Here is a 144,179-nt window from a genome sequence, read left to right as displayed (position 1 = left end):
TACCATCATTATTTATTGGTTCTGCGGTATCCTCTTCGCCGCCGACGTCGGACACTAGCAGTTGGGTAAAATGTTCTTTCCATATCCTCAGCATGTTATCTGTGTCAGTTACCAGATTTCCTTCTTTGTCTCTGCAGGTGGATGTGCCTGCACCAAAGCCATCGGTTTGATGTTTAATTCTTTGGTAGATTTTCCGGACTTCATTCTGACACCTGTAAATCTCAATTCGCTTACACTCCCGTCTTTCCATTTCCTTTTTCTTCCTGTGGAATATACGTTTCTCCTCTCTCTCTCTCTCTCGATACTTCTCTTTTATCTGGCGCGTTGCTTCTGATTGCAGGGTTGCTCCATATGCCGCATTCTTGGCTTCAGCTTTCTTTCATTTGATACCCATACTATCCCGATCGGTCCACTTTTATTTTTAGGTAGTACTTTTGGTTTTGGGTGGAGTTTTTGGGATAACGGTGGGGGGTCCGCCCCCTTCCGTTATCAATAAATTATAAATCCAATTCCTACTTCCTGACCATATTCGTAATCTACTCCCGAATACCTTTCATTTGAGTGCTATATTGTCATGATCGTTAAATAACCCTATTTTCGGGGGTTTTGGGGCTGGGGCGGCCCCCCATGTACTTGGACCCAACTTTTATTATGAAATTCGTACTCTACTCTCTTTTATTATGAAATTCGTACTCTACTCTTGAATACCTTTCATTTGAATCCCATAATGTCCTTATCGGTCCACTTTTATTTTTGGTTAGTACTTTTGGGGTAAGGGGGAGGGTCCGCCCCCTTCCGATATCAAAAAATTTTATAGCCTATGTTTCCTTCTAGACCATCGTACACAATCTGTGAAAATTTGAAGAAGATCGGTTTAGCCATTTTCTTGTCAACGAAACAAACCAAAATGCTCATAATTGGTTAATATGCCCATTTGGGACATTGGGACCATATTGGCATTCACACTTCAATACCTTTCATTTGATGCCCATTTCTTCATTATCGGTCCACTTTTGATTTTGTATGGTGTTTTTGGGCTAACGGGGGAGAGTCCGCCCCCTTCCGATATCAACAAATTATAAAACCTGTTCCTCCTGCCCATATCCGCAATCTACACCTGATTACCTTTCATTTGAGTCTCATATTGTCATGATGCCATTTTAGGGGGTTTTTGAGGCTGGTACGGCCTCCAGTTAATTGGACCCAATTTTTTCATATGAAATTACGTACTCTACTCCTGAATATCTTTCATTTGAGTCCCATATTGTCCCAATCGGTACATATTTATTTTTGGGTGGAACTTTTGGAGTAGGGGGAGGGTGCGGCCCCTTCCGATATTAAAAATTATATAGCCTATGTTTCCTTCCAGACCAACCTAAACAATCTGTGAAAATTTCAAGGTAATCGGTTCAGCCATTTTTGAGTGTATACGGAACAAACAAACCAACCGACAAGCAAACATACAAACACACCACCACTGTGGTACAGGGTATTATAGCTAGACCCATTGATAAGCATACCGATCGACTTAGAATCACTTTCTGATTCGATTTAGCCATGTCCGTCTGTGAGTCCATGTATTCTTGTTATCAAAATGCAGGTCGTATTTGTTGTCCGATTGTCACGAAATTTTGCACATGTCACTTTTTTGGCCCAAGGACAAACGCTATTGATTTTGAAAAAAATATCGGTAGAGATTTAGATATAGCAACCATATATATCTTTCATCCGATTTGGGGTTTTAAGGCTGTAGAAGCCACAATTTTGGTCCGATGTTTACAAAATTTTGCTTGAGGTGCTTTATTTGACGTCTCCATATGTGTGCAAAATTTCATAAAAATCGGTTCAGATTTAGATGTAGCTCCCATATATATCTTTCATCCGATTTAGCCTTTCATCCGATTTGAGCTATTAAAGCTGTAGAACCCACAATTTTGGTCCGATCTTCACCAAATTTGGCGTGGAGTCGTAAATTCTCAATATATGTGCAAAATTTCATAAAAATCGGTTCAGATTTAGATATAGCTCCCCTATATATATCTTTCATCCGATATGGCCTTATATATCTTATATATATATCTTTCATCCGATAAGCATACCGATCGACTTAGAATCACTTTCTGATTCGATTTAGCCATGTCCGTCTGTGAGTCCATGTATTCTTGTTATCAAAATGCAGGTCGTATTTGTTGTCCGATTGTCACGAAATTTTGCACATGTCACTTTTTTGGCCCAAGGACAAACGCTATTGATTTTGAAAAAAATATCGGTAGAGATTTAGATATAGCAACCATATATATCTTTCATCCGATTTGGGGTTTTAAGGCTGTAGAAGCCAAAATTTTTGTCCGATCTTTACAAAATTTGGCATGGGGTGTTTTATTTGACGTCTCCATATGTGTGCAAAATTTAATAAAAATCGGTTCAGATTTAGATATAGCTTCCAAATATATCTTTCATCCGATTAAGCCTTTTAAGGCTGTAGAAGCCACAATTTTGGTCCGATCTTTACAAAATTTGGCATGAGGTGCTTTATTTGACGTCTTTATATGTGTGCAAAAGTTTATAAAAATCGGTTTAGATTTAGATATAGCTCCCATATATATGTATCGCCCGATTTGCACTTAAATGACCGTAGTAGCTACAATTTTCAACCGATCTGCTCAAAATTTGGCTAGGACTATTTTATTACTGATTCTACCATATCTGGAAAATTTTATCAAGATCGGTTCATATTTAGATGTAGCTCTCATATATATCTTTCATCCGATTTGAGCTATTAAGGCTGTAGTAGCCACAATTTTGGTCCGATCTTTACCGAATTTGTCATTGGGTATTTTATTTGAGGTCTACATATGTGTCCAAAAGTTCATCAAAATCGGTGCAGATTTAGATGTAGCTCCCATATATATCTTTCATCCGATTTGAGCTATTAAGGCTGTAGTAGCCACAATTTTGGTCCGATCTTTACCAAATTGGGCGTGGAGTCGTTTTTATGAAGTCTCAATGTATATGCAAAGTCTCAAAGTATGTGCCAAATTTTTTAAGGATCGGTTCATATTTAGATGTAGCTCCCATATATATCTTTTATCCGATATGGCCTTTTAAGGCTATAGAAGCCACAATTTTTTACCGATCGTTACAAAATTTGGCATGGGGAATTTTATTTGACGTCTCCATATGTGCGCAAAGTTTCATAAAAATCAGTTCAGATTTAGATATAGCTCCCATATATATCTTTCATCCGATATGGTCTTTTAAGGCTGTAGATGCCAAAATTATTGTCCGATCTTTATAAAATTTTGCAAGAGGTGTTTTATTGGACATCCTAATATGTGTGCAAAATTTCATAAAAATCGGTTCAGATTTAGATATAGCTCCCCAACAGCAAGAGTAGTGACGCAGGATACGGGGCATGTTTTAAGCATAAAAGAACATATAAATGTAATTTTTTTGTTTACGAATTTCATGCTAGGACCTTAAATTCTTAACTGGATTTAAAAAGTATCTTATCTAGCTTTGGACGTCGCATTGGTACGGTTTATCGTTAATCGATCACATTAATATTTCGTATTTTACTCATTCTGATGAAAGGGACAAAATTTTAGGGTATGCGATTCAACAAAATTGTTTTGGGTTTTTGCTAAACTCTTGTCATAGCTGTAATATAACTTCAAATCATTTTTCTTACAGTTTCTAATGTAAAGTATTGGGTTGCCCAAAAAGTAATTGCGGATTTTTTAAAAGAAAGTAAATGCATTTTTAATAAAACTTAGAATGAACTTTAATCAAATATACTTTTTTTACACTTTTTTTCTAAAGCAAGCTAAAAGTAACAGCTGATAACTGTCAGAAGAAAGAATGCAATTACAGAGTAACAAGCTGTGAAAAAATTTGTCAACGCCGACCATATGAAAAATTCGCAATTACTTTTTGGGCAACGCAATACATTTCGATTTTGTTGGTGCCATGAATTCCTCTTCCAAATTCAATACTCAAAGTTTCAATCCATCATAATGCACACAGACTACACAAAACAACATTACACTCAATTTGCGGTTGAATTACAATAAATGCCGACAACAATTAAGTAACAACAAGCCATAGAAAGCAAAACAATCTCTCAGATTTACCCATACTCTAAACTGCCTTTTTTTTCTTCTAACAAAAAAACACAAACTCCATGATTTCCATATTCACCAAAACAAAAAGAGCAACTCATTCACATGCTCATAGTTCAAAAAGAACATAACCACATATAAGCAATGTCATCGGCGACGTACGACATCACCCTAACCATCACCATCAGCAACATCATTGCCTTCATCATCCTGGCTATTGCAAGGATGATGAAGTTCCTCTGCACCACATACCTCACTCAGCCGCATTGAAGGACAATGAACAGTCATTGTCAACATTTTCACCCAATATTCATTTTTTATGCCTCAGTGCAGATGCCAATACGACAATGATTCGAATGAGTTTCCATCTCACGATGTTATGAGGCACTAAGGTGTTGAGTTGGCAGTCAATTTTTTTCATTTCATATCCTTTGTGTGTGTTCAACACACACGCACACACACACATATCCACTGTCAGCAACTCAAAACTCACTGCATTGCACATATATTACAATGTGGAAAAATTTAACGTAAAAAATTCATAAAAAAAAACACATTCTCAATGGGAGGAGCAGCAATCAGACAACTGAACAAAAGAAATGGAGCATATCCTGGATATGAGTGTTAAACAAGGACTTTTTCACACCTCCAAACACACAGAAACAAGGAAACCAATAGAGGGGAAAAAAACATCGAACCAACACCTACCTACAAAATCATGTGTCCTTCCCATGAGCATAGACACACACACATAACATACACCATTCATATTCATGGCTATGTCTGTTCTACTGGAGTTCATACTGTTTGTGCATGCAAACTGCAGTATGGGCATGTGTTTGTGTGCTTCCTACTAATAAACACTTGTTCAACCGTCAATTATTCACCAATTGAAAAATTACTCAACTAAGCGTGGATTGTAATTGTAACTTTTTTTTTCAGCTGCATTTTCTCTTTTTCACACACAGAGCCGCACAAATGCAGACATATCGTGCACGATATAAGCTGGCTAGGATGTGTTGTTATTGTTGGAGCTATGTTATGGTTAAAGGATTTTTTATGTGGAAAACATAAAACAGACAAGTATCGGTGAATGGACATTTTGTTTGAATGGATTACGATTTAATTTCATTTATTTTGTTCTAAAAAGAACATTCTTGAATAATATGCTTACCACCACCAAGAAAGGGAAGTAAAGGCTGTTTTTAAAGAGTTGAGTTTACGGAGTGTTAGCCTTGGTTAATAATTTTGTCCAAAAGTGATCTGTGAAAGTGAAAAGTGTTCAGTATACTCTGCCATTTCATCGTGGAAGAACTCACACATTGTGGAAATTTATTAATAAAATTTTTTAAGGAGTTAAGTTTACGGAGTGTTATCACTGGTTGATAATTTTGTCCAAAAGTCATCTGTGAACGTGAAAAGTGTTCAGTATACTCTGCCATTTCATCGTGGAGGAACTCACACATTGTGGAAATTTATTAATAATTTTTTTTATAAAAAGAGTTAAGTTTACGGAGTGTTATGTTGATAATTTTGTCCAAACGTCATCTGTGAAAGTGACAAGTGTTCAGTATACTCTGCCATTTCATCGTGAAAAAACTCACACATTGTGGAAATTTATCGAGATTCGTACACTGTGACAACAGCTCGTTGAAAATCCACTATATTATCGAAAATTTGTGTTAAGCGATAAGGCTTATTTTGTGGTAAATTATGGCCCGATCTTTATTTATTTTCCAACTTCCCTGCAATGCCGGGATGTCTCATTTAATTTATGGTTTTGCGATTAGGCAGCAATCTTTTCATTCATTTCTCTTGTATCTGCTTTTAAGCAAATCCATCTATAATGGCCATCTGCCTCTTTGATTTGTATCTACCGCCTCCCAAGCCACGGCCCATTAGTAAACTCGCTATTTAGCAAAGCCACCCACACAAGCTGTGATAGCCTAGTTGTAGTGTCTCGGCTTACCAGATACGAGAACCCGAGTTCAATCCCCGGTCAAGGCGAATCTTATTTTTTTTAGATTTTCTAATTTCTTTTTTTTGTTTCTCTATAAATAAATATAAAGATTTCCTATAAAGACAGTGGTCAGGAAATCAATTGGAATATCCATAACCCAAGATTTTGAATTCTAATTTAACCGCATACGCAAATTCAGGAGGAAACTTTCGTAAGATCGAGGTAGTGTGATAGGAAGTGTGATTGAATTTTTTTTAAGAAAGTGTCTTTCTATCCCTTAGATTTTTAACAAATTCCTCATTTGCGGCAGGAAATTTTACTGACTGTAAATGAGGAATCACATTTTTTTTGTGGCTAAGAAGTTTTTCGTTGCGACTTGAACAATTTTGTACTGTCCCGTCACATGAAGTAAATAGGCAGACAGAGCTAATATATTTTGTTCCCGGCCCTCTAGCGGCTGGGCTCAATCTTATATATCCTCCGCCATGAATCGAATTCGTCAAGTTCTTTGAACGATATCTCTTTATAGACAAACAAAGATAAGTCCGATAATAATTGCGATCTATAGTGGCTCAGGAAAAAAAATTGGAAGATCTGTATAAATGGGAGCTATATCAGGTTATACACCGATTCACCGATTCCATATTTAACACGTTAAAGGTCACACTAAAAGTCGTTGTGCAACATTTCAAGCAAGTCCGATAATAATTGCGCCCTCTAGCGCTTTACGAAATCAAGATTCGAGATCGGTTTACATGGGAGTTGTATCGGATTATGAACCGATTTGGACCATACTTAACACAGTTGTTGGAGTTGAAAACAAAACACTTTGTGCAAAATTTCCGTCACATTGGATACTACTGGCCCCCTCTAGCGGTTAAAGAAGTAAAGATCCGAAATCGGTTTGTTTAAACCATACTTGGCGCAATTGTTGGATGTTGGAACAAAACACTTCATGCAAAATTTTAGCCAAATCAGATAATAATTGCGCCCTCTTGCGGCTCAAGAAGTCAAGGTCCAAAATCGATTTATATGGGAGCTATATCAGGTAATAAACCGATTTCAGCCATACTTGGCAGAGTTGCTGTAAGTCAAAATAAAACTCTTGGTGCAAAATTTCAGTCAAATCGGATAATAATTGCGCCCTCCAGCGGCTCAAGAATTCAAGATCTGAGATCGGTTTATATGGAAGCTATAACAGGTAATGAACCGATTCAAACCATAGTTAGAAGAGTTTTTGTAAGTCAAAATGAAACTCTTGGTAAAAAATTTCAGATAAATCGGATTAAAATTGCGCCCTCTAGAGGCTCACGAGTTCAAGATCCGAGATCGGGTTATATGGGAGCTATATCAGGTTGTGAACCGATTTGGCCATGATGGTCGAACCAGACCACTTGACGCTAATTTTTAGCCAAATCGGATAAGAATTGCGCCCTCTATCGGCGTAAGAGGTCAAGATCCGAAATCGGTTTATATGGGAGCTATAGCAGGTTATGAACCGGTTTGGACCATACTTTACAAAGTTGGTAGAAGTCAAAATAAAATTCTTTGTGCAAAATTTCAGCCAAATCGGATAATAATTGCGCCCTCTAGAGGCTCACGAATTCAAGATCCGAGATCGGGTTGTATGGGAGCTATATCAGGTTGTGAACCGATTTGGCCATGATGGTCGAACCAGACCACTTGACGCTATTTTTTTTTACTTTTCAAAGTTGCTGGAAGTCAAAATAAAATTCTTTGTGCAAAATTTCAGCCTAAACGGATAATAACTGCGCCCTCCAGAGTCTTACGAAGTCAAGATTTGAGATCGGATTATATGGGAGCTATATCAAGTTATGAACCTCTGTAAACCATACCCAACGCAGCTGTTAATGGTCAAAACAAACTACTGCGTGCATATTTTCAGCCAAATTGCGTGCAAATTTTCAGAATTCAAAATCCGAGAATGGTTTACATGGTAGCTTTATCAGATTATGAACCGATTTGGACCATACTTGGCAGTGTCATTGGTACTTCAAACAAATCTCTTGATGCTAAGTTTCAGCCAAAATAATTGCGCCTTTTGAAGACTCAAGATGACAAGATCCGACATCCGATATCGTTTTAAACGGCAGCTATATCAAAAAAGTGACCGATTAGGCCCATTAATAATCCACACCGTCCTGCACTAATGAGAAATATCTGTTCAAAATTTCAACACCAAGCTTTACTCCTTCGAAAGTTACCGTGCTTTCGACAGACAGACGAAAGGACGGACGCACATGGCTAAATCGACTAAGAATGTCAAGACGATCAAGAATATGTAGGGTGATTTTTAAGCTATTACCGTTTTGGCAACACTGATTTAAACAGCTCACTCACGTTTCGTGTTTTGTTTCACTGTCAAACATCTTCAGTTTGGTCTAGTATTTAACCATGAATCGTCTTATAAACGAACAACGCTTGCAAATTATTGAATTTTATTATCAAAGTGAGTGCTCTGTTAAGAAAGTTCATTGCGTGTTTCTTTCATTGAGCGAAGAAGCTCATTTTTGGCTCAATGGGTAAGCAGAGTTGTCGATTTTGGAGTGAATATCAGCCAGAAGCATTGCAAGAGCTACCAATGCATTCAGAGAAAGTCACAGTTTGATGTGGTTTATGGGCTGGTGGCATCATTGGACCGTACTTCTTCAAAGATGATGCGACTCGTAACGCAACTGTGAATGGTGAGCGCTACCATGAGATGGTATCCAACTTTTTTTGGCCAAAATACAAGAGCTTGACTTGCATGACATTTGGTTTCAACAAGACGGTGCCACATGCCTCACGAAAGCGCAACAATGGACTTATTGAGAGGCGAGTTCGATGAACATTTGATTTCACGTTAGGGACCGGTCAATTGGCCGCCTAGATAGTGCGATTTTACGCCTTTAGGCTATTTTAAAGCTCCTGCATATGAAGACAATCCCGCTTCAATTGACGCATAGAAAGACAACAAAAATTTTGGAAATTTTGTCCATGAACATTTCACAGAGGCAAACTTCTCACATATCAATGAGTGCAGTCCGATTCAAGTTTAAGCTCAATGATAAGGGGCCCCCTTTCTATAGTCGAGTCCGAACGGCATGCCGCAGTGCGACAACTCTTTGGAGAGAAGTTTTACATGGCATATGTTGCCAGCATTAGGAGGGGAAAACCACCGCTGAAAAATTTTTCTGATGGTTTCGCCAGGACTCGAACCCAGGCATTTAGCGTCATAAGCGGACATGCTAACCTCTGCGGTGGCCTCCATTGAAAGACAACATTGAAGCAATTATTCGTGAGATATTGGCCGAAATGTTGGAAAAAGTATGCCAAGATTGGTCTAAGCGGATGGACCATTTGAGGCGCAGTCACGGCCAACATTTGCATGAAATAATCTTCAAACATTAAATTATATGGACCGTACTATCGATTCAAATAAAGATTTCATGCATTTTTCTGAATTTTATGTGTTTTTTTAACTTTCCTATAGTTCTTAAAAAGTGACCCTTTATGTGCTTTGTTGGGTCTTAGATCAATATTTCGATGTTTTACAAACGGAATGACGAAATTGGTGTACCCCCATCCTATGGTGGAGGGTATAACAAGCGAAGCTGTCGCATCTAAGGTGAAGGACATCTACTTGCCGTACAAGAGTTATCGATGCATTCGGGAAAAACGAAACTTTAATGTATTTGATGGGTTGGTGGCATCATCAGTCCATTTTGCTTCAAAGACAAAGGTGGAATAAATGAAACTTATTTGAAATCATCCTTTAGTTGTGAGTCCCTTACATCGAAGGTTATAAAATTTTAGTTTGCAATTTCGCAGAGTGCTACCTGTTCAATTTTACCGTCTCACACATTTATTGCCCAGAAAAACAAAAAACAATCACTGGAGTTTTGTGACGTTAATAAAATTTTCCATCCTGGTTTGATTTCATTTACTTTTTACTTTTTTCCACTTTCCACATTTCATTACTTTCCGTGTTGCGGTGTGGCATAGCAGCATTGTTCTCAAAGGATATTCAATATTTTTTCGACCTCCCCATTCAATGCTATGACTTTTGTCCGCCGTTACATAGAAAATTTGGACTTTGGTCCTTTGTTACTGCAATAAGGCAACTTTGACTTGAATCTTTGGTAGAGCTAGTCTTGTGTAGGTGTGATGTCTAGCATGTTGAGGTTGTCGTTATTGGTTTGCTAAGTCTGTCTATGCTACTTTTTTCCGTGGTTATCAGTTAGTGTTCATTTATGTTTGGTTTATCTTTTGTGTTGCAACTTTGGTCATTTCTATGTTGCATGAATGATTTCCAACCATGCGAACAGCAACAGCGGTGGCTGTATTGGATAATCCGTTTATTGAAATTATTGATACGAAATGAACATTTGCGGTTTACAGAATCATGGTCAAAGAGATATGAGCATGAGCAAATCATCCAATGAATGGCAATAAAACATTTACGGATAAATGAAATAATGGAGGATTGTGTCTCAAAAAGGTGGGAAAATCAAATTTCGATAGAATGTTCCAAATAAAACAAATTTAAAGCAAATCTAGTTGGGAATATCAGAATCATACTCTTCTTAAAAAGATCTTTAATTTAAGTCCCATATTTCCCTAATAGTGCCACATATCCCTTTGGGGTTCTTTTGGGGAGTGGGGTGGCTTCCCAGATACCTAACTGACAGACTCCTATTCCACTCACAAATACCTCTCGTTTGACACCCATAGTCTTAGGATCGCGTCAGGCGTCAATTTGGGAGGTCTTGGGGAAGGGAAACTTTTGCCCATTGACTGCCCTAAATTCATGGTCCTACATTTGGATATCAAATTCGTATTCTACTCCCAAATACCTTTATTTCAGGCCCATATTACGATGGTCAGTAAAAAATTGCTGTTTGTGAGGTATTTTGGGAAAGGGGTACCCCACAAAAATTGGTCCCGAAAGTGGGTATCAATTCTTGTTTGCCCCCAATATCTTTCATTTAAGCCCCACATTGACATGGTCGGTAAATATGGCCGCTTTAGGGGTTTTTTGGGGGTTGGGGTGGTCCCCCAATCACTAAGCCCTGAAAATATATCAGCAATGTGCTCTATTCTCATATATTTGAATCCCATATTGCCATTTGCCTCAAAATTGGATATCAAATTCGTTTTCTTATCTCAATTACCATTCACTCAAACCCCTTATTGAAAAAGCCAGCGAATATGTCCAGTTTGGGGTATGGGCCCTAAAAACTATGAATATCGACCTCCACTGTCTTGAAGACCCAAATTGTCTTGGTGAGGAAATTCGTCCTACTTGGGGTTTGTTATGGTGGTGGGACGTCCGCTAGACAGTTGGTACCGAATGTTGATGTCAGATTCATGGTCTATTCCCAAATAGCCTTCATTTGAGCTCCATTTTTGCATAGTCGGCAAACATGACCGGGTGTCTTGGGGGATGGGCGGCCACTCAGTGAGTTGGCCTTGAAAATATATATTGGATTGGTATCCTACTCTAAAATACCTCTTATTTGAGCTTCATATTGAAATAGGCAGCAAATACTTCCTATTTGGGTGATGTTATGGGGGGTGGGGTGGCCCCATAGACACTTTATCCGAATATTGATATCAGATTCGTACTTTACTCCCAAAGACCTTTAATTTGAGCCCCATATTGCTATGGTCGTAAATGTGTCGCCTTTGGGGGATGTTTTTGGGGAGAGGCGGCCCCTCAAACACTTTTTCCCATATTTGGATATCCGATTCGTATTCTACACTCAAATACCTTTTGTTTAAGTCCCATATTGCCATGGTCAGTAAATAAGTCCTGTTTGGGCGTGTTTTGTGAACTCCCAGAAAATTTTTCCCAAATGTGGATATCAGATTCGTATTCTAGTCGCAAATATCTTTCATTTGAGTCCCATATTGCCATGGTCGGTAAATATGTCCGATTTAGGAGTGTTTTGGGGGTTGGGGTGGTCCCCCTAACACTTGGTCCGACAATTGGATATCTGATACGTTTTCTGATCTTAAATACCTTTCATTTGAGTCCCATATTGTCGTGATTGGTGTATATATATATATTTGGTAGGTTTTAGGGTGGGGCGTCCCCCCTAGGTACCCCATCCGCAATTTGGATACCAAATTTTTGTTTGTAGGTTACTATAAGAGAGCACACAAAATTTGACTTAAATCCCACCATCGTTCTCCGAGATCTGGCGTTTCTGAAAATTAGGATAAGGGGGAGGATCCGCTCCCCCTTCAGATATCAAAAAATTTAGTACCCTATTATCACCACGGGATCATTATGCACCATTAGTGAAAATTTCAATAAAATTGGTTCAGCCGTTTCTGAGTCTATAAGGAACACACAAACAAACACAAATAGGTATACTAATTTCGTCATTCTGTTTGTAACTACTCGAAATATTCGTCTGAGACCCCATAATGTATATATATTCTTGATCGTCGCGACATTTTATGTCGATATAGCCATATCCGTCCGTCTGTCTGTCGAAAGCACGTTAACTTCCGAAGGAGTAAAGCTAGCCGCTTGCAATTTTGCACAAATATTTCATATTAGTGTAGGTAGGGTGGTATTGTAAATGGACCATATCGGTCCATGTTTTGATATAGCTGCCATATAAACCGATCTTGGGTCTTGACTTCTTGAGTCCCTAGAGTGCGCAATTCTTATCCGATTGGAATTACATTTTGTACGACGTGTTTCGTTATAATATCCAATAACTGTACTAAGTATGGTTCAAATCGGTCCATAACCTGATATAGCTGTCATATAAACCGATCTGGGGACTTGACTTCTTTAGCTTCTAGAGGGCGCAATTCCTATCCGATTTGGCTGAAATTTTGCATGACGTATTTTATTATGACTTTCAACAACTGTGCCAAATAAGGTTTAAATCGGTTCATAACCTGATATAGCTGCCATATACACCGATCGTGGATCTTGACTTCTTGAGCCTCTAGAGGTCGCAATTATTATCCGATTTGCCTGAAATTTTGCATGACATGTTTTATTATGACTTTCAACCACTGTGCAAAGTATGGTTCAAATCGGTTCATAACCTGATATAGCTGCCATATAAACCTATCTGGGATCTTGACTTCTTGAGCCTCTAGAGAGCGCAATTCCTATCCGATTTGGCTGAAATTTTGCATGACGTTTTTTATTATGACTTTCAACAACTATGCCAAATAAGATTTAAATCGGTTCATAACCTGATATAGCTGCCATATAAACCGATCTGGGATCTTGACTTCTTGAGCCTCTAGAGATCGCAATTATTATTCGATTTTCCTGAAATTTTATACGACGGATCCTCTTATGGCCATTAACATACGTGTTTGTTATGGTCTGAGTCGGTCTATAGCCTGATACAGCTCCCATATAAATCTATCTCTCTAGTTTACTTCTTGAGCCCCCAAAGGGGGCAATTCCCTTTCGAATTGGCTCACATTTTACACAGATCTCCAACATATAATTTAATTGTGTTCCGAACGGGACCTTCATATCGCTCTAATAGCAGAGCAAATCTTTTCTTTTATTCTATTTTGCCTAAGAAGTGATGCCGGTAAAAGAACTCCACAAATGCGATCCATGGTGGAGGGTATATAAGATTCGGCCCGGCTGAACTTAGTACGCTTTTACTTGTTATATATTAGATAGCTGCCATTTAGAGCGATATGCTGGTTTATGGTCTTAAGCCCGTTTCAGGCGCATTTATTATCCGATTTCGCTGAAACTGAAAACAGTGAGTTGTTTTAAGCTTCCCGATATCCGAATCGAATATGGTTCAGATCGGACTATATTAAGATATAGCGAATTTATTAAACGTAAATTCGATTCCCCACGCAGACAAACTGGTTATTTGAATTTATAATCACTAAAGAACTAAACGAAACGAAAACTAAATTTATTAAAAATGCATTTACTTTCTTTTAAAAAATCCGCAATTACTTTTTGGGCAACCCAATAGATATACCTGCCGTATAGACCGATCTTGCGATTTTGGGTCTTAAGCCCGTAAAAGTCCGCAGTCCTCGTCCGATTTCGCTGAAACTTGAAACACGAAGTTGTGCTAGGGGCTCCGATATTCAAACCGAATATGGCCCATATCGGACTATATTAAGATATAGCTGCCATATAGACCCAGCTTCCGATTTCACTGAAATTTGAAACTTTGAGTTGCTTTACGTCTCCCGGCATCCGACCTAAATATGGTTCAAATCAGACTATATTTAGATATAGGTGCCATATAGACCGATCTGTCGATTTAGGGCCGTAAGCCAAAAAAAAAACGCAATTTGTACACTATTTCGCTGAAATTTGAAACTTTGAGTTGTTTTACGTTTCCCTGCATCCGACCCAAATATGGTTCAGATCGGACTGTATTTAGATAAAGCTGCTATATAGGCCAATCTGCCGATTAAGGGTCTTATGCCCTTAAAAGCCGCAATTATTACCGGATTTCGCAACATTTTAAAATGTTGAGTTGTTCTAAGCCTCCCAACATCCGACTCAAATATGGTTCAGATCAGACCATACTTCAATTTAGCTGCCATATATTGGGTTGCCCAAAAAGTAATTGCGGATTTTTCATATAGTCGGCGTTGACAAATTTTTTCGCTGCTTGTGACTCTGTAATTTCATTCTTTCTTCTGTCAGTTATCAGCTGTTACTTTTAGCTTGCTTTAGAAAAAAAGTGTAAAAAAAGTATATTTGATTAAAGTTCATTCTAAGTTTTATTAAAAATGCATTTAATTTCTTTTAAAAAATCCGCAATTACTTTCTGGGCAACCCAATAGATGGATCTTCCGATTAAGGGTCTTGAGCCCATAAAAGCAGCATTTGTTACCCGATTTCGCTGGAATTTGACACAATGACTTGTATTAAGCCTCCCGTCATCCAACCAGCTGGTGTTTCAGATGGGACCATATTTCGATATAGCTGCAATATAGACCGATCTTCCAAAGCGGATGTGTTGTCCGAGTTCGCCACTTTTTTGCCACCGAGACTGTGTTTTCTCAGAAAAATAGCTTGCCTTCCCCTAGTTTATCAATTTTTTATTTCAATGAAAACTATCATAATTGTCTCATGTTCCTTGTTATCTTTCATAAATCAATTTTTTTCATATTAACCCTGCAAGAGTCCACCACCAGTTGCCTGCAACACACACTCATGTAATTTTAAACTCTATCTGCAATTAATTATTAAAGTTTCCCAATTAAAACCTAAAATAAAATATCCCCACAACTCACACATAGCAGATAAGCACCATTGACCTGTGGACTTGTGGATGTTCATCTTCTCTTCCCCTCTCTTCAAAGTTAAACACTTAGAGTACAGGTTCAGACTGACAGTGACTGCAACAAATACAAATCATGTCAATTAAAAGGTATTTAAACGTAATACACATTTAAGCCAAACATATTAAAACTTTAATGCCATTCGACAAACAGGGCAGCGGTAGCAGCACCATCAACGACAACATTGCCGAGGACCCATGAACACCGATGCTACCTACAACAAACACACTCAACCAATCATTCGATGATAAACATGGCAAACAGATGGCGTAGTGCGTTATGGTATGAGAGTGCCTGTGCGTGAGAGTGTTGTGTGCCCCAATAAGTGGTGGGGTTTGGGTGGTGGATACAACATGTCAAGGATATGAAGAGTGGTATGGGTAGGGAGGGTCACCCATCACTACCACAAGCAAATCAAGTTTATTGTTTTAGCTTACCTTAATGCCATTTTAACAAAATACATGTTACTTTCACACACTCATGCAGACATCTGTGTAGCGAGTCATGTTGCTTGACTACAGCTATCATGACTATAGGATTTTTAGGCCATACACATATTCTCATACTTTGCTTTATAGTATATTTACCGAGATTAGGATGGTGTTGTTGTTGTGTTCTGTACTGAAGAACACAACACCAGAGTAACACCAAAGCAATTTAGGGTTAAGTCGATGTCAAAGTGTCAGTTTAGTATCGGTATAATCATGACACAATGATACAGCCACTTCTGTGAAACATCGGTAGCATAACGACTTTTGGCCTCCAAGTGAAACAGTGGTACAAAGGAATTTCTTATAGTGGAATGATTACAGAAAACAAGAAAAAAGGGGTAAAGTTCGGCCGGGTCGAACTTTGGATACCCACCACCTCGGGTATAAACATAAAGCCAACTTTCGTCGAAATCCAGTGAAGAATGCATACTTTATGCCCCATAGCGGAATGGTATACATGGCAACTATATCCAAATCTGGGCCGATTTGGGCCAAGTAAGTTGCAGAAAAATGTCGAAGAACCTAACACAATTCACTGTCTAAAATTTCAGCAAAATCGGATAATAAATGCGCCTTTTATGGGCGCAAAACCTTAAATCGAGAGATCGGTCTATATGGCAGCTACATTCAAATCTGGACCGATCTATGCCATATTGCAGAAGTATGTCGATGAGCTTAACTTAATTAACCGTCCCGAATTTCGGCGACATCGGACAAAAAATACGGCTTTTATGGTCGCAAAACCTTAAATCGAGAGATCGGTCTATATGGCAGCTATATCCAAATCTAAACCGATCTGGGCCACATTGAGGAAGGATATCGAAGGGCCTTACACAACTCATTGTTCCCAATTTCGGAAAAATTGGACAATAAATGCGCCTTTTATCGGCGCAAGACCTTAAATCGCGAGAGATCAGTCTATATGGCATCTATGTCCAAACTGGACCGATCTAGGTAAAATTAAAGAAGGATGTCCAGAGGACTAACACAACTCACTGTCCCAAATTTGAGCAAAATCGGATAATAAATGTGGCTTTTTTGAGCCTAAGACCCTAAATCGGCGGATCGGTCTATAGGATAACTATATCCAAATCTGGACCAATCTGAGCGAAATTGAAGTAGAATTTCGAAGGGCCTAACACAACTAACTGTCCCAAATTTCGGCGATATCGGACAATAAATGGGCTTTTTAGGGGCCCAAAACTTTAAATCGAAAGATCGGTCTATATGGCAGCTATATCCAAATCTAAACCGATCTGAGCCAAATTGAAGAAGGATGTCGAAGGTCCTAACACAACTCACTATCCCAAATTTCGGCGACATCGGACAATAAATGCGCCTTTTATGAGTCCAAGGCCATAAATCGAGAGATCGATCTATATGGCAGCTATATCCAAATCTGGACCGATCTGAGCCAAATTGAAGAAGAATGTCGAAGGTCCTAACACAACTCACTATCCCAAATTTCGGCGACATCGGACTATAAATGCGCCTTTTATGAGTCCAAGGCCATAAATCGAGAGATCGGTCTATATGACAGCTATATCCAAATCTGAACCGATCTGAGCCAAATTTAAGAAGAATGTCGAAGGTCCTAACACAACTCACTATCCCAAATTTCGGCGACATCGGACAATAAATGCGCATTTTAATGAGCACAAAGCCTTAAATCGAGAGATCGGTTTATATGGCAGCTATATCCCAATCTGAGCCGATTTGAGCCAAATTTAAGAAGGATGTCGAAGGACCTAGCACAAGCCACTGTCCCAAATTTTGGCTAAATCGGAAAATAAATGGGCCTTTTATGGACCTATGACACATACACTGATCTCCCGATGTGACTTCGTGAGCCCCTACAAGCGTCAAGTTTTGTCAAATTGCCTGAAATGTTGTGCTATGGCATTTTCTATGACATTCAACAGATGAGACAAGTATGGTCCGATTCAGTTTAAAGCCTGATATACTTTCCGAGCTGAGAAAGGCTCAGAACATATCATGGGTGGAATTCTGCACATCCGTGGAGGATACATTTGAGGCCTATAGACTAAGGAGGATTCTGTCCTCGAGACCTATTACGATGGGTTATATCCAGAAGTGAGAGAATGTATGGACAATGTCTAGTGAGGAAACACTAGAACTAGTCGCTGTCACATTTTCCGGGAAATTCACAAACGAAGAACGCGGCGCCAGAAGAGGTTGTCACTGGTATGCATTCGTCGGAGGTTATTAGGCAAATTGTGTCTAAGCCGAAAATCCTTTGGGCGATAACCAGGCCAGGCCCTGATCATATTTCACCGGTTGAATTACAAGCTGTGTCTAATAGACACGCTCCTTGGCTTAGGGAGATGTACTCTGCTTGTATCAGAATGTCGTATATATCTGTGGGATGGAGGGACACTAAAGTCAATACCACACGAAGGCGAAAGATGTTCGTCCTATTAGTCAGTCACCCTTTATGGTGAAGACCCTTGACAGGTTGATAGAGACATATCTTTGGGCAAAGATCCCTGGATACCGCCTGTCGCGACAGCAGCATGCAAAGAGTAAAGGAAGACCAAAAGGTCCTCGAGACCTATTACGGGGGGGTATATTCAAAAGTCAAAGAATGTATGGACAATGTCTATTGCGGAAACACTAAAACTACTGGTATATACATATTTCCCGGGAAATTCTCCCACTGATTGTTTCGAGGACCACTGAAATAGCCCTTCACGACCTAGTCGGCTAAATAGAGTATTCTCTCGCTGTCAAGGAATATACAATGGTAGCATTTCTTGAAATTGAAGATGCTTTCAATAATGTAAAACCGACGTCTATCATGAAGGATTTGGAGTTTGTGGGCATCAACTCTACCCTAAGTCGGATCTGTGGATCCGAGAGATAGGTCAGCAGAGGAACACCTCAAGGAGATGTACTGTCTCCTCTACTTTGGAATATAGCCAATAACAATATATTATAGTCTCTGGAAGAAAAAGTTGTAAAATTGGTTGGATATGCTGATGACGTACCAATTGCGATTAGGAGAAAGTTTCCCAGCATTCTAAGAGACATACTTCGGGAACCTCTACGTGCAAAAGCAAAGTGGTCTAGGTATAAATCCGTGCAAGACGAAAGTAGTTCTTTTCAACAGGAGTTAAGAGTTGCCTATAGTGGAACCTGTCTCCTTGGGAGGAGAGAATGTACAGAAAGCGCAAAATATCTGGGTGGACAGTTTTGAACTTCAAATCAAACATTTTGGAATGGGCAAGAAAGGCAACTCTTGCCCTATACTCCTGCAAGAGAGCAATTGGCAAAAGTTGAGGGGTTTAGACCGCATTTCATACATTGGCTATATACTGCAGTTGTCAGACCTATAATGCTATATGGTGTTGTGGTCTGGTGGACGGCGCTTCAACCGGATCCAAATGACGGATTGTTTGTGAATCACAGTCGCACTTAGGACGAAACCATCTGATGCACTCAATTTAATGCTGCATCTTATGCCGCAGTCCGAGTTAAGGGATTTGGCGACGAATGCGCATGCAACATTGTGGAACAGCGAAACGGTCGGTAGGACGGCGAAAATCTTATGGGGGGATCCAGATCGTGAGAAGACGAGGCTATTACTGAAAGTACCGCCCCCTTACCCGAATAATACCACTCAAAAATAAAGGGGGACCGATCGGGACAATATGATATTCAAATGAGAGGTATTCAAGAGTAGAGTACGAATTTCATAATAAAAGTTGGGTCTAAGTATCTGGGGGCCGCCCCAGCCCTAAAACCCCTTAAAATAGGTTTATTTGACGATCATGACAATATGGGACTCAAATGAAAGGTATTCGTGAGTAGATTACGAATATGGTCAGAAAGTAAGAATAGGCTTTATAATTTATTGATAACTTATTGAAGTACCCAGCTCCCCTGAAGTACCCCAAAACTCCTCTAAACAACTATATTGGAAGTTCATGTCAATATGGGACTCAAATTAAAAGTATTAGGCAGTAGATTACAAATAATCCCTAAATACCCCCAAATGGGGATATAAGGCGACTATGGCTATATGGGACTCAAGTGAAAGGTATTAGGGAGTAGATTACGAATATCACATTAAAATTTGCGCTCAAGTCTAGGTGGCGCTTTACCACCTAAAGATACGTCAAATGGGTTATTTGATCCATTATGACCATATTTGAGTCAAAATGTCTGAGGTGCTATCCCTCCCCTAATGAGAACATTACCCTAGGCAGAACATTACCACCAGGAACCGAGAAGGAGCAAATTCTCACACATCATAAATGCTTTCCGATTAAAGTTTAAACTCAATGATAAGCTACCTTTTTTTTATAGGCGAGTCCGAACGGCTTGCCGCAGTGCTATACCTCTTTGGGGAATATGTTTTAAATGACCACGCATGGCATTGCACCTCGCAATTGTCGCCAACATTGAGAGGGGATAAACACCGCTTTGTCCAATGTTCCCGCCAGGATTCGAACACGTTCAGCGTCATAGGCTACAATGGCACGAATTCAATATCCACATTCAGGGCGAAGTGTCCCCACCCTTAAAAGATATTCGGGAGTTAAAGAAGGCGCAGCGGAGCGGGCACGGTTCGGCTAGTAGTTCCCATATAAACCCATCTTCCGAACTATAAGCCTCTTTTGGCTTAAAGTTTGAACATAGTGTAATGTTTTTCAACCGATGTAGCTCCCACATAAACGTTTAGTCTCCATTTCACCACTGTACTCAAAGTGCATAATGCAAAAACAAAGTTCTTGCTCTCATACAACGAACGCCAATGACACGTGGTAATGCATGAGGTGCTGCTGTACGACATGCACCAAACAAAATCTCCCATATTTCTCCATAACCAAATGGACATTTTAGAGGATTATGGTTGAAGAGGTTAAAAGTGACCAAAAGCTATCTGGGCAGGCAAAAAGAAACAATTTGTGCCATCAACCAGACAACAACAAATAGGCTTACAATGGTCACTAAAAGGCAAAACCTTAGACATTTTTGACAACATTCTTACAAATTCTTTGTTCGAATCTCGTTGGCTTTGCAAAAACAAGTTAACAACACCAAAACTAGGCATAGCAACCAAAGGCGAGCATACGTTATTGAACAGGAGGATGACATTATACTTAAGGTTAGCCTTGGACGAGCTACACCCGCATCACAATACAACATGAGATGCGAGAGGATAGCAGTCAAGCATATGTAACACTAACAGTTGTTGCATGAGCTCATTGCTATCTCGAAGGCCATAATTTTGGGCAAACGCGTAAATAATCCGACCCCCTTTAGCCCTTTGCTTATTTCCATGCCCACGCCAGGCATTCCCTCATGTGTGAATGTGTCCATACCACAAAATGAGTTAGCCAACATTTAAAACAATAGCGCGTAAATTTGTCCATAGCAAAAGAGCAATCCCATAAAACCCTTACCTTGCAGAGGACATATTACTCCTCGGCAAGAAGGGTGAGAGAGTGAGGTTTGGTTACAACAATTTGCATATTGTCCTTTTTCCTGGAACAGCAATCATGCCATCCATATACAACGGTGAATTACGGTATTTCACCGTGAGCCACATGTAAATTTTATGAAACGGCTTTCATTTGCACCACATATCGCTGCTGCTTCTTCATCACTTTCCTCCAGCCAGTGGCCATGGTGTTTACGAATGCATCCTTGGAGTTCGTTGGAAAACAAAATATCATACGTGCCTCCCCATGGCGACGTGGTGTGCACATTTTTAAGTCCTCTCTGTTAGCACCCACAATGTCAAACATACCTCTAGATGATGGGTTGGTTACCTACTCAGCGTAGAAGGCATCCAGTGGTAGTAGAGGTTCAAACGTGGCTGAAAAAGGGTTGCCGATGAAGGATTTCCAAAAAATTGATCACAAAAGTTTATCGAAAAATCAAGTTCAATCTCCCCTCCCAAGGGGGGGCGGACCCTCCCCCTTACCCTAATTTTCAAAAACGCCAGATCTCGGAGATGGGTGGTGCGATTTAAGCGAAATTTTTTGTGCTCTCATATAGTTCCCTAAAAATAAAAAATTGGTATCCAAATTTCGGATGGGGTACCTAGGGGGACTGCCCCACCCTAAATCCTACAAAACGTATATTTAGACCAATCACGACAATATGGGACTCAAATGAAAGGTATTTACGATAAGAAAACATTTCTGATATCCATTTGTCGGACCAAGTGCTAGGGGGACCACCCCAAGCCCCAAAACACCCCTAAATCGGACATATTTGCCGACCATGGCAATATGGAACTCAAATGAAAGGTATTTGCGAGTAGATTACGAATCTGACATCCAAATGTGGGACCACGTTTGTGAGGGTTCACCCCTTTCCCAAACCACACCCCAAACAGGACTTATTTACTGACCATGGGAATATGGGGCTTAAATAAAAGGTATTTGAATGTAGAATGTGAATGTGATATCCAAATATGGGACCAAGTGTTTGGGGAGACCGCCTCTCTCCAAAAACATCCCCCAAAGGGACAAAGGGACGAATTCGATATGTTGCGCGAAGTATGGTCCAAATCAGTCCATAACCATAGGTGCCATACAAAACCGATCTAGGATCTTAACTTATTGAGCCGTTAAAGGGCGCAATTCTCATCCGATTTGGCTAAAATTTTGCATGAGGTGTTTTGATATGACTTTCACAAAAATGTGATGAGTATGGCGTAAATAGGTACATAACCTGATATAGCTGCCATATACTGATCTGGGATCTTGACTTCTTGAGTCTCTAGAGAGCGCAATTCTCATCCGATTTGGCACAAATTTAGTGCAACGGCTTCTCCCATGGCCTTCAATATACGTGTGTAATATGATCTGAATCGATCTGTAACTTGATACAGCTCCCATATAAATCGATTTCCCAATTTTGCTTCTTGAGCCCCGAATCGGACTATAACATGATATAGCTCCTCCTCTTCCGTCCTTATTCATTATTCTTTGTTTGCCTATAATGAGATACTCCGCAAAGAACTCGACAGATGCGATCCATGGTGGAGGGTACTTAAGATTCGGCCCGGGCGAACTTAGCACGCTTTTACTTGGGAGGGGGGCGGACCCTCCACCTTGCCCCAAAAGTACTTCCCAAAAATAAAAGTGAACCGATCGGGACAATATGGGACTCAAATGAAAGGTATTCAAGAGTAGAGTACGAATTTTATAAAAAAAAGTTGGGTCCAAGTACTTGGGGGGCCGCCCCAGCCCCAAAACCCCCGAAAATAGGTTTATTTGACGATCATGACAATATGGGACTCAAATGAAAGTTATTCGGGAGTAGATTACGAATATGGTCAGGAAGTAGGAATAGGCTTTACAATTTATTGATAACGGAAGGGAGCGGACCCTCCACCGCTACCCCAAAAACACCACCCAAAATCAAAGGTGAACCGGTATGGACAATATGGGACTCAAATGAAAAGTATGCCGGAGTAGATAGGGAATCTGGCATACAAATTCATGTCGAAGTATAGAGGGTCACCCCAAATTCACAAATTTTTCCCATGAACATTCCACTTTAGAACAGGGGCAAACTTCTCACCTATCAATGGGTGCAGTCCAATTCAAGTTTAAGCTCAATGATAAGGGGCCTTCTTTTTATAGCCGAGTCCGAGCGGCGTGCTTCAGTGCGACACCTCTTTGGAGAGAAGTTTTACATGGCATAGTACCTCCCAAATGTTGCCAGCATTAGGAGGGGACAGCCACCGCTGAAAATTTTTTTCTGATGGTCTCGCCAGGATTCGAACCCAGGCGTTTAGCGTCATAGGCGGACATGCTAAACTCTACGCTACAGGTAGGGGGGGTCCCCCACCCCACAAAAATGCCCTAAATAGGTCCATTAGCCAATCACGAATATATGGGACCCGGTTTATTTGTTCTCTATAGACAGAACCGATTTACTAGAAATTTTCGCATATTGTGTAGGAAACATATAGGCTATATAATTTTTGGTATCGGAAGGGGGACGGACCCTCCCCCTTATGACAAAAACACAATTCAAAGTCAAAAGTGAACCGATCGGGACAATATAGGTATCGAATGAAAGGTATTAAGAGTAGAATACGAATATGGCATTAAAATTTGAGTCTAAGTACCCATCGGGCCGCCCCAACCCCAAAACTCCCCAAACTGACATATTGGATGTTCATTTCAATATGGGGCTCAAATGAAAGGTATTCGGGAGTAAATTTCGAATCTGGCATACAAAATCAAATCGAAGTATAGGGGGTCACGCCAGCCCTCAAAAGCGCCATTAGGCCCATTATGACTATGTGATACTTGACTGAACCGATTTTCTAAAAATGTTCATAGATTATGTACATTTGTCTGAAAGAAAACATAGGCTATATAATTTGTAGATATCGGCTGGAGGCGGACCCTTCCCCTTACCCCAAAAACGCTACCCATATCCGAAAATGGTCCGATGGGCATAATAAGGGTATCAAATGAATGGTTTTGGAGACCAGAAAACTAAAATGGTATTAAAATTTGGGTCCAAGGACCCAGCGCCCCCCACCCCCCCCCCCCCCCTTCCCCAACCTTAAAACTCCTCTAAACATATATATTCCAAGTTCATGTCAATATGGGACTCCAATGAAAAGTATTAGGCAGTATATTACAAATATGGCATAAAACATTTGGTCCAAGTAATGGGAGTTCGCCCACCCCCAAAATTCCCCCAAATGGTCATATTAGCCGACCATGGTTTTATGGAACTCAAATGAAAGGTATTTGGGAGTAGATTACGAATATGACATTCAAATTTGCGCTCAAGTCTATGTGGCGCTTTTCCTCCTAAAGATACGTCAAATGGGTTATTTGACCCATTATGACAATATGGGACTCAAACGAAAGGTATTTGAGAGTAGAAAACGAATTTGGAGCCAAGTGTTTGGGGGTACATCCTAAAGGACCCCCTAAACTGAACTTCATTTTCGTTGGAAATAAATAAATAATTTGATATCTTTTTTCAGGTAATAGTGCCAGTGGCCGCTCCGGCCCCAAAATACCCTCCAAATGGTTCATATTTACCGGCCTTGGCAATATGGGGCTCAAATTCAAGGGTACGCTCTAAAGCACCCCCTAAAATGTTTGGGGGTACACCCTAAAGGACCCCCTAAACTGAACTTCATTTTCGTTGGGAATAAAGAACGAATTTGATATCTTTTTTCAGGTAATAGTGCCGGTGGCCGCTCCAGCCCCAAAATACCCTCCAAACTGTTCATATTTACCGGCCTTGGCAATATGGGGCTCAAATTCAAGGGTACGCCCTAAAGCACCCCTAAACTAAACTTCATTTCCGTTGGGAATAAAGAACGAATTTGATAAATATTTTCAGGATAAAGTGCCGGTGGCCGCCCCAGCTCCAAAATACCCTCCAAACGGTTCATATTTTCCGGCCATGGCAATATGGGGCTCAAGTTAAAGGGATTTGGAAGGGCAGCACGAATTTGATATCCATATTTGAGTCGAAATGTCTGAGGTGCCATCCCTCTCCTAATGAGAACATTACCCTAAGGAAGAACATAACCACCAGGAACCGAGAAGGGGCATATCAATGAGTGCTCTCCGATTCAAGTTTTAATTCAAGGATAAGCTCCCTTATCCGAGTCCAAACGGCACCCCCCAGTGCGACACCTCTTTGGGGAAAATTTTTTAAATAACCATGTACGGCATTGTACCTCGCAAATGTCGCCAACATTGAGAGGGGATAAACACCGCTTTGTCCGATGTTCTCGCCAGGATTCGAACGCGTTCAGCGTCATAGACTATAATGGCACGAATTCGATATCCGCATTCAGGGCGAAGTTTCCCCACCCTAAAAAGATATTAGAGAGTTAAAGAAGGCGCAGCGGAGCGGGCCCGGTTCGGCTAGTATTTTTACAAAAATAGAATCTGGACGAAAGTTGTAGCAAAAATTAAAACGTTCATTAAATTTCTGGACTAAATTTTCAGTGGCAATGAATTTTTCTTAGTTCTTCTTGAAATTGTTTTTCTATCGTAGGCAATCCTCTAGTTTGTGCTTTAGGCTCATCTGCCATCCTCTGAAAATGCCTTTGCCTTTGGTGGTGTCATTATCCACATAACAGACATATCACCAAGCTGCGGAGGTGTATGAAAAATCTGGCATTCAGTGAGTGCATTGTTGCCTGTGCAACAAAAATGTCCCTTCGTGTCCATGGCTATCTCTGGCCACAAATGGTGAGATGGATGCACGACAACAACAACAACAACAAAAAAGGGATTGTGTATCATTGGTCTATAATCCAATAAAAACTGTTTGTAATTTAATTTGCGCTTCATTTGCATTTGAATTTGTCACTTCTGTTTTATAATTTTCTGTTTGTCAATGCGGTGGGAGAGTGGGTCATTGGTGTCTGTCTGTCGGTATGTCCCTGCTGCTGTTTGGCCACTGTCCAGGGGTTTTTTTGCTTACCAATAAAATGTGTAAATTCGATGTGTTTTTTTGTCCATTGGCATCATTGTGGTGGGAGCCAAGAAAAAAAGACCTGTTGTTGTCTGGCCTATTGTTTTTATTCCATTTCGATATATTCAGGTTTATTCGAAATTGAATGAAATGAAAAGATTAGTAAAATTAAAGAAATGTTTCCCTTATTGAAGGATTATGAAAATGATTACTGGCCAAAGAGGAATTGCAATCGCTATGTTGGATGGACAAAACTCTTCATTTCCAATTTCAATCTCTGACATCCTCACTGCATCTTTCGAAATAGCGACTTAGAACCTTTAGTCCATCAGCATGTGTTCGATCCGAGAGGAACCTGTCACGACGGACAGTATGAGCTAGACTTTTGTGAGGGTTTTGTTCAAGTCTGCCTTTTGGCATATTCTACAAGTACAGGGTGATTTTTTAACTATTATCTTTTTTAACAATAATGGTTTAAACAGCCAAAAACTTCAAATTGGTCTACGAACAACGATTGCAAATTATTGAATTTTGTTATCAAAATGCGTGGTCTGTTAAGAAAGTTCATTGTAGCCGTTGAGTGGAGCGGACGTGTTTTTATTTCGCTCCTCAAAGAAAAAAATATAGCCGTATCTCGGAATAGGTACTACCTATTACGAAAAAATTTTAAAGCCTTTTGGAGTAGGCTAGAAATGGACTCCAAAGACTCAACATCTGCGGTGGTGGCGTGTTGTCCTCCCTTCCTATAGGTGTGGGTGCCTTGGCACCTGTAGTAGAGAGTAATGCTTCAAGCGCACAACTAGTGGTCAGATTAATTAATGAGGAAGAGACGGATAAACCAGTGGGATGCACGGTTCGTCCCTAGCCTTTAAGTAAAGGTGGTGTTTCCAACTCGGATTCAGACAGCGACGGTGTCAATGAAACACTCATTGCAGCCGAATCGAGAGATGAGGGCATCGGAATGACGGCAGAAGTGAGCGATGACTGCTAAGCTCACAAGCAGACCAAGAAAGCGACCCGGCGCACGACGAAGGGGACAAAGGAGTATGTACCGGCGAAAGAGCAGGATGCTGGAAGGGATAGAACTGACATTGCAGTTCTAGGGAAGTTGGAAAGAAAATCAGATCTCCCACAGAGCATAACACTGCTAAAATTCTGAAGAAAAAAAGCTCCCCGCTTTCAAGTACTCTGGGAAAACCAAGCCAGCCATCCCGCAATGGAGACTCCAAACAGTGTGCTGCGAAGGTAGACAAAGTCGGAACAGGAACGAAGGAAGCGCGCACGGCCCCTGAGTCTTCATTGAGAACTGTGACTTCCGATAGGAGGCCACAGCCATCACGGAAGGGGAAGATGGTCGCTGAAAATGGTAAGGAGCCGCCCTTTTACGCCAGAGTGGTTAGGAAGCACAACAGAGATGAGCTGACTTATGAAGTCATCAATATCGGCTGTGTATCCGGTAGGATTTCACCAGATCATCAGTCCCAAGTGGAGAATCTGGTAAACGATCGGATTTTCGAACATGTGTGGAACTCTGTAGAGGGTGCACCCATACATATGATGAGCTGCGAGATTAGAGGGGACATCTTTACGCTGCGTTTTGCGTCGGCGGAATGTTTTGATACCGTCAAACAGCTCCTCAAAGGTATTCACGCTCCTTGGGAGGGCGCAAACCTCGACCTGGTGAGAAAGATGGATATCCCCCAGTACCACAAAAGGCGACGGTCTTTATCAAGGGATGACTATTCTAGTGTCCGACCCATTGACATACACATTAAGAGTGAGGCAGCCACTGCGGCTATGAGACTTAAGGCGATGACAGAATGGTTTAAGGAAGGGAGCAGCTTCTATCATCGCGGTATAATCGGATCTCAGCCTTCAGGATAGTATTATGGTAAGGTAGTCTAAAACAGATTTCAATCACTGGATTTTCAATGTATTCCCCCAAGCCCACTCTGTCCTCTAGCTTTGATCTATCCGTGTAACATGATCTTCCAGATGGCAATACTAGGGTTCCTTCAATCCAAGACTGTGCCGCTGGCAGCAGTGCCTCGCACTCGACCTCAAGATTCATCTCAGGTATCCGATCGGAAACCTCTTCCCTTATTTACAGGTTTCCCATCGGATACCTGAGATGAATCTTGAGGTCGAGTGCGAGGCACTGCTGCCAGCGGCACAGTCTTGGATTAAAGGAACCCTAGTATTGCCATCTGGAAGATCATGTTACACGGATGGATCAAAGCTAGAGGACAGAGTGGGCTTGGGGGTATACATTGAAAATCCAGGGATTGAAATCTGTTTTAGACTACCTTACCATAATACTATCCTGCAGGCTGAGATCCGGGCGATCACGAAATACGTGAGTTGGTGTGGTGCTAACGCGAGGACGTCGAGTGTGAACATCTTTACCGACAGTAAAATTGCTATAAGGGCAATAACAACCAGGACGGTAAGTTCACGAACAGTCTTGCAGTGTAAGAAGGAGATTAACGCCTTCTCTGAGGATGGCAAAATCCACATCGTTTGGGTGCCAGGCCATAACGGAGTAAGGGGGAATGAAAGCGGCAGACGATTTGGCGGTGAAGGCCAGTGAACTGCTGTCGATAAACTTAGTTAACTCGAAGCCCTTCGGGTCGACACAGTCCGAGTTAAGGGAGTGGGCGACAAGTCTGCATGCAACATTGTGGAACAGCGAAACGGTCGGTAGGACGGCGAAAATCCTATGAGGAGATCCAGATCATGAGAAGACTCGGATATTACTGAAAGGAAGTAAAAAGGAGGTCAGTATAGCTATTGGTATAATAACGGGACACATATCGGTCCATGTTTTGATATAGCTGCCATATACACCGATCTTGGATCTTGACTTCTTGAGCCTCTAGAGGGCACAATTATTATACGATTTGGCTGAAATTTTGCATGACGTTTTTTTGTTAGCTGCCATATAAACCGAGCTTAAATCGTGACTTGTTGAGACGCTAGATGGCTTATCATATTTGGCTGAAATTTTATGTGTTTTGTTATGACTTCCTTCAACTGTGCCAAATATGGTACAAACCTATCTACAAACTGATATATCTGTACTACGGCTTCTCCCATAACCTTCAACATATGTATGAAATTTGGTCTGAATCGGTCCATAAGCTGATAAAGCTCCCATATAGCCCGGTCTCCCAATTTTACTTCTTAAGCCCCTAAAGGACGCAATTCTTATTTGAATTGGTTGAAATTTTACGCAATGAGCCGATAGAGGGCGCAATTCTTATCGGATTTGACTGCTATTTGAAATGACATGTTTTGTTGTGACTTTCAACAACCGTGCCGAATATGGTTCAATTTGGTCTATAACCTGATATATTGGGTTGCCCAAAAAGTAATTGCGGATTTTTCATATAGTCGGCGTTGACAAAATTTTTCACAGTTTGTGACTCTGTAATTGCATTCTTTCTTCTATCAGTTATCAGCTGTTACTTTTAGCTTGCTTTAAAAAAAAAAGTGTAAAAAAAGTATATTTGATTAAAGTTCATTCTAAGTTTTATTAAAAATGCATTTACTTTCTTTTAAAAAATCCGCAATTACTTTTTGGGCAACCCAATAGCTGCCATATGAACCAGTCTGGGATCTTCACTTCTTGAGTCTCTGAAGAGCGCAGAAACTTTGTGTGGAATATGGTATGAATCGGTCTATAGCCTGTTACAGCTCCCATAGACCGGTCTCCCTATTTTACTCCTTCAGCCCCTAAAGGACGCAATTCTTATTCGAATTGGTTTAATTTTTCACAATGACTTCCACTATGGTGTCCAACATTCAATTCGATTATGGTCCGAATCGAACCTGATATAGCTCCAATAGTATAGCTATTCTTTTTACCCTCCACCATAGGATGGGGGGTATACTAATTTCGTCATTCTGTTTGTAACTACTCGAAATATTCGTCTGAGACCCCAAAAAGTATTCTTGTTCGCCGTGACATTTTATGTCGATCTAGCCATGTCCGTCTGTCTGTATGTCCGTCTGTCTGTCGAAAGCACGCTATCTTTCGAAGGAGTAAATCTAGCCCCTTGAAATTTTGCACAAATACTTAATATTAGCTTAGGTCGGTTGGGATTGTAAATGGACCATATGGGTCCATGTTTTGATATAGCTGCCATATAAACCGATCTTGGGTCTTGACTTCTTGAGCCTTTAGAGCGCGCAATTCTTATCCGATTGGAATGAAATTTTGCACGACGTGTTTTATTATGATATCCAACAACTGTGCCGAGCATGGTTCAAATCGGTCCATAACCTGATATAGCTGTCATATAGACCGATCTTGGATCTTGACTTCTTGAGCCTCTAGAGTGCGCAATTCCTATCCGATTGGAATGAAATTTTGCACGACGTGTTTTAATATGATATCCAACAACTGTGCCAAGTATGGTTCAAATCCGTCAATAACTTGATATAGCTGTCATATAAACCGATCTTGGGTCTTGACTTCTTGAGCCTCTAGAGGGCGTAATTCTTATCCGACTTGAATGACATTTTGCACGAAGTATTTTGTAATGATATTCAACAACTGTGCTAAGTATGGCTCAAATCGGTCCATGTTTTAATATAGCTGCCATATAAACCGATCGTGGGTCTTGACTTCTTGAGCCTCTAGGGGGCGCAATTCTCGTCCGATTTGGCTGAAATTTTACATGAGGTGTTTTGTTATGACTTCCAATAACTGTGCTAAGTATGGCGCAAATTGGTACATAACCTGATATAGTTACCATATAAGCCGATCTGGGATTTTGACTTCTTGAGCCTCTAGAGGCCGCAATTCTAATCCGATTTGGCATTTTGTACAACGGCTTCTCTCATGACCTTCAACATACATTTCTAATATGGTCCGAATCGATCAATAGCTTGATACAGCTCCCATATAAGCCGATCTCCCGATATTGTTTCTTGAGCCCCTACAAGGCGCAATTCTTATCCGAATGAACTGAACTATTACACAATGACTTTTATAATGTTCAGCATTCATTTATGGTCCGAATCGGATTATAACTTGATATGGAGTTATATCAAGTTATAATCCGCATAGCATAACAGTTCTTATTCAATATTCTCTGTTTGCCTAAAAAGAGATACCGGGCATAGAATTCGACAAATGCGATCCATGGTGGAGGGTATATAAGATTCGGCCCGGCCGAACATAGCACGCTCTGACTTGTTTTTGCTTTGTTTGCTTAAAAAAAGTTACCGGGAAATAACCTTGACAAATGCCATCCATGGTATATTCGGCCCGGCCAACTTAGCATGATTTTACGTGTTATACCCACCACCATAGGATGGGGATTTACTAATCTAGTCACTCCGTTTGTAAAACCTCGAAATATTCGTCTAAGGCCCCATAAAGTATATATACTCTTGATCCTCTCGACGTACTGAGTCTATCTAGCCATGTCCGTCCGTCTGACGAAATCACGATAGAGGACGAACGCGTAAAGCTAGCCACTTGAAAGAAAGTTGGGGATTGCATATTGGCCATATCGGTTGAGATTTAGATAAAAAAATGCAAATTTTGCCCATGAATGTTCCACTAAGAAACAGGGGCAAACTTCTCACATATCAATAAGTGCAGTTCGATTCAAGTTTAAGCTCAATGATAAGGGGCCTCCTCTTTGGAGAGTAGTTTTACATGGCATAGTACCTCACAAATGTTGCCAGCATTAGGAGGGGAAAACCACCGCTGAAATTTTTTCTGATGGTCTGGCCAGGATTCGAACCCAGGCATTCCGCCTCATAGTCGGACATGCTAACCTCTGCGCTACGGTGGGAGATTTAGATATAGCTCCCATATAATCCGATCTCCCGATATGATTTCTTGAGCCCATAAAAGCCGCAAGTTTTACCCGATTTTTCTGAAATTGCATGCGGTGTTTTGTCATGACTTCCAACAACTGTGCCAAGTACGGTCCAAATCGGTCTATAACCTGATATAGCTCCCATATAAACCAATCTCCCGATTTAACATCTTGAGTCCTTACAGGTCGCAATTTTTGTCCGATTTGGCTGAAATTTTGCACATGGTGTTCTGCTATGACTTCCAACAACTGTGCCTAGTAAGGTTCAAATCGGTCTATAACCTGATATAACTCCCATATAAACTGATCTCCCGATTTTACTTCTTGAACCCATGGAAGCCCCGGTTTTTTCCGATTTGGCTAAAATTTTTCACATAGTGTTCTAGTGCCAACAACTGTGCCAAGTACGGATCAAATCGGTCTGTTACCTTCTTGGGCTCGTGGAAGCCTCAGTTTTCATCCGATTGGGCTGAAATTTTGCAGATAGCGTTCTGTTATGACTCTCAACAAATGTGCCGAGTAACGTCCAAATCGGTTCATAACCAGATATAGCTCCCATATTTTAGCTGAATCCATGGTGGTGGGTTCCCAAAATGGGGCCCAGACGAACTTAGGACGCGCCCAGTAGCAGAGCGTTGTGTAGACCTGTACGTTGTTTTTTCCCCTATAGTTTCGTTGCTTATCCACGGATCTTCTAGCAATGCCTATGATAGAGGTGGTAGTCTGCGTACAGAGATGGCAGTCTGCGGGAAGGTAACAAACAGTCTTGGAGTCTAAGAAGGAGATTAACACCTGCTCTGGGGATAGCACGAACCGAATGGTGTGGTTGTTTACCTCTAAACTTGGTTACCCGAATCCTTTCGGGTCGACTCAATCCGAGTTAAGGGCGTGGGCTACGAACGCGTATGTTACACTGAGGAACTGAGAAACGGTCGGTAGGACGACGAAAATCCTATGGTGCGATCCGGATCGTCCGAACACGAGGTTATTACAGAAAGACAATAAGAAAGAGGTCAGTATATCTTTCGGTAGCATAACAGGACACATGGAACTACGAACTCACTGATGCAAAATCGATGCGGCAAGTGTAGGGCATGTGGGGCGGATGTTGAGTTGATGGAGCATTTCCGATGTCATTGCCATGCTATCGCGGCTAACAGATACGGCTAACACTTAGGTGGCAACACAATACAAGGCATTACCCTACTTCGGGGTGTGACATGGATAAAAATTAGGGATTTTGTAGGTTAGGTTTAAGTGGCAGTCTGCCATCAGACTCACTTAGACGTTTTTCGTCCATTGTGATACCACAGGAACAGAAGAAGGAAGATACCTTCTAGTTCTTACCTTTGAACCATCCAGATCGCTTTAAAAAGCCCCATAACTTGCGAATGTTCACATCCGCTAAATCAGACAAAGGAATGAGAACCTAAAGTGGAACTCCTTCTGACTGCTAGTGCGGCACACACACACAGAAGGTGTTCTATAGTTTCTTCTCCTTCGATGTATTCACAGCTTCTGTAAAAGTCGTTGCTGGCAACCTTCAGTCTGTCAGCATGTTTTCTGTTTAGACAGTGCCCTGTCATGAGGGACACAATGACTGAGACATCTGTTCTAAACAATGACAGCAAAGCAGTAGACCTCTTCAAGTCTGGATTAGGCCACATAGTTAGGGATTTTGTAAGTACCGCGGAATGTCTGACTTAGATTTTCTTTTCGAAGTTGTTCTATAGACGGTTACAGGCTAAGTGTATGCCTATAGTAGCATGAGGTGGATTCATATCCTTTTTTCAACCTAACCTAACCTATTGGGTTGCCCATAAAGTAATTGCGGATTTTTTAAAAGAAAGTAAATGCATTTTTAATAAAACTTAGAATGATCTTTAATCAAACATACTTTTTTTACACTTTTTTTCTAAAGCAAGCTAAAAGTAACAGCTGATAACTGACGGAAGAAAGAATGCAATTGCAGAGTTACAAGCTGTTAAAAAACATTTGTCAACGCCGACTATATGAAAAATCCGCAATTACTTTTTGGGCAACCCAATTTATCGATTAGCCATGGATTTCATTAAAATTTTTTATTTTCCCTTAAATTCAATTTTCCACCTTTACTAACCTTTTTAATAGTCTAACTAACTAACAGAACTTCTTTCAAAACTGAATTAGAGTGCAGCTTTAAATTAATTTCCAACTTTTTTCTAACACCATCTTGTTTGTGACTTTTGGCTGACTTTATAACCTTTCACTATGGATACTGACTCTCTATCTCTCTGTTTCGTACAATAGCCGTTCATCAGATAATATCGAAGGCTGTGCAAAAAAAAAAGTAAAACCCAGTAAACCACGTACACATTGCTCTCGCCAGCAACACAACAACAAGAAAAAACTTGAAAACAGCAGATAAATTCGAAAAAGCTAAACCTTAAAGGCTAAAAAGGTACAAAAATCTCTAACACGTACGAGCGACCAACAACAGACCGTATTGTTGTAGTTCTGTTTTTGTTTTTTGCGTTGGCCTCAGCATTAGAGCTGACTTCAGCAAAAAAGTAGTGAAAAGTTTATCCCAACAGCATCTGTAAATGCGATGCGGCTGCATAAGTGCTTCCTGTGGCAGGACATTGGGGATTCGTGGCTAACAACAGCAGGTTACCCAGCTAAAAGGAGAAAAACTACTGCAGTAGTGACTTGCCGTGCTGCTGTTGTTGTTGTAAAACACCAAAGTCGCCGTCTAATTGATCCCAACAGATATTTTCAATTAGCAGAAAAACATTTACGTTCATTTTCTTTTTTTTTTTCTTCCTACATTCTTTCTTTCTTATCGCCCCACTTTATTTAGTTTTAAAATTGAGTTTTTTACCATTGGATGTGTAATGTGCAAGTGAGGGATATTTATTGAGTAGGTGAATGTAAATTTGCCATAACATTAGTTAGCATGTCCGCTTATGACGCTGAAAGTCTGGGTTCGAATCCTGACGAGAATAGAAGAAAATAATTGTTAATGGTAGTTTTTCCTCTCCTAATGCTGGTGATATTTGTGAGGTACGGTACCATTTGGTATGGCAGCCATGTAAAAACTTCTCCTCAAGGAGTTGTCGCACTGCGGCACGGCGTTCGCAGTCGGTTACCAAAAGGAGGTCCCCTATCATTGAATTTAAACTTGAATCGGACAGCACTCATTGATATGTGAGAAGTTTGCCCCTGTTCCTTAGTGGAATGTTCAGTCTGTGCATTCCGATTCAAGTTTAAGCTCAATGATAAGGGGCCTCCTTTTTATAGCCGAGTCTGAACGACGTGCCGCAGTGCGACACCTCTTTGGAGAGCAGTGTTATATGGCATAGTACCTCACAAATGTTGCCAGCATTAGGAGGGGGAAATCCAACGCTGAAAATTTGTATGATGGTCTCGCCGGGATTTGAACCCAGGCGTTCAGGGTCATAGGCGGACCTGCTAACCTCTGCGCTACGGTGGCCTCCTTAGGTTAGGTTTAATGTAGTGGAGAACCGGAGCAGGGGATGAAAAACGGCTATTCCCACACAAGCAGGAATGTACTTTCGCCGGAGCTTATGACAACCCCCTCGGAACCCTCGCGTCCCGTCAACAAATCTCAGGAGATCTCTCAGAGGTACGTTCGCAAGTTCACTCATATCGGAAATAAATCGGCTCCCCAGAAAGGAAAGCCTGCGTCCTTGGAGAACCGGACAAGAACATAGCAGGTGCTCTATAATCTCCTCCACATCTTCATCGAGTCAACTGCAGCAGAAGTCATTGTGCGGTATTTCCATGTGTGCCGCCAATGGCACAGCGGCTAATGGCATAGCGTCGGCCAATGGCACAGCGTCGGTCAATGGCACAGCGTCGGCCAATGGCACAGCGTCGGGTTATGACCACTGTTATGATGCTCATCGATCTCTTATCGAACGCCAACAGGGAGTTGTCCTCCTCCAGTCGATGACAGTCCGGCAACCATCCGCCGAGTTCCATCTCGCCATCGATGCCGCTCTGGCCCTTTCTTCTACTGTGGTCAGTGGCTCGACAAATAGTACGTAAGCAAGACTCTTAGGTAGTTCGCCAGACGCCTCCTCCGGTCGATGACAGTCCGGCAACCATCCGCCGAGTTCCATCTCGCCTCCGACGCCGCTCTGGCCCTTTCTTTTATTTTGTTCAGTGGCTCAACAAACGTCACGTAAGCAAGACTCTTAGGTAGTTCGCCAGACGCCGAGGAACCCGCCCCAATTCACTGGAATAACCTCATGTCCGGGAATCCATGTCATCCTCACATCATAGACTCGCAGGCTACCCAGGACCACCAAACAATCCGCGACGCACTTCGACCTCATCGTCCTCGACCCCAAGGTCTTGAGTGTCGCCATACTCATCACATAAATCCTGAGTTTTGGGGGCGGTAAATCCTTTAACGGAATTTCTCCTGCGGCTACTATAATCTCACAGACCTCTGTCCGAAAGACCGTACACTCGCCCGGCAGTCTCAGAGACATACTGATATTGAGTGCGTCGGAGTAGACCCCAAATCAAGTCTCTGACTCCATCTTGGAGGTATCGGTAAATATCGAGGTCTTATCCTCCTCAAACACAGCATTCGCCCTCCATTGATCCCTCCCAGGAAAACGAGTCCTGAATGCCCCTATACCAGTCGGCGCTGGTGCCACGTACTGGGAGATTCTCCTCAGTTTAACCTCCGCATCCAAAATGTCCCGAATCGAATTATAGCCGCAACTCCTTCAGCATGCCGGGCTCTCTCAGCCCAAGCGCGACCTTGGCGGCGCAGTTCCTAATAGAGGCTCCAATGGGCTGCATATCCAACATCGCTTCCAGACCTGCCTGCGGTGCGGTTCTTAGTGCCCCTATAATCCCTAGGCAAGCCAGTCGCTGGACATTCTCGGATTCCCTATTGGGAGTTACTCCTGCCTGAGTAAAAAGCGCACAGTGCTTCTCTTCTCTCCATGCCAAGGTAATTCGCCTTGTTCTGACTACTCCTGCATGAGTAAAAAGCGCACAGTGCTTCTCTCCTCGGTATTCCTCTTCCAGGACAGCTTCGAACCGAGGACTATGCCAAGTTAGGGGGGGGTTACTCCTGCCTGAGTAAAAAGCGCACCGTGCTTCTCTCCTCAGTATTCCTCTTCCAGGGCAGCTTCGAATCGAAGACTATGCCAAGGTAATTCGCCTCTTTCTGACTACTCCTGCATGAGTAAAAAGCGCACAGTGCTTCTGTCCTCGGTATTCCTCTTCCAGGACAGCTTCGAATCGAGGACTATGCCAAGTTAATTCGCTTCCTTTGACAGCTGCAGGGCACTCAAGGACGGGAGTCTGAATTGCGGTATTTTGTATCTACGCGCGAAGAGTACCAGCTCCGCCTTCCTTGGGTTGGTTCTCAACCAATTTCTCGCTATAATCCCCTCACCCGTGACCCTTGCATGATCTAGCTGAACGTCGAGATCGAGACGTTCAGAACAAGACGTCGTCCGCATAAGCTATTATCATCGTGCCACCCCCACCGAGCCCCAACAGGATTTCACTCATCACGAGGTTTCATAATCGGCGAGAACACCCCTACCTGGGGCTTACCTCTGGTCACCCGCCTTCTGCCCACACTATCTCACAGGTTCGCATTGATAATTCTGCCATAAGGCATATTATTGGTCTATTGGGAAGTAATGGGGGGAATCCCCGAGCGATCCAGTGCGGCGACTTTGGATCCTATCTCCACGTTATTAAAGGCCCCTCTAACATCCAAGAAGGCGGCCAAAGTGTACTCCTTCTGTCGGAGAGACGTCTCGATATCTCATACCACTTCGTGAAGGGCCATCTTCACCGACGAGGTATGCGTGTTGTTCACCGACTTTGAGGTATGCGTGTTGTGTCCCACTGAAGTTCTTCGGCGTCAGTACCCCCTAACCTTCCGGTCAATCAGCGTTTTCAGCAAAATAGATGTCCAACTAATAGGCCTATAATCCTCCAGGGTATTTTTTCCGACTTGGTGATAAAAACCACCTTGACCTCCCTCCATGCCCTTGGTGTGTAGGACCATGCCAGGCTCGCTCGGAAAATCCGTTCAAGCCATGGCAGGGTGACTCCAAGGGACTCCTGCTGCTGTGTTGGGACAATACCGTACCGTCAAGTCTGGCCGACTTAAATGGCCGGAAAATGCAGACTGCCCTCACTACATTTTCCTCGTCAACGATGTCCCTGTTGAGGTCATCCGCTAAGGTCGCTTATGTAGGTTTTGCGAAATCTTGATCGCCAAGTTATTGCTGGCAGACCGAGAATTGCTTTCCCATAAAAAGTTCCACCGTCTCATGACCACTATCGGTGTAAGTCATGTCCTCCCTCCTCAGGGAGCTAGGCGTGCTATGATCCTTCGAGAGCATTTGCGCAACCTAAATGCCTCACTAGTGCTTTCCACTTCTCCACAGAAATTCGCCCAGTAACTCTTCGCTTCGCTTCGTCTTACTCGTCTCCTTTTTTAACTTACAAAGGGTGTCGCGATATTCGTCCCAGCCCTGTGCCGTGTTCTCCCTCCGCCTTATTAAAAAGTCTTCTACTCTTCCTTCTGAGAATCTTAAGCTGGTTTTATCCCGGCACGGGAAAGCTGTGAGCACCACACAGGCTGGAGCATTGACGTTCGATCTGTGTGTTGTTCTTTGCTGTCACAAGAAGCTTAGCAGTGAGCTACCGGGCGCGTCCACAGGTTGGGGATATTTGAATGCTCCATACGGAATAGCTGCAATGGCAGTCGCGGATAATAAGCGATATCGAGCGGAGAGTCTCAGTGAGAGACCGGGCGGCACCGGCTGTTGCTCAAATACTGAGTGCCTATGATGCTCGATATGACAAGGCGAGCTATTGGCGCCTTTAAATAGCCAAATGGCACCTTGTGCCTGAGGCGATGGGTCCTTTAGACCGGAACGAGCTTAAATGCTCCATACGGAATAGCTGCAATGGCAGTCACGAACAGTCAGTCAGCGATTTCGAGCGGAGAGTCTCAGTGAGAGGCCGGGCGGCACCGGCTGTTGATCAAATACAGAGTGCCTATGATGTTCGATATGACAAGGCGAGCTATTGGCGCCTTTAAATAGCTAAATGCCACCTTGTCCCTGAGGCGATGGATCCTTTGGACCGGAACGAGCTTGCTCACAAGCAGAAACTTGACCACGATTGCCGCTTTCCCATGAAAATTTGGCTACAACAACAAACGGATCGTTTTACGCAGCGGTACTCATTCAGGACATGCCTTCAAAAAGGGCTCATTCAAGTATCCCGTGACAAGATCTGGCTGTTCACGAAGGTGGGCCAATTTGTCTTAGCACGTTCCCTCAATAGAACGATTTCGAAAAGTGACACGGTCCAATACTAAGGAGTGATCTTGGACAGGAAACTGACTATTCACGGACTGTAAACTGGCCATTAAGCATTAACAACCAGGACGATAATGTCATGAACAGTCTTGGAGTAAAAAAGCAGATTAACGAATTCTCCTAGGATGGCACGACATGCATTGGTTGGATGCCGGGCCACAGACGATTTGGCATTGAAGGTCATAGGACTGCCGTCTACAAAATTGATTAACCCTAAGCCTTTCGGTATGGCGCCGTCTGAAATGAAAGATAGGCACAGCGAAACGGTCGGTAGGACAGCGAAAATCCTATGAGGGATCCGGATCGTGAGAAGACGAGGTTATTACTGCACCATTACGCTAATCTACTGACTGAAATGTTTGCAGGAAATTCTTCCTTGCCGTTTAGCAATCAACCATTCCCCGTGATTGATAGTGTACCTAGTTCGAGGCCTCAGATATTCTTTCGAACACGTGGAATTAAAAGGGTCCTTGCGGATCTCGACGTTAATCGATCTCCGGGCCCGAACGGTATATCAACACTTGTCCTTTGTAAGTGTTCTTCGATGCCTGCTCGTCCACTACGCAACCTTTTCAACCTTGCTTACCGTTGCGGGTGTTTTCCCAGCACGTTGGAAGGTTGCGAACGTTCATAGGTAATAACTTCGTTCGATTTATATCGAGCTTTCTCAGAGATCACACTATACGAGTTGTTGTAGATGGGTTCTCATCCGATGATTATAAAGGGTGATTTTTTTGAGGTTAGGATTTTCATGCATTAGTATTTGACAGATCACGTGGGATTTCAGACATGGTGTCAAAGAGAAAGATGCTCAGTATGCTTTGACATTTCATCATTAATAGACTTACTAACGAGCAACGCTTGCAAATCATTGAATTTTATTACCAAAATCAGTGTTCGGTTCGAAATGTGTTCATTCACCGTAACGTTGCGTCCAACAGCATCTTTGAAAAAATACGGTCCAATGATTCCACCAGCGTACAAACCACACCAAACAGTGCATTTTTCGGGATGAATGGGCAGTTCTTGAACGGCTTCTGGTTGCTCTTCACTCCAAATGCGGCAATTTTGCTTATTTACGTAGCCATTCAACCAGAAATGAGCCTCATCGCTGAACAAAATTTGTCAAAATTTGAACACATTTCGAACCGAACACTGATTTTGGTAATAAAATTCAATGATTTGCAAGCGTTGCTCGTTAGTAAGTCTATTCATGATGAAATGTCAAAGCATACTGAGCATCTTTCTCTTTGACACCATGTCTGAAATCCCACGTGATCTGCCAAATACTAATGCATGAAAATCCTAACCTCAAAAAAATCACCCTTTACATTGACCGCAAGTGTGCCACAAGGCTCTGTCCTTTCCCCTTTCCTTTTTCATATTTTCATTGACGATTTATTTGGTCAGACTTCGAATCCAGTCTACTCATTATCCGATGAGAGTAGTCTGTGTCATTCATATTCATTCGATCATAGGCCCAGTCCTCAAGAAATTGTGGACAGGAGGCGCATTATGGATGAGACGCCCTCCCAAGATTTGTTGGTCATTTCCGAGTGGGGTAGAATGAACATGACAGACTTTAACGCACAGAAGACGCAGTGCTGTTTCTTGTCTCACAAGCGATTCACTAACCCACTTCAATCGTCGATATCTATCGACGTTATAGATATTGAGCAGTCAGATGGTGTTGATGTTCTGGGCATGAAGATACGATGTGATGTCATTTCCCAATCTCTTCATACCACCCTCATATTTTGTTTGCTGGAATTTTTGCCACCTTAAGATGAAAATCCTGTGGGCTTTTCTTTGTGTCTAAAGCGGCGCCCGGAAAAAACCTAACGAAACTGAATGCGAAAAAAGGTGCAAAAAACAGGAAAGGAAACAAACTTTTTAATTCTATTTTAAAAAACGTAGCTCAAGCAAAAACTTTGTCAAAGTAATGAAAAATGAAAAATGAAAAAAAAGAAACCTTAAGCAAAAGTATAAAACTTTGTCCAAGTGGCCTGTCTGCTCCAAATAAAGACCCATGGTGTCTATGACCAAAGGTTATAGAAAATTTTACATATTTTTTCCTACAACACATTAAGGAACTTAAAAGAAATGTTCACAAAAATCTATTGTAAAATTAATAAAACAATTCATGTTGTAAAGAGAAAAGTACCAGGACGATAAGCAAATGACAGTTTCATATCCACAATTCTTGAAGCATTTATGGTAAGTACCTTGCATACTGCCAAACATTTACAACTACTATCGGCAATAAGGGATTCCACATTATGTGGGGTGGGGTGGCCATCCTTGTATGCTCTCACAAATCATGGCTATTTAAAACTGTAACTAGCACTCACACACACACACACAATCACATGGCCACACATCTCCATGTGTAATTGGATGTCCTTGCCATTCTTGTTGTTTGATAGTTCGCTCCAAACGTGTCTCTTTAGCTTTTTGCTTAGTTGTGTGGACTAACTAACCATGGTCGTTGTATGGTCATTGGTGTTCTGTTTACGTTACTAGGGGAGGGGCACCCCTTTTGTTTTGTTTACTTCGCGTTTAGCCATTTCAATATTTCTAATTAATTTATTAACGCTTATCTTTGACTATAAATCGCACAACAGTAAATGTTTTCCTACAACCATGACAGTGTATTCCTCTTTAAACGATGGAGTTGAGGGTCAGCACTTGCATAGTACTCCAATGTTGGTTATCAGAGACAGTGGCATTAGAGAGGTAAATTGGGGGACAATAAAATACCAAACCTTTCCGTATTAGTAAACTAGCTGAACTGGACCCGCTCTGCTGCCTTTGGGGGGTGTTTCGAGGAAGGAGTGATGCCCTAAACACATGGTCCTACATTTGGACATTAAATTCATATTCTACTCCCAAATACCTTTATTTGAGCCCCATATTGCTCACCAGACCCCTAGGAAATAGGTCCCGAAAGTGGGTATCAACTCTTGCTCTGCCCCTAATACCCTTCACTTAAGCCCCACATCACATGGTCAATTAATATGCTCGATTTAGGTGTGTTTTGAAGAGTGGGATAGTCTCCCAAACACTTAGCCCTGAAAAGAAATTAGCAACGTTCTCTATTCTCATATATCCATATATCATTTATTTGATCCCCATATTGCCATTGGCCTCAAAATTGGATATAAAAACCCGTTTTCCAATTTCAATTAAACTCCTTATTGCAAAAGCTAGCAAATATGCCCGGTTTGGGGTATGGGCTTGAAAAACTATGAATATCGAGCTCCACTGTCATGAAGACCCAAATTGTCTTGGTGAGCAAATACGTCCTACTTGGGGGGTTGTTTTGAGAGTGGGACGTCCCCTAGACAGTTGGTGTTGATATCAGATTCATAGTCTACTCCCAAATACCTTTCATTTGAGCACCATTTTTCCATAGTCGGCAAACTTGACCGGTTTGGGGGTGTTTTGAGCTTATTTGACCCTCATATTGCAATGGTCAACAAATATTGGTTGCCCAAAAAGTAATTGCGGATTTTTCATATAGTCGACGTTGACAAATTTTTTCACAGCTTGTGACTCTGTAATTGCATTCTTTCTTCTGTCAGTTATCAGCTGTTACTTTTAGCTTGCTTTAGAAAAAAAGTGTAAAAAAAGTATATTTGATTAAAGTTCATTCTAAGTTTTATTAAAAATGCATTTACTTTCTTTTAAAAAATCCGCAATTACTTTTTGGGCAAACCAATACTTCCTATCTGGGTGGTGTTATGGTAGTGGGGTGGCCCCATAGACACTTTTCCCGAATATTGATATCAAATTTGTATTTTTCTTCCAAAGACCTTTCATTTGAGCCCCACATTGCTATGGTCGTGAATGCGTCCTCTTTGGGGGATGTTCTCGAGGATGGGCGGCCCATGGTCAGTAAATAAGTTATTTTTGGGGGTTGTTTTGGGGTAGGGGTAGACCCCCAGAAACTTTGTTCCCCATTTGGATATCAGATTTGTATTTTACTCGCAAATACCTGACATTCGAGTCCTATATTGTTGTGATTGGTCTATTTCTATTTGTTAGGTTTTGGGGGTGGGGTGGTCCCCCTAGGTACCCCATCCGAAATTTGGATGCCAAATTTTTGTTTTTAGGTAACTATAAGAGAGCACACATAATTTGGCTTAAATCACACCACCCATTTCCCAGATCTAACATTTTTGAAAATTAGGGTAAGGGGGAGTTTTAAATTTCAATGATATGTATTGGGTTGCCCAAAAAGTAATTGCGGATTTTTTAAAAGGAAGTAAATGCATTTTTAATAATACTTAGAATGAACTGTAATCAAATATACTTTTTTTACACTTTTTTTCTAAAGCAAGCTGAAAGTAACAGCTGATAACTGACAGAAGAAAGAATGCAATTACAGAGTCACAAGCTGTGAACAAAATTGTCGACGCCGACTATATGAAAAATCCGCAATTAGTTTTTGGGCAAGCCAATACTTTACTTTAGTTTAATTGGCTATAACAGAATATTTGTTCCACTAGCCGAACGTATAATAGCGTTCCTAGCGCCTCGATCTTCTGCGCTCATGCTAAATTCTCTGACACAAAGTTTCGAGGTGTCTCCCACCACTTGATCTTTCCATTGGGCTTGTGGTCTTCCCGGTTTGCATGTACCACCGTGTTTGCCTTCAAAAGACTTCTTTGCTGGACCTTCTTCATCCATTCTGACAACATGACCTAGCCAAAGCAGCCGTTGTATTTTGATGCGCGTAACGATGCTATCGTCGTCATACAGTCGACATACAGCTCGTGGTTCATACTTCCCCTATATTCTCCATTAACGCAATCCGGTTCATATATTTTACGAAGAATCTTTCTCTCAAATACTCCAAGTACTGCCTCTTCTGCTTTTATAAGTACCCATGCCTCAGAACCATATAACAGCACGGGTAGTATCAGGGTCTTGTATAGTGTAATCTTCGTCTGTCGAGAGGTGGCCTTGTTTCTAAACGGCTGCTTACTTAGTCCAAAGTAGCATCTGTTTGCCGGTATTATTCTTCGTTTAATCTCAAAACTGGTGTCATTCGTTTCGGTTACGGCAGTGCCGAGGTAGATAAAATTTCTGACAACCTCAAAGTTGTGGTTCCCAACTTTCTCCATTTTCCTTATCTGCTCGGTTGTGCAAGGCTTTTTGGGAGTTGAAACCATCCATTTCGTCTTATCTCCATTTACTGCCAGACCCATTTTCACTGACTCTCTTTCGATTCTTTCAAAGACTGCAGTTACTACTTCCGGTGACCGACCTATGATATCGATGTCGTCGTCATAGGCGAGTAGCATGTGTTCTCTTGTGATTAGTGTGCCATATCAATTCAGATCTGCGGCTCGTATAATCTTCTCCAGCAGTATATTAAAGTGATCATACGATAGGCTGTCTCCTTGTCTGAAACCTCGTTTGGTATTAAATGGTTCGGAGAGATTCTTTCCTATTCTTACTGAGGAACGCGTATCAGCGAGTGTCATCCTGCAGAGTCTTATTAATTTTGCAGGGATACCAAACTCAGACATGGCTTGAAATACCTTTCGAAAGCGGCTTTGTAGTCAACAAAGAGATGGCAGGTCTTTTCCAGGATTTGGCACAGTGTGAATATCTGGTCTAGGGTGGATTTACCAGGTTTAAAGCCGCATTAATAAGGCCCAATTATCTCGTTGACCTTAGGTTTTAATCTTTCACACACTACGCTCGAGAGTATCTTGTATGCGATGGGGAGGAGGCTTATTCCTCTGTAGTTGGCACATTCCGTCTCGTCTCCTTTCTTGTGTATGGGACATTTTAAGCTGGGGTTCCAATCAGCGGTAAGGCATTCTTCTAGCCAGATTGCGCAGATAAGCTGATGCATACACCTTATCAGCGTGTCGCTTCCGGTCTTAAAAAGTTCAGCGGGTAACCCGTCGGCTCCTGCTGCCGTGTTGTTCTTTAGTCGGGTCACTGCTACTTGGACCTCATTCTGACTAGGAGGTAAACATTCTATACCATCATCAGGGATTGGTTCTGCAGTATACTCATGGTCTTCATCATCAGATGCCAGCAGCTGGGATATGTGTTCTTTCCATGACCTAAGCACACTATATGTATCTGTTATCAGTTTACCTTTTTTGTCTGTGTAGGAGGATGTGCTTATATCAAAGCTGTTGGTTTGAAGTTTAATTGTTTCATTTTCATTTTCGGTTTGGATATCGGGGGCCTTAGTGCAACAAGCGGTTAAAAATTTCAACGAAATCGTATAATAAATGCAGCTTTTATAGGCTCAAGAATCCAAAACCGGGAGATCGGTCTATATGGTAGCTTTATCTAAATATGATCCGATTTTGCCTGTTCACGAACTTAACCTGCGTATACACAAAATACGAATCTGTGCCTAAGAGGTGGCAGCTGCACCCTCTCTATAAACCGTGCGGATATTCGAGGTGCAGACACGCTAATCATAGTCTGTAAAACGTTTGCGGGGGTCTTCAACGTAGGTATGATCCGTTTTCAATATCCTTCGTTTTTATACCCTCCCCCATTGGATAGGGGTATACTAATTTCGTAATTCTGTTTGTAACTACTCGAAATATTCGAAATTCGAAATATTAGTGTACCCCTATCCTATGGTGGAGGGTATGAAAAGGAAAATTGAGGATGGTTTCAGACTTCTTGACATCGATATCGATTTGATAGTACCTGCATCCAAAGTTTCATACTGTATACAATAGACATGAAGGGAGGACTCAAGAAGGTCTTAGACTACCTGTAATCGAGATCGAATCGATAAAAGATCTTTTAGATACTACCGAAAAAAGGATTGAAAGGCGGACGCCGTGTTTGAGGACATTGTAATCTCTGTCTTTATTGATGGCTCCAAGATAATGTCAGCGAAGAGGTTTGGGGTCTGCTTTAATACACTCGATAGGGTTATTAAATAGGTTTTTTGAAAATTGGCGCATATATATATTCCGATGCTTCCTGGTAAATAACAAAGTGAACGAATAAATCGGGTAGGGCCCGTCATCGGCAAGCGGACCTGTTGCCATTTTGAAAATGTGCCTTTTGTCGAGTTATTGAACCAAGTAGAGGGTATAGCTAGGTGTTTGTTTGTTCCGTATAGACTTAAAAACGGCTGAACCGATTGCCTGGAAATTTTCACAGATTGTTTAGGTTGGTCTGGAAGGAAACATAGGCTATATAATTATTTGATATCGGGAGGGGGGCGGACCCTCCCCTTTACCATAAAAGTACTACCCAAAAATAAAAGTGGAACGATCGGGACAATATGGGATTGAAATGAAAGTTATTCAAGAGTAGAGTACGAATTTCATAATAAAAGTTGGGTCCAAGTACCCGGGGGGGCCGCCCGAGCCTCAAAACCCCTTAAAATAGGTATATTTGACAATCATGACAATATGGGACTCAAATGAAAGGTATTCGGGAGTAGATTACGAATATGGTCAGGAAGTAGGAAAAGGCTTTATAATTTACTGATAACGGAAGGGGGCGGACCCTCCACCGTTACCCCAAAAACACCACTCAAAATCAAAAGTGGACCGATAAGGACAATATGGGTATCAAATGAAAATTATGCGTGAGTAGATTACGATGTGGCATACAAATTAATGTCGAAGTACAGGGGGTCACCCCACCCCCACAAAATCACCCAAAATGGGCACATTATCCAATCACTGATGTATGGGACTCGGTTTGTTTGTTTTGTATGGACTGAAAAACGGCAGAACCGATTTTCTCGCAATTTTCGCGTGTTCTGTAGTTTTCTCTGGAAGGAAAAATAGGCTATATAATTTTTCGGTATCGGAAGGGGGACGGACCCTCCGCCTTATGCCAAAAATACAACCCAAAATCAAAAGTGGACCGATCGCGACAATATAGGTATCAAATGAGAGGTATTGGAGACTAGAAAACGAATATAGTACTAAAATTTGGGTCCTAGTGACCAGCTCCCCCCCCCCCTCTCAACCCCAAAACTCCTCAAAACTGATATATTGGATGTTCATGTCAATATGGGACTCAAATGAAAAGTATTAGGCAGTAGATTACAAATATGGAACAAAATATTAGGTCCGAGTAATGGAAGGTCGCCCACCCCCAAATTGGCATATTAGCCGACCATGGCTATATGGGACTCAAAGGTATTAGGGAGTAGATTACGAATATGACATTAAAATTTGCGTTCAAATCTAGGTGGCGCTTTTCCTTCTAAAGATACGTCAAATGGGCTTTTTGCCCCATTATGATAATATGGGACTCAAATGTAAGGTATTTGAGAGTAAAAAAAGCGAATTTGATATCCAATTTTGGAAACAATTGTTTTGGGCTGCGCCCTAAAGCACCCCCTTAACTGAACTTCATTTCCGTTGGGAATAAGGAACCAATTTTATATCTGTTGCTAAGTGACAGTGGCCGCCCAGCCCCCAAACGGTTCATATTTACCGGCCATGCCAATATGGGGGTCAAATTAAAGGAATTTGGAAGTGCAGCACGAATTTGATATCCATATTTGAGTCGAAATGTCTGGGGTGCCATCCCTCCCCTAATGAGGACATTGTCCTAAGAAATGACCATGCATGGCATTGAATCTCGCAAATGTCGCCAACGTTAAGAGGAGATAAACACCGCTTTGTCCGATGTTCTCACCAGGATTCGAACGCGTTAAGCGTCATAGCCTACAATGCCACGAATTCGATACCCGAATTCATGGCAAAGGGTCACCACACTAAAAAGATATTAGAGAGTTAAAGCAGGCGCAGCGGAGCGGGCCCGGTTCAGCAAGAATTTGCAAATATTCGTTTCACTGTTCCTATGTCAAATTTCATTGCATATCTTCTCATTTTATGCAGCAAACTTGCAGCATGCATTTATAGTTTGCCTCTTTTCGGGCATTATGCATAAACGCAACAATAGGCCTAGCCATGTGTTCCTCAGCCATATTTGTAGATACTTTTGTCCAGAACACTCTGCATACAATTCTATTTGGGGTACTTTGACTATGCAACTGTCATTACACTGACAGTGGCTTTGTTAGATTCGACTTTGGGTTATGTAGCAACTCCAAATCCTTTTTGCATGGGGAATAGTTTAGTGGACGACTGGTCATAATTTGAATGGGTTATGGCCAAAACTAGTGTTTGGCTTAATGTGGACTAAAGAGTTGATAAGGCAAAACGAAAAAAAAAAAACAAAATAGGCACAGCATTTGTAGTAAGGAGCCTTAGTGGCAAATTATGACTTAACAAATGTGCATGCAGGCAAATGCAGCAGAGGAAGGGGGTAGAGTAAAGGAAATTTCGCAAGGAAAATGGTAGGCTGCTATAAAGGAAGGGACATAGGCAATATGGGAATGTGGGAAGACAATGGAGTAAATGAAGTATCTACGTTGGATGAGACCTTCGGGAGTTATAAGGAAATCTGGACTCAAGGTATTTTCATTTGAGCCTGCTAACGAAATTTATGTATTATTTTATGGCCCTTAGGTTAGGTAAGGATAGTGGAAGATGATGCCAAGACTTTAGTCTAGACATCCTTGAAATCCAGAGTAAATCCCAAATTATTGCCTCTAAGATGCAGTTGTTATCTGCACTCTTTCTTCTGCAAGGCTTCACTACGTGCCTCAGAAAACATTCAATCACCTATTTCGATGGAGAGCTGCTGCATTCCAGGTGCAGTTTACCCAAATATGGTTTCCAGAACTTTTAACCAAGTTTTAGCTTTAAGTGATTCTTTCTTATTTTCGTTTTAGGTTTTCTGTAGTTAGTACATCCCATACCCCTCACCAACTTTTTATACCCACCAACGAAGGATGGGGGTATATTCATTTTGTCATTCGTTAGCAATACATCGAAATATCCATTTCCGAACCTATTCTTATATGTAAAAATCAATTTGTGTTTGTTTGTATGTTCCTTATAGACTCAGAAACGGCTGAACAGATTTTTTGAAATTTTCGCAGATGGTGCATAATGAACCCGTGGTGAAAATAGGGTACTACATTTTTGATATCTGAAGGGGGAGCGGACCCTCCCCCCTACACTAATTTTCGGAAACGTCAGATCTCGGTGATGGGTGGTGCGATTTAAGCGAAATTTTGTGTGCTCTCATATAGTACATTAAAAATAAAAATTTGGTATCCACATTTTGGAACGGGTACCTAGGGGGGCCGCCCTACCCTAAAAAATACCAAACATATATTTAGACCAATCACGACAATATGGAACTCAAATGAAAGGTATTTAGGTACTTGTCCGACCAAGTGTTAGGGGGACCACCCCAAGCCCCAAAGCACCCCTAAATCGGACATATTTACCTACCATGGCAATATGGGACTCAAATAAAAGGTATTTGCGAGTAGAATTCGAATCTAACTACCAAGTTTCTGGGTGTCCACCGGTTTCCCAAAATACCTCCCAAACAGGACTTATTTACTGACCATGGGAATATGGGGCTTGAATAAAAAGCGTTTGAGTGTAGAATACGAATCTGATATCCAAATATGGGACCAAGTGTGTGGGGGGCCGCATCTCCCTAAAAACATTCCCCAAGGGGACAAATTTACGACCATAGCAATATGGGGCTCAAATGAAAGGTCTTTGGGAGTAGAATACGAATTTGATATCCAAATGTAGGACCATGATTTAGGACATCACCACTTCCCCAAACAACCCCCCAAAGGGTAAAAAATTTTCGACCATGCCAATATGTGGCTCAAATAAAAGCTATTTTAGATTAGAAAACGAATTTGATTACCAATTTTGGGGCCATGTGTTTGGGGGACGCCTCATCCTGTAAACTCCCTTTCAACCCATGGTAATATGGATATTTTTTCAGGGCCAAGTGTCTAGGGGACCACCTCACCCCTGAAAACACCCCTAAATCAGACATCATGAAAATATCGGGGTGAAATAAAATATTTTATGAGTGGAGTACACCTTATACCCAAACTTAAATTCGTAGACCAATAAATATCAGATGGGATTCAGATAAAGGCACTTATATTGTTAAACTGCTTTGGAGAGTAAATTGTGTTAGGACCTTCGACGTCTTTTTCCAATGTGCCTCAGATCGAATCAGATTTGGATATAGCTGCCATATAGACCGATTTCTCGATTTAAGGTTTTGGGCCAATAGAAGGCGCATTTATTGTCCGAGTTCGCCGAAATTTGTTGCAGTGAGTTGCGTTAGGACCTTCGACATACTTCTGCAATATGGCACAGATCGGTCCAGATTTGGATATAGCTGCCATATAGACTGATCTCTAGATTTAAGGTTTTGGGGCCATGATAGGCGCATTTATTGTCCGATGTCTCTGAAATTTTGGACAGTGAGTTAGGTTAAGTCCCTCGACATACTTCTGCAATATGGCCCAGATCGGTCCAGATGTGTATATGGCTGCCATATAGACCGATCTCTTGATTTAAGATTGTGGCCCAATAAAAGGCGCATTTGGTGTCCGATGTCGGCGAAATTTGGGAAAGTGAGTTGTGCTAGGCTCTTCACCATTTTTCTGAAACTTGGCACAACTCGGACCACATGTGGATATAGCCGCCATATAGACCGATATCTCGATTTAAAGTCTTAGCCCCATAAAATGTGCATTGATAATCCGATTTCACTGAAATTTAACGCATTGATTTATGTTAGGCTTTTCGTCATCCGTGTCGTATATGGTTCAGATCGGTTTATTATACCCTCCGCCATAGGATGGGGGTATACTAATTTCGTCATTCTGTTTGTAACTCCTCGAAATATTCGTCAAAGACCCCATAAAGTATATATAATCTTGATCGTCATGATGTTTTAAATCGATGCAATGCCCGTCCGTCTGTCCGGCCGTCCGTCTGTCTGTCGAAAGCACACTAACTTTCGAAGAAATAGAGCTAATCGCTTGAAATTTTGCACAAATACTTCTTATTAGTGTAGGTCGGTTGGGATTGTAAATGGGCTATGTCGGACCATGTTTTGATATAGCTGTCATATAAATCGATCTTGGATCTTGACTTCTTGAGCCACTAGAGGGCACAATTCTTATCCGATTTCGCTGAAATTTCGCATGACGTGTTTTGTTATGACTTATAATAACTGTGCTGAGTGTGATTGAAATCGGTCAATAACCTGATATAGCTGCCATATAAGCCTATATGGCGTCTTGGCTTCTTGAGCCACTAGGGGGCACAATTCTTATTCGATTTGGCTGAAAATTTGCATGTGTTTTCTTATAACTTCCAACAACTGTGCTGAGTATGGTCGAAATCGGTCTATAACCTGATATATTGGGTTGCCCAAAAAGTAATTGCGGATTTTTTAAAAGAAAGTAAATGCATTTTTAATAAAACTTAGAATGAACTTTAATTAAATATACTTTTTTTACACTTTTTTTCTAAAGCAAGCTAAAAGTAACAGCTGATAACTGACAGAAGAAAGAATGCAATTACAGAGTCACAAGCTGTGAAAAAATTTGTCAACGCCGACTATATGAAAAATCCGCAATTACTTTTTGGGCAACCCAATAGTTGCCATATAAACCTATCTTGAATCTTGACGTCTTGAGCGTCTAGAGGGCGCAATTCCTATCCGATTTCGCTGAAAATTAGCACGAGTTGTTTTATCATGACTTTCAACAACTGTGCTGAGTATGATTGAAATCGGTCCATAACCTGATATAGCTGCCATATAAACCGATCTTCAATTTTGACTTCTTGAGCCACTAGAGGGCGCAATTCTTATCCGATTTGTCTGAAATTTCGCATGACGTGTATTGTTATGACTTTAAATAACTGTGGTAAATATGGTTCAAATCGGTCAGTAACCTGATATAGCTGCCATATAAACCGATCTTGAATCTTGACTTCTTGAGCCACTAGGGGGCGCGTTTCTTATCCGATTTGCCTGAAATTTCGCTTACATACTTGACTTGTACTTATTAGTATTTTGTCCATATCGGAACATAAAGGGTGATTTTTTTGAGGTTAGGATTTTCATGCATTAGTATTTGACAGATCACGTGGGATTTCAGACATGGTGTCAAAGAGAAAGATGCTCAGTATGCTTTGACATTTCATCATGAATAGACTTACTAACGAGCAACGCTTGCAAATCATTGAATTTTATTACCAAAATCAGTGTTCGGTTCGAAATGTGTTCATTCACCGTAACGTTGCGTCCAACAGCATCTTTGAAAAAATACGGTCCAATGATTCCACCAGCGTACAAACCACACCAAACAGTGCATTTTTCGGGATGCATGGACAGTTCTTGAACGGCTTCTGGTTGCTCTTCACTCCAAATGCGGCAATTTTGCTTATTTACGTAGCCATTCAACCAGAAATGAGCCTCATCGCTGAACAAAATTTGTCAAAATTTGAACACATTTCGAACCGAACACTGATTTTGGTAATAAAATTCAATGATTTGCAAGCGTTGCTCGTTAGTAAGTCTATTCATGATGAAATGTCAAAGCATACTGAGCATCTTTCTCTTTGACACCATGTCTGAAATCCCACGTGATCTGTCAAATACTAATGCATGAAAATCCTAACCTCAAAAAAATCACCCTTTATTTCGATATAGTTGCTATGGGGCATAAGGTATGCATTTTTCACCAGATTTTGGCGAAAGATGGTTTAAGTATATACCCGAGGTGGTGGGTATCTAAAGTTCGGCACTGCCGAACTTAACTCATTTTAACTTTTTACTATTGCAAATGTAGAAAATTTTTTATTTCACCATTTTAAGACATTTTCCCAAAATGGACTTGCCATAAACCGTAATTTTCCTTGTTTTCCCCAACTCAAATTGGCAATATTGCCTTGACATGTGTTCATTTGCCCATATCTAGAGATGAGATGAAGTAAAAGAAGCAGGCTCAGACATCAAACAATCATTCGCCTTTTGTCCATGATGCTTTGCAAAACATTGATATGACTTCACTCTAAAATGGGTGATGAAGTTTCACATCGACAAATTACCCCCCGCAAAATGGGAAAAATGAAATTACTTTAGCGATAAACAAATGCTGAGGTGGCAAATGCTAAACGAAACAATTTTGGCTTTTACCAAAAAAAAAAAAAAGAAAAGAATAGTAGTGAAGTACTAAATAAGGAAGATTTTAAACTAACCCTATGAAAACTTTATGGCATTTGTCTCTTATCATGGACATCATCTTTAGCTCGATTACAATTGAAGGACGAATGTACGTCCATGTGTAATATGACAACTCTTACACAAACATTTCTTGCTCAAAGTAATTTAGAAAAGTTTTTCCTTGGATTTTTTTTTTTCTTTCCCCAGTTGATGGCTTCATTTTTGCTGTATTGGCATTTGGATGAACTCATATGCGTGTGCTTGTGGACCAATCATTCTCATCATTCCTTTCGTTTTGGTTAATAAACCTTTAAAATACTTTGCAAACATGTTATTTGTAGTCTTCAATTTGTGGAATTTCGCCAATCATGTGATTTTTTCAATGGCAACTAAAAGAAACAACAAATTATGCCAAGTATTCTTGACATTTCTCTGCTGTTTTTGCTCGTCTTAAAATCCTTTATGAAAAGCTATGGTAAATATTTTGTGTGTACATCGTCATTGTGAAGTATGAAATAACCGTTTTTTCCTTTTTGTTATTTTAATAGCTCAAGTATTTGTTGCAAAGTATGCGAAACACACTCCCCATTTTTAAGATGCCATTGGTCTTGATGGGAGGTTGATGTTTCTTAGCTGCCAGTTCAATATTGGCTTTATGATCGCCTTAGGGCATTACTTTTTACTCAACTGTCTTCATGGATATTGAGGTTTACTGAAAAAACACCATACAATCGAAAAAAAAAACGAGTAAAGGAAAGTCGCTACATATTAACTTCTGCAGGTCAGAATTAAGATTAACAACTACCATGGATGCCTTGCCATTATAAGAAAAGGTGGCATGGCTATTATCAGCCTAAATTAGGAATGGTGTATATATAATGAAGTTGATTCATGTGATATGGAAATCATACTGAACTTCTTACACTGAACTAGTAAAAGCGTCCTGAGTTCGACCGGGCCGAATCTTGGGAACCCTTACTTTACTTTAATTTGCTATGACAGAATATTTCTTCCACTAGCCGAACGTAGAATAGCGTTCCAAGCGCCTCGATCTTCTGCGCTCATTCTAAAATCTCTGATACCAAGTTTCGAGGTGTCTCCCACAACTTGATCTTTCCATCGGGCTTTTAGTTGTTGTTGTAGTAGCAGTGTGTGGTACACTGAGGCGGCAGCCCTTGCCGATGAAGGAATTCATCGGGTCAATCCGGTACATACAACCGGCTGCCATGGGATTGCCGGGCTTTTGGTCTTCCCGGTTTGCGTGTACCACCGTGTTTGCCTTCAAAAGACTTCTTTGCTGGAGATTCTTCATCTGAAACCTCGTTTGGTATTAAATGGTTCGGAGAGATTCTTTCCTATTCTTACTGAGGAACGCGTATCAGCAAGTGTCATCCTGCAGAGTCTTATTAATTTTGCAGGGATACCAAACTCAGACATGGCTTGAAATACCTTTGAACGTAAAGGAGTATCGAAGGCGGTTTTGTGGTCAACAAAGAGGTGGTAGGTGTTGATTTGTCCTTCTCGGGTCTTTTCCAGGATTTGGCGCAGTGTGAATATCTGGTCTAGGGTGGATTTACCAGGTCCAAAAGCCGCATTGATAGGGCCCAATTATCTCATTGACTTTAGGTTTTAATCTTTCACACATTACGCTCGAGAGTATCTTGTATGCGATGGGGAGGAGACTTATTCCTCTGTAGTTGGCACATTCCGTCTTGTCTCATTTCTTGTGTACGGGACATAGTATGCTGAGGTTCCAATCATCGGGTATGCGTTCTTCTAGCCAGATTGCGCAGATAAGCTGATGCATACGCCTTATCAGCGTGTCGCCTCCGGTCTTAAATAGTTCAGCGGGTAACCCGTCGGCTCCTGCTGCCTTGTTGTTTTTCATTCGGCTTACTGCTACTTGGCTTCGGCTTACTCATTCTGACTAGGAGGTAAACTGCGGCATCCTCTTCGCCGCCAACGTCGAACACTAGCAGTTGGGTAAAATGTTCTTTCCATATCCTCAGCATGTTGTCTGTGTCAGTTACCAGATTTCCTTCTTTGTCTCTGCAGGAGGATGTGCCTGCACCAAAGCCATCGGTTTGGTGTTTAATTCTTTGTAGAATTTCCGGACTTCATTCTGACTCCTGTACATCTCAATTCGCTCGCACTCACGTCTTTCCATTTCCTTTTTCTTTATACGGAATAGACGTTTCTTCTCTCTCCTTTTCTCCCGATACCTCTCCTTCATCTGGCGCGTTGCTACTGATTGCAGCAGGGTTGCTCTATATGCCGCATTCTTGGCTTCAGTAGCATCTCGACACTCTTGGTCGTACCATGGGTTTTTTGGAGGAGGCTTTCGGTACCCAAGTAGGGATTTCGCGGCATTTTCTATGGAGTGGGCAATAGTTTGCCACTGCGCCATTATATCATCGGAACAAGGAGTGCTTTCATCAAGTAGTTAGGTCAGTCGAGTGGAGTGTTAGGTCAGTGTCAGATCGTACTTTCCTCGCCATGTTCAAACGGGTGCGAACCTTTGCTGCAACAAGGTAATGATCCGAATCTATATTCGCTCCTCGGATCGATCGTACATCTAACATGCTGGATGAATGCCTTCCATCTGTCAAAACGTGATCAATTTGGTTTCTCGTGTTTTGATCGGGTGACAGCCATGTGGCTTTGTGGATATTTTTATGTTGAAATCTGGTGCTACTAACTACCATGTTTTTTGCCGCGGCGAAATCTATCAGCCTCAGCCCATTACTGGACGTTATCTCGTAGAGGCTAAACTTTCCGACTGTTGAACCAAAAATTTCTTCCTTCCCTATTTTCGCATTAAAATCTCCCAGAACGATTTTAACATCATGGGCGGGGCAGCGGTCATATTCTCTCTCTAGGCGCTCGTAGAAAATATCCTTGGTCTGCTTGTCTTTGTCTTCCGTCGGGGCACGGGCACAAATAAGATTGATGTTGAAGAATTTGGCTTTTATGCGGATTGTGGCTAGCCTCTCATCCACCGAAGTAAAGCTGGAGACTAGGTGTTTCAATCTTCGACTTACCACAAATCCGCAGCCAAATTCATGCCTCATGTTATGGCAGCTATAGTATAGTTCGTCACCGTTTGGTATTGTAGTGACGCCATTCCCAGTCCATCGCACTTCCTGTAAGGCGGTTATGTCTGCCTTGTACTTCTCTAATACATCCGCCAGCGCGTATACTGCACCTTCTCTATAAAGAGTGCGGACATTCCAGGTGCAGATCCGCAAATCATGGTCCTTTTTTCGTTTGCGTGGGTCGTCAACGTTGGGGGCTCCGTTTTTACTATTCCTTTGTTTTTCATAGTAGTTCTATGTTTTCCGGGGGTGGGTTACTGGCTCAGCGCCTCAACCGCATGGGTTTGTGGGATTGCATGTATCCCTCATTGTGGCGAGCCGCTTGCTCCAAGATCCGACGCTCGCCGCCAGCCGCCCCTAACCTGGGAACAGACGCTGATGTTGGCCATTGGTTATTTGAAGGCGCCAATAACTCGTCTTGTCATCATTGGCACTCAGTATTTAATTAAGAGCCAGAGCCACCTGACTCCTCACTGGACTCTCCTCTCGAATATCGCTGACTGCCCGCGGCCGCATTTGCAGCTACTCCGCATAAAAACGGAACTTTCCACCATCCGCAACCTGTGGACGCGCCCGGTAGCTTTCAGCTAAGCTTCCCGTGATAACGATGAGCACCACACAAGTCGGAGCTCAAAGTTCCAGCCTGTGTGGTGCTCATAGTCATCCCGTATCGGCCGGGAACCTTGGGAACCCACCACCATAAATTCTGCTAAAAATTTATTCAAAATAAATTTTGTTGAAGGGCATAATTTTATTCTACATACCAAACTTCTGTCAAACCAGCAAAAATTAAAGCTTCGAGGAACCGAACAAGGATAGCCACAATGCAGGTTTAAATGGAAGCTGTATCAGGTTATAGACTAAAATTGACCGTACTTGTCACAGTTGTTGGAAATACTAACAAAATTTCAGCCAAATTGGACAAAAATTGCGGCTTGTAAGGTCTTAAGAGGTCAAATCAGTCGATCAGATCAATCAGTCTGACATCAGCCTCACGTAGACGTTTTTGTCCATAGTGATACCACAGGAACAGAAGAAGGAAGTTGCCTTCTACAATAGTTCCTACCGTTGAACCATCCAGATCGCTTTAAAAAGACCCCAATAATTTGCGAATGTTCACATCCCCTAAATCAGACAGGTTCTCAATGAAATGAGAACCTAAAGAAGAAGAACCCCTTCTCTCAATGAAATGAGAGCCTTAAGTGGAACTCCTTCTGACTGCTAGTGCGGGACACACACACACACAGAAGGTGTTCTATAGTCTCTTATTCTTCGATGTCCCTACAGCTTCTGCAAAAGTAATTGCTGGCAACCTTCAGACTGTCAGCATGTTTTCCGATTAGGCAGTGGACCTGTCATGGCGGACACATTGACTGAGACGTCTGCTCTAGCCAATGACAGCAAAGCAGTAGACCTCTTCCAGTCTATATTAGGCCACATAGTTTTGGAATGCTCACAGCCCCCTCTGTGTGACCATCTATCATTCGTTACCCTTGGGGCCTGGTCCTGAAAACTTAGCTTACATGTCGCTAGAGGCATACCCACAGATTCCTGTGTCCCTGGAGTGTGTAAAGTATTTCCTAGTCTCGCAAGCTTGTCTGATTTAAGATTTCCCTGGGATATCTCTGAGGCCTGGCACCCAGAACAGTTGAATTTTGAACTGTTCAGCCATCTCGTTGAGAACTCTGTGACAGTCGAGGGCGGCTTTAATGTTCAGAAATACGTTCTCCAGGGATTACATGGCCACCTGGCTGTCTGAGAAGATATTTATGCCAATCGTGGTAATGGCATCATATCTCAGCCATTCCACCACTTCCTTAATTGCAAGGATCTCTGCTTGATACACTCTGCAGTGGTCGGGTAACCTCTTCGATATGACGAGTTCTAGATCTTTAGAGTACACCGCAAAGCCCACCTGGTCGTTTAGTTTGCAACCATCCGTGTAGAAGTCTATGTAACTTCTGTAACCAGGGATATTGTAGTTCCACTCTGTTCAATCTGGAATAGTGGTACAGTAATTTTTATCAAAAAGCGACTCAAAAAGGGTTTAGTCCACACCGCCTGAAACATCGGATAACGTATTAAGGATAACACAGTGTCTGTAGCCATCACATGACCAATGAGTAAGCTCCCTTAACCTCACGGCAGTGGTCGCTGCAATTTGTCTAGCCACATTGTCCCGAGGCATTAGATGTAGCATTAAATTCAGTGCATCAGATGGTGTCGTCCTCAGTTCGTCTGCACAAATAAGCCTTACTTTGGATCCGGTTAAGTATTGAGCAGTAGATGGATTTTTGGAGTACCGTCCACCAGACTACAACACCATATAGCATAGTAGGTCTGACAACTGCAGTATATACCCAATGCATGACACGCAGTCTAAATCCCCAACTTTTGCCAATGGCTCTCTTGCAGGTGTATAGGGCAAGAGTGGCCTTTCTTGCCCTTTTCAAAATGTTGGACTTGAAGTTCAATTTCCTGTCCAGCAAAACACCCAGGTATTTTGCACTTTCTGTAAATGAAAAATTCTCTCCACCCAAGGAGACAGGTTCCACTGTAGGCAACTTGTCTCTCTCCTGCTGAAAAGAACTACTTCTGTCTTGCACGGATTTATACCCAGACCACTATGGTTAGGCCACTTTGCTGTTGCACGTAAAGCTTCCTGAAGTATAGCTCTTTGAGTGCTGGGAAACTTTCCCCTAACCGCAATTGCCACGTTATCAGCATACGCGCCCACTTTTACACCATTTACTTCCAGAGACAAAAATATTGTGTTAATGGCTATATTCCAAAGTAGGGGAGTTTGTACACCTCCTTGAGGAGTTCCTCTGCTGACCCTTGTTTTTAGATCCACAGACCTCAAACCTTGCCGTCATGCATCTTTTAATAAGCAAGTTATTAATAAACTTTCTTACCGTAGAGTTGATGCCTAGAAATTACAACTCCTTCATGATTGACGTCGGTTTTACTTTATTGAAAGGACCTTCAATGTCAAGAAATGCTACCATTGTATATTCCTTGACAGCAAGAGAACCGAACCCTGTATGTAACTGACTAGGTCGTGAAGGGCTGTTTCATTGAATTTGCCTTTACTATATGCACGCTGCTGCCGCGACAGGCGATCTTCAGGGATCTTTGCCCTAAGATATGATTCTAACAACCTTTCGAGAGTCTTCAGCATAAAAGATAGGAAGAAAATCTTTCGCCTTCGTGTGGTAAGGTTTTCCTGCTTTCGGAATGAAAATGACCTTCATGTCCCTCCATCCCACAGGTATATATGACATGCTGATACAAGCAGAGTATATATCCCTAAGCCAGGGAACCAGTCTATCAGACACAGCTTGTATATCAACCGGTGATACATCATCAGGGCCTGGCAATTTAAAGGAGTCGAAACTTTTTATCGCGCTAAGGATTTTCGGCTCAGACAGAATTTTCCTAATGGCCTCCGAAACCTCTTCTGGCGCCACGTTGGAGAATTTCCCGGGAAATATGTATCAACGAGTAGTTCTAGTGTTTCGTCGCTAGACATTGTCCATACATTCTCTGACTTCTGGATATACCCCACCGTAATAGGTCTCGAGGACAGAATTTTCCTTAGCCTAGAGGCCTCAGATGTATCCTCCACGGAGCTGCAAAATTCTACCCAGGATTTGTTCTGAGCCTTTTTCTAAGCTCGCCCTTATAGTTTCTTAGCTCAGCCTTACAAATGTCCCAATCGTGTGGTGCTCTTGTAGCTTTTGCTCTGTTGAAGAGTTTTCTGTACTCCTTCCTTAGACCAACCAGCTCTGGGGTCCACCATGGCGGTCGGTGTTTGCCCCTTGGCTTGGCACTAGGGCATGCTGACACAAGCGAGTCATTCGGGGCTTTCGTGATCCGCTTGACCACTACGTCTATATCCTCCGTTGTTTCCACTTCTTTTTGTAGTCTAGAAAGGATAGTGGTGCAGAATTTGTGCCGAAATTTATCCCAATCCGCCTTTCTTCTGTTTAGCCGAGGGACCACTACTTCAGTTTTTTCTCCAAGGCTGCAACTCATATAACGATGATCAGAGAAGCTATGGTCATCCAACATTTCGCAGTCGCATATTCTTCCACATGTATCTTCCGATACAAAGGTAATATCTAGTACCTCCTGCCTGTTCCTGACAATCAAGGTCGGTTTATCCCCTTTATTACAAATGGGAGCTATATCCGGTTATAAACCGATTTGGCTGTACTTGGCACTCAATTTCAGCCAAATCGGACAAAAAGGCGGCTTATGAGGGCTCAAGAAGTCAAATCAGGAGATCAGTTTATATGGGAGCTATATCAGGTTCTTGACCCACTTGGGACGTAATTGGAAGTCGTAACAAAACACCGCATCCAAAATTTCAGGAGTTCGATGGTTGTCCTACTCTTAATTATTGTGTCCACAATACGTTCCATCGTTTTGAGTAGAAATGATGTAAGGCTTATTGGTCTGTAGACCTTTGGTGTTGCATTACTTACCTTGCCGGGCTTTCGGAGTATATGTCCCAGTCCCAGTCCCAGGCACGCTGTGAAAATATTGGCCAAGTGGGGCGCAAGATAGTCGGCCTCCTTTTGTAGTAACGCCGGAAATATTGGCCAGGTGGGGCGTCAGATAGTTTTTCCTACTTCTGTTATAACGCCGAAAATATTCCATCAGGTCTGGGTGACTTAAATGGTTTAAAGTCTCCTCAAGGATTTCCTCACCTTAAATTTTGTAAGGATAAGCCTTTGATAAATATCATTATTCCAAGATTCCGGTGTCTGCGTGAGTCCCGTAGTATCCTGTGGAAAATTCGTATTCATCAAAAGCTTGTCTTGTCTCTGCTCTCACTCCCATGAGGGCTACTAAAGTTTCAGTTTGGACATGGGTTTTTTTCATCTTGGTTTTTTTCAGCAGGCACGTTTTGCCGCTCTGGAAAATTGTATTGTATTCCTTGAGCCGTGTGTTATACACATCCCAATATACTTCACCTTTTTTACGACATGCTCTTTCAAAAAGTCTGCGGACCTCTTTCCCAATATTGCGAATCTCCCCGGTCATCCAGGGTTTTCTTGGGATGATTTCCTTTCTCGAAGAGGACAACTCTTTGATAGACCCCACCAGTGATGCCGTAGTCCTGTTGACATTTTCGTCAATGTCTCCTATGCTTGGACAATCTAAATTATTTTGCCCAAGTCTTCTTCAGAGTAGTTTACTGGAGGCACGTGTAGGCGATGTCCTCAAATAATTTGGCATAGCTGACCGTGTCGCATGCCTTCGATAGGTCCAGTGCCACGAGGACCGTCCTAACACATGGCCTGGGCTGATTGAAGCCACGGCAAGTGTGTGCGGTAATGGCATGCAATGCAGTTGTTGTGCTATGCAGTCTTCGAAATCCATGTTGATGCTCGGCGAATGGAAATTCTTCTACGAGGCTCGGGAGGAGTAATGCCTCAAGCGTCTTTGCCATTGGTGAGAGAAGGGAGATAGGTCTGTACGACTCCCCTAAACTCGGGTCTTTTCCAGGCTTCAGTAGCGGGATCACTCTGCCCATTTTCCAGACATCGGGATGACAGGTTAAGGACAGTGGTAAGGTACTCATCTCCAGGTGAATCCAAATTCTTCAACATCAATGTAGAAATTCCGTCGGGGCCCAACGCCTTAGATGATTTGGCACCACGGATGACATTCGTAACTTCGCCCACGGTAAATTGTGATGGCTGCTCATCGGTCCGGAGACCACAAATACGACAAATGGCTCTCCTCCTTTCCCTGTCTCTCTTGGGATGCACAATAAATTGACGGTTGAACATCCTGGCGCATCTCTTCGGATCAGTCACGGTTACTTCGCCAAAAGTGACTGAGGTCCTGTGATCCCTTCTACCGGGGCTCGAGAGTGACTTAACTGTAGACCACAGTTTGCCTACACCGGTGCCTAAGTTACATTGCACCAAGTGTTCCAGCCACAAATTCCGCTTATGTTAGTTGACTACCCTGTTTATTTTCAGATTCAGCTCGCTGATTATGGGGTTAGCGGGGTCCATACCACGAATCCTATCACGCTCGTCTGCGAGTACCACTGCTTGCGCCGGGAAATTGGGCCGCACTTGGGGTATTCGACCGGCTGCGTTAATGATGTCTCGGAATTTCCTCTCGGCCACTAGCATCAACATCAGTGTCTCTTGGACACATCAGTGTCTCTTAGACAGATCAGTGTCTCTTAGACACATTAGCGTCTCTTGGACACATCAGTGTCTCTTAGACACATCAGTGTTTCTTAGACACATCAGTGTTTCTTAGACACATCAGTGTCTCTTAGACACATCAATGTCGCTTAGACACATCAGTGTCTCTTAGACACATCAGTGTCTCTTAGACACATCAGTGTCTCTCAGACACATCAGTGTCTCTTAGACACATCAATGTCTCTTAGACACATCAGTGTCTCTTAGACACATCAGTGTCTCTCAGACACATCAGTGTCTCTTAGACACATTAGCGTCTCTTGGACACATTAGCGTCTCTTGGACACATCAGTGTCTCTAAGACATATCAGTGCCTCTTAGACACATCAGTGCCTCTTAGACATATCAGTGTCTCTTTGACATATCAGTGTCTCTTAGACATATCAATGTCTTTTAGATACATCAGTGTCGCTTAGAAATACGCAAAAGTATATCTAAGATGAAATAGTAACTCTAAGACACTACATCGTCCTTATGAGACATCATTGCCTCTTAGTAACATCAGTGTTTCCGAGGGTGGTGGCAGTTCACTGGAGCGGCGTTTGGTGTACTCTTTGAAGCCAGCCCAATCGGCCTTCTTATGATTGATAAACGTCCGGCGCTCAGAGGTTATGAAGTCGGGTGGTCTGTCGATGGTGAGAATTATGGGTAGGTGGTCTCTGACCCCAAAGAGATGACGGCTTGCGAGGATATGTCACTCAGGAGATCATGGGATGCAATGGAGATGTTTGGCGAGCTGTTGCACCTCCTCGTAATCCTGGTGGGGGCATCCTGATTCACCGTGCCAAACGTGGAGCTTTCAATCTGCTCTGCCAAAGCTATGCCCTGCTGGTCGTTACCTAGGGGAGAATGCCATGACGTGTGATGCGCATTAGAGTGCCCTACAACCAGACGATTATGGCCAGATAGCAACCCACTTATGTCGGGGTTATAAGCCTGGCCATTAATCGGGACACAGCTACCAACCGGCGGAATGTACATATTGTATAGCTCTATCTCGGCAGTACCGGACCTGACTGCTATCCCCATGCATTCCATGTAGGGGTCACTAGCGCCATGCGCAGGCGAGATAGGACTATATTGGACGGAATGGTGTATCACGAAGGCCAATCCCCTACCTCCATTCCTTAAGCGATCCTTACGTAGCACATTGTAACCGTGACAACTGTCCAAGCTGCAGGTGTTGGTCAGCTTTGTCTTCTGGATCGCTGCGACCAATATAAAGTCATAAAGTCCACAATCTCATCGATCTTGCCACGAAGTCCGTTGCAGTTTAACTGCAAAAACGATACACTTCCCGGCACTGCCCCGGCAATATTGGGGCTGGGATGCTGCCGTTTCGTAAATAGCCGCTTAGGAGAGGTCGGGGAGTCACATGGTCCGACGACGGGAACGCAGAAGGCGACGACGACGACGCTTGTGAGCCACTGCTGGCTATGTTCGCACAGCACCTTGCGACATAGCCAGTATGACTATACTCCCGTAGTGAAGGGAGGCCAGAGCAAAATCGGAAATGTACCCACTAAAATTGCCGCTTGGGAGAGGTCGGGGAGGTCACATGGTCCGACGACGATGACACGGAAGGCGACGATGACGACGTCGCTTGTGACCCACTGCTGGCTATGTTCGCACAGCACATTGTGACATAACCAGTATGACTATACTCCCGTAGTGAAGTGAGGCCAGAGCAAGATCGGAAATGTACCGACTCCATGCACCGGTTACACCTCATCGACACCGACCGATGATGGAGGGGGTTCTGGCACACCGAACAGAACCAGGGTCCGGGGTTCTTTTCAATCCCGACACGGACCAGAAGCGTGCGGCGAAGACACTCCGGGATGTGCCTCTCCCATGACGAAAAAAAAACGAACGCGTACACTGAGGCGGCAGCCCTTGCCGATGAGGATTCCATCGGATTCCAATGCAAGCGTTCGTTCGGCCTGCAAACGAAAATAAAATTTGTATTAAATCGATGGCAACTCGGTTATTATCCTATCTATTACCCAATATGCTAAATATGCCACATACCTAGGACATGTATGGTTAAGCAAAGCATAACCCATACGTCAACAGCTGCAAGGACAATCATATAAACTCTTCATGGTATCTTTTAAACATAACTACTTTCATAGTGCTCGGAAGCCAGCAGCATATCATTGTTGGCCATCAACCTTTGAGTAAGCCGGATTTGAAGTCCATTGCAGCTTATGCTGGAACCAATATTGCAAAATATTTAAACAAAATTGTAAACATTTTGTTGTGTTGTTTCACAGATTATGGTCGCTTATGTGTATTTTTTTTTCGAATATTTTTTTTTTGCTAGCACAAGGATATATTAAAAGCATTATAATGTGCAACAGTACCAGGCGGCTGCCTCAGTCTTATGCCTCTTCCAAAACAACGGCATTTACGATGATTTTATTATTTTACTGGGAATTATCAGAGTTTTTTTTTTTCTTTTTTTTCACTCCAACAAATCTCTCATTGGTTTTGATGCCATAGCCATGGATAGAAGAGTGTGGGAGGGGCGGGTATGGGTGCGGGTGCCGGTCAGGATATATTATAATATCCTTAAGATATTTTCATATTGTTCCTTTGCATACAAACATATTTAAGTATGGATGTTTGTAAGGACGAATGACTGCTTTGGCAGAAGGCTATGTGTAAGGGGTCCTTGCAATTTGTATTGCTCCACAGCATAGGATATTGAATGTTAAGAGCATTTCAGAGGGTGGCAACGAGGAGGCTATGGTGGCCATTCACCATAGCGAAATCGCATCGCATTGACTCGTATTAAGCCACATTTTCAGTTAAACAATATTAATATTTGTTTTGTTTCTGTTGTTTCTTTTCTTTTTCTTCTTCCATTTTTGTTTCCTTATTCATGGTTGGCCATAATACTTGGTGCGTTTTTACAATACCTTAGTGCATCGTAAAAAAATTGTTTTCCCATTAATGTATCTTAAGGGCTAACAGACTTCTAGAAAATGTGGATGCGGGGCCATCAAAGTGTAATGGGAGATACAAATTATTTACCTTATCTTTGTGAGGTTTTCATTTTTTTGGGCATTTAAAGATTTTAAAATAAAATAATTTCTATTCAACAAAAAAAAAAAAAAGACAGTAAGGAAGGGCAAAAGTCGGATAAGTACAATATGGAAGCTATATCCAATTTTGAACCAATTTCGATGGACCTCGGCGAGCAAATATGTTGAAACTGTAATAAATACGGTTGACAAATGACAACATTATAGCAAGTTATCCAAAATCTGACTGACATGGGATGAAAATCGGACGATATACATATATGACAGCTATATATAAATCTGAACCGATTTCTATGAAATTTACCAGTAATATTACAGGACATAAGAAAATCCTTCTTCTTAAAAAAAGAGCACTTTCTTGCAATATTTATCAAAATCGGACGAATATATATGTGAGCTATATCTAAATCTGAACCGATTTCGATCAAATTTTATAGATATTGTAAAAGTTGTCGAGGAAAGCGTTGTCCAAAATTTTGGCAAAATTGGTCAATAAATGCGATTGCAGTGGCTCTAGGAGTGCAAATCGGGCGATATATACATAGGAGAACTATATCTAAATCAGAACCGATTTCTATGAAATTTACCACTAATGTCGAGAGTCATAAAAAAATCCTTTCTGCCAAATTTCGAGAGAATCGGTTCAGAAATGAACATTTTATAGCATTATTACTGCAAATCGGACGAACATATATATGGAGAGCTATATCTAAATCTGAACCGATTTCGATCAAACTTTATAGATTTTGTAAAAGTCTTTAAGGAAAGCGTTGTCCAAAGTTTTGGTAAGATTGGTCAATAAATGCACTTGCAGTGGCTCTTGGGATGAAAATCTGGCGATATATATATATGACAGCTATATCTAAATATGAACCGATTTCAATGAAAATTAACAGTAATGTCGAGAGTCATAAGAAAATCCTTTCTGCCAAATTTCGAGAGATTCGCTTCACAAATGACCATTTTATTGCAATATTACAGCAAATCGGATGAACATATATATGGGAGCTATATCTAAATCTCAACCGATTTTTAGTAAACTTCTTAGATATTGTGATGGTCGGGGAAAGCGCTGTACAAAATTTTGGCAAGATTGGTCAATAAATGCGCTTGCCGTGGCTCTTGGAGTGAAAATCGGGCAATATATATATAGCAGAACTATATGTAAATCTGAACCGATTTCTATGAAATTCACCGGCAATGTCGAAAGTCACAAGAAAATCTTTCGTGCCAAATTTCGAGAGAATCGGTTCACAAATGACAATTTTATAGCATTATTGTTGCAAATCGGACGAAGATATATATGGGAGCTATATCTAAATCTGAACCAATTTCGAGCAAACTTCTCAGATACTGGGGCAGTCATCGGGAAAAGCGTTTTGCAAAATTTTGGCAAGATTGGTCAATAAATTGACAATATTGGTTAAACAATGCGCTTGCAGTGGCTCTTGGGATGAACATCTGGCGCTATATATATATGACAGCTATATCTAAATCTGAACCGATTTATATGAAATTCAACAGTAATGTCGAGAGTCATAAGAAAATCGTTCGTGACAAATTTTAAGATAATCGGTTAATAAATGACCATTTTATAGCATTATTACTGCAAATCGGACGAACATATATATGGGAGCTATATCTAAATCTGAACCGATTTGGAACAAACTTTATATATATTGCAAAAGTAGTTGAGGAAGGCGCTGTACAAAATTTTGACAAGATTGGTCAATAAATGCGCTTGCAGTGGCACTAGGAGTGAAAATCGGGGATATATATATAGGAGAGCTATATCTAAATCTGAACCGATTTCTATGAAATTCATCAGTTATGTCGAGAGTCATAAGAAAATCCCTTTTTCCAAATTTCGAGAGAATTGGTTCACAAATGACCATTATATTGCATTATTTCTGCAAATCGGACGAACATATATATGGGAGCTATATCTAAATCTGTACCGATTTCGATCGAACTTTATAGATATTGTAAAAGTCGTTGAGGAAAGCGTTGTCCAAAGTTTTGTGAAGATTGGTCAATAAATGCGCTTGCAGTGGCTCTAGGAGTGAAAATCGGACGATATATATATAGGAGAGCTATATCTATATCTGAACCGATCTCAATGAAATTCACCAGTAATGTCGAGAGTCGTAAGAAAATCCCTTTCGCTGAGTTTCGAGAGAATCGGTTCACAAATGACCATCTTATAGAATTATTACTGCAAATCGGACGAACATATATATGGGAGCTATATCTAAATTTGAACCGATTTTTAGCAAACATCTTAGCGCTGTGCAAAATTTTGACAAGATTGGTCAATAAATGCGCTTGCAGTGGCTCTAGGAGTGAAAACCGGACGATATATATATATATATGAGAGCTATATCTAAATCTGAACCGATTTCTATGAAATTCACCAATAATGTCGAGAGTGAAATCCTTTTTGTCAAATTTCGAGAAAATCGGTTCAGAAATGACAATTTTATAGCATTATTACTGCAAATCGGAGGAACATATATATGGGAGCTGTATCCAAATCTAAACCGATTTTTATGCCCACCACCGAAGGATGGGGGATATTAATTTTGTCTTTCCGCTTGCAACGCATCGAAATATCCATTTCCGACCCTATAAAGTACATATATTTTCGATCAGCGCACAAATCTAAAACGATCTAGCCATGGCCGTCAGTCCGTCTGTCCGTCCGTCTGTCAGTCCGTCTGTCCGTCCGTCCATCCGTTTGGCCGTCCGTTTGTCCGTCCGTCCGTCCGTCTGTTCGTCCGTCTGTTCGTCCGTCTGTTCGTTCGTCCGTCCGTCTGTCTCTCCGTCCGTCTATCCGTCCGTCCGTCTATCCGTCCGTCTATCCGTCCGTCTATCCGTCCGTCTATCCGTCCGTCCGTCTATCCGTCCGTCCGTCTGTCCGTCCGTCTGTCCGTCCGTCTGTCTGTTAAAATCACCCTACAGTCTTTAAAAATAGAGATATTCAGCTGAAATTTTGCACAGATTCTTTTTTTTTCATAAGCAGGTTAAGTTCGAAGATGGGCCCATAAAAGTCGCATTTATTGTCGGATGTCACCGAAATTTGGGACAGTGAGTTGTGTTAGGCCCCTCGACATCCTTCTGCAATATGGTGCAGATCGGTTCAGATTTTGATATAGCAGCCATATAAACTGATCTCTCGATTTAAGGTTTTCTGCCCTTAAAAGGCACATTTATAGTCTGATTTCGGCGAAATTTGGAACAGTGAATTGCGATAGGTTCTACGACAACTTTCTGCAATTTGGGCCGGATCGGTTCAGATTTTGATATAGCAGCCATATAAACCGATCTCTCGATTTAAAGTCTTGGCCCCCTAAAAGGCACATTTATAGTCCGATTTCGCCGAAATTTGGCACAGTGAGTTGTGTTAGGCCCTTCGTCAGTCCTCTTCAATTTGACCCAGACCGAAAAACATGCCTGGACCAAATTTGGATGAAAATTACGACGTGTTGCTTGTACACTAATAACATGGAAAGACAGGCAACAGACGGACAGCTAAATCGTATCAGAAAGTGATTCTGAATCGATCGGTATACTTATCTGCTACGCAGATAATGATATAACAGTTCTATGTAGAAGAGCTATGTAGAATAGCCGAAAAAGTCATAACGATGGCATACCATCCAGTAAAGACCTAAATCTCCCTATTTACGATGAAGACGAAGGTGAGCCAATTTGACGCACCACATTTTCTCAATAGAACGAATTCGATGTCTGAGAAGAGCAAATACTTAGAAGTGATCTTGGGCAGGAAACTGAAGGGGAAGTGTCACAGTCGGGAGCGTAGCGAGAAGACTCACAGATGTTGGCCACTATGCAGGCGTTCCGTCGGCACGAAATGGGGCCCGTTCACTGGCGCGGATAATCCACTGACTCTACAGGAGCGTGATTAGAGCAATCCTTATTTACGCTTCAGTAGTTTGGTGAACTGCGATGGACAAAAAGTGCAACTTAAGGATGATACAAGGGGTCAGATAACATGTTGTCTTGGCATAGGCGGAGTGATGAAAACCACGCCCACTAGGACATGGGACTATGTTAGATATTCGACCCACACAAAAACAGACTAAGTGTGAGGCTGCAACTATCAGACTTAAGGAGATTAGAGTTTGGATAGTTTTAGAAGCAGGTCACAATATCGCGGGATAATCGAGGTGACGATGGGAAAACTGGAAGGAATGGAAGAAGTTTCCTATCGAACACCGACACTTAAAATCTTGTGTAAGGCACTGCAGCCAGACTTGGATTGACCGAACTCTGGTATTGCCATCTGAAACATCATGTTGCCTGGATGGGTCAAAGGTGGAAATTACAATTTCTCGAAATGTCAAGGTGACCAACTTTATTCGCTGTCAAGATGCACCCAGACCACCAAGGGCCTTAAAATTTTGCACAGTATCTAGATAACACCCATATCTCTATCTGATCTCAAATGGCATATATTTTAATAGTTTTTTTCGATTTTCTCCCAGGCGCTTGAAATTTTGCACAAATAATTCCTATTAGTGTAGGTCGGTTGGGTCGCACAGTGGGAGAAATTCGAAAAAAACCTGTTAAAATATATGCCATTTGAAACCGCATAGAGATAACTCTTTGAAATTTGAAATGGTTAAAGCTGAGGTGTTATCGAATTATCATTTGCCAAATTCAAATCAAGGCCCTTGGTGGTCCGGGCGCCTCTTAGCAGATCCTAAAATTGGTGACCTCAGCATTTCGAAATATTGTTCGGACTGCGAAATTTTCATTTTTGGAGGGATTTTCAATATTATTTTTTTGCTGGATAGTGCTCAAAAATCCCTAGAAAGCGCAATTCTTATCCGATTTGGCTGATATTTTAGTACTATGACGTTTTCTAAGACGGTTAACATCTCTGGTAGCTACCACTTCTTGAGCCGCTGGAGGGCGCAATTATTAACCGATTTGGCTAAAATTGTGCATGATGTCTTTTGGTTTGGCCACAAACAACTGTACTAAGTATGGTCCAAATCGCTTCATAACCTGATATAGCTCCCATATAAAAATATCTCGGATCTCGTATTCTTGTACCCCTAAAAGGCGCATTTCTTGTCTGATTTTGCTGAAATTTTGCACAACGTGCCAAAAATGGTTCTCACAGAAATCGAACTCCAGATTTTTCTTCTTGCACAGCGATTGTTTCTAAATCCTTTATTCTCTGTACCATTTATGGTCTGAATCGGTCCGTTATCTGATATATCTCCCATATAAACCGATGTCCCGATTTTATTTCTTGAGCCCCTATAGGGCGCATTTGATCCGATTTGCACAATGGCATCTTATATACTCTCAAACATACATAAAGAGATACCGGGCAAAGAACTTGACAAATGCAATTCAGCCAAATCGGATAATAATTGCTCCCTCTAGAAGCTCACGAAGTCTAGATCCGAAATCGGATTATATGGGAACTATATCAGGTTATCAACCATAGTTGGCGCAGTTATTTGAAGTTAGAACAAAACACTTCATCCAAAATTTCAACCAAATCGGATAATAATAGCGCCCTCTAGTGGCTCAAGAATTCAAGATCCGAGTTAATTTATCTGGGAGCTATATCAGGTTATGAACCGATTTGGACCAAACTTGGCACAGTTATTCATAGGCAAACCAAAGCACTTCATGCACAATTTTAGCGTAATCAAGATCCGACATAAGTTTATGTGGGAGCTATATCAGGTTATGAACCGATTTGGACCATACATAGCACAGTTGTTGATCCCAAACCAAAAGACATCGTTCAAAATTTTAACCAAATCTTATAATAATAACGTCCTCTAGTGGCTCAAGAAGTCTAGATACAAAATCGCTTTATATGGGAGCTATATCAGGTTATGAACGGATTTGGACCATACTTGGCACAGTTATTCGTGGTCAAACCAAAGCACTTCATGCAATATTTTAGCCCAATCAGATAATAATTGCGCCCTCTAGCGACCCAAGAAGTCAAGATCCGAGATAAGTTTATATGGGATGGTAAACTAAAAGACATCATGCAAAATTTTAACCAAATCTGTGGCTCAAGAAGTCAAGATCCGAAATCGCTTTATATGGGAGCTTTATCAGGTTATCATCGGATTTAGACCATACTTGGCACAGTTATTCGTGGTCAAACCAAAGCACTTCATGCAAAATCAGATAGTAATTGCGCCCTCTAGCGGCTCAAAACTCATGTTTCGAGATCGGTTTATATTGGATCTATATTAGGTTATGAACCGATTTGTACCATACTTTGCAGAGTTTTTGGAAGTCAAAATGAAACACTTTGTGCTATATTTTAGCCAAATCGAATAAGAATTGCCCCCTCTAGAGGCTCAAGAAGTCAAGATCCGATATCGGTTCATATAACAGCTATACCAAAACATGGACCGATTTGGTTTATTTACCATCCCAATCGACCTGCACTAATAGGAAACATTTGTGCAAAATTTCAAGCCCCTAGCTTTACTCCTTCATGAGTTAGCGTGCTTTCGACAGATGGACAGACGGACGGACATGGCTTAATCGACTAAGAATGTCAAGCCGATTACTGGCTTAGGTGTATGGTGGGGCGGATTAATATGTGCACCCTCTTTCCTCTTTTCAACCTATCCTAGCCCAACCTATGCCGTTGCAGATATAGTACAATCCGCAATTACTTTTCGGGCAACCCAATAAATAGTCTTAATCCCAAATACCAACTCGTCCAAGCACTCAATACCCTATCAATGAATTTTATGGCTTCTTTTGCCTCCAATTAAGGAACAGAAGGCGCATCGTAATGGCTTTATTAAATTTCAACGGTTGCATAAAATACCAACAAACGCATTTAATTTACGAAAAAATTGCCAGGCATAATTTACACTTTTGCCAAATTAAAAAGAGAGAGAGAGAAAAAAAAAAACGCCAAATGAAAAAGTATTTTTATGGTTAATTCGTGAGATTTCTCACAAACCACCGATTGAGAGGCACAATAGAAAGACACGCAGTCAGTGGGATGGATGGATTGCACGCACGCCGCCACTTTGGGCCATTCCAAACTCACAATTAACCCAAATCCTAAAGATTCGAAAGATTCGAGAAAATCATGCCAAAGACAAAAACAAAGCCGAGTCAAACAATTTAATTTAAACAAAAGCAAATAAATTCTTATTACCCACCCAACAAAAAAAAACAAAAAACCAACAAAAAAGAGAGCATCAGGCAAAAATATTCACGGAGTCACCTAAAAATGGTCATAAAAATTCCCACTCGCATTGTCGTCATAGGGCGGCACTCAAGAGTGGGGGGTACGGGTGTGTGTGCGTTCCACTAACATTCAATCACCCGAAACGTTTCAAGCCTCTCTATATGTCTGTCTGTCTGTCCGTCCGTTCGTTATAGTCATCATATTTTTATGATTATGACTCGTATTTGGAGGCATTTAAACATCTGTATGAATATTTTGTGTTTTTTTTTTTTTTGTGTTGGTGACATTCCTAACCCCCATTTCTGTAGCTTTCTCACTCTCCGCCTCTCACTCTTTTTTTCACCAGTTAGAATGTGTGGAAATGTGAGAGTAGTGAACTCAATTCAATCTTTAAATAATTCGGGTGGGGGCAAAATGTTTTCAAAACCATATCTGCCAAACGGAATTTATGATGTGTGCCAATGACACAAGAACTCTACAATTTTTAATTACACCCCCCAAAACAAACGTAGAAGAATTTTAACTGAAATTAAAATTTAAAACTTTCCTAAGTTGGCAGTGGTATATTGAAAATAACACTGAGACCTGAGGACACATTAGGTAGTTATTAGGATTATTGGTATTTTCCTTAAAAAAAAACAGGCATGCTAAATCCAAAAGCAAGTAAAATGGTATTAAGTTCGTTTGGGCCGAATTGTGTAATAACAAAATATTGGTCTTTTTAGTAGTTATATCTAAAAATAAACCGATCTGAACTATATACCACATGGATGTCGAAAAACCTAAACATAAGTCACTGTGTCAAATTTCAGTTAAATCGTATTATAAATGCGCCTTTTCTGGGGCCAAGACTTTAAATCGATATATCGGTCTATATGCAGCTATATGCACATCTGGTCGATCTAGACCAAATTGCAGAAATATATGGAGGGGCTTAACTTAACTCTTTGTCTCAATTTTCGGCAACATCGTACAATAAATGTGCCGTCTATGGGGCCCAAAACATTAAATTGAGAGATCGGTCTACATGGCAGCTATATCCAAATCTGCACGATCCTGAGTGAAATTGAAGAAGGATGTCGAAAGGGTATAAGGCAACTCACTGTCCCAAATTTCAGCAAAATCGGATAATAAATGTGCCTTTTATGGGCCTAAGACCCTAAATCGGAGGATCGGTCTATATGGCAGCTATATTCAATCTGAACCGATCTGAGTGAAATTGAAGAAGGATGTCGAAGGTCCCAACACAACTAACTGTCCCAAATTTCGGCGACATCGGAAAATAATAACGCCTTTTATGGTCCCAAAACCTAAAACCGAGAGATCGGTCTATATGGCAACTATATCCAAATCTGATCCGATCAGGGACCTAATTAAAGAAAGGTGTCGAAGGGCATAAGGCAACACAGTGTCCCAAATTTCAGCAAAATCGGATAATAAATGTGGCTTTTAATGGCCTAAGACCCTAAATCGGAGGATCGGTCTATATGGCAGCTATATCCAAATTTGGACCGATCTGTGCCATATTGCAGAAGTATGTCAAGGGGCTTAAGTTAACTCACTGTTCCAAATTTCGGCGACATCGGACAATAAATGCGCATTTTATGGGGCCCGAAACCTTAAATCGAGGGATCGGTCCTATATGACAGCTATATCCAAATCTGATCCGATCAGGGCAAAATTGAAGAAAGATGTCGAAGGGCATAAGGCAACACACTGTCCCAAATTTCAGCAAATCGGATAATAAATGTGGCTTTTATGGGCCTAAGACCCTAAATCGGAGGATCGCTCTATATGGCAGCTATATCCAAATCTGGGACCGATCTGGACCAAATTAACGAAGGATGTCGAAGGGCCTAACACAACTCACTGTCTCAAATTTCAGCAAAATCAGATAATAAATGTGGCTTTTAATGGCCTAAGACCCTAAATCGGGGGATCGGTCAATATGGCAGCTATAAACCAAATCTGGGCCGAACTGAACCAAATTAACGAAGGATATTGAAGGGCTTAACACAACTCACTGTCCCAAATTTCAGCTAAATTGGATAATAAATGTGGCTTTTATGGGTCTAAGACCCTAAATCGGAATATCGGTCTATATGGCAGCTATAACCAAATCTGGACCGATCTGGACCAAATTAACGAAGGATGTCGAAGAGCATAACACAACTCACTGTCCCAAATTTCAGCAAAATCGGATAATAAATGTGGCTTTTATGGGCCTAAGACCCTAAATCGGAGGATCGGTCTTTATGGCAATTATAACCAAATATGGACCGATCTGGACCAAAATAACGAAGGATGTTGAAGGGCCTAACACAATTCACTGTTCCAAATTTCAGCAAAATTGGATAATACATGTGGCTTTTATGGGCCTAAGACCCTAAATCGGCGGATCGGTTAATATGGCAGCTATAACCAAATCTGGACCGATCTGAACCAAATTAACGAAGGATATTGAAGGGCTTAACACAACTCACTGTCCCAAATTTCAGCTAAATTGGATAATAAATGTGGCTTTTATGGGTCTAAGACCCTAAATCGGAGGATTGGTCTATATGGCAGCTATAACCAAATCTGGGCCAATTTGAGCCAAATTAACGAAGGATGTCGAATGGCTTAACACAACTCACTGTCCCAAATTTCAGCAGAATTGGATAATAAATGTGGCTTTTATGGGCCAAAGACCCTAAATCGGAGGTTCGGTCTATATGGCGGCTATATCCAAATCTGGATCGACCTGCGCCAAACTGACGAAGGATGTCGTAGGTCCTTACACAACTCACTGTCTCAAGTTTCAACAAAATCGGATAATAAATGTGGCTTTTATGGGCCTAAGACCCTAAATCGGCGGATCGATCTATATGGGGGCTATATCAAGATATAGTCCGATATAGCCCTTCTTCGAACTTGACCTGCTAATGGACAAAAAAAGAATCTGTGCAAAGTTTCAGCTCAATATCTCTATTTTTAAAGACTGTAGCGTGATTTCAAGAGACAGACGGACGGACGTGTTTAGATCGTCTTAGATTTTTACGCTGATCAAGAATATATATACTTTATAGGGTCGGAAATGGATATTTCGATGTGATGCAAACGGAATGACAAAATAAATATATACTCCCATCCTTCGGTGGTGGGTATAATAATGATTCTATGGGCTTCGGACCCTTTATCGGGAAATCGGTCTATATGGCAGCGATGTCTAAATATTGTCTGTTCTGAACCATATTTGGGTCAGATGTTGGTAGGCCTAAAACTGCTCACTGTTTTAAATTTCAGCGAAATCGGATAAAAAATAAACATTTTATGGCCTTCAGACCCTTTATCGGGAAATTGGTCTATATGGCACCTATATCTATATATAGTCCGATCTGAACCATACTTACGTCAGATGTCGGGAGGCTTAGAATAACCCACAGTTTCAAATTTCAGCGAAATTGGTTAAAAAATAAAGCTTTTATGCGCTTCAGACCCTTTATCGGCAGATCGGTCTATATGGTAGCTATATCTAAATGTAGTCCGATCTAAACCATATCGGATGAAAAATGAAGTTTTTATGGGCATTAAATTCTTTATCGGAAAATCGGTCTATATAGCAGCTTTATTCAAATATGGTTCGATTTGGCCCGTGCATCAAAAAGACTTATCTGTGCCAAATTTAAGCTCAATATCTCAATTTTTGAAGCCTGCACATTGATTACACTTCCTTCCAGGTTTCCTATCGTCGCCTCGATTATACCGCGATGGTATGAGCTGCTCCCATCCTCAATCCATTCCCCCATCGCCTTAAGTCTCATAGCCGTAGTGGCTGCCTCACACTTAATCTGTATATCAATGGGTGGGATATCTAGAATAGTCTCCAGTGCCCCAGTGCGCGTGGTCCTCATCGCTCCGCCTATGCCAAGACAACATGTTCTCTGAATCTGTTGTATAGTCCTTATGTTGCACTTTTTCTCCATAGCAGTCCACCAAACTACTGACGTCAACGATCGGATTTTCGAACAAGCGTGGAACTCTGTAGAGGGTCCACCCATAAAAATTATGAGATGCGAGTATAAAGGTGACATCTTTACGCTACGTTTTGCGTTGGCGGAATGTATTGATAACGTCAAACAGCTCGTCAGAGGATCCACGCTCACTGGGAGAGCTCAAAGCTCGACCTGGTGAGAAAGATGGACATCCTCCAGCTCACAAAGGCGGCGGTCTTCATCAAGGGATCGGGCAGTAAATTTGCGACGGAACGCACGTTGGGATTCTTTGGCAAGCATAACCAAGAGTTGGTTGCAGAGAAGTGGGTGGTCTTCCACAGGGAGGAGAAGGAGAAAGAACTCTCCTTGTGGTTGGCATTGATCAAATCTCGGTGACGAGTTTGGCTGAGACTTAAGGCATGGCGGGAGCAAGGCTGTCTTTTTCAAGGTTGGGAGGACTAGGATAGGCAGTAATCCTGATATTGAGACATGGAGCAGTGCAGTGGCAGGTGACTTAATACAACCCAACGAACAGGTGGTTGACAACGAGACAATCACCGCCTCTCACAATATTGTCTTGGCCAACCCAGAGCGCCCAGACCCACTAGAGCACTGGAGACTATTCTAGATATACGACCCATTGACATACAGATTAAGTGTAAGGCAGCCACTGCGGCTATGAGACTTATGGCGATGGGAGCATGGATTGAGGATGAGATCAGCTCATATCAGCACGGTATAGTCGAGGCGATGATAGGAAAACTGAAAGAAAGGGAAGAGTTATCCGATCGGAAACCTGAAAGAATTGAAGAGGTATCCGATCGGAAACCTGGAAGGAAGGGAAGAGGTATCCGATCGGATACCTCAGGTGAACCTTGAGAGCGCGTGTGAGGCACTGCTGCCATCGGCACAGTCTAGGATTGACGGAACCCTAGTATTGCCATCTGGAAGATCATGTTACTCGGATGGATCAAAGTTAGAGGACAAATTGGGCCTTGGGGTCTACATTGAGAACCCATGGTCTGAGAATGGGTGAGTTGGTGTGGTGCTAACGCGAGGACGTCGAGTGTGAACATCTTACGGACAGTAAAATTGCCTCAAGGGCAATAGTGACCAGGACGGTAAGGTCACGAATAGTCTTGCAGTGTAAGAAAGAAATTAACGCCTTCTCTGAGGATGGCAAAATCCGCATTATTTGGGTGCCGGGCCATAACGGAGTAAGGGGATTGAAAGGGCAGAATATGTGGCGGTAAAGGCCAGAGGACTGCTGTCAATAAACTTGGTTAACCCGAAGACTTTCGGGTCGACGCAGTCCGAGTTAAGGGAGAGGGCGACGAGTGTGCATGCCACCCTGTGGAACAGCGAAAATCTTATGGGATCCAGACTGTGAGAAGACGAGGCTATTACTGAAAGGAAGTAAGAAGGAGGTCAGTATAGTTTTTTTGGTATCATAACGGGGGCACATAGGACTACGAGCTCACTTATGCAAAATCGGTGCGGCAAGTGATAGCTTGTGTAGGGCGTGTCCGGGGAAGATGATGAGATATTGGAGCATATCCTTTGTCATGGCCAGGCTTTCGCGTCTAACAGATACCGGCAGTTAGGTGGGTACACAATAGCAGACATGTATCAAATTTGGGGCGTGGTATGGAAAACATTTAGGGATTTTGTAAGTAGCACGGAATTCATAACTTGGATTTGCTTTGTCGAGGTTACTCTATCGAGGCAGATTAATACCCTGCACCCCGTTTTTAACCTAACCTAATGAAACAAAAATTTTCAAGTTTTTTGTCTGTTAGGGCGACGAAAAATTTAATCTGTACAAAAATTATGGAAAGGGAAAGTGTGAAACCCAGCTTATTCTCACTCAAGGTTATTCTCATTAGAAAATAGATGCCTTATAAACTGATTTCTCGCTAAAACATTTTAGAGCTAATTTACAGCGTAATTTTTTGTTTTACCTGATTTCCTTGAAAATTGGAATTTCGAATTGTATTGAACCTCGAATGTAATATCAAGCAAGAACTTTATAGAGTCTCAGTTTAACATTTCGAGATATTACAAATGGAACAATGTGCCATTCCTTTATCCTATCTATGTCCTTTTTGTCATGCTTCAAATGTATTATGGCATTTCCAGAAATAAAGAAATTCTACCTTCCCTTCATCTATGTAATGAAAGAATTATGATCTTCTCTGGAAAGGGCGTCCCTAGCAACGTAACTTTCCTTCTCTTCGAGATGCTTATTTAATTACTTTATATTTATTTATTATTTCCTTATATTTTAGTATTGACAACTTAATGTTCATAATCCTTTTATGACAAGATCATTAAAATCCTCCCCTTTTAAACCCATTACGAATTAAAGTCATAAAATCTTGCCACGCTTGAAAGAGAAAGTAGAGACAAACTCCTTTGACATTGAGAGTGCGTGTCAAAAGTGTGCTTCGACTGAAAATTTTATATCATATCATATATCTATCAACATAAAAGTGAAGTGGAAATAAAAATGAAATGGGATATAATAAAATTTCTAAACTAATGTTTTTTTTTTATAATTTTTCCCAAATAAAATAAAATAAAATATAATAAATTAAATAAAAATTAGCAAAAACAAGAAGTCAAGATCCCAGATTTCGATTTGAACCTTATTTGACACAGTTGTTGAAAGTAAGAATAAAATACGTCATGCAAAATTTCAGCCAAATCGGATAGGAATTGCTCCCTCTAGAAGCTCAAGAAGTCAAGTCCCCAGATCTGTTTATATGACAGCTATATCAGGTAATGAACCGATTTGAACCATAATTGGCACAGTTGTTGGATATCATAACAAAACACGTCGTCCAAAATTTCATTCCAATCTGATAAGAATTGCGCACTCTACTATGAAATTCCTTTTATTTGAGAAGCAATTGCAATTAGTGAGACTATTGGATTGGTGAAACTACCCCTAAACACTTGGTCTCCAAATTGGATACCAAATTTGTTTTCTACTTTCAGATACCTACTATTTTGGCCCATTATTGCCATAGTAGGCAAACATGGCCGGTTTGAAGGAAGTTTAGGGGGCGGACCCTGAAATAGCGGCGGACCCTGAAATAACATCAGCATTCAGTGCTACGGGTCTCGTTCAGATCCACACTAATTAATTTTTTTGTTTTGGTTATCAACATTCAACATCATATTTCAAATCTACCACTTGGGATACCACATATTTAAAGATCCGCAGGTGCTCCTATCTCTATCCCAATTTGAGGGTAAAAAGTGTACTCTCATACCAAAGACCTTTTTTGCAGCCTTTTTCTATCCTGATCAGCCACCATTTATTATTTTTAATTCTGTTTTTCTGGGTAGGATGGGAGGGTGATTGCCCTCCGGAACATCCTTTCATTTGTAAACAATATATTCTCGGTCGTCCTATATGAGAGTTTAGGGTTGTTTTTATTAGTAAGAGAGAATCGGTCCACCCGACGCTAAGACCCCAAAAGCGACCTACATATCCGGCTGAACGGCAGGACGTGACCCATATACTTGAATTCTTATATCAACTTTAGATTTGAACTCTACTGCCACAGAACTTTCGTTTAATTCCCATATTATCCCGATCGAAATACACGTCTTGTTGAAGCGTATTAGCTGGGTGGGCCGTCCCAGACTCTGTCCCAAATGTGTATATCAGATTCGTAGTCAACTCTCAAAGACCTTTAATTTTTTACCTATTTTGTGACGTTGGACATTCATGTCCGTTTTAGGGATTTTTTGGGGTTGGAGAGGCCCCGTAGACACCTTGCTCCAAATTCTTATAACAGATGTGTACTCAACTCTCAAACACCTACCATTTGATACCCATATTTTCCGAATCGATAAATATGTACTGTTGTAAATTTTCATATCAGTTCTTTACTATACTTTTAAATACCTTTTATTTTATACCAATATCGTCCAAAGCGGTAAAAGTATCCTGTTGGGTGGGGTTTTTATGGGGGAGGGAACCCTCCCGACATTTAAAGTGATATTTGTATACCAGGTACGTACTCTACTCTTAAATACCACTCATTTGACACTCATATTACCTAAAGCGGTAAAAGAATCCTGTTTGGATGGTGTTTTTGGGGGTGCACGAGCCCCCGACACTATGGGTGAAATTTTTATGGCAAGTTCGTACTCTACTCTTAAATACCTTTTATTTGATACCCATAGTGTCCCAGTCGGTAAACATATCCGTTCGGGTGGGTTTTGAGGAGGGGCGTCCCCCCAAGTTAGTAGACCCTAAAATTTTATACCAATTTCTTGTTTTTGGATGCCCCCGACACTAAGGTGAAATTTTTATGACAAGTTCGTACTCTACTCTTAAATACCTTTTATTTGATACCCATAGTGTCCCAGTCGGTAAACATGTCTGTTCGGGTGGGTTTTGAGAAGGGGCGTCCCCCCACCCAAGTTAGTTGACCCTAAAATTTTATACCAATTTCTTGTTTTTGGATGCCCCCGACATTAAGAGTGAAATTTGTATGGCAAGTTCGTACTCTACTCTTAAATACCTTTCATTTAATACCCATAGTATTCCAGTCGGTAGACATGTCCGTTCGGGTGGGTTTTGATAAGGGGCGTCCCCCCAGGTTAGTTGACCCTAAATGTTACACCAATTTCTTGTTTTTGGGGTGCCATAAGGTGGCATACAAAATTTCACTTAAATCTGTGCACCCATCTCCGAGAGCTGGCGTTTTCAAAAAGTACGGTAAGGGGGAGAGTGCGTCCAAAAGTCGGGCGGTGCCGACTATATAGTACCCTACACCGACTCTATAAGTTAAAAGTGGGAGTAATCTCTTATTCTGAATCAATTTTGATGGACCTCGCCGGATGTTTTCGGATGAGTTATTAAACAATCCATATCAAATTTCGAGCAAATATGTTTAAACTATAATAACTACGGTTGACAATTGACAACATCAGTGCAGATTATCCAAAATCTGACAAACATATATATACGGGAGCTATATCTAAATTATAACCGATTTCAATAAAACTCACCAGTAATGTCGAGAGTCAAGAGAAAATCCTTCCTGCCCAATTTTTATAGAATCGGTTAACAAATGAATGTTGGTATTTCAATATTAGTCCAAATCGGACGAACATATATATGGGAAAAATTGCAAATTTTGCCCATGAACATTCCACTAAGGAACAGGGGCAAACTTCTCACCTATCAATGAGTGCAGTCCGATTCAAGTTTAAGCTCAATGATAAGGGGCCTCCTTTTTTTTATAGCCGAGATCGAACGGCGTGTCGCAGTGCGACACCTCTTTGGAGAGAAGTTTTACATGGCATAGTACCTCATATATACCGAGGGGAAAGGCACCGCTGATAATTTTTTCTGATGGTCCCGCCAGGATTTGAACCCAGGCGTTCAGCATCATAGGCGGACATGCTAACCTCTGCGCTACGGTGACCTCCCCTATATATGGGAGCTATATCCAAATCTGAACCGATTTCGACCAACCTTTTCAGATGTTGTGGTAGTCGCCAAGAAAAGCGTCGTGCAAAATTTGGTCAAGGTTGGTCAACAAATGCACTTGCCGTGACTCTAGGAGTGAAAATCGGGCGATATATAGATATGAGATATATATCTGAATCTGAACCGATTTCTACGATAATCATCAGTAATGTCGAGAGTCAAGAGAAACCCATTCGTGCCAAATTGCGAGAGAAACCGTTAGCAAATGACCACATTATTGCAATATTAGTCCAAATCGGACGAACATATATATGAGAGCTATATCTAAATCAGAACTGATTTTATCCAATTTAAATAGGCTTCGTCTCTAAGCTGAAAACTATGCTCGTACCAAATTTTAAGACGATCGGAGGAAAATTGTGACCCGTGGTTTGTACATAAATTACAGACAGACAGACAGAAAGACGGACAGACAGAGAGACGGACAGACAGGGAGACGGACAGATAGACAGACGGACAGACGGACAGACAGACAGACAGACAGACAGACAGACGGACAGACAGACAGACAGACAGACAGACAGACGGACAGACAGACAGACATACGGACAGGCAGACAGACAGACGGATAGACAGACAGACGGACAGACAGACATACGGACATACGGACAGGCAGACAGACAGACGGACAGATAGACAGATGGACAGACAGACATACGGACAGGCAGACAGACTTGTTATCCCTCAGACCCTTGTTTTAACCTTGTTTACCTGCTTTACCTTGTTTTTACTCCTATAATTCAAGCTGCCGAATTTCACAAATATCCTTTGTCCATTGATGGCTTTTGGGGTCAAATTCTTAACAGCCTCCGTTTTCACTCTGCTCAAGGCTGACTTAAAACTTGAATTGGACATTAGCCATTGATATGAGAAGAAGTAGTCTCATGATTCTGAATGGAAAGGTGTAGAAAATTCATGGCCAAAAGACAAAATTAGTATAACTTTATCAAAATAAGGACTAACGCTATTTCAACTAGAAAACGAAAACAATGTTGCCTTCTATCATATCTTTGACTTTTTTTAAAAACCTAATTTGTATTGGCCCTTGCCTTTTCACACAAGTCAACTTCATCAAGTGTTTCCATCGTTCGCTTTGTGGAAGGAGGGCAATTTTAAAACTACAACAAATCAGTCATTCATCTGTCAAAGTAATTTAAATATGTTTTAACATTCAAAAACCTCCGAAATTACTTGAATGATAAGTCTGTTAGTGTTCCTGCCATTGGGCAATCTTGCCATTGCCCAATTCGAATGAAGATCATCATCACACATCCATGTCAATGAAGCAAAGCGAAGTAGGAGGCATCAAAGAAATAACCAAAAAAAAACTGTCAGTTAATTTGAATTTTTTAAGAGCTGTTTAAATTAACTCAAGATCATAATTTTGTGTAAAACGAAATGACACGGGTCTTTGTTTTTTTTTGTTTTTCTGTTTTTTTAAGAAATGGTTCATTTGCCCCAAATAAACCCCAAAATATGAGCACACCACCATTGGAAGAAAGTGAGACGCAGTTTTGTGTGTGTATATGAGAAAGGCATGGTTAGGCCGCCAATGTGAATCGATTGTATTTGCTTACACTTGCCTGAAGATGGAGGAGGGTTTGAATTAAGATGGAAAACATGTGTAATTATGTTTATAAACTAAATTTTTTTTGTTTTTTGTTTCTTCGGGGAAAATGTCAACGCCAAGTGTTAAATTCAAGACAAATCCCCTTTCATATCAAAAAGAGTATAGCGACAGCATGATGATGATCATGATTTCAACACATCGCGGATCGAATAAAGAAAACATATGGTGATGATCTCTTGTAATTGGGAAGATTTTGTAATTTGTAATAATACTGTCATATGTATACTACAAGACCTTTAAAGACTTCAAAACAAGAATTTTAATGCATCAATAGGTTAGGTTAGAACACATATTGAATTTACAACTTTTGTCTAGCAATGACCATGGTGAATATTGGGAATTCTGTTTCAAGCTTGAAAAATCAAAGAAATTGCCAGTTTGTGGGGTATAGAAAACCCCACAAAACAAATCCATCATAAATTGAACAGCAAACAACAGACTTTTCAGCAGTCAGTCTGCTATTCTAAAATAGCAAACATTTTGCTATTACAGCAGAACTACTGCGTTAAAGGCAGGAAAATTAACCACTATTAACAACAGACCGATTTGGACCGTACTAGACACAGTTGTTGGAAGTCATATCAGGAGACTACATGCAAAATTTCAGCCTATTCGAAAAAATCGGGAGATTGGTTTATAAGGGAGCTATATCAGCATGTACACCGATTTGGACCGTACCTAACACAGCTATTGGAAGTCATAGGCGAACACTACATGCAAAATTTCAGTCAAACCTCACAAAAATTGCGGCTTCCAGGGGCTCAAGAAGGCAAATCGGGCCATAGGTTTATATGGTAGCTATATCTGGTTCTTGACCGATTTTGACCGTGCTTGACACTGTTGTTAGAAGTCATAACAGAACACCATGTACAAAATTTCAACCAAATCGGAAAAAATTACGGCTTGTAAGGGCTGAAGAAGTCAAATGGGGATATCGGGTTATATGGGAGCTATATCTGGTTCTCGACCGATTTGAACCGTACTTGGCACAGTTGTTGGAAGTCATAACAAATTACCACATGCAAAATTTCAGTCAAATCTGACGTAAATTGTGGCTTGTAAGGGCTTAAGAAATCAAATCGGGAGATCGGTGTATATGGGAGCTATATCTGGTTCTTGACCGACTTAAACCGTACTTAAGACAGTTGTTGGAAGTCATAACAGAACACCTTGTACAAAACTTCAGCCAAAGCGGACAAAAATTGTGGCTTGTGAGGGCTGAAGTAGTCAAATGGGGATATCGGGTTATATGGGAGCTATATTTGGTTATAGACCGATTTGAACCGTACTTGGCAGAGTTGTTGAAAATCATAACAGAACACCATGTGCAAAACTTCAGCCAAATCGGACAAAAATTGTGGCTTGTGAGGGCTCAAGAAGTCAAATGGGGAGATCGCGTTATATGGGAGCTACATCAGGTTCTTCACCGATTTGGACCGTACTTAACACAGTCGTTGCAAGTCATAACAAAACACCATGTGCAAAATTTCAGCCAAATCAGACAAAAATTGCGCCTTCCAGGGGCTCAAGAAGTCACATCGGGAGATCGGTGTATATGGGAGCTATACCAGGTTCTTGACCGATTTGAACCGTACTCGACAGAGTGGTTGAAAGTCATAACAGAACACTACATGCAAAATTTCAGCCAAATCGGTCAAAAATTGCGGCTTCCAGGGGCTCAAGAAGTCAAACCGGGAGATCGGTGTATATGGGAGCTACATTAGGATTTGACTGACTTGGACCCTACTTGGCACAAACATTCGAAGTCATAACAGAACAGCAAAATTGAAGCCAAATCGAACAAAAATTGCGGCTTGCAGGGGTTCAAGAAGTCAAATCCAGCGATCGGCTTATATGGAATTTATATATGAGGCTTCCAGTTGCTCAAGAAGTCAAGTCGGGAGATCGGTTTATATGGGAGCTATATTAGGATTTAACCGACTTGGACCGTACTTGGCATAAATATTAGAAGTCATAACAGAACAGCACAATTCTAGCGAAATCGGACAAAAATTGCGGGGGTTCAAGAAGTCAAATCGAGAGATCCTTCTATGTGGAAGTTATATATGAGGCTTCCAGGTGTTCAAGAAGTCGACCGTGGAGATCGGGTTATATGGGAACTATATCTGGTTATTGACCGATTCGAACCGCACTAGACATAGTTGTTGGAAGTCATAACGGGACACTACATCCAAAATTTCAGCCAAATCGGTCAAAAATTGCTGCTTCCAGGTGCTCAAGAAGTCAAATCGGGAGATCGGTTTATATAGGAGCTATATCCAAATCTGAACCGATATGACCCACTTACAATCCCCAACGAACTACTTCAGTATTAAGTATCTTTGCATAATTTCAAGCGGCTAGCTTTACGCAAACGTACGGACATGGCATGGCTGACACATTCTGAGTCGAGACGATCAAGAATTTTTATACTTGATGGGGTCCTAGATCAATATTTCGAGGTACTACAAACGGAATAACTAGGTTAGTATACACCCATCCTATGGTGGTGGGTATAAAATAGGCATTAAATTCGGCGGGGTTGAACTTTGGATACCCAGCACGTCAGGTATATTTAAACAAACTTACCTTGAATTCCGGTGAAAAATGCACCGTTCTGCAACTATAGCAGCTAAATCGAAATATGGTCTGATATGGACCAAATACCCCACAATTATCTGTTCAAAATTTCAGCAAAATCTATTAATGAAAGAGTCTTAATGGGTACAAGGCCATGTAGTGGAAGATCGATGTATATAACAGCTATGTCCAAATCAGAAATCTGCAAACCGCAAATGCGATGCACCGCAAAAATATGTGTCTTTTTGAATCAACGCAATTAATGCAACCATTCAACTCTTATCAACATAAACGGCATGTACAAAAACAAATGACTTTGCGGTGGTGCTGATGTGTATGTATCGCTTTGAGGCAAACGAGAGACGCCAAAGTTTAGACTACCATCGCAAATTCTTATGCTCATGTTCTCCTGTATATGCGTTGGTATTATGAGTGTTTGTCAAAAACAACGCAAACACCGCCATTTTAATTTTTTTTTTAGTGTAGGTCGGTTGAGATTGTAAATGGGCCATATCGGTCGATGGTTTCATATAGCTGCCATATAAACCGATTTTGGGTCTTGACTTCTTGAGCCTCTAGAGGGCGCAATTCTTCTTCGATTAGAATGAGATTTTGCACAACGTGTTTTGTTATGATATCCAACAATTGTGCCAAGTATGGTTTAAATGGGCCCATAAACTGATATAGCTGTCATATAAACCGATCTGGAGACTTGACTTCTTGAGCCTCTAGTGGACGCAATTCCTATCCGATTTGGCCGAAAATTTTGCCTGACGTATGTTATTATTACTTTCAACAACTGTGCCAAATAGGGTTCAAATCGGTTCATAACCTGATATAGCTGCCATATAAACCGATCTGGGATCTTGACTTCTTGAGCCTCTTGAGGGCGCAATTATTATCCGATTTGCCTGAAATTTTGTATGACGGATCCTCTCATGACCATCAACATACGTGTTCATTATGATCTGAATCGGTCCATAGCCTGGTACAGCTCCCATATAAATCGATCTCCCTATTTTACTTCTTGAGCCCCCAAAGGGCGCAATTCTTATTCAGATTGGCTGACAGGTCTCCAACATACAATTTAATTGTGGTCCGAACAGGACCATATCTTGATATCGCTTTAATAGCAGGGCAAATCTTTACTTTTATCTTTATATACCCACCACCGAAGGATGGGGGTATTTTCATTTTGCCATTCCGTTTGCAACACATCGAAATATCCATTTCCGACCCTATAAAGTATATATATTCTTGATCAGCGTAAAAATCTAAGACGATCTAGACATGTCCGTCCGTCTGTCCGTCTGTCTATTGAAATCACGCTACAGTCTTTAAAAATAGAGATATTGAGCTGAAATTTTGCACAGATTCTTTTTTTGTCCATACGCAGGTTAAGTTCGAAGACGGATTCGATATAGACCGATCCGCCGATTTAGGATCTTAGGCCAATAAAAGCCCCATTTATTATCCGATTTTGCTGAAATTTGGGACAGTGAGTTGTGTTAAGCCCTTAAATATCCTTCGTCAATTTGGTCCAGATCGGTTCAGATTTGGATATAGCTACCATATAGACCGATCCTTCGATTTAGGGTCTAAGGCCCATAAAAGCCACATTTATTAACCGATTTTGCTGAAATATGGGACAGTAAGTTGTGTTAGGTCCTTCGACTTCCTCCGTTAATTTGGCCCAGATCGGTTCAGATTTGGATATAGCTGCCATATAGACCGATCCTCCGATTTCGGGTCTTAGGCCCACAAAAGCCACATTTATTATCCGATTTTGATGAAATTCGGGACAGTGAATTGTGTTAGGCCCATCGACATCCTCCGTCCCTTTGGCTCAGATCGGTCCAGATTTGGATATAGCTGCCATATAGACCGATCCTCCGATTTAAGGTGTTAGGTCCATAAAACCCACATTTATTAACCGATTTTGCTAAAATTTGGGACAATGAGTTGTGTTAGCCCCTTCGACATCTTTCTTCAATTTGGTCCAGATCGGTTCAGATTTGGATATAGCTGCCATATAGACCGATTTCTTGATTTATGGTTTTGGGCCCATAAAATGCTCATTTATTGTCCGATGTCGCCGAAATTTGGGACAGTAAGTTAGGTTAAGGGCCTTGACATACTTCTGCAATATCGCACAGATCGGTCCAGATTTGAATGTAGCTGCCATATAGACCGATATCTCAATTTAAAGTCTTGGCCCCATAAAAGGCGCATTTATTGTCCGATTTCGCCGAAATTTGGGACAGTTCTTTGTATTAGGCTCTTCAACATTTTTATGCAACTTGTCCCAAATTGGTCCAGATTTGGATATAGCTGCAATGTAGAGCAATATCTCTATTTAAAGTCTTGGCCCCATAAAAGACGCATTTATAATCCGATTTCACTGAAGTTTGACACAGTGTCTTACATTAGGCTTTTCGACATCCGTGTCGTATATAGTTCATATCGGTTTATTTTAAAATTTAGCTAGTATACTTATTAGTATTTGGTCCAAATCGGAACCTATTTTGATATAACTGATATGGGACATAAGGTATGAAATTTTCACCGAATTTTGATGAAAGGTGGTTTACATATATACCCGAGGTGGTGGGTATCCAAAGTTCGGCCCGGCCGAACTTAACGCCTTTTTACTTGTTTTTTTTTGAATAAGAAGAGATGCCGGGAAGAGCACTCCTCCAGGCCGAACTTAGCACGCTTTGACTTGTTTTATGTTTTCATAGGCGGACTATCCGTGGTTTCGAGTATCCAAAGTTTGGCCCGGTCGAACCTTACACTTTTTTTTGCCGTTACTGTAGCCTAATTAAAGCCTCTTTTTAAAGTCTCTTAATCGAAAACCCTTATTAATTGACCCACGATGCCATGTGTCCGTACTTCATGTAACACAAAACATGCCCAGAAGATCTTCACTCCGCACAAAAGAGCTACAGCATTGGCTAACTACTTAGCACATTAAGGATGAAAAGAACAATACCTTCATAAAGAGAGAGAGAGAGCGGGATAGGGGAAGGGTGAGACTGACGTGTGTCCATCATCGTATAATACCACATGCATCGAATGTAAGCACGAATTCAAGGCAAAATTTAAATGTTATTTTAATTTCTATAAAAACTAATCCATCATAATGCTCACACTTTAATGTGACACAAAAGGTTTAAACCAAATGCCAACGCTGCAAACTGCAATCAAATCTGGGTGAGAAAAACCCCAGACACAAATGAGGGTAGTTTGTGAATAGTATTGTGGATAGTAAATAAGTTGTCTGTGAGTGTGTGTGTGTGTGTAAGGTTACATGATGCACATCAATGATGACCCTTATGTTGCCAAATGGTTTAACATGTCCTTGATTACGAAAGGGAGCATAAAAGGTGAACAATATGATATTGTAATGCGAATATTTTGTGTTAAAGTTAAGCCACTATTCGTAAGACTGTTGCTACAGATTCCCGAGGGGTGAATTTGTTTGCAAAAAAGCAGGTAAGCTTAGAGGGCATTTATGCCATTGAATTATGCAGAACAACCCTTAATGCACTCACCACTGTGCTGGTGGTGATCTGTCAATGGAGTGAAGTTACTTAAATTGCAAATATTTAAGGAGGTCCCTATAAGAAGCATAGGAAGACAAACCAAACTATTGAATACTTATGGTAAAGTGAAGACAGAGACCAGACATGGAGAGAGAGATGGCCAATCTGCGGATGGGTTTATAAAGAGGCTTTATCTTTAATGTGGTTATTGGAAGGAATAACCGTATTTGGGCCCAATGAAACCAAAACAAATAAAAAGGCGTTAAATTTTGGATACCCAACACCACCTTTCATAATAACCAGGTGATAAATGCATTATTTATACTCCCATAGCAGCTTTATCCAAATATGGTCCGATTTGGACCAAATTCGGCACGGAAATTGAGTGGTCTAATGAGTACAAAACAATTTTCAACTTTGTTGAACAAAATTTTTGTTTTTTTGGCAGTTACATCCAAATATAGACCGATCTGGACCATATAGAACTTGGATGTCGAAAAGCTTAACATAAGTCCCTGTGTCAAATTTCTGCGAAATTGTATTAAAAATTGCGCCTTTTATGGGCGCAAGACCTTAAATTGAGAATGACAAGTTCAGTATACCCCCATCCTATGGTGGTTTGTAAGAAAAAGGAGCTCCCCAATTCAGGATGATATCTCCGGCACTGTTTAACCTTTAACTGTTCTCCGCTTTTCGAACTGCGACGGGCTATCTACTCAGTTCTCAAGTAGACCACCTTCATCAGGAGACAAAGGTCCTTCCCGTGCGAAGACATAACTACATGCTGTCTGAGCAATACCTTCTGGGCTGTTATCGCAGAGACTATCCAATTCATATTCTTGTGGATAGGTATCCACCCCCCATAAGCCTTAAGGTAGATGTACATGATCTGGAGCGTGAGGTTCAGCGCTACAAAAGAGAACCTCTAGATCAAGCGGGTCTAGAAAACATGCATGCAGACACGGTAGCAGATGCGGCAAATAGCTACCGGGTGAATTTAGTCTTTGGAGAATGATCGCCTCCAGTTTCACCTGAAGAAATTGACCTCCCCGGCAAACCAGAGTAAGTCTGGCTCAATTACGATCCGGCAAATGCAGCCGCCTCAGCTCCTACCAGCCAATGATTGATGCCAACGTGCAGGATGTGTGTCCCGATTATTATCAGAAACCACCCGACTCACGTCACCTGTTTAACTGCCCAGGTAGACCCATTTGACTCAGATCCAGATCCCTCTGGACGCACCCCATTTGAGTTGCTAGGTTCGAATCCTGGCGAGACCGTCAGAAAAAAAATTAGCGGCGGTTTTCCCCTCCTAATGCTGGCAACATTTGTGAGGTACTATGCCATGTAAAACTTCTCTCCAATGAGGTGTCGCACTGGGGCACGTCGTTCGAACTCGTCTATAAAAAAGGGGCCCTTATCATTGAGCTTAAACTTGAATCGGACTGCACTCATTGATATGTGAGAAGTTTGCCCTTTGTGGAATGTTCAGGGGCAAAATTTGTATTAGCATATAGCAATGCAATATGCAATTTTTGGCATTGTCGTAACAGAACACTTCCTCAATCGGACAACAATTGCGGCTTCCAGGAGCTCGAGAAGTCAACTTGGGAGGCTGGTTTGTATGGGACCTACGAAGTTTTTGTAGAAACTTTCAAGCAACTAGCTATCGTAATTTCCACAGCCGGACGGACGGACATATCTAGATAGACTTAGAATGTCAAGACGATCAATATAACGTGTTCTTCATGGGGTTGCAAACCAATATTTCGATTTCCTATGGTGATGGATATAAAAAAAATTTAACATCCTCTTATTACACCTCACCCTTACATACCCACCTCGTTTCGCATACAGCTTCAGACAAAGCCATAAATCTATCAACAGCCAAAGGTGAATTCTCATTGTAGACAATTGCACTGCATATGCTAAGGTAAGAGCTAAGAATTGAAAGTAAAACATTCAACAATAAAACTACCCTCAAATGGAAAAAGAAACCCATAACACAATTACAACCTCTCTCCCTCTCTTCCTCCATACAAAACTCCACAAGAATTTTTAAGCGGGTGGACAAAAAGATTGAACCAATACTTCTAGCACATAAATATTAGTAAAATTCTCTCTTTCAGAGACCCTTCTCACCCATCACTTGAAAGTTACATAAATTTAGCTTCAATCTATCTATCAATACATTTGCAATTCTTTACTTTGTTCTATGAAAATTTATTCACCGTGGCAAGAAATTATTCCACCGTGTGCCCGCCAAAGATTCCATTCAACCATAACGAACCTTTTTTTGTTCAATGCCGAACGTCTGGCCATCGTATGCCAGCGAACAAGGTATAATCGTGCAACCAAATGCAAGAGCAATAGCGAGAGTGAGTTTGAATTAAGTCTAACCCTGCTGCCGACGACTATTGGATTAAGTACTTCGCGCTCGCCTGCAATCAACTTCACAGCACGTTTGGTTTTGTGAGACACATAACAAGGTGGCCCAACCACCTTCTGTCCCAATTCGTCTATTTTACCTTTTGTATTGGTGTGCTCAAAGTGAGAACGAAGCGATTTGCACTTTTGAATGAACTGTGGGGTAAAGTGATAGTCAGCAATAAAAAAATATCACCTTTAATGAAAAATGAAGTCAAGGTGTCGAATTTTCAAGAAAAAGTTAGTAAAAACTAGATTTTATGAAGAATTTGTACTAAAATTTGGTTCAAATGAGACGTAAATTTGAACCAAATACACTATGAGATATTTGGTCAAATTATTACTCTCATAGAAGAGAGTCAGGAAAATTTAATCGAAACTTTTCTTCTGTTATATAAAAATGAAATTGTTGCACTTTGTTTGTTAGTTTGTCTGTTCCATATAGACTCAAAAACCGGCTGAATCGATTTTCATAGAATTGTCACAGATGGTAGACCTTGACCGCCCGTTTAAAAGAGGTACCTAATTTTTCGATATATGAAGGGGGAGGACCCTCCCCCTTACTCCAATTTTCAAAAACGCCAGATGTTAGAGATGGGTGCACCGATTTAATCGAAATTTTGCATGCCACCTTATAAAACCCCAAAAACACGAAAAAATTTGGGGTCAAATTACCTGGGGGGACGCCCCATCTCAAAACCCACCCGAACGGACATGTTTACTGACGGGGACAATATGGGTATCAAATGAAAGGTATTAATGAGTAGAGTACGTACTTGCCATAAAAATGTCATCCTTAGTTTCGGAGGGTCCCCCACCCCCTTTGCCCAATTTTCAAAAACGCCAGACTTTAGAGATGGGTGCACCGATTTAAGCGAAATTTTGCATGCCACCTCATAACACCCCAAAAAACACGAAATTGGTATAAAATTTGGGGTCAAATAACCTGGGGGGACGCCCCATCTCAAAACCCACCCGAACGGACATGTTTACTGACGGGGACAATATGGGTGTCAAATGAAAGGTATTAAAGAGTAGAGTACATACTTGGCATAAAAATGTCATCCTTAGTTTCAGAGGGTCCCCCACCCCCTTAGCCCAATTTTCAAAAACGCCAGATTTTGGATATGGGTGCACCGATTTAAGCGAAATTTTGCATGCCACCTTATAAAACCCCAAAAACACGAAATTGATATAAAATTTGGGATCAAATAACCTGGGGGACGCCCCATCTCAAAACCCACCCGAACGGACATATTTACTAACGGGGACAATATGGGTATCAAATGAAAGGTATTAAAGAGTAGAGTACATACTTCGCATAAAAATTTCTCCTTTAGTGTCGGAGGGTCCCCCACCCCTAAAAAAACACCACCCAACAGGTGACTTTTACCGCTTTGGGCAATATGGGTATCAAATGAGAGGTATTTAAGAGTAGAGTACGTACTTGGCAAAAAATGGCACCTTAAGTGTCGGGGGCGGTTCCACCCATCAATATACTGTAACCGCTTTGGGCAAAATGGGTATCAAATGATAGGTATTTAAAGGTAGAATACAAATCTGAAAATTTATTCTCTGGTGTCTGAAAGGCCTTCCTTCCCCCCAAAACTCCCCAGCTGGACATATTTTCCGGGAGGGACGATATGGATATCAAATGAAAGGTTTTTTTAAAGTAGAGTAAAAAGCTGATAAAAAAACGTATTCCTTGATGTCTGAGGCACCCCCCAACCCCCAAAACCCCTCATCAGGTCATATTTACCGATTGGACAATATGGGTATCAAATGAAAGGTGTTTGGAAGTTAAGTACACATATGCTACAAGGTGTCCCCCAAGTACACATATGCTACAAGGTGTGCCCCAATAAGCCCACCCATCTCAGAGATCTGTTGTATATAAAATTTTTGGTAAGGGGAAGGGTCCGTCCCCCCTTTAGATATCAAACATTTTACTAATCGATTTCCATCAGAAGCCAAAACTCTATATTCTGCCGAAGGGAAAGAGAAAATCATTGAATATTTACCATAGTATCGTTCAAAAAGGATACGAATACAGAAGAGAATAGTAAATCAACCACAAGATAAAGACGAAAGAAGCAAGGCGGGTCGGAGAAGAGTTTTCATCGGTGATAGCTTCCTTAAGTCAACAAATATACGCCGGTGCTTCTCATCCCGACGTCAAAGGGCTGGCGCTGCAATGCAAATGCAAATTTGCCCATTAACATTCCAGTAAGAAACAGGGGCAAACTTCTCACGCTTTAATAAGTGCTATGTGATATAAGTTTTGAGCTCAATTATAAGGGTCCTCCTTGTTATAGCCGAGTACGAACAGCGTGCCGCAGTGCGACACCTCTTTGGGTAGGAATATTATCAAGGCATCGTACCTTACAAGCATACGCAGGGGATAACAACCGCTCAGCTTTTTTTTCTGATGTTCCCGCCAGGACTCGAACCCAAGCGTTAAGCGTCATATCCGGTACCCTATGCGCTACAGTGGCCTTCAATGACTAGTCATAAAACAGTAAACACATAAAACACTCATCATCCACTCTTGACCAGCTCGCCAGCGTCGTTTGGCATGGGACCCAACATTGTATTTGAGACCTATTCTTGATTAAAAGATGGTCTTTGCACTTTAAAAATAATCTTATAAAATGGCCCGACACCACAGCTTTAAGCATCGCTTGAATGGCCAGGCATATCGTAATTGTGCATCTGCGCCTGCATCAAAATCGCCTACAGGGCCTTCAGATCTCAAAAATCTTCTCATGAAAGACTCAACTCCCTTCCATAAGCCTAAAAGACACTCAAATTCCTAGGAACTCTATAAGAAGGTTCAGGGAATGACGGCATATTCACAGCCCATAGCTTCCTCTCGTGGAAAACGGCATCTTGACGAGTGTCTTTTCTTCTTGGTGATGCCCCAACGCCGCAGCACAACAAAGCGGAAGAGTGTCTAAAGTTCAAAGAAAACCAAGTGCCCGACTTCATCAGTCTAAGGGCGTTCGTTCTTCGTTACCACACATCTAGCATAGATTTATAAAGGCATAAAGTCAATTAAGGCAGTCAGTGCTAACTTCGGGACGCTCTTCTTCCCTCCTTGGCAGTGCCTCTGTACCCTCTACCTTACCAAACAGCCTACAGAAGGCCTGGTGGGAACTCGGCAAACCACCGCCGTAGACCCCGTGCACCATCTTCGCCATAGACATCCACTTCCATCTATTGAGCTGCAACTAGAGTAAAATGTATTTAATAACCTCTTGACTATCTCCTCGATGTTCCTTCTCCAGTTTAGTTTCCGGCAATTCTAGCTCATCCACGACAGTTAAAAACATCACTGTGGTGCAGAAGTTAGCGGAATTGTGCAGAAGTGCGGATGGTAAAATCAGCCCAGTCTATTGCAAACTTCTGGACACAAAACTGATGAAACTTTTTGTAAAACTGATAGATGGAGGCCACTGACGCTGAACGCCTCGAATACTGGCCAGAACATCAAAAAACTCTTTACGAGTTGGTTATCCATTCCTAATGCTGGTGACATTCGGTATTAAGCCATACAAAAATTTCTCCTCAAAGAGATGTCGCCTTGCAGCTCGCCGTTTGAACTCGGCTTATAATTGAGGGCTGGGTGGATAAATTTTAGGCCCCATGACATAAAGAGCACGGAGATAGTGGCACAGGGCACGTCACAGGGTGAGTTTTTATCGCCATTGCTATGGTTGACCACCAAAAATTACCTATTACTGGTGCTGACTGAGGAGGAATTTGAACCCTTCTGCTATAATTCCTCCACGGGGTCCGAATAAGCTATGCAGAAGGGTCGAAAGGGTCTTGCATAGCAACAACAAAACACCAGTGATGTTTTTTTCAATGGGAATGTAGGCAACAACACCAGAAAAGAGTGAGTTTCAGCAGTGTTCAAAGTGGACTACAACTAAACACAGACCTTAGCAACAGAGTGAATGGTATAAAAAGGACGAGGCCAGCTTGAAAAGGGACAGCCAAGTGTGAATTGCAATAGTGGAATTATCCCGGTAAGTGGAGTGGGAAACTTTAGTGTGTTGAGCCAGAATTTCAGAGCCTTCAAATCATCATAGTCGCCCACGTATTGCCCGGTGTCCATTAGACCTAGGAGCTGCTAATCCGGTGAACCCGTGATCTAGGGCCGACCCACGCCGTAAGTGAATCACTTATCCGAGACCAACGTAGCCAACACCTCGGCTTTGTCCTTTAGACATAAGAGCCGCTGAGCCCCCGAATACTCCCAAGTGTCATCTGTCCACGACCATCACCCCGTGATTTAGTGACGTATCCACGCCGGGAGAGAACCATGTCTCCAAGACCAACGTAGCCAGCACCTCGCCTTTGTCCTTTAGACATTAGAGCCGCTGAGCCCCCGAATACTCCCACGTGTCATCTGTCCACGACCATCACCCCGTGATTTAGTGACGTATCCACGCCGGGAGAGAACCAAGTCTCCGAGACCAACGTAGTCAGCACCTCGCCTTTTTCCATAAGAGCCGCTTAACCCGTGAATATATACACGTGATATCTGTTCACGACCATCACCCTGTGATTTAGTGCCGTGAGTGAACCACGTCTCCGAGACAAACATAGCCAGAAACTCGCTTTTATCCTCTCGACACAAGAGCCGCTGACTTTTCTAGATATTCGACCCATAAATGTGCAAATTAAGTGTTAGGCACTCACTGTGGCCATGAGACTTTAGGCGTTAGGAGAATGGATAGCTATTTTTCGAAACGACGATAAGAAACTGCGAAGGAATGGAAGATGTTTTCGATCGGATATCTGAGGCGACAATTAAGGTCGTGTGCGAGGCACTGGTGCCAGCGGCATAGTCTTGAATTGGCAGAATTCGGGGTTTGCCGTCTGAAAGACTGGACTGGCCTGGATCTCCGCCTATGGTCAAGCAGTCGAAAGATCTCAGCCCCTGATTTCTCCATGTAGACCCCCAGGCTCACATTGACCTCTAGCTTTGATCCATCTGTGTAACGATGGATTGAGAAACCAGGGACTGAGATCTGTCGATTGCTTGACCATAGGCGTAGATCCGGGCGAACACGGAATGTGTGAGGTGGTGTGGTGTTAACCCAAAGGGCGCTGAGTGTTAACATCTTTAAAAGTAAACCGGCCATTAGGGCAATAACAACCAGGACGGGAAGTTCACGAACAGTCTTGGAGCGCAAGAAAGAGATTAACGCCTTCTCTAAGGATGGCACGATCTGCATCGTTTTTTGTTGTTGTTGTAGGCACATGTCTATATGGTGGCGATCCTCGTCTAGCTCCTATAGGCCAACAACTCGCCTTATCATATGGAGCATCATAAGCTTTTCGTAATAAGAACGAACACCACACAGAGTGGAGCTCAAAGTTCTAGCCTGTGTGGTGCTCATAGTTATCCCATGTCGAGACATCGTTTTGGGAATGAAAAGGCAGACGATTTTGGAGTGAAGAGGTCACCGGAGCGCAGAGGCTAGCATGTCGGTCGATGACGCCAAAACGCCTGGGTTTAAATCCTGATGAGACCACCGTAAAGCCTTCAGCCATGGTTATCCCCTTTTAATGATGGCGACATTTGTGAGATACTGTGCCATGGGAAAACTTCTTCTCAAAAGAGGTGTCGCACTGCAGCACGCCGTTCGGACTTGGCTATAAAAAGGCCGCACCTTATCATTGAGCTTAAACTTGAATTGGGCTGTACTTAGTGATATGTGAGAAGTTTGCCCCTGTTCCTTAATGGAACATTCATTGGCAAATTTGCATTTGACCAGAGGACTACTGTCAATAAACTTGGTTAACCCGAAGCCTTTCGGGTCGACGAATTCAGAGTTAAGGGCATGGGCGACGAACGCCCACTGTTGAACAGCAAAATGGTCGATAGGAAGACAAAAATCCTATGGGGGGATCCGGATCGTGAGGCTATCTGTGATAGGGTGAATAAAGGAGATCAGAATAGCTGTCGGGACACATACGACTGCGAGCTCTCTTATGCAAAATCGTTGCGGCAAGTGTTAGCAAGGGTATGGCTTTCGCGGCTAGCAAACACCGGCACTTTGGTGGGGACACAAAACCAGACATTAACCAACTTAGGGGCGTGGTATGGAAAACTGAAAGAGATTTTTATACCCACCACCGAAGGATGGGGGTATATTCATTTTGTCATTCCGTTTGCAACACATCGAAATATTCATTTCCGACCCTATAAAGTATATATATTCTTGATCAGCGTAAAAATCTCAGACGATCTAGACATGTCCGTCCGTCTGTCTGTCCGTCCGTCTGTCCGTCTGTCTGTTGAAATCATGCTACAGTCTTTAAAACTTGAGATATTGAGCTGAAACTTTGCACAGATTCTTTTTTTGTCCATAAGCAGGCTAAGTTCGAAGATGGGCTATATCGGACTATATCTTGATATAGCCCCCATATAGACCGATCAGCCGATTTAGGGTCTTAGGCCCATAAAAGCCACATTTATTATCCGATTTCGCTGAAAATTGGGACAGTGAGTTGTGTTAGGCCCTTCGAAATCCCTCGTCAATTTGGCTCAGATCGGTTCAGATTTGGATATAGCTGCCATATAGACCGATCCTCCGATTTAGGGTCTTAGGCCTACAAAAGCCACATTTATTATCCGATTTCGCTGAAATTTGGGACAGTGAGTTGTGTTAGACCCTTCGAAATCCTTCGTCAATTTGGCTCAGATCGGTTCAGATTTGGATATAGCTGCCATATAGACCGATCCTCCGATTTAGGGTCTTAGGCCTACAAAAGCCACATTTATTATCCGATTTCGCTGAAATTTGGGACAGTGAGTTGTGTTAGACCCTTCGAAATCCTTTGACAATTTGGCTCAGATCGGTTCAGATTTGGATATAGCTGCCATATAGACCGATCTTCCGATTTAGGGTCTTAGGCCCACAAAAGCCACATTTATTATCCGATTTTGCTGAAATTTGGGACAGTGAATTGTGTTAGGACCCTCGACATCCTTCGCCAATTTGGCCCAGATCGGTCCAGATTTGGATATAGCTGCCATATAGACCGATATCTAGGTTTTAGGTTTTGGGGCCATAAAGGACGCATTTATTGTTCGATGTCGCCGAAATTTGAGACAGTGAGTTAGCTTAAGCCCCTTGACATACTTCTGCAATATCGCACAGATCGGTTCAGATTTGGATATAGCTACCATATAGACCGATATCCAGGTTTTAAGTTTTGGGTCCATAAAAGACGCATTTATTGTCCGATGTCGGTGAAATTTGATACAGTGAGTTAAGTTAGGTTCTTCGACTTCTTTCTTCAATTTTGCTCGGATCGGTCCAGATTTGAATATAGCTGCCATAAAGACCGATCCCTCAATTTAAGGTTTTGGGCCCATAAAAGAGGCACTTATTGTACGATTTCACTGAAATTTGACACAGTGACTTATGATAGGCTTTCGACATACGTGTCGAATATGGTTCAGATCGGTTTATTTTTAGATATAGCTACTGTACTTATTAGTATTTGGTCCAAATCGGTCCAATAACTGATATGGGGCATAAGGTATGAAAGTTTCACCGAATTTTGATGAAAGGTGGTTTATATATATACCCGAGGTGGTGGGTATCCAAAGTTCGGCCCGGCCGAACTTAACGCCTTTTTACTTGTTTAAGTAGCAATTGCTGACTTAAAATTTCTTTTCGAGTTTACTTCTTAGTCGTACAACATGCCGATTACTGGCTAAGGTGTATGACCATAGTATCAAGGGGCAGATTAATATGCTCACCCTCTTTTCAGCCTAACCTAATTTTTGTGAGAATCATCAATAAAATTAGATTTTCCTCGAAATTTTTATCCCAACTATCCCACTGTCTCACACTATTGCTAGGGGTGCTACTAGTTTCCTTTTTCACTGGTAGTGAGTGCTTGTTTCACCTTTTCCACCATCGACAAGCATTGCCAAGGCAAACGATTAACTCGCATTCAAGTGATTTGGTTGATGGTGCGAAAGACGATGATGATGAGGACGAGTACAACGCTACCACTCACTACTCGCTTCGTGCTTGGCCATTGTGCCAAGTTATTAGCAACAAAATGAGGGTTAAATGCCTCTATTTAGACATCTGTTGAAATATTTTTCAGCTACTGTTCAATTGAAATTGAATGTGGCATGCCATGGCCAGAAGGCAGTTGGGTGGGGGGGCAAAGAGCAACTGCAAGAGCGACCTAATGTTACCAATTTTTAAATCGTTTTCGATTTCTGTAACACTTGCGTTGCTGCCTCTCTTCCCGTTACGCTACACTGCAGCTGAAACTAGACGTTTGAAGGAAATTTACGCTGTATTTAAAGGAACTACAAGGATGCATGCTGTTACCGGTAGTGGTGTTGTTATTGTTGCAATCAACAGATATTCCAATGTTACCGTACGTGTTGTTGTTGTTGTTGTTCCATTTGCCGGTGCTTTTGCTTTAATTGAATGTAACTTTGACTGTGGGGGGGATTTAAAACACTTGTAACATTTCGGGTGAGAACACGTCAGACGGTAAGAGGAAATAAATTTTTAATTATTTGACCATATGAGGTGATTTTCGAAAATTGTTTTCTCTTCATTGGGAGTAGAAATGGTAAGGAATGGTGGTCATCTCATGCACTTGGGCGGGAATGTTAAAAATTTAGTGTAAATAATTTTTTTCGAAAAAATTTCCTGATATTATGGGTTGCCCAAAAAGTAATTGCGGATTTTTTAAAAGAAAGTAAATGCATTTTTAATAAAACTTAGAATTAACTTTAATCAAATATACTTTTTTCCCCTTTTTTCTAAAGCAAGCTAAAAGTAACAGCTGATAAGTGGCAGAAGAAAGAATGTAATTACAGAGTCACATGCTGTGAAAAAATTTGTCAACGCCGACTATATGAAAAATCCGCAATTTCTTTTTGGGCAACCAATAGAAGCCAAATTCGTTGAAATGGGATACAAAATCTCTAATGTTGACATAGCTATGGTCAAGCGTAGAATAGCGTTCCCAGTGCCTCGATCTTCTGCGCTCATTCTAAAATCTCTGACACCAACTTTCGAGGTGTCTCCCACCACTTGATCTTTCCATCGGGCTTTTGGTCTACCAGGTTTGCGTGCCCCACCGTGTTTGCCTTCAAAAGACTGACCTAGCCAAAGCTGGGTCAGTCTTTTACCTAGCCAAAGCAGCCGTTGTATTTTGATGCGTGTAACTATGCTATCGTCGTCATACAGCTCGTGCTTCATGCTTCGCCTATATTCTCCATTAACGCAAACTCGTCCATAGGCTATATAATTTTTCCGTATCGAAAGTGGGACGACCTAGCCAGAGCAGCCGTTGTATTCTGATGCGTGTAACTATGCTATCGTCGTCATACAGCTCGTGGTTCATACGTCGCCTATATTCTCCATTAACTCAAACTCGTCCATAGGCTATATAATTTTTCCGTATCGAAAGTGGGACGGACGCTCCCCCTTATGCCAATAACACAACCCAAAATTAAAAGTGGACCGATCCGGACAATATAGGTATCAAATGAAAGGTATTGGAGAGTAGAGTAATACGAATATGGTATCAAAATTTTAGTCTAAGTAACCATCGGGCCGACCCAAAGCCAAAACTCCCCCAAATAGACATATTAGATGTTCATTTTAATATGGGACTCAAATGAGAGGTATTCGGGAGTAGTTTTCGAATCTGTCATACAAAATCAGATCGAAGTATAAGGGGTCATGCAGCCGTTGTATTTTGATGCGTATAGCTATGCTATCGTGGTTCATACGTCGCCTATATTCTCCATTAACTCAAACTCGTCCATAGGCTGTATAATTTTTCAGTATCGAAAGGGGGACGGACGCTCCCCCTTATGCCAAAAACACAACCCAAAATCAAAAGTGGACCGATCCGGACAATATAGGTATGAAATGAAAGGTATTGGAGAGTAGAATACGAATATGGTATCAAAATTTGAGTCTAAGTAACCATCGGGCCGACCCAAAGCCAAAACTCCCCCAAACAGACATATTGGACGTTCATTTTAATATGAGGCTCAAATGAGAGGTATTCGGGAGTAGATTTCGAATCTGTCATACACAATCAGATCGAAGTATAAGGGGTCATGCCACCTCTCAAAATTGCCATTAGACCCATTAAGACTATATGATACTTGGCTGAACTGATTTTTTTTTTTTAATTTTCATAGATTGTGAACGATTGTCTGGAAGGAAACATTGGATATCGGCTGGAGGCGGACCCTCCCCCTTACCCCAAAAACGCCATATCCGAAAGTGGTCTGATGGGCACAATAAGGGTATCAAATGAAAGGTATTAAAGACCAGAAAACGAATATGGTATTAAAATTAGGGTTTAGGTACCCAGCGGGACCCCCAACCCCAAAACTCCTCTAAACAGATATATTCGAAGATCATGTCAATATGGCACTTAAATGAAAAGTTATAGGCAGTAGATTACAAATGTGGCATAAAACATTAGGTCCAAGTAATGGGAGGTCGTCCACCCCCAAAATACCCCCAAATGGGCACATCAGCCGACCATGGCTACATGGGACTCAAATGAAAGGGAGTTAGGGAGTGGATTACGAATATGACATTAAAATTTGCGTTCAAGTCTAGGTGGAGCTTTTCCTTCTAAAGATACGTCAAGTGGGTTATTTGACCCATTATGACAATATGGGACTCAAACGAAAGGTTTTTGGGAGTAGAAAACGAATTTGATATCCAATTTTGGAGTCAAGTGTTTTGGGGTACGCCCATCATCACGCAGTTGGGTCAGTCAAGTGGAGTATGCCGTTGCCAGCTGTTGTGTTTGCAGCTTTTCAGTGTCCAGCTTCCGTGCAGTATCAGATCGTACTTTCCTCGCCATATTCAATCGGGTGCGAACCTTTGCTGCAACAAGATAATGATCCGTATCTATATTAGCTCCACGGATCGATCGTACATCTAACACGCTGGATGAATGCCTTCCATTTATCACAACGTGATCAATTTGGTTCCTCGTATTTTAATCGGGTGACAGCCATGTGGTCTTGTGGGTGGGTCTTGACTTCTAGAGCCTCTAGAGGGCGCAATTCTCGTCCAATTTGACTGCAATTTTGCACGTGGTGTTTTGCTATCACTTCTAACAACTGCTCTTAGTATGGTTCAAATCGATCCATGCGTTGATATAGCTGCGATATAAACCGATCTTGGATCTTGGGTCTTGACTTCTTGAGCCTCTAGAGGGCGCAATTCTCGTCCGATTTGACTGAAATTTTTCACGTAATAGTTTGGTATCACTTTCAACAACTGCTCTAAGTATGGTTCAAATCGGTTCATGTTTTGATATAGCTGCCATATAAGCCGATCTTGGGTCTTGACTTCTTGAGCCTCTAGAGGGCGCAATTCTCGTCCGATTTGACTGAAATTTGGCACGTAATGTTTAGTGATCACTTCCAACAACTGCTCTAAGTATGGTTCAAATCGGTTCATGTTTTGATATAGCTGCCATATAAGCCGATCTTGGGTCTTGACTTCTTGAGCCTCTAGAGGGCGCAATTCTTGTCCGATTTGACTGAAATTTGGCACGTAATGTTTTGGTATCACTTCCAACAACTGCTGTAAGCATTGCTCAAATCGGTCCATGTTTTGATATGGCTGCCATATAAACCGATCTTGGATCTTGACTTCTTGAGCCTCTAGAGGGCGCAATTCTCATCCGATTTGACTGAAATTTGGCACGTAATGTTTAGTGGCCACTTCCAACAACTGCTCTAAGTATGGTTCAAATCGGTTCATATTTTGATATAGCTGCCATATAAACCGATCTTGGGTCTTGACTTCTTGAGCCTCTAGAGGGCGCAATTCTTTTCCGATTTGACTGAAATTTGGCACGTAATGTTTTGGTATCACTTCCAACAACTATGTTAAGTATGATTCAAATCGGTCCATGTTTTGATATAGCTGCCATAGAAACCGATCTTGGGTCTTGACTTCTTGAGCCTCTAGAGGGCGCAATTCTCATCCGATTTGACTGAAATTTTGCATGAGTAGTTTTGTTATGACTTTCAATAACTGTGCTAGGTATGGCGCAAATCGGTACATAACCTGATATAGCTGCCATATAAACCGATCTGGTATCTTGACTTCTTGAGCCTCTATAGGGCGCAATTCCTATCCGATTTGGAAGAAATTTTGTACAACGGCTTCTCTCATGACCTTCAACATACGTGTCCAATATGTTCTGAATCGATCAATAGCATGATACAGCTCCCATATAAACCGATATCCCAATTTTGCTTCTTGAGCCCCTACAGGGAGCAATTCTTATCAGTATGAACTGAAATTTTACACAATGACTTCTACAATGTCCAGCATTCATTTGTGGTTCGAATTGGACTATAACTTGAAATAGCTCCAATAGCATAACAGTTCTTATTCAATATTCTTTGTTTGCCTAAAAAGAGATACCGCGCATAGAACTCGACAAATGCGATCCATGGTGAAGGGTATACAAGATTCGGCCCGGCCGAACTTATTTCTTTCTTACTTGTTTCATGTACGAGGGTCGTCAATGTGGGGGTCCGTTTTCACTATTCTTTTGTTTCTCATTGTAGTCCTCATAGTTTTCCGGGGGCGTTTTACTGGCCCAGCGCCCCAACCGCATGGGTTTTGTGGGATTTTACATGTATTTGTCGTAGTGGCGAGCCGCTTGCCCCAAAATCCGACGATCGCCTCCAGCCGCCCCTAACCTAGGAACAGACGCTGATGTTGGCCATTGGTTATTTGAAGGCGCCAATAACTCGCCTTGTCATCTCGAGTATCATTGGCACTCAGTCTAAAATTAAGAGACAGTGCCACCAGATTCCTCACTGAGACTCTCCTCCCGAAAATCGCTGACTGCCCGCTGCCTCATTTGCAGCTACTCCGCATAAAAAACGGAGCTTTCCACCATTCGCAACCTGTGGACGCGCCCGATAGCTTTCAGCTAAGCTTCTCGTGGTAACGATGGACACCACACAAGTCGGAGCTCAAAGTTCCAGCCTGTGTGGTGCTCATAGTTATACCGTGTCGGTTGGGTTTGGTACACTAAACTCAAAATTGTCTTTCTCAAGAAATTTTGTCAAAAGATTTTAGTTTTTTAGAAATTTTACATCTTAACATTTCGATAGTTCTAAGATATCCTATGTAGGTCCCCCCCTTCTGGAGCATCCTTGACACATGGCTCCTAAGTTACGAAAATTTTAATCCAATCCAATTATAGCATGCAATGAGTGGGCTCGTGACACTATATTCTTATAAATAACATCTTGTAATAAATTTTTCTCATTTTCCCAAAAGTGCACAGATGTAAACAGTAATCAATTCATCACAGCCCTTGGCCCCCCGCCGCCAACCATTCAGCGCCACTAAAGCAAATGAAATCGCACATGTTTTGGGAAAATATTTTCAAATCGTAGGAGATTTGTTAAATATTTTATGTGTCAACCAAGTCAATGCAGGGCCATAAATCGTTCATCGTTTTTAAAATTTATATGTTTTTCCACAACTCGCTACTATCACTCGCACTCCCTCGCTCGCTCTCTCTCCCTAGAAGGGCTTCTCCCATCACCTCTGTGTGTGTTATCATCAAAGGAATTTTAATAAATGTGATAGAGATTCCTTGCCTTGTGTCAGACCTTCGAGGCCTATTCCAAAACTACTCTTCCAAAATTTACAGCAAACAGATCAAATGTAAAAAAGACATAAATTATCCAGCGAAACAAAACACAAATGAAACGAAATGAATTGGAAATATTTTAAAATCTAATAAAAATTAAATATCCAATGGTAAAAGGAGAGAGAGAGAGAGTGGGGGTGGGGAATGAGGAAAGTGAGAGAAATCCACTGGGCAAAGGGATAGCAAACTCGGCAGAACCATGGGGAATTTTTCAAAAGAAACCTTACACCGAATAGGGAAAATTAAATATTTGGGGAGTAGAGTTGCCAGATCTACAGGAAAATATTCAATGAAAACAAACTTGCAGGAAAATGTCGAAGAACATCTTATTCTGGCGGTTGAACCGAAATTTTTACAGATGGTAGAGTTTGAGCCCCCGGTGAAAATAGGGTACTACATTTTGATATCCGAAGTGGGGGGGGGGGGGGGGCGGACCCTCCCCCTTAACCAAATTTTCAAACGCTCCAGATCATGGAAATGGGTGCACCGAAATTTTGTATGCCATCTAAAGGTAGCTCAAAAACACGAAATTTGTCAAAAATTTTGAAGTCAAATAACCTGGGGGGACGCCCCATCCCAAAACCCACCCGAACGGACATGTGTACTGATTGGGACAACATGGGTATCAAATTAAAGGTATTTAAGAGTAGAGTACGAATTTTGTATACAAATTTCACTCTTAATTTTCGGTAGAGTACGAACTAGGCACTAAAATGTTACCCTTAGCGTCAGGGGGCCCCCCACCCCCAAAAACACCACCCAACAGGACACTTTAAACGCTTTGAGCAATATGGGTATCAAATGAAAAGTATTTAAAAGTAGAATACAAATCTGACACAATAATTTGTTTTTTTGGTGTCTGAGGGCCCTCTCCACCCCCCAAAACCCCCTAGCAGGACAAATTTACCGATTGGGACAATATGAAAACCAAGTGAAAACTATTTAAAGGTAAAGTAAAATGCTGATATTTATTCCTTGGTTTCTGAGGCGCTACCCTCAGATTGGAATGGACACAGGAGGACCTGCTGATCTTTAAAAATGTTTTGGGTTGCCCAAAAAGTAATTGCGGATTTTTTAAAAGAAAGTAAATGCATTTTTAATAAAACTTTGAATAAACTTTAATCAAATATACTTTTTTTACACTTTTTTTCTAAAGCAAGCTAAAAGTAACAGCTGATAACTGACAGAAGAAAGAATGCAATTACAGAGTCACAAGCTGTGAAAAAATTTGTCAACGCCGACTATATGAAAAAGTCGCAATTACTTTTTGGGCAACCCAATAGTATTCCCAGTCGTCGCTTCGAAATATGATTTCGAAAGGAGATAACCAATACAAAAAAATTAATCAGTGTGATTCTGAACGAGACCCCTTAGCTCTCAATATCTTGATAACCTCCTTCAAAATGTTCGACATTATGGGGCTCAAACATAATCGTACTCTAGCACGATGCTGATATTATTTCAGAGTACAGCTCTAAACTCCCTTCAAACCGGTCATGATTGCCTACTATGACAATAAATAATATCCAAGTTTGAGACCAAATGTTTGGGGGTGGTGCCAACCCATAAACTCCCCCTAAACCAATGGCAATTGGGACTCAAATTAAAGAAATTTGAGAGTAGAGCACGATGCTGATATTTTTTCAGGGCTAAGCATGGGCTAATGATGGCAACATTTGTGAGATAATATGCCATGTAAAACTTCTCTCCAAAGAGGTGTCGCATTGCGCCACGGCGTTCGGACTCGGCTATAAAAAGAAGAGCTTAAAACTTGAATCCGACTGCACTCATTGTCATGTGAGAAGTTTGACCCTTTTCCATAGTGGAATGGTCATGGACAAAATTTGTTGTGTGTTTGTAAGTACGAGGGTGGCCGACCCACCATGCCTACCCCTCAAACTGGACATATTTGTGGATTATGCCAAAAAAGGGGCTCAAATCTGTATCTGTTTCGTGGCAAAGTGTTTCAGGGACGTCTCACCTCCTAAACTCCGCCTAAACCACACATATATACCGACTATAGCAATATGTAGCTCCAATGTGATTTTCGGAAATGGAGTATGAATCTGATATCCACTTTTGGGGCAAAGAGTTTGACTACTCCAATTCACCACCAAATTCAAGAGAATGAAGTAGATCTAACATCCAGCCAAATGGAATATAATCCCATAATGACCATCCCTAAACAAACTGTCTAGGTGACATCTCACGACCCTACCAACCCCCAACTGACAACTGTTACAAACCACAGCAACTACGTTGCTCTTCACTGGGACCTCACCATTGTCAGGCTGGAACCGAAGTTCCAGGGGCTCCTGACACCCGTGGAGTAAAGCTAGCCGCTTGAAATTTTGCACTGCTAGTTCTTATTAGGGTAGGTCGGTTGGGATTGTAAATGGGCTATATCGGACCACGTTTTGATATAGCTGCCATATAAACCGATCTGGGATCTTGATACTTGAGCCGCTAGAGGGCACAATTCTTATCTGATTCGGTTAAAATTTTGCATGAGGTGGTTTGTTATGACTTATAATAATTGTGCTGAGTATGGTTCAAATTGGTCCATAACCTGATATAGCTGCCATATAAATCGATCTGGGGTCTTGAGTTCTTGAGCCTCTACAGGGAGCAATTCCTATCCGATTTGGCTGAAATTTTGCATTAGGTGTTTTGTTATGACCTTCAACAACTATGCTAAGATTAGTTCAAATCGGTCCATAACCTGATATAGCTTCCATATAAACCAATATGGGATCCTGACTTCTTGAGCCTCCAAAAGCCGCAAATATTATACGATTTGGTGGAAATTTTGTACAACAGCTTCTCTCATGACCGTTAACATACGTGTAGAATATAGTATGAATCGGTTTATAGCCTAATACAGCTCCCCTATAAACCGATCTCCCTATTTTTCTTCTTCAGCCCCTAAAGTGAGCAATTTTTACTAGAATTGGCTTAAATTTTACACAATGACTTCTACTATGGTCTCCAATATTCAATTCAATTATGGTCCGAAATGAAACATAACTTGATATTGTTCCAATAACATAGCAATTCTTTTGTTTTTTTCCTTTGTTTGCCTAAAAAGAGTTACCATGGAAAGAGCTCGACAAATGCGATCCATGGTGGAGGGTATATAAGATTCGGCCCGGCCGAACTTTGCACGCTTTTACTTGTTTTTCTTCTGTTCTGGCGCTTCTTTTTCTAAAAATAAAACTCTGACGAAAATGTTTAACGATGTTCAAACTTAAACAAAATTTTCTACTAAATTCTATTTTTGAGAATTTTTTTTTTTTTTGAAAACAAATTTTTGACAAAATTTCCAATTTTTATGATTTTTTGTTATGGCAACCCTCTATGAAAAATCAGAACAGCATTCGCCACTAAAACATCAAACCTCAAAAACGTACAAATCTTTCAAACCCCCTCAAAAACATAGAATACTACGCTACAGAATACAAGAACAGGGTACTTGTAGTGTACTTCTCCACCAAACGCCAGCTGGTCCCGGTGACTAACCACCGACCTCGGCTGGAAGAAAGTTAAAAAGAACGCAATAAATGTCAATTGTTTTATGTATGTTTGATACCCATTTTTGGTTTGTCTAACCAAGTCCACATGAGATAAACGCATTCCACCCCCTCCCCCCTGATACAAACTCTTACCACTTACATTAGTCACTTGCTGCCCTGCTGATTGCTGCCGTACTGATTGCTGCCGTGCTGATTGCTGCCGTACTGATTTGAATGGGATTGCCTTAATGTTGGAAAGAAAACGTATACCACTTGGAAGTGGATACTTTCATGTGACTATTGAAGATATCTGAGAGATATATCGCGTTAGATATGTGTGTTCATGTGTTCTTAAGCAAAAGAATCCCTTAACGCTCATTTAAAATAATTTATTGCGTATGGTGACACATATTTTGCTTATCATTAGATTCTACATTCGATAGACAAACGTAAATATATTTCGAAAGTATTTTGTTTTGGAGGAAAATTGTAAAGAGCAAACAAAACAGACATTAAAAGTATCCCCCCACATTAATTTGATAAAAATCTCCTCATTCGAAACAAGTGTGAGAAGATGAGTTGACCTTTGAGCGCCAGTGGTGTAAGGAAAGTAGAAAAAATGCTGGATGAGATAGAGAAGACCTTACAAACATGAAAATTAAGAGTAAATGCCAATATAGAAAATTCTTAGAATAAACATTGTGGAAAAATCAAGAATTTCTTACAAAACTTAGTTTAAATAAAACCTCACTTTAAAAATGTATGTAGAAAATTCTATACTAAACAAGATATAGTCCTATTCGGACCATAAATGAATGCTGAACATTGTATTGGGTTGCCCAAAAAGTAATTGCGGATTTTTCATATAGTCGGCGTTGACAAATTTTCTCGCAGCTTGTGACTCTGTAATTGTCATTGTAAGTCATCGTGTAATATTTCAGTTCATTCCGATAAGAATTGCGCCTTGTAGGGGCTTAAAAAGCAAAATCGGGAGATAACCTTATATGGGAGCTGTATTAAGCTACTGATCTATTCAGACCATATTAAACACGTATGTTGAAGGTCATGAGAGAAGCAGTTGTACAAAAGTTCTGCCAAATCGGATGAGAAAAGCGCCCTCTAGAGGTTAAAAAAATGAAGATCCCAGATCGGTTCATATGGCAGCTATATCAGGTTATGCACCGATTTGCGCCACACTTGGCACAGTTATTGGAAGTCATAACAAAATACGTCATGCAAAATTTCAGCCAAATCGGATGGGAATTGCGCTCTCTAGAAGCTCAAGAAGTCAAGTCCCCAGATCTGTTTATATGACAGCTATATCAGGTTATGAACCGATTTGAACCATACTAAGCGCAGTTATTGGAAGTGCTACCAAAACACTACGTGCAAAAATTCATTCAAATCGCTTAAGAATTGCGCCCTCTAGAGGCTCAAGAAGTCAAGACCCAAGATCGGTTTATATGACAGCTGTATCAGGTTATGAACCGATTTGAACTATACTTGGCACAATTGTTGACTATCATAACAAAACACGTCGTGCAAAAATTTATTTAAATCGGTTAAGAATTGCGCCCTCTAGAGGCTCAAGAAGTCAAGACCCAAGATCGGTTTATATGACAGCTATATCAGGTTATGAACCATACTTGGCACAGTTGTTGAATATCATAGCAAAACACGTCGTGCAAAAATTCATTCAAATCGGTTAAGAATTGCGCCCTCTAGAGGCTCAAGAAATCAAGACCCAACATCGGTTTATATGGCAGCTATATCAAAACATGATCCGATTTGAACCTAATTTGGCACAGTTGTTGGAAATCATAGCAAAACACGTCGTGCAAAATTTCATTCCAATCGGATACGAATTGCGCCCTCTAGAGGCTCAAAAAGTCAAGACCCAACATCGGTTTATATGGCAGCTATATCAAAACATGCTCCGATTTGAAACTTATTTGGCACAGTTGTTGGAAATCATAGCAAAACACGTCGTGCAAAATTTCATTCCAATCGGATACGAATTGCGCCCTCTAGAGGCTGAAGAAGTCAATACCCAAGATCGGTTTATATGGCCGCTATATCAGGTTATGAACGGATTTGAACCATGCTTGGCACAGTTCTTGAGTATCATAGCAAAACACGTCGTGCAAAAATTCATTGAAATCGGTTAAGAATTGCGCCCTCTAGAGGCTCAAGAAGTCAAGACCCAACATCGGTTTATATGGCAGCTATATTAAAACACGCACCGAGTTGAACCTAATTTAGCACAATTGTTAGAAATCATAGCAAAACACGTCGTGCAAAATTTCATTCCAATCGGATACGAATTGGGCCCTCTAGAGGCTGAAGAAGTCAAGACTTAAGATCGGTTTATATGGCCGCTATATCAGGTTATTGACCGATTTGAGGTTCAAGAAGTCAAGACCCAAGATCGGTTTATATGGCAGCTATATCAAAACATGGACCGATTTGGCCCATTTACAATCCCAACCGACCTACACTAATAAGAAGTATTTGTGAAAATTCTCAAGCAGCTAGCTTTACTCCTTCGAAAATTAGCTTGCTTTCGACAGACAGTCAGACGGACGGACGGACATGGCTAGATCGAAATAAAATGTCACGACGATCAAAAAAATTAAAACTTTATGTGGTCTCAGACGAATATTTCGAGTAGTTACAAACAGAATGACGATATTAGCATACCCCCATCCTATGGCGAAAAGTTATAAAAAAAAGGAGGATTGGAGAACCCGAGCGGGGGTGAAAAACGGCAATCCCCACGCTAGCACGGATATACCTACGTTGGAATCATCCTGTTCATTCAACAAATCTCAGGAGACCTACCAGAGGTACGTTCGCAAGTTTACCCAGATCACAGAAGAAACGGCTTCCCAGATAGGAGAGCATATCTCCCTGCAGGCCCCGACATGAACACAGCAAGTGCTCAATAGTCTCCTCCTCATCCTCATCGAGGCAATTCCTCCCGAAGTCATTGCGTGGTAGTCCACTCAATGACGCGCCGCCATGTGGCCTATGATACAGTGCCCGGCTATGACCTCTGTTAAGGTACTCTGGGACTCCTTATCGAATGTCAGCAACTGCCTAGTCCACCTTCGGTCAATTACAGGCCAAAGCGGCTTTGCAGTCCAGCAACCATCGAGTCCCAGTTCGCCACTGACGCCGCCCTGGCCATCCCCTCTACTGTGTTCACTAGCTCCATAAATGACACGTGGGCAAGACCGGTGGCTGGTCCGCTCGCACAGAAGAAACGGCTTCCCAGAAAGGAGAGCAATCTCCCTGCAGACCCCGACATGAACACAGCAAGTGTTCAATAGTCTCCTCCTCATCCTCATCGAGGCAATTCCTACAGAAGTCATTGTGTGGTTGTCCCATACGCGCCGCCATGCGGCCTATGATACAGTGCCCGGCTATGACCGCTGTTAAGGTACTCAGGGACCCCTTATCGAATGCCAGCAACTGCCTCGTCCACCTTCGGTCAATTACAGGCCAGAGCGGCTTTGCAGTCCGTCAACCATCCACCGAGTCCCAACTCGCCACCGACCTGGCCATCCTCTCTACTGTGTTCACTAGCTCCATTAATGGCACATAGGCAAAACCGGTGGCTGGTCCGCTCGTCGCAGACGAACCCCTCCTGGCGCACTCGTCCGCCCTCTCATTCCCTGGAATCCCCTCATGTCCATCAACCCATGTCAGCGTCACATCATGGACACGGAGCCTATTCAGGGACTCCAAACAATACGCCACACACCTCGACCCCCAGGCCTTGAGCGCCGCCATACTGTCCACAAAAATTCTGAATTTTGAGGGAGGTAAATCCCTTGCGGGTTCGGCTTAATCTGTAATACTTGTAATAGACCACAAGGTAGCTTTGCACTAAATATAATACCAAATTCCCGAAATTTTTTTATATGTTTCAAGGGCACATGCCTTCCCATACAATCTGCCTTTAAATCTTCTCATTAAAATACCAACAGCATCAAATGAACATTTTCAAAATTTATCTCTAGGAAAATATCTACAGCTTTCTTCAAATTAATCTTTTCATTTCAGAATACAGCAACAATTACCCCATGAAGGCTAATAAATTTTATGTTCATTGAATATTTGGAATAGGAAAAAGTGTAAATGGCAATCAAGCAAAACGTGGAGCTAAGCAAAAGAATGTCCTTTGCCATGTCGATATGCATATCAATGTCCTTAGCAGGCACCATGGAACAAGCAAACCCACACGCACACACAAGCTCATGGTAAGTAGGAATGAATGAATGAATCAATGAATGAATGGGTGTATAATAATAATGGCATGTGCTGGTATGATGAACGAGCATGCCAAGCAGCAGAAGCATTTTTTCGGAAAATATTTTGGAAAAACAAAGAAATCCCTTTTCAAGGATATGAAAATATTCACCTTTTCCACCAACACCAACCATTATACGAAATATTCAGCAGCTGTTAAACATCTTCGATAAAAGTCCGGGCGCTATGAATGTGTGCTGCTGCTGCTGCTGCTGCACACATTCAAACATGTGCTCGCTCTGTGCCTTGCCTGTGCCTTACGAAGCCTCCTACACCGTTGTTAAACTGGTGGCATTGTTGAACGCCGGCAAGCCAAGGCACATGAATTGATGCATATTAAAATATCTCTGGAATTTTTCAATCAATTTTAATTGGCACGCATGCCATCAATCGCATGCAAACGTACACAAATTCTATTCCAGGCTATATCTTAAGCGTAATTTCTATTTCTTTTCGTTTGCTTGGCTCGTTTACGGCAGCTAAGATGCAGATGTTAGACTTTATGGGGTTTAGATTGTACACAAAAGGCAGGAGGCTAACATGGAGGTATTTTTCTCAAGATGGTGATCTGAATAGAAAGCGCCGCAGGCTTGGACAAACCAGTAGGGAACAGGGTTATAATAAAGTTGTATCTAAACAAGTAAAAGCGTGCTAAGTTCGGCCGGGCCGAATCTTGTATACCGTCCACCATGGATCGCATTTGTCAAGTTCTTTTCCCGGCATCTCTTCTTAGGCAAAACAGGGATATAAGAAAAGATTTGCTCTGCTACTAGAGCGATATCAAAAAATGGTCCGGTTTGGACCACAATTAAATTATATGTTTGAGACATGTGTAAAATGTCAGCCAATTCTATGGTGCTTCGACTTCTTATCCCTAAATTCCCCAAATGACTGGCGACCACACAGATAATTCACGACCCAGCGTTTCAGGCCTGTCTGGAGGGAAGTGTTGGCGATGTCTTCAAAAAGTTTGGTGTCGAATGCCTTCGTTAGGTCCAGTGTCACGAGAACCGTCCTATCATATGGCCTGGGCTGATTGAAGCCACGGTAAATGTATGCGCTGATGGCATGCAAAGCAGTTGTTGTGCTATGCAGTCTTCGAAATCCATATTGATGCTCGGCGAATAGAAATTCTACTACGAGGATGGGGAGGGGTAATGCCTCAAGCATGTTTGCTACTGGTGAATGAAGGGAGATCGGTCTGTACGACTCCACCAAACTCGGGCCCTTTCCAGGCTTCAGTAGCGAGATCATTCTGCCCATTTTCCACACATCGGGAACTATAAGAAAGGTTGAGGACAGTAGTAAGGTACTTAACTCCAGGTAAATCCAGATTCTTCAACATCAATGCAGAGATTCCGTTGGCGCCCAACGCCTTGGATGATTTGGCGTCACGGATGAAATTCGTAACTTCGGCTCGGAGACCAGGGATACGACGAATGGCTCTCCTCCTTGAACTCTCACTCTCTGGATGCACAATAATTTGACGGTTGAACAACTTGGCGCATCTCTTCGGATCAGTCACGGTTACTTCGCCAAAAGTGACTAAAGTCCTGTGATCCCGTCTACCGGGGTTCGATAGTGACTTAACTGTAGACCACTGCTCTCGTAAACCGGTGCCTAAGTTACATTGCTCCATGTGTTCCAGCCACATATTCCGCCTATGTTCGTTGACAAGTCTGTTTATTTCCAGATTCCGCTCGCTGATTCTGGGTTTACATACAACGAATCCCATCACGCTTGTCCGCGAGTGCCACTGCCTACACCGGGAAATTGGGCCGCACTTGGGGTATTCGACCGGTTGGTATAGTGCGAGCGGCTGCTCCGTTAAAGATGTCTCGGAATTTCTTCTCGGTAACTGGGTCATCCAAGGGGGAGTGGATACCCCGCACTTGGGGTATTCGACCGGCTTGAATAAAGCAAGCGGCTGCTGCGTTAATGATGTCTCGGAATTTCCTCTCGGTAACTGGCACATCCAAGGGGAGGTGGCAGTTCACAGAAGCGGCGATTGGTATACTCGGCCCTCTTCTGATTGATAAACGTCCGGATGATTGTACGATCATGGAATCAGTCTCCCCACCCATTGTTGACATCTGCGATAGGTTGAACGTCTACCTCAACGAACTTGCCTCATATTTCGCTGCAAGAAATCTGGAAATATACGCCACCAAATCTTCAGCCACATTGCTCACTAAAAATACGCGTCAGATGAATACTGAGCTGACTGTGATGGTCGATGGAAAAATGCTTCCGACCATCAAGTGTCCCAAAATACTTGGCTTCACATTTGACAGCTCTTACACATACCACAGCAATTTGCGATAAAGTCAAAAGTAGGAACAAGGTCCTCAAGTCACTTGCTGGCAGCACTTGGGGTTCAGCCAAAGAAACTTTGTTGACCACGCACAAAGCAATTGGCCGGTCTGTGGTAAGATATGCAGCGCCAGTGTGGTCTTGTCAGCTTTTTGACACGCAGTGTAATAATATTCAGATTTCTCAGAATGCCGCTTTTCGAACTGCGACGGGCTCTCTCCTCAGTTCTCATGTGGACCACCTCCATCAAGAGACAAAGATCCTACCAGTGCAAAGACATAACTACATGCTGTCTAAGCCATACCTTTTGGGCTGTTATTGCAGAGACCAGGCAAATCAACATCTTGAGGATAGATATTCACCGCCCATAAGCCTTAAGGTAGATCTACATGATCTAGAGCGTGAGGTTCAGCGCTACAAGAGAGGACGTCTAGATCAAACAGGTCTAGACAACATTCATGCAGACACGGAAGCAGATGCGGTAAATGGCTACAGGGTGAATGTAATCCTTGGAGAACAACCGCCTCCCATTGCCGCTGAAGAAATTGACCTTACCCGGCAAACCAGAGTAGTTCTGGCTCAATTACGTTTCGGCAGATTAAATACCTTTGAATATATAGGAGTATCGAAGGCGGCTTTGTAGTCAACAAAGAAATGGTAGGTGTTGTTGGATTTGTCCTTCTCGGGTCTTTTCCAGAATTTGGCGCAGTGTGAATATCTGGTCTAAGTTGGATTTACCAGGTCCAAAGGCCGCATTGATAGGGCCCATTTATCTCATTGACTTTAGGTTTTAATCTTTCACCCAGTACGCTCGAGAGTATCTTGTATGCGATGGGGAGGAGACTTATTCCTTTGTAGTTGACACATTCCGTCTTGTCTCCTTTTTTGTGTACGGGACATAGTATTCTGCTGAGGTTCCAAGCATCGGGTATGCATTCTTCTAACCAGATTGCGCAGATAAGCTGATGCATACGCCTTATCAGCGTGTCGTCTCTGGTCTGAAATAGTTCAGCAGGTAACCCGTCGGCTCCTGCTGCCTTGTTGTTCTTTAGTCGGGTCACTGCTACTTGGACCTCATTCTGACTAGGAGGTAAATATTCTATACCATCATCATTGATTGGTTCTGCGATATCCTCTTCGCTGTCAACGTCGGACACTTGCAGTTGGGTAAAATGTTCTTTCTATATACTCAGCATGCTATCTGTGTCAGTTATCAGATTTCATTCTTTGCCTCTGTAGGAGGATGTGCCTGCACCAAAGCCATCGGTTTGATGTTTAATTCTTTGGTAGAATTTCCGGACTTCATTCTGACTCCTGTACATCTCAATTAGCTCACACTCACGTCTTTCCATTATCAGCGTGTCGCCTCCGGTCTTAAATAGTTCATGGGGTAACCCATCGGCTCCTGCTGCCTTGTTCTTCTTTAGTTGGGTGACTGCTACTTGGACCTCATTCTGACAAGGAGGTAAACATTCTATACCATTATCAGGGATTGGTTCTGCGGTATCCTCTTCGCCGCCAACATCGGACACTAGCAGTTGGGTAAAATGTTCCTTCCATATCCTTAGCATGTTATCTGTGTTAGTTACCAGATTTCTTTCTTTGTCCCTGCAGGAGGATGTGCCTGCACCAAAGCCATCGGTTTGATGTGCAATTCTTTGGTAGAATTTCCGGACTTCATTCTGACTCCTGTGCATCTCAATTCGCTTACACTCCTCTATCTTTCCATTTCCTTTTTCTTTCTGGGGAATAGACGGTTTTCCTCTCTCCTCTTCTCCCGATACCTCTCCTTCATCTGGCACGTTGCTGCTGATTGCAGCAGGGTTGCTCTATATGCCGCATTCTTGGCTTCAGTAGCATCTCCACACTCTTGGTCGTACCATGGATTTCTTGGAGGAGGCTTCCGGTACCCAAGTACAGATTTCGCGGCATTTTCCATGAAGTTGGCAATAGTTTGCCACTGTGCCATTATATCATCGGAACAAGGAGTGCTTTTATCATGCAGTTAGGTCAGTCGAGTGGAGTGTTAGGTCAGTGTCAGATCGTACTTTCCTCGCCATGTTCAAACGGGTGCGAACCTTTGCTGCAACAAGGTAATGATCCGAATCTATATTCGCTCCTCGGATCGATCGTACATCTAACACGCTGGAGGAATGCCTTCCATCTATCACAACGTGATCAATTTGGTTTCTCGTGTTTTGATCGGGTGACAGCCATGTGGCTTTGTGGATATTTTTATGTTGAAATCTGGTGCTACTAACTACCATGTTTTTTGCGCGGCGAAATCTCTCAGCCTCAACCCATTACTGGACGTTATCTCGTGGTGACTAAACTTTCCGAGTGTTGAACCAAAAATGTCTTCCTTCCCTATTTTCGCCTTAAAATCTCCCACAACGATTTTAATATCATGGGCGGGTCAGCGGTCACATTCTCTCTCTATGCGCTCGTAGAAAATATTCTTGGTCTGCTCGTCCTGGTCTTCCGTCGGGCCAAGAGCACAAATAAGGCTGATGTTAAAGAATTTGGCTTTTATGCTGATTGTGGCTAGTCTCTCATCCACCGGAGTAAAGCTGCAGACAAGGTGTTTCAGTCTCCGACTAGCCACAAATCCACAGACAAATTCATGTCTCGTGTTATGGCGGCTATAGCATAGTTCGTTTGGTGTTGTAGTGACCCCATTCCCAGTCCATTGCACTTCCTGTAAGGCGGTAATATCTGCCTTGTACTTCTCTACAACATCCGCAAGCGCGTATACTGCACCTTCTCTATAAAGAGTGCGGACATTACAGGTGCAGATCCTCAAATCATGATACTTTTTTCGTTTGCGTGGGTCGTTAACGTTGGGGGGGGGGTCCGTTTTTACTATTCCTTTGTGACATAGTAGTTCTCAGTTTTCTGGGGACGGGTTACTGGCCCAGCGCCTCAACCGCATAGGTTTTGTGGGATTGCACACGTATCCCTCGTTGTGGCGAGCCGCTTGCTCCAAGATCCGACGCTCACCGCCAGCCGCCCCTAACTTGGGAACAGACGCTGATGTTGGCCATTGGTTATTTGAAGGCGCCTATAACTCGCCTTGCCATCTCGAGTATCATTGGCACTCAGTCTAATATTAAGAGCCAGTGCCACCTGACTCCTCACTGAGACTCTCCTCTCGAAAATCGCTGACTGCCCACGGCCTCATTTGCAGCTACTCCGCATAAAAACGGAGCTTATCACCATCCGCAAGCAGTGGACGCGCCCGGTAGCTTTCAGCTAAGCTTCCCGTGATAACAATGGACACCACACTAGTCGGAGCTCAAAATTCAAGCCGCATAGTTATTCTGTATCGACCGGGACATCAATAGTAAGTAACTGTTCAAAATTTCAAGCGGCTAGATTTGCGCGTTCGACCGCTATCGTGATTTCGACAGAGGGACGGACATTGCTAGATATCGATCGAATGTCGAGTCGATCCAGAGTATATATACTTTATGGGGTCGTAGACGAATATTTCGATGTGTTACAAAGGGAATGACAAGATTAGCATACCCCCTTTCTATGGGGGTATTCACACATTCACATATCCACCCACACCGCGTGGATATGTGAATGGCTAGGTCCTGCGTTACCCCCATATCTTCACTTTTAAACTCTGTAGCGTGATTTCGACTAACATACAGACGGACATGGCTATATCTCCTTGGAATTCAACGAAACGGTTATTTCATTTCACAACAAACAGAATTACCCCACCACTCGGTGGTAGGTATAAAACTTAGCAAAAACTTTATCTTAAAAATTAAGCATTTAAATTTGCCTTTATCTCCTCTCTTGCAATACACTTCTCCCAATTAATTGCATCTTATTCCTTCTTTTTTTTTTGCCCAGAGTGGGTATTCCACATAACATTCACATATCCACCCACACCGCGCTTCACTAATTAAGATCTGAAAGATGAGATTTCATATCTGTGCAAAATATTAACAAGAACTGCAACAAAACATGCCTCACACTCCCATGGCCAATGCTCTGGGTCCTTGGCCTTCAACGAGCTTATGAAAACATTTCGTTAAAATCTCCACCTCCTTCGTTTGCGCATGGAGTAGTGCAAAACACATGTCCTTCTCTTGTGTACCAATAAAAATTAATTGTCAATTCATTTGCAAAGGAACGAAAAGAAGCTATCAGCGCAGTGGCTTTTGCCACAATGAAACCACAAGAAATGAAAACACATTTAATTTGAGACCCTCCTCGAAGTTAAGCTGTTCATCATCAATTTCATTCCTGGAAGTATTGCCGTGAAAGTTGTTGCAAATGCACACCAGAATCTTCTCATTGTGTTTATCTCATATTGGAGTTTGGGCGGCATCAGAAAATAATTTAGCCAAGCACAGTGGTGAGGGAAATAAGATATGAAAAAACAAATAAGGGAAGTCGGTCGATAACGACTATTAAAAATTTAAAATTCAAAATATGGGCGCTAAACAGGTGAACAGATTTGGACAGACTTCGATGGAGATGTTCAGGTCAGTGAACATTTTGTTCAAAATTATATTCGGCGGAGGTGGCTACCCAGCTGCTTCGAATTAAAAATGTCGACGTTCCTTCATAGTTCTGAATTTATCCTTCAATTTGGACCAAAAGCCTATATGTTCTCATTTTTCTATATTTTTTGCAGAGCATGGCGCCTCAATTTAAGTAGCACGAGCTGTTTGACCTCTATTCGGCTTAGTTCACTAGTTCATCCTTAAACGCATTAAAACTTCACACTATGCCTCATTTTTCCCATGGTGGATAATAAATGAGGCTTTTATGAGCCCATGACCTTAAATCGGAAGATCGGTCTACATGGGCGATGTCGATGCCGATCGGCGTGCCGCAGTGCGACACCTCTTTGGAGAGAAGTTTTACATGGCATAGCACCTCACAAATGTTGCCAGCATTAGGAAGGGAAAACCACCGCTGAAAATTTTTTCTGATGTTCCCGCCAGGATTCGAACCCAGACTTTCAGCGTCATAGGCGGACATGCTAACCTCTGCGCTACGGTGGCCTCCGATCTATATGACAGCTATATCTCAATATGGTCCGCTTTGGACCATATTAGGGTTGGATGCCGGGAGTCTTAAAGCAGCTCACTGTTGAAAGTTTTAGCAAAATCGGAGAATAAATGGGCCTTTATGGACTTTAGGCCTTAAAGCTGAATATTGGTCTCAATGGCAGCTATATCTAAATATAGCATGGTTTGAATAATTTAAGGCACAAATGTTGGGAGTCTTTATACAACTCACTGCTCCAAATTTCAGCGAGGTAGGGTAATTAATGCGGTCTATATGACAGCAATATCCAAATATGTTCCAATCTGGATCATATTTTTTCGGATATCGATGGGCCTAATAAAACTCATTGGTCTGTGTTGGGTATTAAATGCGCTTGTTATAGGCTTAAGAACCTAAATCGGCATATCAGTATATTGGGTTGCCCAAAAAGTAATTGCGGATTTTTCATATAGTCGGCGTTGACAAATTTTTTCAACGGCTTGTTACTCTGTAATTGCATTCTTTCTTCTGTCAGTTATCAGCTGTTACTTTTAGCTTGCTTTAGAAAAAAAGTGTAAAAAAAGTATATTTGATTAAAGTTCATTCTAAGTTTTATTAAAAATGCATTTACCTTCTTTTAAAAAATCCGCAATTACTTTTTGGGCAACCATAAAACACTTGTTGTGAATGTTCATCCAAATCGGTTGAGAATTGGGCCCTCTGAAAGCTCAAGAAGTCGAGATCCAGGATCGGTTTACATGGCAGCTATGTCATAACGCAAATGCCCCGCTATAGCCAAGTTACAAACCCAGCTGATTGACACAAAATTTCAAGCGCCTAGATTTATTCCTTTGAAAGTTAGCGCACGCTAACAGACGACCAGACGGAGCTAAATCGACTTAGAACGTCAAGACGATCAAGATTACGTATTACGCAAATCGCCCGCCCTCTTATGGTGGAGGGTACGGGAATTAAAAAGAAGTCGTTCGTTTGCCAAGTCAGGACCAATGCCACCATTTTTGGTAAGTTCCTACCAAGATTGGTGTTATTTTTCTCTTGGCAGGTTGATGGGTTGATCTCAATTTTAAGTAGGTTTTTCCAACATATAAATACTCGCAAAATTAATTCGCTTCTTGTCGTTTCTGCGTATTCGTTAAGAGCGCAGAACAAAACCATGGATGTTGAGAGATCAAACACTGTCTCACAAGGGGTCTCACTGTTTAAGTTATGATATTGACTGTAAATTTCGTAAATTCAGGGTAGGAAATGGGGCTTTGAGCCTTCAATCGAAAAGTAGGCCTATGAGGCAGCCGCATACAAAGATTTTGAGGTGTCCAGGCAATTGACAGTAACGACGCAAATCGGTATTAAAAGCGCATTTCTGGGCCCAAACATTTGAGTCAGGAAAAAGCTTTATCCAAACTCGGTGCGGTTGTTCATTGAAGTCGGGACAAAAATAGGGTGCTATATCAAGATAAAGGCCATCGTCGAACGTAAGGACATAGAGTGATCTCAACAAACAGAGGGACGGAGATGGCTAGATTCTTTATGAATAACGACGGATCATTTGTAGCATTAAAAATTTATAATTTTATGTCTTCAAAATGGAATGAAAAAATAGCCTCCGGTGGGTGGCAAGTATATCAAGTAAGAGTGTGCGGCTTATATACCCTCCTCCATCGATCACATCGTCGAGTTCTTTGCGCAGTATCTGTTTTAAGGCAAACAAAGAATAATGAATATGGACGGAGGAGGAGCTATTGGGTTGCCCAAAAAGTAATTGCGGATTTTTCATATAGTCGGCGTTGACAAATTTTTTCACAGCTTGTGAATCTGTAATTGCATTCTTTCTTCTGTCAGTTAGTAGCTGTTACTTTTAGATTGCTTTAGAAAAAAAGTGTAAAAAAAGTATATTTGATTAAAGTCCATTCTAAGTTTTATTAAAAATGCATTTACTTTCTTTTAAAAAATCTGCAGTTACTTTTTGGGCAACCCAATACATCAAGTTATAGTCCGATTCGGGGCTTAAGAAGCAAAATCGGGAGATCGTTTTATATGGAAGCTATGTCAAGCTATACATCGATTCAGACCATATTCTACACGTATGAAGGTCATGGGAGAAGCCGTTGTACAAAATTTGTGCCAAATCGGATGAGAATTGCGCTCTCTAGAGGCTCAAGAAGTCAAGACCCAAGATCGGATCAAAACATGAACCGATTTGGCTCATTTACAATCCCAACCAACCTACACCAATAAGAAGTATTTGTGCAAAATTTCAAGCGGCTAGCTCTACTTCTTCAACAGTTAGCGTGCTTTTGACAAACAGACGGACGGACGGACGGACATGGCTAGTTCCATTTAAAATGTCACGTGATTAAGGGGTCTTAGACTCATATTTCGAGGTGTTACAAACAAAATCACGAAATTAGTATACGCCCATCCTATGGTGGAGGGTATAAAAACATATACCGCATTTTTGGCTTGTAGATCATTTGCTTGGTTTTGGTTGAGTTTGGTAGGATTTTTCTTAAATTTTCGATGGAAATAATTTTCTTGAGTGGCAACACTGGTCGGGACTATACGGCGGATGACTCATCAAATCTATGTCTTGAGTGCTCAAAAATGCAGATGTTTCGTATTTTTAAAGCATTTCTTTCGATCAATTGACACGAGTTTTTTTTTTTTTTGAGCGATTGACAAATTGTGTGGGATCCAAAGCGAACAAATTTTTCGACGGTCAAATGTTCATGCAATATTGAATGTATGATGGTCCCACTAATGTCTAAAGTTATTTCAATCTCACGATAGCTCACATGACTATCTTGCAATATTAGTTGGCGCACAGCATAAATGGTTTTTGGATCAACAACTGATTTTGGACGTTCTTCACGAAATTCGTCTTGGTGTAAACTACGAACTCGGTTGAATCCAACATACCATCGATAAACACTGGTCCTTGATGGAGCTTCATCGCCAAAAAGTGAATAAAGTTCATCGATGCACTGTTGTTGAGTTAATCCACGTCGAAAGGTGTAAAATATAATCGCATGAAAATGTTCACAATTTAATTCCATTTTTTGGGCGCGATAAATTTTTTAAGTTACTGTAAAGAACACAAATAGCGCTGGTACATCAAAACGTTTTAAGTACGTATAACCTCAAAAATGTTAAGCTTTACGATAGAGCTGTCAGTTGGCAGATTGCAACACAAGTGTTGTACAATCCCAAAATATAAAATGCAACCCTCGTAACGCAAATAATTTGAACTACCATTTAAAATAAAAAATCTTTTTTTATCAAGGAAAAGATCTTTCACCAAAGAAAATATTTCCTTTTAAAATTTTGATCATATTTAAAATAAGTTTGATTATCTTTCGCTTGAATCTTTAAAATAAAAACACACTTGAGTTTCCAATATCCTGCAATATTGTCCGGCTATATACCATTTTGTTCAATGCTTTCTATTCAAAGAATAGGATAGCAAAAATCTCTTAAAAGTAAGGCAAGCTGTATGATGTTGCTAAAAAGCATTTAACCAGCTAACAGTATCGTTATTTCTGATTCCCCAGGAATCTTCATCAGCGGGCTTCGTCAAATGGATCATGGTGCTTTACATACCAACCCAATTATAGTAGGTTGTAAAGTACACACTTGAATTTTAACAGGGGTGTTTTTAAATTCAACCTATTCAGAAATGCCAACAGCAACAAAAATCGTCGATATTTTTGAAATTATGTGACTCTTTGTGAACCGATAGCAAATTTAAATTCACCATTGAAAAATTCAACATTGGATGCAAAATATTATGGACAAAATTATGATTTCAATCGACAAAGTGGATATTTAATAAAATTTACTCTAGAAACCTTGGGTCTTAAATCTGGGAGTTTTATCTAAATCTTCATCGAATATTGACGAATACTGCAATATTGACGAATACTGCAATATTGATGAATACTGCAATATTGACGAATACTGCAATATTGACGAACACTGCAATATTGACGAATACTGCAATATTGACGAATACTGCAATATTGACGAAATATATCAAAGGATTTAAGATGGGTAATAGCACATTGCATACTGAATTTCGTGTAACTTAATGAAAAATTGCGGTCGCTACGTCCTCATATGTGTAAAGGATGTATATATGGGAGCTATATCTAAATCGGAACCGATTTGTGTCAAAGTTCAAAGCGTTTTCCTTTACGCTAAAAAAGTGATATGTGGAAAATTTTGTTACGATCGGGTAGGTTAGGTTAAAAAGAGGGTACGGATATTAATCCGCCCAGGCAACTATGAACATGCATCTAACTCTCTTTAGCGAAGTAAAAGAGAGTAAAGCCTTACTCTCCGCCATGCCGATACAAACTTATCATCAATGATGAGAACAACAAACACATCAACATTACCAAACTCTTTTCGCACTTGAACATTCTTTAAATGTCACGTCAAGTGCTTTCTTCTCTCTTACTGCGCTTAGGAGAGTAACAGAACTTAGGTATGTAAGACACCTTGATCAATTTGACAAAGGTGTTGATGAAGATGCGTAAAAGAAATAGCGATCCAGCATAGCAGTCAAAGCGTTTTGAATTAAAACACACACTTGCCCAACTTTTATAAGTTCTTTGCTATGCTATTCCTTGAATAGAAAGCATTGAATATGATCTGGAATAATCACAAAGATATGGGAACTGTATCTAAATCGTGAGGATTAAATGATAAATGATGAACATATATATGGGAGTTATATTGATTTTTGTACCGATTTCTTCCAATTTCAATAGCCTTGGTTTTTTATGCATACAACATTTCTGTGCCAAATTCAAATGATGGAATGAAAATTTCTATCTGTAATTTGTAAACAAATTAACATGAACCGACAGAAGGACAAAGCTAAATCGAAATCTGAGTCGATCCATGTACTTAACAAAGAATCCCTCTCTTCTCCTTTTGAATGTTTCAAACTAATTGACAAAGTTATAGTATCCAGTACCACAATCCTCCTAATGCTGGAAACTTCTCTCCAAAGAGGTGTCGCACTGCGGCACGCCGTTCGGACTCGGCTATAAAAAGGAGGCCCCTTATCATTGAGCTTAAACTTGAATCGGCCTGCACTCATTGATATGTGAGAAGTTTGCCCCTGTTCCTTAGTGGAATGTTCATGGGCAAAATTTGCAATTTTTACCACAGTAGTATTGTAGAGTATGCAAATGGAGTCGGTGTTATATCACATATTGCAACAATCCAACCAATCCGCTTTATATAACTTTTCCGCAACATTTAAATAGTTTTGTAATGCGAGTAAAATGTTCATAAATAGTCCTATACGCATTTAAACACACATTCCTCCAATCAGTAGAAACAAGCTTTGCCATATCGGAGATTTAATAACTTTTCATAGCATTGACTGCCATTGTTTGAATGGAAGGGTAGTGGTTATTACTCCATTATTCGTAAAGGGTGATTTTTTTGGGGTTAGGATTTTCATGCATTAGTATTTGACAGATCACGTGGGATTTCAGACATGGTGTCAAAGAGAAAGATGCTCAGTATGCTTTGACATTTCATCATGAATAGACTTACTAACGAGCAACGCTTGCAAATCATTGAATTTTATTACCAAAATCAGTGTTCGGTTCGAAATGTGTTCAAATTTTGACAAATTTTGTTCAGCGATGAGGCTCATTTGTGGTTGAATGGCTACGTAAATAAGCAAAATTGCCGCATTTGGAGTGAAGAGCAACCAGAAGCCGTTCAAGAACTGCCCATGCATCCCGAAAAATGCACTGTTTGGTGTGGTTTGTACGCTGGTGGAATCATTGGACCGTATTTTTTCAAAGATGCTGTTGGACGCAACGTTACGGTGAATGAACACATTTCGAACCGAACACTGATTTTGGTAATAAAATTCAATGATTTGCAAGCGTTGCTCGTTAGTAAGTCTATTCATGATGAAATGTCAAAGCATACTGAGCATCTTTCTCTTTGACACCATGTCTGAAATCCCACGTGATCTGTCAAATACTAATGCATGAAAATCCTAACCTCAAAAAAATTACCCTTTAGTTCTTTTATTGGCTGCGCGAAAAAGCAAATCATAGGCCGAAAAAGACCAATGACCGCAAAGGGATTTTCTTTTTTTATATTTTTTTTTTATTAATTTTTGGGAAGCAATCAGTATTGGTGGAGGGGGTCATTTCCATAGATACCCTTCCAATGCTCTTCAATGTCTTCTTTAGGTTTTTGAGTGCTTTAGTTGATGAGGTCATGTAATGGTCTTTGATACACTCTCTGTCTCATATAAAACCTCACGCTCAAGCTTTGGAGTGTCCTACCCCTTGGAGTTTGACATCTTAATTACTCCTGGACAAAAGTGTCCTCTTGTGTCGTTTAGAATTTCTACTTTGTAGAGTTGGAAATGTATAGGCTGCAAGAATAACACCACCAACAAACCCCTTACCTAGAGCAAAGAACTCAAAGGGGACCATTTTGCTAATGCATATGTCTGTTGTTGGCAAATATGTCCAACATCAAATCGTCCAAGCTCCCGCACCACCTTTTGAACTTTTAATTGCCTTTTAAGTCTTTCTTAATACACCACTATGAGAGTTCTTCAAATGGTCAACCAAACTTTGGCATTGCCGGCCAGTCTCTTTGGTTGAGTGAGAGGCCACACAACAACAATCAATTTAAAGGTGAAGATCTGACAAAGTAGTCATTTTGTTCACAAAGTACAAAGAAAAATGCTAAAGTAATTGGTTATTTAAGAATAATTTTGAAGTTCATTAAACGTAGATTGTTTAACATGACTTTGGTTTATTGTGAAGGTCAAAAGCAAAGAGGTTGTTTTTAATTAAAAACGGCGGCATTAATGCACTGAGTTTCTTTATGACGTGAGGGGGAAAAAAGAGAGGAAGAGGTGGAAAAAAGAGAGAATCTTTAAGCCACTTAAGTCACCAGGACCTGATGGAGCATAACCGGCAATATTAAAGAGTGAGGCGTACTACCTGGGAGGCCACCGTAGCGCAGAGGTTAGCATGGCCGCCTATGACGCTGAACGCCTGGGTTCGAATCCTGGCGAGACCATCAGAAAAAATTTTCAACGGTGGTTTTCCCCTCCTAATGCTGGCAACATTTGTAAGGTACTTCGCCATGTAAAACTTCTCTCCAAAGAGGTGTCGCACTGCGGCACGCCGTTCGGACTCGGCTTTAAAATTAAGGCCCCTTATCATTGAGCTTAAACTTGAATCGGACTGCACTCATTGATATGTGAGAAGTTTGCCCCTGTTCCTTAGTGGAATGTTCATGGGCAAAATTTGCAATTTGCATGTAAACCGATCTTGGGTCTTGACTTGTGGACCCTGTAGAGAGCTCAATTCTCATTCGATTTGACTGAAATTTTACACGTAGTGTTTAGGTATCACTTCCAATAACTGTGTTAAGTATGATTCAAATCGGTTCATAATCTGGTATAGCTGTGTTGAGCCAATATAGCGCGCAATTCTCCTCCGATTTGGCTGAAATTTTCCATGACGTGGTTTGTTATGTCTTCCAATAACCGTGCTAATTATGGCGCAAATCGGAACTTAACCTGATATAGCTGCCATAGAAACCGATCTGGGATCTTGATTTCTTGAGCCTCTAGAGGGCGCAATTCTCATCCGATTTGGCTGAATTTTGTACAACGGCTTTTCTCATGACCTTCAACATACGTGTCTATTATGGTCTGAATCGATCAATAGCTTGATACAGCTCCCATATAAACCTATCTCCGGATTTTGCTACTTGAGCCCCTATAAGGGCTGACGTAAGGGGAAAAAGCGTTGAGAATTTTTTAATTTTTTTAACCATTAATGGAATATAGCCGGCTTTATTCACAGTGTGCCTGAGACTTGCTTATACTCCGAAGGTTTGGCCGGAGGCAAGAGTGGTGTTTATACTCTAGCCCAGCAAAGCAAGTTATGCGACATCAAAGGCCTACAGACCTACAAGCCTTATTTACATTATTTTAATTGTTTTTGACAAAACATTTTTTCACTAGCCGAACGTGGAATAGCGTTCCAAGCGTCTCCGTCTTCCACGCTCATTCTAAAATCTCACCAAGTTTCGAGGTGCCTCCCAACACTTAATCTTTCCATCAGACTTTTGGTCGTCCCGGTTTGCGCGTACTATGATTGCCTTCAAAAGACTTCTTTACTGGAGCTTCTTCATCCATTTAGACAACATGACCTAGCCAACGCAGCCGTTGTATTTCGATACAGTTCGTGATTCATATGACGCCTATACATTAACGCAAACTGGTCCATATATTTTACGAAGAATATTTCTCTCAAGCACTCCAAGTACTGCCTCGTCAGCTTCTACAAGTAGTGCGCCTCAAAAAGTCCATCCGCTAAGTCCAGTTGTGGCATACTCTTTTCAACACTTCGGTCGGTATCTCACGAATAAATGCTCAATGTTGTCTTCCAATGCGTCAATTGAAGCGGGCTTGTCTGCATGGACATGAGATTTAAAATATCCACACAAAAAATTGTCTAAAAGCGTTAAATCCCACGATTTAGACGGCCAATTGACCGGTCGCGAACGTGAAATATAATGTTCACCGAACTCGCCTCTCAATAGGTCCATTGTTATGCGTGCTATGAGGCATGGGCCACTGTCTTGTTGAAACCACATGTCATACATCTCAAGCTCTTGCATTTTGGGCAAAAAAAGTTGGATATCATCTCACGATAGCTCTTACCATTCACAGTTACGTTACGATTGGCATCATTTTTGAAGAAGTACGGTCCAATGATGGCACCAGCCCATAAACCGCACCAAACAGTGACTGTTTCTAGATGCATTGATAGCTCTTGCAATGCTTCTGGCTGATCTTCACTCCAATATCGACAATTATGCTTATTTACGTACCTTTTGAGCCAAAAATGAGATTCGTCGCTCAATGGAAGAAGCGCGCAATGAACTTTCTTGACAGAGCAGGCATTTTGATAATAAAATTCAATAATTCGCAAGCGTTGTTCGTTTCTAAGACTATTCATGGTTAAATTATAGACCACGTACAAAGATAATAGCTAAAAAATCCCCCTTTGTAAGGCTTTTAGGGAGTTGATAATATCCATTTCGTCTTGTGTCCATTAAGTGCCAGATCCATTGATTCCCTTTCGATTTTCTCAAAGGCTGCAGTTACTACTTCCGGTGACCGACCTATGATATCGATGTCGTCGGCATAGGTGAGTAGCATGAGTTCTCCTGTGGGTAGTGTGACATATCTATTCACATCTGCTTCTCGTATAATCTTCTCCAGCAGGATATTAAAGAGATCAAGCGATAGGCTGTTTCTTTGTCTGAAAACTCGTTTGGTATTGTATGGTTCGGAGAGATTCATTCCTTTTCTTACTGATGAATGTGTTTCAGTAGGTGTCATCCTGCAGAGTCTTGTTAATTTTGCAGGGTTACCAAAGTCAGACATGGCTGGAAATGCCTTTAAAAGTTTAGAGCTATCTAAAGCGGCTTTGTAGTCAACAAAAAGACGGTAGGTATTGATTTGGCCTTCTCGGATCTTTTCCGGGATTAGGCGCAGTGTGAATATCTGGTCCATGGTGGATTTACCAAGTCCAAGGCGGATATTGTAGGCCCCATTTATCTCATTGACCTTAGGTTTTAATCTTTCACACAGTACACTCGAGAGTATCTTGTATGCGATGGGGAGGAGACTTGTTCTTCTGTAGTTGGCACATTTCGTCTTGTCTCCTTTCTTGTGTACGGGGCAAAATATGCTGAGGTTCCAATCGTCGGGTATGCGTTGTTCTAGCCTTCTCGCATGCATATGCCTTACAGCGTGTCGCCTCCGGTCTTAAATAGTTAAGCGGGTAACCCGTCGGCTCCTGCTGCCTTGTTGTTCTTTAGTCGGTTCACTGCTACTTGGACCTTATTCTGACTAGGAGTTCAACATTCTATACCATCATCAGGGATTGGTTCTGCGGTAACCTCTTCGTCGCCATCGGCGCACACTAGTAGCTGAGATGTGCCTGCACCAAAGCCATCGGTTTGATGTTTAAATATTGGGTTGCCCAAAAAGTTATTGCGGATTTTTCATATAGTCGGCGTTGACAATTTTTTTCACAGCTTGTAATTGCATTCTTTCTTCTTTCAGTTATCAGCTGTCATTTTAGCTTGCTTTAGAAAAATAGTGTAAAAAAAGTATATTTGATTAAAGTTCATTCTAAGTCTTATTAAAAATGCATTTACTTTCTTTTAAAAAATCTGCAATTACTTTTTGGGCAACCCAATATTTGGTAGATTTTCCGGACTTCATTCTGATTCCTGTACGTCTCATGTCGCTCACACTCACGTCTTTCATTTCCTCTTTCTTTATGCAGAATAGACGTTTCTCTCTCCTTTTCTCCTGATACATCCCCATTAGCTGGCGCATTGCATTCTTGGCTTCAGTAGCATTTCGACACTTCGACACTCCATGGTTTTTTTTGGGGGAGCCTCTATGCACCCGGCCTCAATGCAGTACGGCGCCATTATATCATCGGAAGAAGAAATGCTTTCATCAAGCAGTTGGGTCAGAAGAGTGGAGTATGCCTAAAAGCCTTACCATTCTTTTAATCAAAACCGTGGAGTGTATAGTTGACACCATGACAAAGAGTAGGACATCCAGCGAATTGCTCAGATATAATCAACATGCCTTTGTGAAGGGGAGATCGTAGAACCTCACCAGGTCGACATCGAGTGGGCTTTATACATTGCGAGGACCGACACATTGGTCCTTAGTCAAGTACTGGATGGACCGGGACGTTAGAGATTGGATAAAAAATATGCTTAGAAATTGGTTGACAAATTTTGGATACCCTGACAAAATATAATGGATATTGTGGCACAGGGCTCATGACACGAAGTCATATTTTCGCCACTCCTATTACGGATCCTGACTGGGGACTGATTTAAAGCCATCTGCTATGCAGGCGATGTGATATTACTTCTATGAAGTAGAGATCTAAATCAGCACAAACTCCGAAAGGGTATTAGAGACAGCACACGATAGGGCTAGACCTAGGAGTCTGAATGTTAACTTATAGACGACTGAAATCTGCCTGTTCACAAGGAAGACAAAGATGAGCCAATGTGATGAAGGTAGACCAACAGAACGACTTATATATCCAACAAGGGCAAATATTTGGGAGTGTCACGTATTGGAACGTACTGATAAGGCTTACAGGTGTTGGGCACTTTGTAGACAGGCCGTATGCTCGAAATTAGTCTTGAATGCTAGGATAGTCCACCGGCACGATAGGAGCATAATTAAACCCATACTAACTTACGCTTCAGAAACTTGATAAAATTCGATGAAGAAAAAGTGCACCACAAGGACTTCATGACAAAGAGTAAGACAATAATACAACAGGTTCAGAAAACATGATGTCCTGTCATAGACGCGTCAACGAGAACTCCGCTGGAAGAATGGATAGAGGATAGGAGCAAGTCGTACCATCGTAGTATTATCGAGGCGACGATAGGTATCTTGGATGGGTAACTATTTGGTTGCCCAAAAAGTAATTGCGGATTTTTCATATAGTCGGCATTGACAAATTTTTTCACAGCTTGTGACTCTGTAATTGCATTCTTTCTTCTGTCAGTTATCAGCTGTTACTTTTAGCTTGCTTTAGAAAAAAAGTGTAAAAAAGTATATTTGATAAAAGTTCATTCTAAGTTTTATTAAAAATGCATTTACTTTCTTTTAAAAAAACCGCAATTACTTTTTGGGCAACCCATAGAATGGGCAATGATAGGTAACTAAAGGGTGATTTTTTTGAGGTTAGGATTTTCATGCATTAGTATTTGACAGATCACGTGGGATTTCAGACATGGTGTCAAAGAGAAAGATGCTCAGTATGCTTTGACATTTCATCATGAATAGACTTACTAACGAGCAACGCTTGCAAATCATTGAATTTTATTACCAAAATCAGTGTTCGGTTCGAAATGTGTTCAAATTTTGACAAATTTTGTTCAGCGATGAGGCTCATTTCTGGTTGAATGGCTACGTAAATAAGCAAAATTGCCGCATTTGGAGTGAAGAGCAACCAGAAGCCGTTCAAGAACTGCCCATGCATCCCGAAAAATGCACTGTTTGGTGTGGTTTGTACGCTGGTGGAATCATTGGACCGTATTTTTTCAAAGATGCTGTTGGACGCAACGTTACGGTGAATGAACACATTTCGAACCGAACACTGATTTTGGTAATAAAATTCAATGATTTGCAAGCGTTGCTCGTTAGTAAGTCTATTCATGATGAAATGTCAAAGCATACTGAGCATCTTTCTCTTTGACACCATGTCTGAAATCCCACGTGGTCTGTCAAATACTAATGCATGAAAATCCTAACCTCAAAAAAATCACCCTTTACAATGGGCAACTTGGATAGGTAACTAGAAAGGGTTTCAGGTCGAATACCTGAGACCAGACTTGTGGTCGAGTGCGAGGCACTGCTGCTAGCGGACTAGTGTTGGAAACACAGAACTCTGTTATTGGCATCTGGATGTTCATGCTATACAGATGGACCATGAGACAGCAACTACGGCTATGAGACTCAAGGCGATGGAAGAAAGGATAGAGGATGGGAGCAAGTCGTACCGATGCGGTATAATCGAGGCAATGATAGGTGACTTGGATGGAATAGAAAAGGTTTCAGATCAGATACCTGAGACTACACTTGAAGTCGAGTGCGAGGGCCAAAGCTAATGGCCAGTCGGCCTAGGGAGAGAGCCCAGGGACTGAGACCTGTTTCCGACTGCCTGACCATAATAAGGTCCTGCAGCGGAAATCCGCCCGATGACGGAATACGTGAGGTGGTGTGCTGCTAACTTAAGTACCTCGAGCATGAACATCTTCACGAGCTGTAAGATGGCCTGCAGGGTTATACATCCAGAGTTGTGATATCAACGACGGTCTCTTAGTATCAGAAGAAGATTAACGGATTGCACAATAAGCTTAAAAATAATAAAAGAAGTAACGCATGGGCTGTGAAGGCCACAGGACTTGCGTCAACAAATTTGATTAATTCTGGGCCTTTCGGGGCGAGTTGAGGATGTAGGTGATGAATGCCTTTGTAAGACCGTTGAACAGCGAAATGGCGAAAAAGCAACGAAAATCCGGATCATATGAAGACGAGGCTATAGCTCTCGGTATCATAACGGGACACAAAGGACTACGAGCTCACTTATCGGTGCGGCAAGTGATAACATGTGTAGGGCATGCAGGGAAGATGATGAGACGTTAGAGCATTTCTTTTGTCGTTGCTCGGCTTTCGTGGCTTACAAACAACGGCACTATGGTGGGTACACAATATCAGATATGAACCAACATAGGGGCGTTGCCGAAAGTGGTTTCGTGGCTTACAAACACCGGCGCTAGGGTGGGGACACAATATCAAATATGAACCAACTTAGGGCGTGGTATGGAAAACATTAAGGATTTTGTATTGGGTTGCCCAAAAAGTGATTGCGGATTTTTCATATAGTCGGCGTTGACAAATTTTTCCACAGCTTGTGACTCTGTAATTGCATTCATTCTTCTGTCAGTTATCAGCTGTTACTTTTATCTTGCTTAAGAAAAAAAGTGTAAAAAAAGTATATTTGATTAAAGTTCATTCTAAGTTTTATAAAAAATGCATTTATTTTCTTTTAAAAAATCCGCAATTATTTTTTGGGCAACCCAATAAGTATCAGGAAATTCCTAACTTTTCGATTTTACTTTTTTTAGTAATTACAACACACACACAAGTCGATTACTGGCTTATGTCCATAGTGGCATGGAGCGGATTAATATCCGCACAAGGTTTTCAGCCTTACCTAACCTAAGTCTTACCATCGAGGTATAATCGGGGCGACGATAGGAAACTTAAATGGAAAAGAGGATAGAGTGGGCCTGGGATCTACATTAAGATCTGTTTCCGACTGCCTGACTGTATTATAGGTCGGAAATGTATGTCACATATGTCAGAGTTTCCGACAAGCCATCTCTGGTTGAGTATCCACATCCAGGAATTCTGGGACCAAAATGGAGTGCGTCCAAAGAGATCTGTTTCTGAGACGAATGGGTCTGACGGGACAGTTAAACAGGTGACATGTGTCGTGTGGTCCCAGGTCACAATCGTACAAAAATCCTGTACGTTGGCATCAATTCTTGCTCTGAAGCCTGCATCCGGCTGCATCTGCCGGATCGTAATTGAGCCAGGACTACTCTGGTTTGCCGGAGGAGGTAAATTTTTTTTAGGTGCAATGAGAAGAGGAGGTGTTATTCTCCAAGGACCACATTCACCCGGTAGCTGTTCACCGCATTTGCTACCGTGTCTGCATGAATGTTGTCTAGATCCGCTTGATCCAGAGATTCTCGCTTGTAACGCTCGACCTCACGCCCTAGATTATGTATTGGGTTGCCCAAAAAGTAATTGCGGATTTTTTTAAAAGAAAGTAAATGCATTTTTAATAAAACTTAGAATGAACTTTAATCAAATATACTTTTTTTTGCACTTTTTTTCTAAAGCAAGCTAAAAGTAACAGCTGATAACTGACAGAAGAAAGAATGCAATTACAGAGTCACAAGCTGTGAAAAAATTTGTCAACGCCGACTACATGAAAAATCCGCAATTACTTTTTGGGCAACCAGATCTATCTTAAGGCTTCTGATGATGATTTGAATAGTCTCCGCGATAACGGCCCAGAAGGTATTGCTTAGACAGCATATGGTTGTGTCTTCGTACGGGCAGAATCTTTATCTTCTGATGGTGATGGTGCACATGAGACCTGAGGAGATAGCCCGTTGCAGTTCGAGGGGCGTCATACTGACATATCTGAATATTATTCCACTGCGCGTCACAGAGACCACACTGGCGCTATATAACTTACCACAGAGTGGTTTATTGCTTTGGTCAACCAGATTTCTTTGTCAGCACTTTAAGTGCTGCCGGCGAGTGACTTAAAGACCTTGTTTCTAACTTTGACTTTATTGCAAATTGCTGTGGCATGTGGAGAGAATTTGTAAGAGCTATATAATGTGACGCCTAGTATTTTGGGACACTTCATGGTCGGAATTGTCACTTCGTCGACCATCACTTTTAGCTCCCTACTCACATCATGCGTGTATGTAGTGCAACATAGGGGTGGTCGGTAGGACGACTAGAATCCTATGGGGAGTTCCGGATCGTGAGAAGACGAAGCTTTTACTGAAAGGCATTAAGGAGGAGATCAGTATCACTTTCGGTGTCATAACGGGATGCATAGATCTAAGGGTCCACTTATACAGAATAGGTGCGACAAGTTATCCAACGGTCACTTACTTGTTGCTACGCAACGTGCCTTTCGCACTCGCTTTGAAATTCCTCCTCACAGACTCGTTACTGGCCGTAATTCGACTAAGTCATGGGTTAACTCGTTACGGGAATATGGAAGTATTGCAAAAGCCAGAAATGGACTTCAGACCATCAGATCTCCGGCAAATATCGAAAGAGTGAGGCAGTCAATTGTGCATTCTCACCGACGTTCGGCTCGCAAACACCCAGCTGCTATGGAAATTTTTCTAACACCGCTGTTCTCTTTTCAACCTTACCTTGCTTAAGGGGTAGTTTCCCAGCACTCTTAAGGCTATACTTCCGGATATCTCAACGACGGCGAAAGCACAAGAAACGAAACTCTGGCCTTGTACGGGAATAGCTACAAGAGAGCCATTGGCAAAAGTTTTGGGGTTTTGAACCGCCTATGACGCTAAAAAACTGGGTTCGAAACCAGGCGCGAGCATCAGCGATAAGTTCCACCCGGCCGAACCTAGTATACCCTCCACCATGGATTGAAAGACTTTCCAAATATATTGTATAAGAGCTAGATCATGCTATTAACCGATATGGATCGTACTTTTCATGGCTCTAAGAAGTCCTAGAAAAACACCATCTCCAAAATGTCTTCCAAATCGAGTAATATTGGGTTGCCCAAAAAGTAATTGCGGATTTTTCATATAGTCGGCGTTGTGAATTTTTTCACGGCTTGTGACTCTGTAATTGCATTTTTTCTTCTGTAAGTTATCAGCTGTTAGCTTGTTTTAGAAAAAAAGTGTAAAAAAAGTATTTTTGATTAAAGTTCATTCTAAGTTTTATTAAAAATGCATTTACTTTCTTTTAAAGAATCCGCAATTACTTTTTGGGCAACCCAATAATTGCTCCCTCCAGAGAACCGGTCGCCGCGGGAACATTGTAGCCATTGGCTAGCTAAATGCCCCAAAAACTCGCCCTCGCCCCTAGCAAGCAGAAGAATTTCCTTTTCAAATGCTCATTTCCTTGAGGACTTATCTGAATTAGCATGCATTGTTATCCTTATAATAAAATATGCTAAACTATATCAGTGATGCTACTTCATACCACACCAACTCTTTGTCCTCAAAGTCTGTCTTTTGCCACTAACACAAAATTTTGCCTTTAATATTCAATACCTTTGACGTAGTTTCTGATTTTCTTAATAAAGTCCTTGAATTGTTTCGGTGTTTATGTTTTTTTTTTTCTTTTCATAATTAAGCATCAAATATAAACACAGTTAAGTTTTTATCTCACACCATGGACCTAATGCCGTTCATATTAAATTGCCACCCATCTGGATAAGGAGACATTAAAACTTTTAGCCAAATGAGCAGGAAACGTAAACAAACAGTTACAGCAACAGCAACATCAACAAAAACTATAATAAAAATTTTATTTTTTCAAATAATCACCGAAATAATAAAACTCCACAACATCAACACCGATAAATGAACATCAACGTCTGGACAATCGCCTCAGGAGGAATCTAATGAAAAACTTTTTCGCTTTCTCTCACACTCCACCTCAAAAATCACAAACTCACCAAGGACATGGCATGAAGCAGGCAGCCAGAAGCTTAGGGATCAGCCACACTGGCATTCGGCCACCGAGCCATCATCCGCCATGTCGACAGGAGGACATTTACACCATAAAAATGTTAAAGTAACACCTTTTCATATTTTTGCCATTATGAAGTCATTGTCAAAATGAGTTTATTACACAATGGTGAAATAACAACAACAGCTACGAAGAAGACACTGAGAGAAAAAACCATTTCGGATGGTATGTTTGAAATGAAGCTAAAATTTTCTTCCAGCCATATTTCGAGAGGATCGATTAGTACATGACCATTTGAGAGCTGTGTCTAAATCTGAACCGAATTCGAGCAAACTTTATAGACATTGTGGAAGTCGTCGAGGAAAGCGTTGTACAAAATTTTGGGAAGATTGGTCAATAAATGCGTTTGCAGTGGCTCTAGGAGTGAAAATCGGGCGATATATATATATATGAGGACTATATCTAAATCTGAACCGATTTCGATGAAATTCACCTGTAATGTCGGGAGTCAGAAGATAATCTTTCCTAACAAATTTCAAGAGAATCGGTTAACAAGTGACCATTTTATTGCAGTATTACTGCAAATCGGACGAACATATTTTGGGTTGCCCAAGAAGTAGTTGCGGATTTTTCTTATAGTCGGCGTTGACAAATTTTTTTCACAGCTTGTGACTCTGTAATTGCATTCTTTCTTCTGTCAGTTATCAGCTGTTACTTTTAGCTTGCTTTAGAAAAAAGTGCAAAAAAAGTATATTTGATTAAAGTTCATTCTAAATTTTATTAAAAATGCATTTACTTTCTTTTAAAAAATCCGCAATTACTTTTTGGGCAACCCAATATATGGGAGCTAGATCCAAATCTGAAACGATTTTTTTCCAATTTCAATAGGCTTCGTCTCTAGGCGGAAAAAAATGCCCATACCAAATTTGAAGACGATCGGATGAAAATTGCGACCTGTAGTGTGTACACAAATTAACATGGACAAACGGACAGACAGACGGACATAGTGAAATCGAATCAGAAAGTGAGTCGATCGGTTTACTCATCAATGGGTCTATCTCTCTTCCTTTTGGGTGTTACAAACCAATTCACTAAGTTATAATACCCTGTACCACAGTATTGGTGTAGGTTATAACAAAGCTTTCATGGGCTTCAAACCCTCTATCGGCAGATCGGTCTGTATGGCAGCTATATCTAAATATAGTCCGATCTGAACCATATCTGGGTCAGATGTCAGGAGACTTAAATAAACCCACTGTTTCAAATTTCAGCGAAATCTGATAAAAAACAAAGCTTTTATGGGCTTCAGACCCTTTATCGGCAGATCGGTGTATATGACAGCTATATCTAAATATAGTCCGATCTGAACCATATTTGGGTCAGATGTCAGGAGACTTTAATAAACCCACTGTTTCAAATTTCAGCGAAATCGGATAAAAAACAGAGCTTTTATGGGCTTCAGATCCTTAATCGTGAGATCGGTCTATATGGCAGCTATATCTAAATATAGTCCGGTCTGAACCATATTTGGGTCCTATGTTGGCAGGCGTAAAATCACTCACCATTTCAAATTTCAGCGAAATCGGTTAAAAACTAAATCTTTTATGGGCTTCAGACCCTTAATCGGGAGATCGGTCTATATGGCAGCTATATCTAAATATAGTCCGATCTGAACCATATTTAGGTCAAACGTCAGGAAGTTTAAGCTAACCCACTGTTTCAAATTTCAGCGAAATCGGATAACAAACAAAGCTTTTATTGGCTTCAGACCCTTTATCGGCAGATCGGTATATATGGCAGCTATATCTAAATATAGTCCGATCTGAACCATATTTAGGTCAGATGTCGAAAGGCCTTAAGCTACACACTGTTTTAAAGTTTAGCGAAATCGGATGAAAAAAAAAAACATTTATGGTCATTAGACCCATTATCGGTAGGTCGGTCTACAATATATAGCAGCTATATCCAAATATGGTCTAATTTGGCCCGTTCAAGAATCCAACCAGCGTGCATCAACAGGACCTATCTGTGCCATATTTCAGCTCAATATCTTAATTTTTAAAGGCTCTAGACTGATAACAACAGATGGACGGACAGACACACGGACATTGTTAAATCGTCTTAAAATTGTACCACGGTCCGAAATATGTATACTTTGTAGGGTCGGAAATTGATATTACGATGTGTTGGAAACGGAATGACGAAATGAATAGGGGATATATATCCTACGGTGGTGGGTATAATAAAAAAAAATAAAAACAAACAAGTAAAGGCGTGCTAAGTTCAGCCGGGCCGAATATTGGGAACCCACCACCATTATTCTTAGGTTGAATGGGTTGCCCACCAAAGGTGAATTCACTCGGAGGCCAGTTTGGCCCATTGTGGTACCCTAGAGAGAGAAAGGGAAGAGAAATAAGATGTAAAACCTCGGACTTGAGGTTTTACATGAATAAAGGAAAAACACACAGAAAGGAGAACCCGAGCGGGGAGTGATGAAACGCCTGTCCCCACGCAAGCATGGATATATCTACGCCGGAGCTTATGGTACCCCCTTGTCGGAAATATGCTGTTCCTTAGAAGACATACCAGACGTACGTTCTCAAATTCATCCAGATCACAGAAGAAACGGATCCCCAGAAAGGAGATCATACGTCTCTGCAGACCCGGACAAGAACACAGCAAGTGCTCAATAGTCTCAGAAATCATTGTGCGGTATCCGCATGGGAGCCGCCATGCGGCCTAAGGCACAGTGTCCGGCTATGACCCCTGTCAAGATACCCATCGACCTCTTATTGAACGCCAGCAACTCCCTCGTCCTCCTCTGATCGATGACTGGCCATAGCGCCGTTGCAGTCTGGTAACCATCCACCGAGCCCACCGAAATAGGGCCGTAACAAAATTAAGAAACAACCCAAACTAAAATGAAATAAGACCCGAAAATTTGGGGCATTATACCATTTAAAAAAAAGCCTTAAAATGAAATAATATCCCAATAACTAGTCGATTTTCCTATGTCCGGCAAAGCTTTCGAAATATACTGCTCTCTGCTTTTGTTTAGAAGTTTGTAAAACTAAATAAACCACCAAAAATTTGGTTTGGGGCTTTATGTCATATCCAAATTTGGGTCTTATTTCATACGAAACAAAGCCCAAATATTTAAAATGAAATAAAGCCCCTATATAATGAAATACAGGTGCAATTATCGTTGTCATTCCGTTTATAACACCTCGAAATATAGACGATCGAGAATATATTGTATATACTTTATGGGGTCTTATACAGTATATATATTCTCGATCGTCTTGTCGGTCGAAATCACGATAAAGGTCGAACGCGTAAAGCTAGACGCTTAAAATTTTGTACAGACAAATAAGATTGATGTAGGTCGCTGGGGATTTCAAATGGGCCATATCGGTTCAGATTTACATTTAGGTCCCATAAATACCGATCTCACGTTTTGACTTCTTGAGCCCCTGGAAGCCGCAATTTTTGTGCGATTGGGCTGAAATTTAGCACGTAGTCTTCTGTTATGACTTCCAACAACTGCGCCGAGTACGGCCCAAATCGGTCTATAACCTGGTATAGCTCCCATATGAACCGATCTGCCGATTTGTCTCCTTGAGCCCTTACAAGCCGCTATTTTTGTCCGATTTGGCAGAAATTTTGCATGCGGTGTTCTGTTACGACTTTCAACAACTGTGCGAAATACGGTCCAAATCAGTCTATAACCTGATATAGCTCTTATGTAAACCAGTCTCTCGATTACTCTTGTTCGGTGCCTATAAGCTTTAATTTATGCTGGTAGTGGGTTCCCAAGATTCGGCCTGGCCGAACTTAACACGCTTTTGCTTGTTTTTGTATCATATATAAAAGTTTGGTGGAGGCCACCGTAGCGCAGAGGTTAGCATGTCCGTCTATGACGCTGAACGACTGGGTTCGAATCCTGACGAGACCATCAGGAAAAATATTCAGCGGTGGTTTTCCCCTCCTAATGCTGGCAACATTTGTGAGGTACTATGTCATATAAAACTTCTCTTCAAAGAGGGGTCGCACTCTGGCACGCCGTTCGGACTCGGCTATAATAAAGAGGCCCCTTATCATTGAGCTTTAACTTGAATCGGACTGCACTCATTGCTATGTGAGAAGTTTGCCTCTGTTCCTTACTGGAATGTTCAAGGGGCAAAATTTGCAATATAAAAGTTTGGGGTCTTATTTCATTTTCCGTTTGGGGCTTTATTGCATTTGGGCCTTTTTTCATACAGCCACTCTCTGTCTCTCTTATTCCCACTCACGCACTCTTCCCTACTCCTGCTAACTCACTCTCTCGAATTTTAACATGAAATATTTCTGTTAAATTTGTATACCCTCCATCATAGGATGGGGGTATACTAATTTCTTCATTCTGTTTGTAACTGCTCGAAATATTCGTCTAAGACCCCATAAAGTATTTATTTTCTTGATCGTTATGAAATATTAAGTCGATCTAGCCCTGTCCGTCCGTCTGTCCGTCTATCTGTCGAAAGCAGGCAAACTTTCGAAGGAGTAAGGCGAGCCGCTTGAAATTTTCCACAAATACTTCTTTTTAGTGTAGGTCGGTTGGGATTGTAAATGGGCCATATCGGCCCATGTTTTGACATAGCTGCCATATAAACCTGATGTAGCTGTAACATAAACCGATCTAGAATCTTGACTTCTTGAGCCACTAGAGGGCGCAATTCTTATCCGATTTGGCTGAAATTATGTACAACGACTCGCTCCCATGACCTTCAACATACTTGTCAAATATGGTCTGAATCGGTCTATAGCTTGATACATCGATCCCCTATAGATCATACGCTGCCATATAATCCGATCCTGGATCTTGACTTCTTGAGCCTCTAGAGGGCGCAATTATTATCCGATTTGGCTAAAATTTAGCATGACGTGTTTTCTTATGACTTCCAACTACTGTGCTTTGTATGGTTCAAATCGGTCCATAACCTGATATAGCTGTCATATAAACCCATCTTGGATCTTGACTTCTTGAGGCACTAGAGGGCGCAATTCTAATCCAATTTGGTTGAAATTTTGCAGGAGGAAATTTTGTTCGTTTATGGTTTACAACATTTTTGCTGAGTATGGTTGAAATAGGTCTATAACCGGATATAGCTGTCATATAAACCGATCTGGGATCTTGACTTCTTGAGCCTCTAGAGGGCGCAATTATTATCCGATTTGGCTGAAATTTTGCATGGGGTGTTTTGTTATGATATCCAACAACTGCGCCCAGTATGGTTCGAATCGGTCCATAACCTGATATAGCTGCCATATAAACCGATCTTGGGTCTTGACTTCTTGAGCCTCTAGAGGGCGCAATTATTATCCGATTTGGCTAAAATTTTGCAAGATGTGTTTTGTTATGGCTCCCATTAACTGTGCTAAGTATGGTTGAAATAGGTTCATAACATGATATAGCTGTCATATA

The sequence above is a fragment of the Stomoxys calcitrans genome, chromosome 2 (assembly GCF_963082655.1).
Source record: "Stomoxys calcitrans chromosome 2, idStoCalc2.1, whole genome shotgun sequence".
Lineage (NCBI taxonomy): Eukaryota > Metazoa > Arthropoda > Insecta > Diptera > Muscidae > Stomoxys > Stomoxys calcitrans.
The sequence above is the reverse complement of the archived record's forward strand: the minus strand, read 5'-3'. Positions refer to the sequence as shown.